This window comes from Quercus lobata, chromosome 10 (assembly GCF_001633185.2).
Source record: "Quercus lobata isolate SW786 chromosome 10, ValleyOak3.0 Primary Assembly, whole genome shotgun sequence".
NCBI lineage: Eukaryota > Viridiplantae > Streptophyta > Magnoliopsida > Fagales > Fagaceae > Quercus > Quercus lobata.
Genome location: NC_044913.1, coordinates 19,643,414 through 19,787,592, shown reverse-complemented (window position 1 = coordinate 19,787,592; position 144,179 = coordinate 19,643,414). Strand labels below are relative to the sequence as shown.

At 34.9% G+C, this 144,179-nt stretch overlaps 5 protein-coding genes, 1 long non-coding RNA gene and 1 pseudogene across 31 annotated transcripts; 3 read left to right on the top strand and 4 right to left on the bottom strand.

The window, feature by feature from the left end:
- Nucleotides 1–36,227: 36,227 nt before the first annotated feature.
- Nucleotides 36,228–41,812, top strand: LOC115962768 (ninja-family protein 6-like). The gene is made up of 3 exons (XM_031081640.1): nt 36,228–36,523; nt 36,783–37,422; nt 41,107–41,812. Exons 1-3 carry the CDS (start codon nt 36,239–36,241, stop codon nt 41,520–41,522), a joined length of 1,341 nt encoding a protein of 446 aa, XP_030937500.1. The 5' UTR covers nt 36,228–36,238; the 3' UTR covers nt 41,523–41,812.
- A 9,563-nt stretch (nt 41,813–51,375) lies between these two features.
- Nucleotides 51,376–60,163, top strand: LOC115962732 (annotated as a pseudogene). The gene is made up of 8 exons (XR_004085576.1): nt 51,376–51,616; nt 53,226–53,404; nt 53,926–54,109; nt 54,299–54,373; nt 56,007–56,116; nt 57,119–57,337; nt 58,542–58,697; nt 59,773–60,163. The product of XR_004085576.1 is annotated as a glycerophosphodiester phosphodiesterase GDPD6-like (transcript).
- Nucleotides 60,164–77,442: 17,279 nt separating this feature from the next.
- LOC115962572 (glycerophosphodiester phosphodiesterase GDPD6-like) lies at nt 77,443–85,421 on the top strand. The gene is made up of 8 exons (XM_031081431.1): nt 77,443–77,682; nt 79,778–79,956; nt 80,527–80,710; nt 80,957–81,031; nt 82,629–82,738; nt 83,117–83,335; nt 83,825–83,980; nt 85,056–85,421. The coding sequence occupies exons 1-8, from the start codon at nt 77,667–77,669 to the stop codon at nt 85,296–85,298; spliced, it is 1,182 nt and encodes a 393-aa protein (XP_030937291.1). The 5' UTR covers nt 77,443–77,666; the 3' UTR covers nt 85,299–85,421.
- Nucleotides 85,422–86,722: 1,301 nt separating this feature from the next.
- On the bottom strand, nt 86,723–91,172 carry LOC115965665 (replication protein A 70 kDa DNA-binding subunit B). Its single transcript, XM_031084939.1, has 12 exons — nt 90,950–91,172; nt 90,093–90,239; nt 89,769–89,987; nt 89,490–89,667; nt 89,087–89,357; nt 88,898–89,000; nt 88,689–88,813; nt 88,508–88,586; nt 88,283–88,427; nt 87,825–87,985; nt 87,602–87,722; nt 86,723–87,457 (listed from the first exon to the last, which is right to left on the bottom strand). The coding sequence occupies exons 1-12, from the start codon at nt 91,084–91,086 to the stop codon at nt 87,257–87,259; spliced, it is 1,887 nt and encodes a 628-aa protein (XP_030940799.1). The 5' UTR covers nt 91,087–91,172; the 3' UTR covers nt 86,723–87,256.
- Nucleotides 91,173–105,293: 14,121 nt separating this feature from the next.
- On the bottom strand, nt 105,294–112,970 carry LOC115963664. 21 transcript variants are annotated; one of them, XR_004085872.1, is made up of 15 exons: nt 112,883–112,970; nt 112,505–112,751; nt 111,113–111,293; nt 110,346–110,941; nt 110,064–110,246; nt 109,848–109,959; nt 109,666–109,760; nt 109,257–109,526; nt 108,879–109,131; nt 108,147–108,239; nt 107,952–108,028; nt 107,753–107,849; nt 107,266–107,391; nt 106,384–106,678; nt 105,294–106,040 (listed from the first exon to the last, which is right to left on the bottom strand). It is a non-coding gene; the product is annotated as an uncharacterized LOC115963664 (long non-coding RNA). The 21 variants fall into 21 exon arrangements; XR_004085890.1 differs by lacking the exon at nt 108,147–108,239 and having other exon boundaries at nt 105,294–105,762; nt 105,895–106,040; XR_004085886.1 differs by lacking the exon at nt 108,147–108,239 and having other exon boundaries at nt 106,384–106,444; nt 106,533–106,678.
- Nucleotides 112,971–116,026: 3,056 nt separating this feature from the next.
- Nucleotides 116,027–119,841, bottom strand: LOC115964173 (putative disease resistance protein RGA3). 3 transcript variants are annotated; one of them, XM_031083526.1, is made up of 3 exons: nt 119,423–119,841; nt 116,745–117,354; nt 116,028–116,564 (listed from the first exon to the last, which is right to left on the bottom strand). In XM_031083526.1, exons 2-3 carry the CDS (start codon nt 117,288–117,290, stop codon nt 116,067–116,069), a joined length of 1,044 nt encoding a protein of 347 aa, XP_030939386.1. In that variant the 5' UTR covers nt 117,291–117,354; nt 119,423–119,841; the 3' UTR covers nt 116,028–116,066. The 3 variants fall into 3 exon arrangements, with proteins under 3 accessions (XP_030939385.1, XP_030939386.1, XP_030939387.1); XM_031083525.1 differs by having other exon boundaries at nt 116,027–117,354; XM_031083527.1 differs by having other exon boundaries at nt 116,028–117,354.
- A 16,822-nt stretch (nt 119,842–136,663) lies between these two features.
- On the bottom strand, nt 136,664–139,983 carry LOC115965764. Of its 3 annotated transcripts, none has more exons than XM_031085063.1 (4): nt 139,805–139,983; nt 138,873–139,013; nt 137,564–138,782; nt 136,664–137,346 (listed from the first exon to the last, which is right to left on the bottom strand). In XM_031085063.1, exons 2-4 carry the CDS (start codon nt 138,940–138,942, stop codon nt 137,169–137,171), a joined length of 1,467 nt encoding a protein of 488 aa, XP_030940923.1. In that variant the 5' UTR covers nt 138,943–139,013; nt 139,805–139,983; the 3' UTR covers nt 136,664–137,168. The 3 variants fall into 3 exon arrangements, with proteins under 3 accessions (XP_030940923.1, XP_030940924.1, XP_030940921.1); XM_031085064.1 differs by having other exon boundaries at nt 137,564–138,752; XM_031085061.1 differs by having other exon boundaries at nt 137,564–139,013.
- Between the last annotated feature and the right edge of the window lie 4,196 nt (nt 139,984–144,179).

The window sequence follows — 144,179 nt, the reverse complement described above, 5'->3', positions numbered from 1 at the left end:
GTTTCCTAATTCTCGTAATAATGTATAAGATAATACTTCTTATTATCATTATTGTTACTTTTTTAGGGTATGTTTGGAATAGAAAGAGAGGAGGGTAGAAGAAAAAGTAGCTAGAAATTACTTTCTTCAGTTTTGTGACTGAAAATAAGCCTCAATATATGGTAGAACACAATTTGAACTGGCTGAGAATACATGGCTAATTTATGGCTAGACATAAGGTAGGAACTAGGAAGAACATCCTGTACAATTGCATGTCTAAGAAAAAGTTGCGGTTGTCTAAGTAGAATGTGTATCTCATATATAGACAATGGCGTTTTTTTTTTTCACCCCTCATAGTGCAAAGCCACAAATTAAATGAATTCTGGTGCTAGCTAGTCAGATTTCATCTAGGGGTATTGAATTTAATTAGGGTGGAGTTTGATTTGGAAATAAGAAACTTGAAATTTGAGAGTGGCTTTTGGGTGGAAAAGATAATATGTGTTCTTGTTACTGCGAGGGTTGAGAAGAAGTTGATTTTGAAGGATGAGCAATCAGCAGCTGCCATTTGATACTCAGTTATGAGTTTCAACATATGATCACCATTATGGAATATTGGAATTCACACTTTTGGATTTCATATGGGTGGCAGTATTACTATTAGCAGCTAGTTCTATGGGAAAGTTAATGTGCAATAAAATGAAAAAAATTTGAGAATAATATTTAACTACTACTATTAGCAATTAAAAGAAGCTCGCACTGCAAAAAATTCAGCTTTTTTATGTTTTTAAAACACTGTCAAAAACCGTAAAAACATCACTATATAGACACAAATGATTAGGGGTATGCAGCCAACCCATCAAAACCGACCCAACCCAACCCGTCGGATTGGGTTGGTTTTTAGGGATACATGGGTTGGGTTGGGTTATGAAAATTTTTTTAATAATGGGTTAGATTGGGTTGGGTTTGGGTCATAATAATCACAACCCACCTAACCCGACCTGATTCACCTATATATTTAAATTTTAAATTAATATATTTAATATATATTTAAAACTATATTATATATTAATAATTTTTTATTTAATTTTTTCCCCTTATTCAACTCTTTCTATATAAAACCCAATTACCTCGTAAACCCGAATATTCTTATTTCTCTCTCTCCCGTCTCCCACTCCTACTTTCTCACTCCACTCTTATTTGTTTATAACTGAGTTGAGATATTAATTCATGTATATTTTGTTTATCAACTCAAGTAACAAGTGAGATGTATTGTTTTGCTTAATTTAATAATAATAGTAATAATAATAATAAAAAGTTGTCCAACCCATGGGTTCAACTCGACCGAACCCAATCCATGTGGGTTAGGTTGGGTTGGATTGGATTTTTTTTAACCTACCATGGAAGGTTGGGTTGAAAAATCCCCTTAACCCAACCCATACACACCCCTACAAATGATCTATTGTAATTTTTTTTTTTTTTTAATTGCAATGGTTAAAAACATTACTACTAGACTGTCACAATAGGCTATTGCAACGCTTTCAACAAATGTGGCCAAATATAATCTCTTTAGAGAGAGAGAAAAAGAGGAGATTTGAGGAAGAGATTTTGTCATGTTATATATATAAGTCACTTCTAAAAATTCCACCTTAATTTTGGTTCAAGTAATTCTTTATTTTTTTTTAAACATGGCAATACAAGTCAGAATTTTTTGACCCAACCCAAAAAATACTTGACTTGAACCCGAATTTTTTTTACCTAAAGTAAAAACGGGTTGACCCATGACCCGACCCGAATAACCCGTGACCCGACCCGTTAAAAAAAAAAATTCGATAAATTTTTTTTTTTTTTTAATTACGTCTTGATACTTTATACATAAAGCACAAAGTATCAAAACTAGTAATAAAGCACAAGTGCACAACCATCAATGCTTGACAGTAGACAACTAAGACTAAGACAAGACAAGTCAGTGAAGTCACTACAAACACAACACAAGTGACAAGGGTAAGTCAACTAGTCAAGGGCCAACCGGCCAAGGGCTCAAAAGGCTGTCTCACAACCATTAAAAAAAAAAAAAATCTCATTCAATTTCAATGCTTTATGTAGATGTGGCAAAACGGGCGGGTCGGGTTAGGTCAATCGGGTTTGTGAGTCAAACGGGTCACGGGTTAAAACAGGTCATTTTTAAACGGGACAATCAAGTTGCGGGTTAGGTTGACTTTCAAACAATTTTTTTTTTTTTTTCAATTACAAAAAAACTAATATCAAACTAAAAAGACTAAGAAAGAAGATCAACTCACATTGAGAGTGCAAAAGATCTAGATTTATATTCAACTTCCAGCAAAAGCAAAACAACTACATCTTGATTTAATGCATGAAACTTAAGTTGTTAAGCACATATTTTTTCATATACAACTTACAAGCCTTCCACCACCTTTGTCATCAAGTAACCAACTCAAAATTTCTGACAAGCTTTTTTTTTTTTTTTTTTAATACCAAAAACAGGGAGTACAAAACAAACGACATTAAGAATTTAAGAGTTCATATACAAAGCTAGATTCAACCAACGCTGGTTCAAAGGCACAAGAGTTGCTTGCTTAGCTACAATACTTATATGATTAACTAGCAAAGAGGGCACTAAGATCATTTTGTAGAGTAAGCCACCTTGAACAAGAAAGTTAAGGTTAGCAAGCCTAGTAGAATCCTGCCAATCCGAAGCTCTCTTGCTGTTAAGGGTGTAAAAAGTCCTCCACAATCACTTAAAAACAAAATTCTTTCGAAGTTATAAACAGTTGCAGTGAGACTAGCTTCCACCACAACTTCCAAAAGGCACCCTGTTGCAGTCCTAGCTAAAAAAAAAGTTAGATTACTTAGAAAGATAAACTAAAGAAAAAAAGATTTAAAAATAAACATAACATATTAAGTAAAGAAGAATAAGTAAATATTTTATAAGAATTACACCTCAATCTCAATCTACTCAACGTTGGTAGCAGATTCAACACTGCAAATATTCATACTTGCAAATTGTAGCTCAAGTTGGCCAATTTCGTTAGCATCTTCATCTACAATACAATATTTTAATATAACTTAATGTACCATGAAAGTAAATCAATAAAGAATTAAAATTGTATAATTATGACTATAAAAAAAATTAAATTACCTTCAAATCCATTTAGCCAACTTTTAGTACATAACGTAACTTCCACATTCTCAGGTAAAAGACGTGATCGATACGGAGTAAGAATTTTTTTTCCCCAGTGCTAAAACTTGATTCAAAAGCAATAGTGGTTATCGGAATGCTCATGAGATCATGTGCCATTAAAGAGAGCTCTGGAAACCGATTGTAATGCTCTTTCCACCAAGAGAGAACTTCCAACTTTGAATTTTGCTTTTTGTCAAGTCTAGGCTCTTCTAAATACAAGTCCAACTGAGAATTTTTTTGTTTTGGTACCACGACCACTTTCATAATGATCAAATTCCTAATCATTAAAAAAAAATTGCAATGAAAAATAATACCACACAACATTAAAATCTTTATTATCAAAAAAACATAGCACAACATATACCAAACAAAATACAATTCACTTACATCATCTTCCTTATCTTCATCATCATCAGGATCATCCACAGCACCACTAGTATGACTAGAACTCCCAACACAAGATGAAACATTTGTAGTGGCCATAGGCTTGGGGCGTTCATATTCTGAAAAAAGTTTATACAATGTAGTCTCAATGCTCTCCACCTTCATTTCAGCAATGTGCTCAATTGGCTCTATTTTCTTGAAAATGTAGTCCACATAATCCAACTTATACCTTGGATTAAGAACAATGGCACAAGCTAGCACCACACTATAACAATCCCAATATTTGTCAAATTTAACTTTCATCTGTTCTGCCATATTACTAATAAATGAATCTTGGCTCTCCATTTCTTCAAGTAAAAGCAATTCAGTTCCAAAAAATAGAGTTGTAATGTCATTAAACGGTTTCAAAAACCGAGTTATCCTTTCAACTCTATTCCATTCATCCCTTGATGGACAATGCTTGAAATTAGCATCTTCCTTTGCTAAACGGTTCAACACAGAACGATATCTCATAGCACTGTCAATCATTTCATATGTTGCATTCCATCTTATACACATATCTAAACGTAAACCCTTTGTTCTCTTCATACCAACTATCTTGGCATATTCATCAAATCTGCACATTCTACTCTCTAATCCTTTAAAATATTTCATAGTTTCTCGGATCTTAATTACCGAGTCATCTATTACTTTCAATCCTTCTTGAACAATAAGATTCAATATATGAGCACCACAATGCACATGGAAAAAGATACCATCACATAACAATAAACCCCCCTCATTAAGCTTTTGCTTTATGAAATCTTAGCAATTATCATTATTAGATGCATTATCTAAAGTAATGGAAAATATTTTCTTCTCAATACCCCATTCTTCCAAGAAACTTAAAATTTTCTCCGATAAAAGAGTTCATGTGTGTGGAGGTGGCATATGACAAAAATTCAAGATGATGTTTTTTAATTTCCAATTCTCATCCACATAATGTGCCGTAAGACAAATATATCCCTCACTTGTAATAGAGGTCCATAAATCCGAAGTCAAACATATTCTACCAGGAATTTATTTCAACTTATTTTTAACATCATCCTTCTCATTCTTGTAAAGTTTTAGAACATCAGCTTTTGAAGTATTCCTAGAAATATGTTTAACATTTGAATTTAGATAGCTGAAATTTTTTCTAATGCCCTCATACTCAACAAAGCTAAATGGTAAATTATGTTTAATAATAGTCTCCGCTAACATCTCACGAAACTCTTCTTAAGTTATCTTGTTTTGTAATACTGACACACTACCCTCTTCTTCACCATCTTGTTTTACTTCTTTTCATTTTAAGCATTTAAGAAGATGGCGATGCAAGTTTGATGTTCCATGATGACTATCCACCAAAAACATTTTCCCACACCATTGACAAGTAGCCTTACTTAACCCTTCTTCATCAATAGGCAATTTCACAAATTCAGTCCAAATTGTAGAAGTGTGTAGTTTTTCCTTTGTTTTTTTCCCTGAAACTCTTTTTGGTTTCTTAAATTTTGATTTTGAATTAACTCTTAAAGATGGTGAAGGATTAGTAGAAGTATCCATAATTACAGTATCATCATCACTTTCCAAATCTACAGCCGGAGAAGCCACTGTACTCTAATTATCAAAGCAAAATATATAATTAAAATTAAAATTCTAGTCTATTTAAGACATCTAAAGAAACTGTAAACGGTAAGCATAACTACATAAGATATTCATCCAAATGACACAAAGGTGGAGCAGAGGTAGAGGCAGAGCAGTATACTATATTTGATGACACATTCATCCAAGATTCCAAATGACACAGACATTCAACAATCAAACACACAAACAATTAAATATAATGTTAGCAGAGGCAGAACAATATACTATATTATTATTGCTAAATCATAAATTCATAATATTAAAAAATCAATCCAAAAACTAAAAACATTTAGGGATTTAAGAGAATGATGAAAAGGATTTAACTTACCTTCACCATAGTTGATAATTTGTGGTTGTGCTCTTCTTAAATGGGTCAGCAGCTGTGTGGCTTGTGGGTGGCGAGAGACAGAGAACTGAGAGAAGTGCGAAAGCAGAGCAGTGTTGCCAGTGTAAAAGGGCAGAGGCCGAATGTGTGAAGACTGATTCACTGAAGAAAGGCAGAGGCTGCCAGGCCAGACTGAGGACTCTGGATGCGCAAGAGATGAGAAGTAGAGGAATTGAGGAAAGGAACTCAACTTTCAGCTTTAGGTTTCACTGTTTCAGATTTGTACCGTTTGTTTGTATAATTGATTAATTCATTTGTATTGTGCATTTTGTGGCTTTGGAGTGAATCGGAGTGGACTACAGCTAGCAGCAAGCATAAAGCATTGAAAATTTTTTCCTCTACTTCTCATCTCTTGCGCCTCCAGAGTCCTCAGTCCGGCCTAGCAGCCTCTGCCCTTCTTCAGTGAATCAGTCTTCACACATTCGGCCTCTGCCCTTCTACACAGGTAACACTGCTCTGCTTTCTCACTTCTCTCAGTTCTCTGTCTCTCGCCACCCACAAGTCACATGGCCCACACAGCTACTGACCCATTTAAGAGGAGCACAACCACAAATCATCAACTATGGTGAAGGTAAGTTAAATTCTTTTCATCATTCTCTTAAATCCCTAAATGTTTTTAGTTTTTGGATTGATTTTTTAATATTATGAATTTATGATTTAGGAATAATAATATAGTATACCGCTCTACCTCTGCTAACATTATATTTAATTGTTTGTGTGTTTGATTGTTGAATGTCTGTGTCATTTGGAATCTTGGATGAATGTGTCATCAAATATAGTATACTGCTCTGCCTCTGTGTCATTTGGATGAATGTCTTATGTAGTTATGTTTACCGTTTACAGTTTCTTTAGATGTCTTAAATAAACTATAATTTTAATTTTAATTATATATTTTTCTTGGATAATTAGAGTACAGCGGCTTCTCTGGCTGTAAATTTGGAAAGTGATGATGATGCTGTAATTATGGATACTTTTACTATCCTTCACCATCTATAAGAGTTAATTCAAAATCAAAGTTTAAGAAACCAAAAAGAGTTTCAGGGAAAAAAACAAAGGAAAAACTACACACTTCTATAGTTTGAACTGAATTTGTGAAATTGCCTATTGATGAAGAAGGGTTAAATAAGGCTACTTGTCAATGGTTTGGGAAAATGTTTTTGATGGATAGTCATCATGGAACATCAAACTTGCATCGCCATCTCCTTAAATGCTAAAAACGAAAAGAAGTAAAACAAGATGGTGAAGAAGAGGGTAGTGTGTCAGTGTTACAAAACAAGATAACTCAAGAAGAGTTTCGTGAGATGTTAGCAGAGGCTATTATTAAACATAATTTACCATTTAGCTTTGTTGAGTATGAGGGCATTAGAAAAATTTTCAGCTATCTAAATTCAGATGTTAAACATATTTCTAGGAATACTTCAAAAGCTGATGTTCTAAAACTTTACAAGAATGAGAAGGATGATGTTAAAAATAAGTTGAAATAAATTCCTGGTAGAATATGTTTGACTTCGGATTTATGGACCTCTATTACAAGTGAGGGATATATTTTTCTTACGGCACATTATGTGGATGAGAATTGGAAATTAAAAAACATCATCTTGAATTTTTGTCATATGCCACCTCCACACACGGGAACTCTTTTATTGGAGAAAATTTTAAATTTCTTGGAAGAATGGGGTATTGAGAAGAAAATATTTTCCATTACTTTAGATAATGCATCTAATAATGATAATTGCCAAGATTTCATAAAGCAAAAGCTTAATGAAGGGGGTTTATTGTTATGTGATGATATCTTTTTCCATGTGCGTTGTGGTGCTCATATATTGAATCTTATTGTTCAAGAAGGATTGAAAGTAATAGATGACTCGGTGATTAAGATCCGAGAAACTATGAAATATGCCAAGATAGTTGGTATGAAGAGAACAAAGGGTTTACGTTTAGATATGTGTACAAGATGGAATGCAACATATGACATGATTGACAATGCTATGAGATATCGTTCTGTGTTGAACCGTTTAGCAAAGGAAGATGCTAATTTCAAGCATTGTCCATCAAGGGATGAATGGAATAGATTTAAATGGATAACTCGGTTTTTGAAACCTTTCAATGACATTACAACTCTATTTTTTGGAACTGATTACCCTACAACAAATCTATATTTTCAATGAGTGTCTCAAATTGAATTGCTTTTACTTGAAGAAATGGAGAGCCAAGATTCATTTATCAGTAATATGGCAGAACAGATGAAAGTTAAATTTGACAAATATTGGGATTGTTATAGTGTGGTACTAGCTTGTGCCATTGTTCTTAATCCAAGGTATAAGTTGGATTATGTGGACTATATTTTCAAGAAAATAGAGCCAATTGAGCACATTGCTGAAATGAAGGTGGAGAGCATTGAGACTACATTGTATAAGCTTTTTTCAAAATATGAACACCCCAATCCTATGGCCACTTCAAATGTTTCATCTTGTGTTGGGAGTTCTAGTCATACTAGTGGTGCTGTGGATGATCCTGATGATGATGAAGATAAGGAAGATGATGTAAGTGAATTGTTTTTTGTTTGGTATATGTTGTGCTATGTTTTTTTTAATAATAAAGATTGTAATGTTGTGTGGTATTATTTTTCATTGCATTTTTTTTTAATGATTAGGAATTTGATCAATATGAAAGTGGTGGTGGTACCAAAACAAAAAAATCTCAGTTGGACTTGTATTTAGAAAAGCCTAGACTTACAAAAAGCAAAATTCAAAGTTGGAAGTTCTCTCTTGGTGGAAAGAGCATTACAATCAGTTTCCAGCGCTCTCTTTAATGGCACGGGATCTCGTGAGCATTTCGATAACCACTGTTGCTTCTGAATCAAGTTTTAACATTGGGAAAAAAATTCTTACTCCGTATCGATCACGTCTTTTACCTGAGAATGTGGAAGTTACGTTATGTACTAAAAGTTGACTATATGGATTTGAAGGTAATTTAATTTTTTTTTATAGTCATAATTATACAATTTTAATTCTTTATTGATATGCTTTCATGGTACATTACGTTATATTAAAATATTGTATTGTAGATGAAGATGCTAACGAAATTGGCCAACTTGAGCTACAATTTGCAAGTATGAATATTTGCAGTGCTGAATCAGCTACCAACGTTGAGTAAATTGAGATTAAGGTATAATTCTTATAAAATATTTACTTATTCTTCTTTACTTAATATGTTATGTTTATTTCTAAATCTTTTTTTGTTTAGTTTATCTTTCTAAGTAATCTAACTTTTTTTTTAGCTAGGACTGCAACAGGGTGCCTTTTGGAAGCTGTGGTGGAAGCTAGTCTCACTGCAACTGTTTATAACTTCGAAAGAATTTTGTTTTTAAGTGATTGTGGAGGACTTTTTACAACCCTTAACAGCAAGAGAGCTTCGGATTGGCAGGATTCTACTAGGCTTGCTAACCTTAACTTTCTTGTTCAAGGTGGCTTACTCTACAAAATGATCTTAGTGCCCTCTTTGCTAGTTAATCATATAAGTATTGTAGCTAAGTAGGCAACTCTAGTGCCTTTGAACTAGCGCTGGTTGAATCCAGCTTTGTATATGAACTCTTAAATTCTTAATGTCGTTTGTTTTGTACTCCCTGTTTTTGGTATCAAAAAAAAGAAAAGAAAGAAAGATGCTTGTCAGAAATTTTGAGTTGGTTACTTGATGACAAAGGCGGTGGAAGGCTTGTAAGTTGTATATGAAAAAATATGTGCTTAACAGCTTAAGTTCCATGCATTAAATCAAGATGTAGTTGTTTTGCTTCTGCTGAAAGTTGAATATAAATCTAGATCTTTTGCACTCTCAATGTGAGTTGATCTTCTTTCTTAGTCTTTTTAGTTTGATATTAGTCTTTTTGTAATTGAAAAAAAAAATAATAATTTGTTTGAAAAATACGGGTCAACTTGACCCGACCCAATCTGACCCATTTAAAAATGACCCGTTTTGACTCGTGACCCATTTGACCCGCAAACCTAATTGACCCAACCCAACCCGCCTGTTTTGCCATGTGTAATTTTTTTGAACAAGTAATATCATTAAGAAGGAAGAATTTTTTTTTTCCTCTATTAAAAAGGAAATAAATCCTATAATAAATGAAACATGTAAGCCCTAAATAAAATAACTAGCCTCTATGTGCATATTTAGAGACACTTTTCTATTCAATGATTTATTTTGAGAATGTGGTTTGTGTTGACCCTGTAAGGGTTGTTGGTGGGAGTTGAATTTGATGAGTAATTAGAAAATTTTCAATTTTCTTTTTGTGTCCTTTTGTCTTTTTTTAATTGGTTTTGGCGTAAGTGGGGTTTGAACCCCAAATTTCTTTTTTGATGATAATTTTTTTTTTTATCAATTGAGCCAACTAGAACCCACCTAAAATAGATATTAAAAAATAAAAAGTTCTATAAAAAAAAACCACACTAAAAGAAGCCGACAGGGTGTTAGCCAGTGGAGTACATTCATCTAGCATCCTATAAATAGTAATATGGACACATGCATGGTGAAAATAGCCAATACTATGTTTTTACAAACTTTGTGGCAATCTAGTACCGTTTCGAAATTATTTAGCAATCTACCACTTTCTGAAATCGAGTTCTGAACAGTACTCGAGCTTTATGAAATCGAGTTGTGAACAATACTCGAGTTCACTGAATTTGAGAGTTCCTACTGAGTTTGCCAGCGTGGCACTGGTTAAGCTGGAATTTTGCACATTAAAAATGCCACCTAGAACTCGATGGTCCTAAACTTGAGTTCCTTGTTGAGTAAACTCGAGTTTCTTGCACTTGAGTACTGTGTTATTTACATACACAGTACCTGAATTCCTTAAACGCGAGTTTGGCTCGAGTACTTTACTACACCATACTCATTTTCATAGAACTCGAGTTCGAATTGGTTATTGTTCTCCATCAAACTCAAGTTCATAAAACTTGATTACTATGTAAATTTAAAACTTCCTCTTTGTCTTAGTTTTTAATCTCACTCACTCAGTCTAACTCTCAATCTCCCTCTCACTCTCATTCTCAATCTTGCTCTCACACTCCCTCTCACTCTCGCTCTCCGATGTACTCTTACTCTCGATCTTGACGTTGACGATATTGAGGTCTTTAGTTGGTGATTTCAATTTTGAATCAGAAGGTACATACTCAATCTCACTCTCAATATTTGTTTGACCATTTGGTTTAGGGTGGATATTATGGTTTGGGGGTTAGGGTTATTGGTGGTAATTAGGATTAGGATTAAAGAATAATTGAATAAACCATTGGGGGTTAGGTTTATCCTTCTATACCCCAAAATTTCTTCTAGGTTTTACACGTTTTAATCCTTTTCTAGTACTGGTAATTGGGATTAAAGAATAAATAATTGGATTTGGACCTGTTGATAGTATTTTATCCTGATGTTTTATGGTGTTTAAGCTCATAGTTGAATATCTTGCACTAGGATGCATATTGTTGTATTTTATTGCCTTCAAGTACAATTGGCATAACTGTTGTATGTACTCGGCCAATAGTCACTTAATGGGCCATTAATCACCTTTAATTTATGCCAGATATAGACCCACATCAATTGGGACTCTCTGTGAGTACTGTCTTGACGAGGCAGCCTAAGCATCGTTCAAGTTTGCTTTGGGATGCTCCTTCGGCAAGCAAGGTATGCACTTGTCCAAAATCCTACTCAATATATGTACTACAAATATTTTTCTTACTATGCACTTGTCCCTAGCATTGGCATTTAAGTTTGAAGCATAATTATTACGAGCTTATTGAATGCTATTATTAATACAAAGCTGCTCCATTTATAGGAAGTGCCAGGTGTACTAACTTGACGTCACCGATTTAGTGGTGTGCCCAAAGGTGGGTTAGATCCACGGGTTATCGCTTATATCATAGATGCGGGGTTAGGTGGGCTACTTCGAGTCCTAAATATAGATCTTGACCATGCACTGATCACGGCGTTGGTGGAGAGATGGCGGCTGGAGACGCACTCATTCCACTTGCCCCACGGTGAGATGACCATCACACTACAAGACATGGAGGTTATAATGGGGGTACCTGTAGATGGCTTGCCGATGGTGGGATTTACCCATATGGACGATTGGGGCGACCTCTGCACCGAGTTGCTAGGCCCTATGCTGCCGGCCAAAGAGGTCGATGCTAGTGAGAATACTGTAGTGTTGTGTGAGGTGAGGTTAAAAGCGTCTTGGTTGGCGCCACTAACTTGCTTGTGCAGCGGTACGCTCGTTTTACATACTAGAGATGTTGGGTGGTATGCTATTTGTGGACAAGTCTAGTGAAAGGCTTTCAGTCATGTATCTGCAGTTTTTCAATCCAATTAGCAATGGAAAGAATTATAGCTGGGGTAGTATAACACTAAGTTGGCTATATAAATACTTTTATAAGGCATCAGAGAAGACAGCCAAGTAGATTGGCGGTGCACTGCTATTGGTGCATTTGTAGGCGAGGGCTAAATTTCCACACATATGTCTTATGATGAGGCATTCACACCAGGCACTGCCCCCAGGTCCACTTGCTGTTAGGTATGTAGGATCTTAGATAGTTACCATTTTACATTTTCGCATTAACTTTTTTGCATGAGAATTATGTAAGTAACTAATATGAAGGTTCTGTCTATGTTGTTTGCTAAATGGAAAGGGGCCAAGTACAAAATTGAACATGCAATGCATGTCCTACACGCCTATCATATGTTGCTTGCTTCGCTATGGCCAAATAAAGTATTGTGCCTTTGTTGGGGACCGCTTTGGCATGTAGTTGTTCTACTTACAATTTGCTTTGGAATGAATAAACATTTTTTTATTTTGGAGTTAAACCTTTTAGAATAGAGATGCATCTTTGTATTATGTATTGTTCACATTTGTTACACATTTTTTATAATTATATTGTTAATACGGTTGTTTGCATTTGTCGGATCATTACAAATTGTGTGGGAGTTGTACAAGTCTATGTTGGGTTCCCTGCTCGCATATTGTACGGCAGGCCAACACATATGTCATCACCCCAAACGTGTTCTCCGATAGTTTGGAATGAAGCAAGGCATATCGATCGATGACAATACTTCACCTAAATTTCACAAAATAACACTCTAAGGCAAGCATGACAAAAACTGGGCTGTAAAAATGCCACACATATTACTAGATGGGCTATGCACACCACAATGTCCAATGCACCACTCTTTCATGGGGAGATGAGCTATAATGACGAGTATATGGTATGGTTTTGTCCCCACACTCGACGCCATATTACAAAGAGACCTCATACTGGAACAATTTGGTAAGTTTACAAAGGCTCTTTTGTTACAAATGTACATCGCTTCGCATAGTTTAGTTCAACCTATTAACACTACTCTTGTATACTTGTGAAAGGTTAAATCACATTTGAAGATTCTGGCGAAGTGCAAACTAGGTTCCGAGATCCACATTGACTGTATGGATACCTTGAAAGCTGTTAAAGAGATCGGTCGGTTGACCTTGGATGATGCACGCGTTGTGGGCAACACGAGTGAACCAGCTATAGCGCATGGTCGACGAGTAGGTGGATGTCGAGGGCGTGGAGGCCCTCAATCTGGTCGACATCACACACCCGTGCATGACCACACCATGGAGAAGGCAAGTCAGTCAGTTAATGAGATGTGTTTGGACACTAGTTATGACATGGGCTGCGATGCGACTAGTCCACTGCCATCCATGTCACACGATGATGCTAGTCCATCCTATAGGTTTGCCCATGGGGACACATCTCAGTCCCTATCCATGGTCCGTGATGATACCTATCCACCCACATCCTCTACTACATCTCCTTTGCCCACTACCCGTACGTCTCCCCCACCGACCATTAGCACCGCCCCCACAGATGTACATGGCAGAAATGAGATAAGATTCACGCCCATTTCGAGGCGACCCACACTTAGTGTTATCCCCCTTGATTTTGTGCATATCAAGTCCATCCAGACAGAGATACTCAACCCCCTACTAGAGGCTTCACACATTGAGCGTGCATAAGGTGAACGAATTGAGCAGGTTGAGGATCAACCGCGAAGGCAACAACAGATTTGGGCACATCCTCTTCATTGTGGGACTGGAGATGGTATTATACTTCGACTCATACTAATAACATACGCATCTCTTTATAGTTAAACGATTTGCATACATCTCTTCAGGCAAGGTGAGACTAGTCAAGGAACCAATAAAGAGAAGAAAACATGGATGATTTTTGATATCTAATGGCATGGGTGGAACCAAAAATGGTGCTCTACAAGTGGTGTGTTTCTCTTAAGAATACTATTTTTAATTCAATCCCAATTTTTCTTTGGTAGATTGTTCCTTTTGTTGTTGTAAATTTCTATTGTTGTTTGGTTATTTATTTTGTCAAGAATTTTTGGTTTTCTTGTCAGCCTTAAAGAGGTGAACTTTATCTTTTGTATATGAAAAAAGTTTTTGTTTTGTTTTAATGTTTTGTTGATGACCATTTCTGTCTAAATTTGAGCTTAACTTTAACATTCTAACCCCTCGCCAGCTCTCGACCATTTTCAGTATATACCATTCCCACTTTATTTCCTCTGAAGAAGCAGAAGCCTTACTGGTAGTTAGGTCACCATCTGCAAGTCTTGGGTTCTCAGTGTGAGTGTCTCCATCCAAGATCAATGTGTTGTCCATTTCCACATTTGAGTCAACCCTGCTGTGATCAATACATAAATGTAATAGTTAAATGCTTAGTCAGATTGTCTTTGCATGTGGTTCGTATAAAATTTTTATGCATGGGGTGTATTTTATGTAATGAGTTTTGCAATATTAACTACGTACAACTGCTGATCTATAAGATGAAACGCATACCCACACTCATGCATAACTATGTACAACTGCTGATTTATATATATATATACACAGACATATATTAATAAATGTTAGTTGAATTTCGAATTAGTGCCAAATATAGTTTATGTGTGGCTTAATTGTATAAAACCCATGTAGTTGATAGATAGATATAATATGATAATCTGTTGAGTTTTACAGTAATATGGGAGTTCAAAGCAATATGAATTCATTACTCGACAAAAAAATTGGCTTAATAAAATAAAGTCGAAATTGTTGAGTTTTAATTATTTATATGTGTATAATATATATATATATATATATATGATTAAGTGCACATTATGTCTATGTGTATAAATTATTTGTATGATTGAGATTCAATTATTTATATGTGTATACACGAAGTCAAAGAGGTTGAGTTTGAATATACGTTCTTTTTATCATATGCCTAATTTATTTAATTAGTTATAGATTATGACAACTACAATATTCTTTGAATAAGTCGGTGATGAATTTTCACTATTTCTATATGTACTACGATGGAGAGATATATTATCATGAGTTGCATGGGTTGTCATACCAAGGCTCAAACCAAAAGCATAAATGTGTTAAGGTGAAGCGTGGGATAAGCCTTAGGAAATTGCAACAGAGAATATTAACGGCGATGGGGTTGGACCACTCTAGGCATAACATTTCTATCATATATTGAGCACCTCAATAGGTTGTAGACACCAAAGTTTTCTACAATTCACTACAGTTATTGGGCGGCGTTGGAGTGAAGATGATGTGGGAATTTGTTGAACAAATGCTGGTGGAGGAATTCATTGCTTCGAATCTCAATATCGTTGTTGAGTCCGCTATAGTAAAGGCTGGAGAGGGTTCACAACATGCCATTTTGGATGAAATTGGAGATAAGCACATCAACTCAATACTGTTACAGTCTTATCAAGGATGTGTAGAGAACACAAGAGATGGGTATGGCAGTGAACCGTGCCAGACATTTCCGCATGTGAACTTGATTAAGGAGGAGGAAGGCTACCAGGAAATGCATGAAAGAGAGCATTTATCTTGTGATGAGGTGCATGGGGGCACATCCGAAAATGAAAATGATCACGGACTTGGGGATGATGCAACTCATATTGATGTTACTAGGGATGACTTCGAGGAGCTCCTAGATACCGTGGGTGAACATAAGGATGTTAATGGTATCAAAGAGGTGCTTGCAGAAGAGAATAGAGACACATGCCCTGATCCCGATCCAACGCCATAGTGGTTCACCAAAAACACTTGGGATAATATGTTTGATCCATCACAAGTTATGCAAATAGTAATATCAAGTTGGCAACCTGGGGAGTAGTAGTGAAAGGGATGGTATTCCCGACTAAATTGGTGATGCGACATGCGTTGACCTGGTACGCAATACGGGAGAATTCTAGCTTCAAAACTGAGCATTTAGACTCAGAGAGGCTTTTGGTGAATTGCGAGGATGATTTTTGTCCATGGTTAGTCCGTGCGATCACATGCAAAGGAGACAATGTCTGGAAGATCACAAAATGCAAGGGCCCTACATGTGCAACAAAATTCAAAATGCTCATAATGGTCGGATGCTTGATTCAGCGTTCTTAACATACGTACTTGAGTGTTATATATGAGAAGACCCCGCATATAAGATAAAGTCCTTACGCCACCTTATTTTGGCAGACTTGTACCTCACTACAAGGTATTCTTTAACTTGCATTATTTTTTCAATACAATGTAGAGACTTCAGTCTTCATGGAAGTATAAGAATAATCTTTTAAAGGGGTTAGGTCATGGGTTCATGCCTCTCTTTCCTAAGACCCATGAATACCTTATATTATGAAAATTGAAATTGAAAAAAAAAAAGGGAATAAAGAATAAAGGCTAGGTGGTGATTTAAAGTATATGGCAACAACCTTTTTCGTGAATCACTAATGCATGTGACACATGGATCATATCTGATAAGCATCTTCATTCTTGACATTCCGATTAAATAAGCATCTATAGTTTTAATAAATAAAAAACAAGAAAAAAAATAAAAGGAAAGAGAAAGAAAGATTATCTTCATCTTATAGTCTTACAAGTCTTGATTTGTTTTCTTCAACTTTAATTATTTAACTTGAATTCATTTCTAACATAATTATTATGATTCACCTACAAGGTATGGGATGCCAAACAAAAGGCCATTGCAGTTATATACGGGGATTTTAAGGAGTCATATGCAAAGTTGCCGCGTTTTTGGCAGGTCTGAAAGATGCAATTTTGGGTACAAAGTATAAGTTACTAGTGGACAATAATTATGAACGAAGAACCTGTACATTCAAGTCCGTATTTTGGGCATTTCATTAATCTATTGTTGGGTTCAAGCACTGCAGGCCTGTGATCAGCATTGATACAACCCACCTCTATGGAAAATATAAAGGGAATTTGATGATTATAATGGCAATAGATGCTAATAATAAGATTTATCCACTAGCCTTCGTCATTGTCAAGAGTGAGAGCACAGAGACTCGGGGTTGGTTCTTGGTTTGTATAAGAAGGTATGTTATCAATCGGAGCGATCTGTGTGTCATATCTAACAGACACCCTAGGATACTAGCTGTCTTCAGAGACACTAGTCGAGACTTTTTGCAGCCTCCCATGACAGAACATCGTATTGCCTCCATCATCTATGTAGTAACGTCAACACTAGATGGAACAATGAAACTTTGAAGAATCTAGTATGGCTGGTAGCAAGTGCTACCTAAAAGTGAAAGTTCAATGCCACTTTCAAATTAATTGAAAATATCAACCAAGCAGCGCACCAATATCTCAAGGATGTGCCCAAAGACAAATAGGCTCTATCTTTTGACAAGGGTTACCATTATGGGGCGATGACCATAAACGTCTTCGAGTGCTTCAATGGTGTTCTAAAGGGTGCTCGCAGTCTGCTCATTACGGCAATGGAGAAATACACATGGTTTAAACTGAATGCTTACTTCGATAATCGTCATAATAAGAGCATGGTGCAATTAAATTCGGGGAAAAAATTGTGTAAATATGCCTTGAATGTCTTCATGAGAAATAAGGAGAAGGCGGAGCATCACAGGGTGATGAGATTAAGCGTGCAACAACAATCATATCAAGCAAATACACTACATAATCTAGGGACTATTGGTGGGGGGGATCACACACATAGAGTTAATCTACTGCAGAGAACTTGCACATGTGAGAAATGGAAACTGTATAAGATACCATGTTCACATGTCATTGCAGTTTATAGTAGGTATTGACATGATGCAAAGCAGTACATTGACCCATGCTATAGCGTGAACGCACTGTTCCGCAGCTATGCTCCCATTATCCTTGCGTTGAAAAATAGATTATCATGGCCAGATCTTGAAGAAACTCAAAGGGTCATCCTTAACCCCCGATTGATCCGAGAGAAAGGTCGTCCTGTCTCAACACGAAATGAGATGGGCGAGGGTGGGAAATAGCCGAGAACCACACCATGGAAGGAAGGGGGGAGGAAGGTGCAATGTAGGTTGTGTAACTAAGAGGGGCATAACCGAAGAATACGCCCTAAGCGAAACGAGGTACCGACGAGTGGTGGTCTCGCGAACTAGGTACACTAAGTTTGAACTATGGCATCCTCCTAAATGCAACTTGAAATAATATGCATGATATATGCCATTAGATCATTAGGCAACATGTATCATCAATTTCTTATTAATAATGCCAAAATGATTATCAACTTCTAGTTTAGTTAGATGTTCAATTTTTTTTTCCCTATTGCTTGTATCTATTCCCACGAACTGCCGCACAAGTTGAATATATGCATTTTCAAATTATATAAATGACCGTTCGAGTAATTTTACTAAAGTTACCCAGAAATTGAAAGGGAAGGGAATTGACCTGGACAACAACTGTTTTTTGATTCTTCAGGTTGGATACTTATTATGTAGTGGTTGTAGTTTGAATAAGAAGTTTTTTTTCCATTTGTTGTAAACTTTGCTTCTTGGGTGTTGCCAGGGTGAAGTTGAGCAAATTTCACTTATGAAGCCAAAAGCCCAGGGACCCCATGATGAAGGTTTTCTTGAATATCTTGAGGACGTAATTGGTACCAACAAATATGTCGAAAAAATTTATGAAGTATATAAGCAATAAGTATAGTCTGCGTGTTAACTTAGTTGAAAATTTACCCTCTTATTCCTGCTTGCTTCGTCAATTTCCTATTTTTAATGATGCACTATGTCTATTACTTGTGTTAGTGCTAATGTTAATTGGAGGCATAATTCTTGTTAGTTAGCTGAAAAATTGAAACTTGAGAATGGAAGATATAACTTGCAAATGAGCCGTTTACGAGGAGCCAGTCTTTGAAATGTATTAATTGAAAAAGCATTCTATGTAATAGCTTGATACACAATGTTTTTCATTAAGATGAGAGCATGCATCCTTTCAGATGATGCTGTCATTATCAATTTGGGGTTTTTATTTTTATTTGTATTATATGAATTTACTTTCCTGTTCACATATTTTGTTGCAACAAGATGTGAAGAATGAAGCAGAAGCATACATGCTGAAAGAATTATCTTTCTTGAAATGGCAAGAGAGAGCCACCAAATTGTCATGAAGATACTAATACGAAACTCGTTGAACTATGAGCAAACGTCGCCAGTTTACAAGAATTTGCAAGCAACACTAGCAAGTCCAAGTTCCTATATTGTCAAGAAGGTTTTGCGCTTGGAGATTTCTGTTTATAGCTATCCGAATGTAAGCAATATACAAATGCATATGTGATATTGATGTCTAAATTTCTATTTTTTCATTGAATGCTTTGAATGTTAAGAAATTATATCTATATATGTTCATTGGACATTTGTTACATATTGTGAGGTTAAAGAGTACTAAAATTACTCCCCTCAAACACCCCCCCCCCCCACAACCCCCAAACACAAAAAATAAAAGTTTAGGTGGTAACATCCTTCAATATATTTTAGTTTAACTTTGTTGGGCGGCTACTGGGCCCTAGAGGCAATTCACTGAAACATTATGTTTCTCAAATAACCTTAACGTTTCTCACCAATAATGAATATTTACATCAACGTTAGCAGCAACAGAATTTAAATTAAACCCAAGGGCCACTTCAAAATCCTACCTTTTTCTATTAAATCGTAATAGATTGTTTCACAGATCCCAACATGTTTCGCAAAAAATTGATTTTTGCATCAACATTTTGGCATCAACTAAATTTGTTGCCGGAAAACAAACTAAGTCACTTATGTTTCAACATAGGACCCCCTACTAGTAAAGGGAAAACGGAAGTGCATTTCTGCGCACCAACTGAAAAAGCCCCTTCCCTTTTTCAAAATAATGGTTCATAGCTCCAACCTAGACAAGGTGTTTTTATGCCCTTTTTTAGGTTGGGTTGCTGGATACAAGATCCTTATATTAAGCTAGACCAACATCCAGCCAAGAGAGGGCAACCTTTAGAAGCAACGGGTTGGGAAACCAAGAGAATGCTTTGTGTTTTCTTATCTTCTTCCCGCCCTAGGAGTAGGAGTAGCACAAAAAAAGGGAATGAGATTGAGGAAGAAATGCAAAAAACATTAAGAAAGTACTCAGGTTCCAAGATATTGAGTATTGTGCACTAAAATATGATACCCGATTCGTACTCACGTTCTATGAACTCAAGTAAGATGGAGTAAGTAACCGAGCTGTACTCAAGATCTATGAACTCGAGTATGGTGGACTAGTACCCAAGCCAGACTTGTGTTTAAGGAGCTCGGGTACTATGTATATAAATAACACAGTACTCGAGTGCAAGAAACTCGAGTTTACTCAACAAAGAACTCAAGTTTAAGACCATCGAGTTCCAGGTGGCATTTTTAGTGTGCAAAATTCCAACACAGCCAGTGCCACACTAGCAAACTCAGTAGGAACTCGAGTTTAGTGAACTTGAGTATTGTTTAAAACTCGATTTCACGAAGCTCGAGTACTGAAAAAGTGGTAGATTGCTAAATAATTTTGAAATAGTGCTAGATTGTCACAAAGTTTGTAAAAACGTGGTATTTGGCTATTTTCACCTACATGCATAGTTATGAAAATTGAGAACCATACCAAACATTGACCATCAAGGGATTGGTACATTGGTTTATTGGTTCAACCACTAGTCATTGGTTTAACCATTGCTTTAATAATTTATTTATTTAAAAAAAAAATATATATATATATATATAAATAAATTAAAGAGTACATAAAAAATAAAGATAAACTCCGAAAAAGAATATGATATTTAGTTTAAACATAAATATACCAGTATATCAAAGATTGAATCTTTTTTTTTTTTTTTTGAGAGAGAGAGATTCAACCTATGACGTCCACTCCTAATATCAAAGATTGAAATTAATAGAATAGTATTGTTCAAAAAAATTATTTAAATATAGAATTTAATTTTTTAGTATATAATTAATCTTATAACAACTGATTTTAAGTTTCAAAGAAAAAGAATTAAAAAGCCATAAATAAAAGTGCAAAATTGAAAGAAAATATGGCATCTTATCAAAATAATTTAACATCAAAAAATATATGGTCTGTTTGGATAAAACCATATGTTTGGGTATTTTTCCAAAAAGCATTGTTTTTTTTCTTTCTTACAAATGAAGTATCTTTTTTGTACCGATCCAAAATTTTGTATGGTTATCAATCAAGATTCAACCACTAGTGAGATATGATTATATATTGAGTGGGAAAAAACTTAGGTATAGTACCTTATATACTGTTCCTTAAGTTCTCATTTTAAGATTCAGCCACGTGGCTACTTAACTAAAAAAATATACTTTCATCTCATAAGAAAAAATTCACATGGTAGAATTTTAAGAGAACCTAAGAAACAGCACCTAAGTACTATACTTCAGTCTTACCCTATTGAGTGATATAAGAAAAAAAAAAGTTATCTAATTGCATTTATCAAAATTCACATTTAATAAATATATATTTTTTTACAAATCATGAGTGAATTTTTTTTTTTTTTTTTATTGATCATAAGTGAAAAATATATTGATCAATATTTTTTTTTTATTGATCAATATAATATGAAAGTCAAATTTTGTCTTAAAAAAAAACAAATATTAATTATATTGAAAGTCAAATTTTGTCCTAAAAAAAACAAATATTAATGAAAGTCAAATTTAAGATAATGGTTGAAACTTGAAAGTAGTTTGACTTGACATAATGGTTATAACGGTTTGAATTAAAAATAAATAAATAACCATCAGGTCACCTGGTAGACTTTAGTTGGAAAATCTGCCAAGTCATGGTAGCTAATAAAAAGTTTTATGTTAAATTGTTAATTGGCAATCAGTTGCACTTACCAGAAAAAAATATGTGCAAATATTTAAGAATTTAGATTTATTATTGTTTGTGGGGCCCAAACGATTTACGGGCCGGGCCCATTTACCTGGGGAAAATCCAAAGGCCCAAGCCGAGGAGGGCTATGGCCCAAACTCGACCAAATAGCCTATGGACATCGCCGAGGACGGCTCAGTCCTCGGCAGACCCAAAGTTCCCCCTCTGAAAGGAGGGCAGAAACGGTATAGGACCAAAACCAGGACAAAAGATCTAAAATATTCAGGGAAAGCTGCTGTTATTGTCATTTAATGCTCTGAACCTGACAGAGCCGCATTCTTTGGCTTTTACAACCATCCCCAACGACTTTGGGGGATAGGCTGATGGGACAAGTATCAATTTTGGAAAGATTGACCCTATACGTGGACGAAGGACAATGAACGCAGGCGAATATAAAAGGAAAAAGAAGTAACCTAAAAGGGGGTTGGGAAAAATGGCCAGAAACCAGGGCCTCCCAGCCCACCTCCAGGAGAAAGACTCCAGGGGTGTAGGAAAGCTTAAGTTCATACGAACACCGCGAAAAACCCACCGCCTATCGAACAAGGCCTAGCCTTCCAAACCCACGCTCTACAAATGATATTGTTAGGGGCCTTTTCACGTGCGAACCCGACACTGTTACGGTCCGTCACGAATCGCGTCCTTACAATTGGCGCCGTCTGTGGGAAAGGCTTGTGTGTTGGTATAGGAAGTGGGTCGATGGAGCTTCTTCGTTATATCTAACCGTCGGTTATAGAGTTCTAGTATAAAGTTCTGTTAGCCGCTGTGTTTCTTGATTAGGGGCTTGGTTGGGGAGCCAACTCCCTTAAAGCCAAGGTCCCCTGTAAAGAGTAAACTAGGTACCTTGTAACGTTAACCGTATGGATAAACTCTAGGGGCTTGGCCGAGGAGCTAACTCCCCTAAAGCCAAGATCCCACACAAAGAGAAAACTAGGTTTTGGACAGAACTAAGGCATTGCATGGTCCACGGACCCAAGCCTCAGGGGAAACCAACTACCTGGATGTGGAAAACTAGGTTTTGGACAGAACCAAGGCATTGCAATGGCCACGGACCGCAAGCCCTCGGGGAAACCACAACTACCTGGATTGGACTAGGTTTTTGGCACAGAATCAAGGCAATTGCCATGGTCCTCGGACCCAAGCTCAAGGGGAAAACCACTACTGGGATGTGGAAAACTGGTTTTGGACAGATACCAAAAGGCATTGCATGGTCCACGGACCCAAGCCCTCAGGGGAAACCAACTACCTGGATGTGAAAACTAGGTTTGGACAGAACCAAACGGCATTGCAATGGTCCTCGGCCCAAGCCTCAGGGAAACCAAACTACCTGGATTGTGGAAAACTAAAGGTTTTGGACAGAACCAAGGCATTGCATGGTCCCTCGGACCAAGCTCAGGGGAAACGCAACCAACTACCCCTGGATTGGAAAACTAGGTTTTGGACAGAACCAAGGCATTGCATGGTCCTCGGACCCAAGCCTCAGGGGAAACCAACTACCTGGATGTGGAAAACTAGGTTTTGGACAGAACCAAAGCATTGCATGGTCCTCGGACCCAAGCCTCAGGGGAAACCAACTACCTGGATGTGGAAAACTAGGTTTTGGACAGAACCAAGGCATTGTATGGTCCTCAGACCCAAGCCTCAGGGGAAACCAACTACCTGGATGTGAAACTAGTTTTTGACAGAACCAAGCATTGCATGGTCCACGTACCTTGTGGAAAACTAGGTTTTGGACAGAACCAAGGCATTGCATGGTCCTCGGACCAAGCCTCAGGGGAAACCAACTACCTGGATGTGGAAAACTAGGTTTTGGACAGAACCAAGGCATTGCATGGTCCTCGGACCCAAGCCTCAGGAGAAACCAACTACCTGGATGTGGAAAACTAGGTTTTGGACATAACCAAGGCATTGCATGGTCCTCGGACCCAAGCCTCAGGGGAAACCAACTATCTGGATGTGGAAAACTAGGTTTTGGACAGAACCAAGGCATTGCATGGTCCACGGACCCAAGCCTCAGGGGAAACCAACTACCTGGATGTGGAAAGCTAGGTTTTGGACAGAACCAAGGCATTGCATGGTCCTCGGACCCAAGCCTCAGGGGAAACCAACTACCTGGATGTAATGAAAACTAGGTTTTGGACAGAACCAAGGCATTGCAAAGTCCTCGGACTCAAGCCTGTGGGGAAACCAACTACTTGGATGAGGAACCAACTATTTAAAGAAAAACTATGGCCCGTAAACCTCGAAATCCCTCCGAAGAGAACTCCGCGTTAGCAGACGGGTTAATATCTTGATTGCGCGGATTCCTCGGTCTACCCTCGGATCCCCAGTATCAAAGGGGTTGATGCGATACGGCGCAACATATTGCCCCAAAAGCAAAACCAGAGTCCCTCGCTACTTAGCTACCCTTTCAGACGAATTATTTAGAGATTATCGTTCTCGGACATTGGTCTAGCATGCATTGCGTAGTACTCAACGCTTATCCCGGTTAGTTCCAAGAATTTAATTTATTGAAAGTTACCATTGTTATACTTGATAATATTTGTGAGTTTAAATTAGTAGGAACCCGTGTTAAAGCATTTTTTCTGCCTGGAATATCATTAAGGGCAAGCTTGCATTTAATATTCATGCATAAAGTAGTTGTTACGGAGAAGAAAGATATGTATGGAGAAATAGGCACATATTTTATTAAGACAAAGGAACAGTACAGTGTACAATGAAAAGCTGAAACAAGCTTACACTAAAGCTGACCACATAAGTAAAGGAAAATACAAGCGAGTGGAGAGAAGGCCGTGGGGACAGCTCAGAGGAGAGGTTGGCTACTGCGCCAAGTTATTGTCTAAGGAAACCATTCCTCGACACCTCTGCATGCCCATAACTCAGGCAGCCAAAGAACCTGACCTCAGGCTAACACCATCTACAGAAAAGGTGCTAGGAGCTTGAGGTTGGGAAGCCCCCACAAAAATTTGCCTGCCACAAGGTAGACAGTGCTGATGGTGGAAATTCCTTCTTTGGACATACCGAAAAACTGGCATGACCAGAACCTGTTTCGGATTTTGACTAAAAGAGGGAAGAGGACCCCCTCCCCTATGACGAAATGGAATGCTCCCTTGAACTTGCACCTCCTTGGCCCGTACCTCCCTACTCTGAGTCTCGGGGGGACATGACGCCTTTGTGGCGGAGGGAGCTCCTTTTTCCCAATCTCTGCCTCAAGCATGATGAACTAAGGGAGGAATCTGAAGGATTTGTGTGTGAAAAGGAGCAACTTTCTCTCCTATTTATGTTAAAAGATAAGGTGGTGGCATTTAATTCGCGCAGCGTCCCAAGAAACGCTACAGACAAAACGTCTCTGGCTCGACTTCCAACGTCGTCTGCAACCCTGAGGTTAAAGGAGTCTCGAGAAGGTGCACCTCGAACACTGGGACGCCAAAAGGTACCGCGTGATCAGAAGTTATGGAAACACCTCTTAATTTGTGGGCCCAGTAAATTCGCAGCCCAGGCCCGTTCGGCATATGGGCCCAGGGACAGAACCAAGGCCTTGTATGGTCCTCGGACTCAAGCCTATGGGGAAGCCAAGTACGAAAAATTATAAAAATTACAAGTTTTTGGGCAGAACCAAGGCCTTGTATGGTCCTCGGACTCAAGCCTATGGGGAGGCCAAGCACGAAAAATTATAAAAATTACAAGTTATTGGACAGAACCAAGGCCTTGCATGGTCCTCGGACTCAAGCCTATGGGAAAACCAAATACTTGGATAAGAAAAGATTTGACTCTCATAAGAAAGGTTACTTGGTCAAAATGTCAGGTCACTTCATCCACGGCTTAAACACCATAGAATGTTAAGGCCAATAAAGGTGTAAGGAAAGGGGTGGAACGCCCCAGCATTTAGTCGTATAAGAGGGCTATTCATTTGGTAGGGGATATGTCCTCGGACGGCTATTTCTCACACGGCATCAAGCCTTCAGTTCTCTCCTCGGTTAGTTCCGGGTGAGTACTATTTTTTACGGGTCGGCCTTATTGTGCCAAGCACTTCTATTAAAGCTATGGCGACATCATTTTATTATCAAATATTTTGGTCTTAGTTGTCATTGATTTAGATGCTATATTATTGTGCCGAGCAGCGCTTGCAAATTTATGAAAACATAGAGACATAACATGCGAAATAAGGTAGACAACAATTTTTATTAATATAAAAAAATCATTACAACATACAAAAAGGGGCTCAAACGAGCCTATACAAAATGTAAACTGCCTAAGCAACCATTACATCTGTAGTACAAAAAAGTAAACTGTCAAGCGTCTTTTAAACTCGTCTTCAAAGTTTCTCCAATCTCTGCCTCATTGCTGCTCATACTGAGAGAGGGACTCACTTTAAAAAAGAAAATAAATGAAGAAGAAGGAAATAGTAAGGAAGAAATCAATGACGAAGATGAGGGGGATGAATAAAGAAGATGGAGGACATGAGTAAAGAAGGAGGAGAAGAAGAGAGAGAGATGAAGAGACAAAGAGAGGAACAAAAGATAGAAAAGAAACAGCACCAGGGCGGAACTGGTGCTGGGAAGACAATAAGAAGAGGGAGGGGAAGGGCACCAAGGAGCAAAAGAGGGAGAAGCAGAAGCACTTAGCCCCTGCCTCCGCCCTGACTCCTAACACGCCGGTGCCATATTAGGTACGCTCGTGAGGAGCCGGATGGTAACGATCTTGGGTGTTCTCGACTCAGTCACGTCGAAAGTTTGACGTGACGAGTCCCTACTTCGGATTTTGACTGAAAGAAGGATGAGGTTGATTTTGAGTCTTCGCCATCCTTGTCCCGATCGAGCCATGATAAGTTTTATCGGAACGTGGCGTTTTTGGGAGGGGTGGGACTTTTGCATCCCTTGTTGTTATGGTAAAGTATTTTACGATTAAGTGTATAAACCGGCGAGTAAATCGAATCTTAAGGGAGGCTAAGTATTCCAGAGTCGCAGGAGGATGAAAAGGGATTTTTGGTAAAAACAATCACCTCCTCCTGTCCTACTTATACAGAGGGCGGAGCGGGGGGCATTTAATAAGTTCAGATCTCCAAAGGAATCAGCAAACCCAAACACGCCGGTTCCGCTTCTCCACCCCATCAAAATAAACCGTCGAATTAAAGTAGTCTCGTAAATAGTGATTATTCAAAGCGCGTTTTGAATACCCCAAGCGATAAGAATGCATCAAGCGCGAAATTAAAAACTATCTCGTAGACCGGTGAATCTCTTGGGCATATGAGGAACCGCCAGCATGTTTAATAGGCCGAATAGATTGGGCCACAGGAGAGGTTTGGCATCACCAAAACCCCCCTTTCCAACCAAGAGGTTGGACAGCCGGGTTTTGAGGGGCTATTGTGGGGCCCAAACGATTTACGGGCCGGGCCCATTTACCTGGGGAAAATCCAAAGGCCCAAGCCGAGGAGGGCTATGGCCCAAACTCGACCAAATAGCCTATGGACATCGCCGAGGACGGCTCAGTCCTCGGCAGACCCAAAGTTCCCCCTCTGAAAGGAGGGCAGAAACGGTATAGGACCGAAACCAGGACAAAAGATCTAAAATATCCAGGGAAAGCTGCTGTTATTGCCATTTAATGCTCTGAACCTGACAGAGCCGCATTCTTTGGCTTTTACAACCATCCCCAACGACTTTGGGGGATAGGCTGATGGGACAAGTATCAATTTTGGAAAGATTGACCCTATACGTGGACGAAGGACAATGAACGCAGGCGAATATAAAAGGAAAAAGAAGTAACCTAAAAGGGGGTTGGGAAAAATGGCCAGAAACCAGGGCCTCCCAGCCCACCTCCAGGAGAAAGACTCCAGGGGTGTAGGAAAGCTTAAGTTCATACGAACACCGCGAAAAACCCACCGCCTATCGAATAAGGCCTAGCCTTCCAAACCCACGCTCTACAAATGATATTGTTAGGGGCCTTTTCACGTGCGAACCCGACACTGTTACGGTCCGTCACGAATCGCGTCCTTACATTGTTATTTTGAGACCTCAGTATTAATTATTTAATTTTTTGGTTTTAACTACAAAGATATTTTAGAATATGTAAAGTGTGGATACAAAAAGAAAATGTAATTTAATGATAAATTTGTCCAAATTCACATTTAATAAAAAGATATTAAATAGAATTGTAACCAACTAGTCATATAGTTACAACAAGTTTATAGCCAAACTTTATCATAAATAATATAGATGCCACAATTATATATATATATATATATATATATATATATATAGCCTTTGTAGAATGTTAAGGTAATCCTTTGGCAAAAACAAAAAAATAAATAAATTTCTTCCTTAAGACACATTTATTTCTATTTTTTGATAGTGATGCTATGTATTAATAATAATAAAGTGCGTATATCAGGGAAAAAATTGGTTTTTTTCCCTTTCAAAAAAACAATCCAGCATTTTGCCCTATTTCCGAAATTAATTAGGGAAATGCCTCTCTTTTGAAACTCAGTTTTCTCAAAATCGAGTTAAGCCCTATAATGACGTTTTTAAGAAGCCTATAGTGACGTTTTAAGAACCTATAGTGGCGTTTTGTAATCCAATCTCCATGAAATCGAGTTATAGGTAAAAAAAAGAAAAAAAAATTGCATGTAACTCGACTTCATGAAGATCGGATTACAAAACACCACTATAAGTCCTTAAAACATCACTATAGGCTCCTCAAAACGCCACTATAGGGCTCCGGAAATTTTTTTTTTTTTTTTATAACTCGATTTTGAGAAAATCGAGTTTTAAAAAATGGGCATTTCCCTAATTAGTTTGGAAAAGAGAGAAAAATGCTAGATTTTTTTTTTTGAAAGGGGCATTTGCCCATTTTTTCCTATATATCAGTTATGAATGACGATGGTTGCTTTCTAACAATCCCCATTTGGTGACATGCTTGTATTACCAAACACAGCCTAAGTTACATAGTATGACTAGCTTTCTTCATCTTAAATTCTTTTTGATCTTTAGGTTAAACCCTGAACCACATGTAATATGCCTTTTAGACTTTAGTGCTTACAGTAATTCCTTTTGAAAAGAGCAATATTAGAGAAGAAAATTAATAGAATGGTAGATTTATTTAGTTTTATCATTTTTTACATATTACCCTAAACCTCAAAATCTCCTTGTCAAACAAGTTTTTCAATGACAAAACACACAATATGGATGCGTAAAATTCAAAAACTTTCAATGTTCAAAAGAAGCATGATAAGAAGTCCAAATGTACGTGCCTCGTGGTTCCCCGTTGAAGGCGCAGTGATCATATCTTCTATCTCTATGGTCTTAAAAAATCTCCTTCAATTAGTTTGGAGTCACTTGGTCATGTTAAATCAACCTCAAATCATAATCAAATCCAACTATCTAATTTATGAACCAATCATATATGAAAAACCTGAAATGGGTCCAACCCCAATATGCTTTACTAGGAAATTTTGTAAGAGAGAGAGAGAGAAAGAATTAAAGAGTAACCGCTAATTAATAATGCTAATTATTGTTACACACGCTGAGTTACACACTACCGTACACATTTCAGTTAAAATTATACTTTCAAAACATCATTTCAATTATAATTATAAAATAGTCAAAACATGATTTCAGTTGTGTGTCTCATATATACAATATGTAACTATCACTACTCATCCATTAATAAATGTTAAACCCTAATCAAGTTGATTCTCAGTGCACCTTTTAACTCACAAAAACAAAGAATTCAAAGATTAAAAGTTGGTGGACTTGGTCCACTTGGATTTTGGATTGACAACTTGCCAACTCTCAGTAGTACTATTATAATAGTTCTGCTTAGCCAGTAGGCAGAGACGATGTTGTTCTTTTGCTGAGCAACATCTAATTGCAATTAGTTTATTTCTACTTGTCATATGGTAGACAATATATACCTTAATATTAAATCATTGTTTCCACGTTTTGAAAGCAATCACTCTTTGGATTGAATATCTCCACTAACCCATATTTTTACTTTCATAAACATGAGGATTCCTATTTTTAGGATTGAAGATCGCGCATGGTTTACACGCTTTTATGAGGCAATCATTTAGACCTTAAGCCCCTTAATTTTTTTTTTTTTAAATGGTATATACAATCATATGACTCTTGAAAAATTCTTTCAACTCACTACATGACAATCGATAAAATTATCAAGATGTACTTCTTGTCACATAATCTATTTAATACTTCATATGACTTTGTTAAATAACATACATGAATAATTTTATGAATTGGTCATCATATAATAAGTTAGAGGAAATTCCTCTAAGCCGATTTGAAAAAAGACTTTCCCTTTTTTCCCTTTGACAAAACTTATTTCTACTACTAATTAAGAGACAAATACTTTTTGTCACCTAATATTTTAATATACCCTTCATCAATAATTTATTTTCTAAATAAATGACGTAAATTTTTTTTAAAATAATTTATATAAACATATTAGCATATATACCTCCTCACTTTTCAAAACACTTCATTTTCCTACTTTCTTCATAATCCTAAATTGTTTCTCTTCATCTTTATTGACCGCTCAATACTGCAAAAGTCTTAAACATGTCGGGCACAAAAAAGACTTACATTTCAGGCTCATGAAATACCGTCTCTTCAATACCATATTGAACCTCAAAGATGCCTTAATCTTTGATAATTATTGCCGACTCGTCATGCCACCCATTACGAAAATGACACAAAAAAGAGAGGGCCACAAGGATATAAGTCATAGGCATAATATATAAATGGTCTTTCAATTTGCTTGATTAATATCCAAGACCAATACTGATTTGGTCAGCTTAACCCTTTTTTTTTTTTAATAACAAATATACAAGTGGGTGTTTTATGGGTTGGGCCAAACTCCCTCGCAATTGCAAAAGTGAAATTTTGTGGATAAGCCTTTACCAAATTCCAAGGCAAGCCTGGTCAATGAGCCAATGTTAAGTATGAGAGTTCAGAATCTTTGTTTTCTTTTTTGTTTTGACTATAAATATATATATATATATATATATACATATACACAAATCTTCAAATGAGAAAGTGTTTTTTTTTTTTTAACTGATAATTCAATAGTTGGAGAGGGGTGATTTGAACTTTAGATATTTTTATTAAAAATACTTGAAGTACTAACTAATTGAGTTACAAAACTCTTGACCAGAAGTTTGTTTTGATTATTAACAATTGAATATAAACAAATTGTCAAAATTTTTATAATTCAATTGACACTTACTAATGTTTCCAATGAAAATCAGCTAAAATCCCCTCTAACCTATTGTATCTATCAAATTAAGAAGGAAAAAACTTTTTATGAACTACACCTAAGTTTGGAAATTTTAATTCATTTACAGCCTTACTGACATGCATGGGACATCATAATTGCAATTTTACTCTCACTTATAAAGTTGGGTGAAATGTCAATAGTCTACAAAATATAGATTTCATCATTTTAATATGTCAACTTTGATAACATTGTCATTTCAATTTTTTTTTTTTTTTTTTTTGAATTTAGCCATTTTGTCCTTTTTCATTTTAAACTTAATGAAGTTCACAGAGCAATTCATGAAACTTAAAAATTTTAAACAAGCTCTAGTTAGCTCAACTGATAAAATTTGAGATAAATTATAATTTATCTCACTGTGATTTGACCGAGATTTAAGTTGCTTACTTGTAGTTTAAAATTTGACACTGTACCTACTTAAGATTAGCTCAATTAGAGTTCCGTAACCCATTTCTATTAAAAACAATGCTAAATAGGTAATTTTCCTCCACTTTTATGTCTCTTTCCTCCAAAAACACAAAGAACATAAAAATATAATATCAAATAAGATTAAAAAAATAACTCAACTGAACACTTGCATCATGGAATTTCAAACTATAAGTAGGCAACTTAAATTTTAGTTAAATCTCATGTGGGTAAAATATCAAATTTCAAACTATAAATAAGTAATTTAAATTTCAGTCAAACGTCATATATATGTAAATTGTAATTTACTTTTTTTTTTTCTTTTTAGAGAGATTTTCAACCAATGACGTCTGTTCTTAATAAACATTCTTTACCATCGTATAAAATATCTAGAATTGGAGCCCACCCATATCACTAAGCAATAGGTGTCAATGTGTCATACATAATAATGATAAAAAATTTAAAATTAAATTGAAATTCTACCTATTTAAAAAATAAAAATAAAAAGAGAGAGGTGGTCGACACAGACTAGTAAGAGCGCGTGGGAATATGAGTGTACAACAACATAATAACTGCTAACCGTACTAAAGGAGTGATGTGTATATATATATATATTTTTTTTTTTTGGTCAAATATATATATATATATTTTGTGAAAGAACAGGCGTGCGAGTGGGAAGTGGGAAGGGACACATTTGATTGATGTGAGGAAATGTCAGCTCAGCTGGGTTTATCTCCGACACGTAGCTCTTACAACTTGCCAAATGGGCTAACGTTTGGACCCCCCAACCCACAAAGTCAATACAGGATCCGCCACGTGCTCTTCTATTGACTGCTTTTTACACGTGTCAACCGTTTCTTAAATTTCATTTTCTTTTCTTTTTTTGGTCTTTTGGGGTTTCGTTTCGGTGCGAATATGATACGTTTTTTTTTTTTTTTTTTTACACGTAGCTTTCACTGTCTCTCTCTCACAACTGGGTCCCACACTCTTGGCCCTCACACGTCACATCAAATCAAAGAGGCTGACTGACTGACAGACAGGCGTGCCACGTGGCGATTTTTGGGGGTAAACTCTCGCCGAGCTTTTGAAACTCCCAGGTGCATGTTGGCCACTTGGGGATGTTTACGTTCTGTCAATGTAACAATAATAGTAATAATACATTTTTGGAAGCTTTCTACTTTCTAGTGTGCTCAGTCGTCAATATGAATCCAACTAAGAACCAAATGTTCAAAGCCTACAAATTTTTTCTTCAAACTTTGATTTATAGCTGGATCTAGTATGGAGTGAAATTTTTCAAATTTTTTATATATCTCTTTTTTTTTTTTTTTTAAATCTAATTATTAAATTCAGTGACGAAGCTAAGATTTCAATTTAAAGGAGACAAGATTGAAAAAAAAAATACTAAAAACAAAAGTAATCTAAAAATATTAATAGATAATAAAAACAAAATAAATAGAGAATTGTAACTACAAGTATATATTTCATATTATTAAAACAAAGAAACAAAAATGATCAATCATAGTTACTAACAATCAAAGTGAGAAATTAATTTAAATACATAAAATTTAGACATAATTTGATTGCTTAAAATAAATTAAAAAAATAAATCAATCTACAAAAGTTAACTCTGGAACCTATTAATTGAATTGTCATACAAAAATAACTTTTTCATAATAAATTTTACGATTGTTAAAATAGTGGACTGTGACTTGTAAAGGAAATAAAGTAGTGGGTTTATTAATATAAGTTGTTTACCCTTTACAGTTAACTATTTTCATAATTGTGAAATTTATTGTGAAAAATGTTATGTGTATAGCATTATAATTATAATAAGAAAAGAAAAGAAAAATTAGAATAGGAAAGAAAAGTACTGTAAATAGTAGAATGGATGGGACAAGATCAAGACTACTTGAAATAAATACTACTTAAGAATAGTAAAATAGGTGAGAGTGTGATGGCAGGAGAGAATTGAGGAGCATTTTTTTCTTTTCTTTCTTTCAGGTGTCAGGGCTGTTTCATAATGGTAGGAATGCTTTTTCCATTTTTTTTCACTGACAGAGAGCAAACTACTTAAATAGACTTCGTATAGCATGTACCAAGGCATTTTTTAGAGGAGTCAGGGGGGCAGTTGCCCCCTCTCGCCCCCCCCCCCTTGGCTCCGCCCCTTATTAAATTTCATGTTCTTAATATATATATCAAATTTTATTCAAATTAGATATTATTTACTATTCGATCAATAAACTTTTTTTTTTATATACAATTTTAGATCATAAAATTTTGAAATTTTAATATTTGTTTGATAAGATAGCAATTGATCTTTAATCTTATTGAAATTTTACATACATTAAGAATATAATAAAAACATATAATCTAACGGTTAGATTTTCAAAATTCACACTCAATATAGAGATATATGAGAAGTTTGTAAAGTTTCTCCCTAAATTAGTTTGGAGAAAAACTTTGTTCGTCCAAAGTCTACTATAACCTATTGCTTCCCCAAAGAGTTGAAAGTTTAATGAAATTGATTTATATATATATTAAGCATTAGTTTAGTAACTAGTTTTAGAAATATTTTTATGAAAAAATGATAAAATAATTAATTTTTTGACAGTTTTTATTATATATTTTTTATAAAATTAATGTCAAAACATTCCTAATATAATTTATTAACAATTGCCTAAAGCACCCGTTAGCATGATCCTTTAATATAGTGCCACCAATCTTTATGAGAAGTCATCCTATCATAAAAATTTCCCCCGATCTCAAAATCTAACATATCTCCCCCTTCATCTCTCATTATCTTTAGGAACTTATCTTGCATTCACACACACAATCTTGCAAATACCTTAATTGAAGTAAGATTAAATGTTAAAAATTTCAAATGATAATACAATAATAATGACATCTTTTCTTATAGTTAATGCATGTGGTTCAAACATGATCTTCTCTTTTACTACTATATATATTTTTCTATATATCTTTGATAAAGAAAAACCAAAATGTTAGAGATATATTGACCCATTAGCGTAGGCTTAAACCTAATTTTATTTTATGTGCAAGCTAAGTCTCCTAATTATACTAAAGTTTTATTAGTCTAAGGTTTAATCTACTATATATACTTATCTTATAGTTCATTGTAATATAGGTTTTGTATTACACTTTTATATAATAAAAATATAATCATTCAGGATTTTTCCGTGAACATAAGTCATAAGGCTGAATCACGTAAACATATAACTTTTATGTTCTTGTATTTTTATTTTATACTTCCCTCTCATGCATCTATTCAATCAAGCATATTCAACATAAAATACTATATCATAATTAATATTTAACACTAAAAAAATAAAAATACTATGAGATAATGAACATTGGAATTCCAACCAGCCTACCAAAATTTGAGGTAATGAAATTAAAATTTTAAAAGTCTCACTTCGAAGCTTTTTTTTTTTTTTTTTTTTCCCCTCGTTTTGAGGGCCGTCATGCATGGCACATACGAACGTAATAAAACTAAAAAACCGTCGCACCGCAGTGAAGCAAAAAACACACACGTCTTAGGGAGTTGACGTTACTAGACTATCATGCAATGGACACGTGTCCCCCCGCAAATCCAAACATACCCAACACACAAAATCTGAATCTCACACACTTCTCCAAACGTAGTAACCAACCACTGTTTTCGGCGACGCCGCTTCTGTCACTCTCCAAAAGCACTTTTGTTTTGTTCTTTTCCAACTTGCAATTTTAAAACCCCCAAACTTTATATCACCACCAAACCCTTCCACTCCCTACTTAGTTTATGTTTTTTGGGCAAGTTGTACTACCATTTTCTTTTACCAAATTACCCTCAATAAATTTGTGAAAAATTTCATACTATGACTTGAAAACATATTTGAATTTCACGACATATTGAAGTGGTTGTTCATGATGAACATTTTTGTTCTCTATTACTTACATAAATCTGTCACCTTTTATCTAATATGTAGTCAACCATTTTATCAAATTGGAAAAAAAATAAATCTAAAGACATGTACAACATATTGAAATAGTCAATTATGAGTGATTAATACTTTCTGTTCACTACTACTTACATGAGCTCACCACCTTTTGTCTATTACTTAGTCAACCATTTTATCTAATTTGAAAATAATAAATCTAGACACATGTACATTCTCAATTGTATATTCAATTTCACAATTTATTGATTTGTGTGATTGTGATTATATCTATTAAGTACTTTTTCGTCAACCACTCACAAGTGCATAAGTCAATAAATTATATAATTGAGTGTAAAATTAGTTGTGTTTTGATAGTTTTATTGTATTGGGTGTGAAATTGATCGTGTATTTAGATTCATTAAAGGAGATTGCTACTTCCACAACAAATTCACACAAAAATTATAAGGTGACAATCTCTTACTCGTTCTTATTTAAGTCACTACTGATATTATTTTTTACTTACTATGGATAGTTTGCTACATAAAATATGTTGCAAAATTGTTGTATAAATATTGTATTTCTATTATTACTCTTTATTAAATTTGAAACAATGAAGTGCCAGAGTGAGAGGAGACACAGACTAGTTGTTACATTACAGGTGGTGGGTGTGGGTTCTTTGCAGCCTGCAACTTGCAAAGGACACTGAGTTAGAGCTGGAGGTGTAATCGTAATTCGTACAGGGTGTGACTGAAATGTTAATATCTCTCTCTTTATCTTTATCTCTCTCTCTCTCTATAGTATCTTTTCCACTGTTCACCACGTGGACTATATGCAAGTGCGTTTTCAATTTGCCATCTGTGAAACCAAGAGCAGAAGAAAGAAACTGTTTTTGTTTTCCTCTATTTATTATTTCCATTCAACTCATTCCCCCCCTTTTTTTTTCTCACTTTCCCTCTCTGCCAAACAAAAATGACAACTTTGGGTTACTAGTTCAAGTTCTGGACCCTTTTGCTTCACACAATCAACCTCAAAACCATGTAAGCTCTTCTGGGTTTAGCACTCTTTCATCAACTTTTTTTTTCTTCTTCTTTTACTTTGTCATGCTGATTATTTTGTTACACTGAGTTTTAGCTTATCTGGGTTTGCATGATGTTCTTAATTTCTCTCATTAATTTAATTTCTTTGCCAAAAAAGGAAACTTTATCATTTGGGCATGGTGTTATAGTGCTTAATTTGAGTGTTCTATGTCAAATTTATGCTTGTAACCTTTTCTGATTTTATTTTTTGGGATAACAGAAGGACAAGGAAGAATTTAGCTATTCTTCACTCCCTTTTTTGTGTGTCCAAATGGGTGAGGCAAACCATGGAATGAGCTTCCAAACAAAACTTTCCAAGCAGCAAAACAATGAAAACCCAAGAAACCTTTTACTGCGATTCTCATCTGAGCAAGAGTCTAACCAACCCCAATTATCCAATTGTGAACCACAACTAGACCTTAGTCTTGGACTCTCTCTGGGTGGAGTTTACACTGAAAACTTCAAAGAAAAGCCTATAACCCGGTCAGCCTCTTCTGTCACTGGAGTGATAGCCAAGAAAATTAGTGCTGGTGAATCCAACTCGTCGTTACCAGGGATCTTTCTTTCCTTGACAAGATCTTGCTCATTGCCAGTGGACAATGAGCAAGGGCAGGTTAAGTTCAATGAGTATCAGGCAAAGAAGAGAATGGAGGCCCAGAAGAGGTTGCTGGAGAAGCAGAGGAGAAGCAGGGTAAGCCCTGAGGAAGAGAAGACTCCAGCTGTGGCGCCCGTGCCACAGTCACCGGCGACTGAAATGACGTCTTGGGCGGTGGCTTCTGCTGCAAAAAGCCCTGCACTTTGTCGTGCCATTGTCAAGATCAAAACGGAGGGATATGTATCCGGGAAGCGAAAACTTGAGGGTATACTTCTTTCAATTTTTTCTCTCCTGTGCTAATTTTGAAGTTGAAATGAATTTTGATTGCTTTAATTATATAACTTACGTTTAGTCGCTTTGTTAGCAGAATTAGTTGACATTCCTGTGATATTTGTCGGCAGAATTATTTTTCATGATGCATTAGATTGAATATGTTTGCACTGTTTGGATTCTACTCTTGAAATTCTATGATTCTCTGGATTTTAATTGACTTTATCTATACTAGTAGATTTTTTTACGGGTATTTTTTTGGTACTGTTTGGATCGAAAATTGAAATGTTGTCATAGGAAAACACATCCAAAGAGAATTAGAATAGAGAACAGTTATCTTACTGATGATATATGGCAGGAAAATGCAACTGATGCCAGAAGGGCATTTTTTTAACTTTTAGAATTGGTCGGTCTACTTTGAAATGAAAGGGAAATGAAGAACACATAATTTAGAATGGAATTTGCATTCAAATTGTTAGTTTGATAAGATTTCTTCCACGGAAAGAATTGGAAACAAGTAGAGAAGAAATGGATGGTGGAAACGACAATAACGTGGCATCCATGCACAAACAAGTCCAAAATGATAATAATTGGTAATTAATTGCCTGCGAATACTAAATCTGAAACCAACAAATCGACAATGTATATAGAATATAGGAAGAATATCCAGCAATGTATCAACAGACAGAAAACGACAATACGTAAGCCTAGAGTAGATTTGAGGAGATTTGAACCTGACAACTTATCGACAAAAATAAGTCTCTTATCCTCGTAGTCAATCTATAAAAAAATATTGATCTTGACCATGCACCAACAAACTTAAGTAGTTTATTTTTGTAGGCCAAGGACAGCCCTCAATACTGAACTTTCCCCAGAATAGGAAATTGCACAATTTTTATGTGTTATTCCCATAATTTGGTGTCTAATTTTCATTCCAACAATGAGTCATAAATATTACACAGAAATTGAGACAAAGATGTATTGGAGTAATTATCATTTCAATGCAACTGTTTTTGCTCTAAATTAGATGTCATAAATCTCTTCAAGCTTTAAAATGATGATGATGATGATGATGATAAATAAAAAAAGAGTGTGTGTGTGTGTGTGTGTGTGTGTGTGTGTAATACTCTATCAAGTTTTAAAAAGGGTTATTATCCAGTGTTGGTCCCACTTAAGTGAAGTCCGTGTGACCGCTCTCAAGGCTCAAATCCATGCACTTGTGCTTAACAACCTAAGACTTTATCATTGCAGTAGACACTGGTAAACAAAACAACTAACTAACAACACATAAGAATCCAAAGAAAGCAATACGTAAGCTTAGGCAAAGTATATATAATATGGGAAAGAATCTATGTCTGCTGATGTAGCAATGAACAAAGAAAACGATAACACATAAGTCTAGAATAGATTTGAACCTGCCCCATGTATCGACAAAAACAAGTGTCTTTTATTCTCGTAATCCAGTCCAGAATAGCATATCCGATAATTTGTCGACAAACAAAGAAGGCGCCAATTACAAAAATTAATTCTGACTGCATATCAACAAAATAAGTAGTTTATCTTTGTTGTTTGATGGGAGCCCCCGATACTGCACTTTCTCCCAAATAGGACACAGTTTTTATAAATCCACATAATGTGGCATGAATATAAATATTGAACCCCTCCATTGGGCCCTCATGGACACTCTTGAGACTAGAACTCGCACAATTGCACTTAAGCACCTGAAACTTTACTATTGCACTAGAAAATAGCCCCTATACTCTACCAAGTACAATGAAAATCATTTTGATATCCATATCTTTGTTTTGGCATGATTTCTGATACTCAAACAATGTTCTGTGTTAGATATAGATTTCCTATCATACACAAAAATGATAAATTCTTTACTAATATGACTGATTTAAGCTAACATAAGAAATAGTTCTTGTAAATTGAGAAGCTTGATCACTTCTCCTGCTTCCTTCTTGCATCAAGCATGCATTCTTCACCTCCAACACCTGCTTCTTTGCAAATGAAACCCTTGTGAATTTGATTTTCAATGTAAATTCTCCTTTAGTAGAGTTTCTTTTCTCATAATGATCCCTTCCCTATATCTTCTTCTTCCTTTATCTATATATATATATATATATATATTAACTATGTTGTATTGTTGTCATATCCTATCTTAGATTTCTAAGAAAATGGAATCATGAGGTTATTACTGTATTTTGTAAGAAAATGAATGTATCATTTAAAAATCAAATGAATATCCACAGAGAAAGGTTACCTTTCTCTTTAGCTAAGATGTTAATATCTTTCCTTTAGAGTTCATTGGTGTAAGTATTTGGGGTTCAAAAGTGTAATATATTAAGTATTAGTAACAAAATAAGGCAGAGAGAGAAGCAAGAACATAGGGAAATCATTTTATGTTCCTTGCACTAAAAGGGAAAGCTTTCACTAGGGTGGCATTAAAGTATATAGTTATACTCCTCAAGTCCAATATAATCTCATTTTGTAAAGAGGAAGAAATGAAAACCAATGTTCTTAGCCTGACATACAAAGCCTGCAACAGTCTTGTGTTTATAACATTCGTTCAGGTGCCTAGTATTGTTGGTACTCTTTGTTAGTTTTAACTCTTATTATTATTAAAATCCTTTTGCCTTACTTTCTGATTGTTTATATTTAGAAAATGTTTCTTTCTCCTTTTGAATTTTTTTATTTTTAAAATTTAATGATACAGTCCATTAAGTTGAAATGATTAATATCATTAAAAGGAAATCCTTTTTTTAACACAGTGAGTTGTCATAGGCAACTCGTTCTTTTTTTTTTAATTATATTTATAAGATGCTTTCCATTCTTGATGGGCAGAGGTTATGTGTGAAAGCATGAGGAATATAATGATTTCTATAGAAAGACTCAAGAGAATCATATCTCACTAACATTTTTGATATCTGGATGACTATCTTACTAGGGAAAAGATAGTAATAGTATATCTTTTTTTTTTTCTTCTGTAAGTGTGACTGCAGGATCAAAGCAGGTACCCCCAACCAGTTATATTAAGACTAGAAAGAAGCAATTAAAAATACAGTAAATTATTTGGCACCCTTGAAGGCAAAATAACGTTGAAACAAATTATTGGGCTTATAGCAAAGGAGAGCTTTTGTCAAACCATTTCTTAATAACTTCCCAAAAAATGACTTCAAGTATTGGTACATTAAATATAATAAGGTACTCATATTTTGCTATGAGTAACACACAAGTAAAGTAGAGTAAGTACCAAATTCTAAAGTCTTAGTACACAAAGGTCTTAGTACTAAGATGAAGTTTAACCATAAGCAGTTCATGATATATCTCATGGTTAACTTCTACAATACTACTTTTGCCTGTCTATTACTCTATTGTGTGTAAAACGCCAACTTTTATAACTTTATGAAACAACTAGCTTACTTTAGAATGAGTAATTGCAGCAAGTACTACTTCCTTCCAATTTTGCTATGGGAAAAAAGTGGAAAATTTTGAGGCTGTTTGCTATTTTTTGTGGTAAACACTTTAAGCAAGAAATTTCAGCATAAAATTATCTTAAGATCCCTGCAATGGAAGCCTTGATGAAATTTTTGTTAGCACTGACTTGTATCTTTTTCTTTCAATTTCTCTTTTTGCTGATTTATTCCTCAAATATTTTTTATTTGAATGGCATTAGCCCATGAAGGACTGGAAGGTGCAGCTGCAGAGAAGGGTGCTACCAGTTCTCAGTCATTGCCTAATCCAAAGGACAATGAGCCTGCGGACATCCCTGGAGCAATAACAGATGGAAAATCAATCAGACTTGGTGAGACTAAGCTGGAGAATCAGCCCAAGAAGGTTAAAGTTTCTAATGGTCGCTTTCAAGACAATGGGATGGATGTGATGAAACAAATGCCTAGTGTGACTACTACCGGCGATGGCCCCAATGGGAAGAGAATTGAAGGGTTTTTATACAGGTACACAAAAGGTCAAGTGAGTATAGTATGTGTTTGCCATGGCAGCTTTCTTTCTCCGGCGGAATTTGTCAAGCATGCTGGTGGGAAGGATGTTGAAAATCCAATGAAGCACATTAATGTGTGCACTACCTTTTAGTCCTTGAGGAAAATGGTGGTGGCTAATGTCACCCATTTTGAAATGTTAGGAAATGAACAACCTGAATCAGGGTAAGAAACCTGAAATGAGTAAACTTTTTGAAGTTACCATAATAGAAATCCTTTTCCTTTCTTTTGATAACCCCTTTATTATGGGTATAGGATAAAAAGGAAAAAATAGCTTATCTCTATGTTTTACTGTTTTAGTCAAGCTGAGATGAATTGCTCTTTTAGCTTTTGTATTAATTTGTGAACAACTCTGATAAAGCTATCTTGACTAAAAAAGGAAAATGAAAGATTTCTTTTTCGCTCATAAAAAGGAAAATGAAAGATGTCCATAAGGTGATTTGAACATTTACTGGTCCAGGACCTCTTGGTCCCGAAAAGATTGGTCTAATCAATCTTTATTGTCCTTGCCAGCTTAGATTCTCTCATGCCTAATTATAAAGTTAGTTTCTTTTGCTGCATATTAACCACCCAAAAAAAAAAAGAAGATAAATTTTACAACTTTCTTAATAATTTATTGAGATGGTAAATTATGATTTCTCATCAGTTTGTATGGAATCAATTATAAATTACTAATTTATTGTGTACTTAGACTTGTTCTAAGTTCTAACATCAGTGTTTTGGAATTAGAACTTAGTGTGGCTGGACCAAAGGCCCCATTGAGCCCATAGACATGTCTCAGGATAAGATCAGGTTGGAAGAGGTCAAAAAAGTGGAGGAGGTTTGTTGTGCTTGTGGGCTTGGTGATTAATGATAGACCAATCCATGTTTAAAAACTTCTCCTTATTGCTTATGAACATCAAATTAGTAGCACCCTAAACAGAATAAAATAAATAAATAAATAAATATGTCTCAAAAGCCTAATCTCTTTTTCTTTTTTTTGATGGTTCAAAAGCAAAAGCCTAATCCCTACCATGACTGTTAGGTCCATGTTATGTAGGTTGACAAAACGTGAACATAAAGTTTTAAATTATATATTAAAGTGGCCTGGTTCGTGTGGCTTTGGTCAGGGGGAGTCTTGGGTATTTTCAGTAGCTCGACACCTAGCAAATGATTGAAGCAAGGTTCACACTTATCTTGAGTCTTGACACTAATCAATTAATCGAGAATTGTGTATCTTGATTCTCAATCATACCCATTAAAGTTGTTCAAACTTTAGAATTTTGAGCTTTACTTGCAAGAGTATAAAAAGGACTAATTAGGGACGACCAAAAGAAGTTTTGAAAACTACGTTTTTGTATGCCAATGGTTTTGTGACCGAGTCCTCATTCACCATCAAACTAAAGAAGATCTGAAAACCGGTTATCAAGCTGAAGTTGTTGTATTTACCATAGATGTGCTGCTAAGAGAAGCTTCAAGGCAGTCCTTGAAGTCATGTACGAGTTGTTCGTGTGAATGAAATTCGTAATAGAAAGAGTCCAACAAAGATGGAGCTGCATGTGGTCACATTAAATATCTACTAAAAGAAGCATTATAATCAGGATTAATAATTTAAAAAATAAATAAATTCTACTAGTGGGTTTGTTACCTTGAGAGTAGGCGGTAAACTCTCAAAAGTGTTTTTTCAGTTAGGATTTTCACTTCATAACCATATTGTTTATTTTTATTTTTTATTTTTTTAACACTTATTAACCAAAACTAAATGTTAATATCATAATTGGTTAATTAATCAGCATGACAAAAAATTGGTTAAAAACTAACAATTGGGGTCTAAAACAACGATTTTATAGCTTTGGTTGGTTGATTGGAAATGAGGAATTTTTTCAAGGGAGGGTGTACTAGACAGTCCAACATGACCAGTATTTTACTGTTCCTGTACTTGGATTGGTACAAAAATGTGATTGTTTCGTGCCGCTCCAAATACTAGAGTACTAGCAGATTTCGGCTATTTTGGTGGGTTTTGAATGTTTCGAGTGGAGAAAAAAAGATCCATCCATTTTAGGAAAGTTTTTATTGAGAATTGAAAAAACTATTAAAGCAGTTAATTATTTTTTCGTTTTTCCATTTTAGGACATACATCAGTAAAATCCAAAAAAAAAAAAAAAATTGTTTCTTACCACTTTTTCAAGCTAAATCATGGACTCAATGATCTTTAGTAGGATCTCAACTTGCAGATAGACACCAAAGCAACTAGAGATTTGAGTTATTGTGCAAAAAAGGTGGCAAATTGACCAAAGGGTTGTTACTAACAACTTATTACGCTGGTCGTCTCACTTCCAAATTGACACAGTATAAAGTATTATAAACGTTAGAGAAAAAAAATGTTATTTTATAATTTTACCCAAGTTTTTATTATGTCTATTGTATTATTATTATCAACATATTAAAAGGGATATAAGATTGTTAGATCATAGGCATAATTGTATAAAACTTTTTTTTTTTTTTTATCTTTTTTTATTCCCATTTTTTTTTTAGAAGATTATAAATGGTAGATCTACATAGAAAATAATAACTGTGTGCACCAAAGACAGGGTTACTGGGCCAACCCCCACTTAGGCTCATAACTTATTTGTATGGCGGATTTGGGTATCCTACTTTGGGTTGTTCTAGGTTTAGAGACTCAATGAGATCACTTTTCTCTCTTTCTCTGTGTTTCTTCCTCTCAGGCTCTTCTTTTTCTTTTTCTTTTCTCTCCACAAAATTGCATCCCCCACTCATTCTTTAGTTTCTCCTATTTATAGCCAATTATTAGTGGGGGGATTATCATTACCTTTAAACTAGTGCAATGAGAGGTCCATTATCATTAATTTTAAGTGGATGTTTAGGTGGGAGTGGCTTTGGAAATGGTTCCCACTACAGCAAGTGTGCTCGGCGGCAAAGTTTCCTAAGGCACTGCTAGGCACTCACAACGTGATGTAACCGAACATTTGCATATTGTCCGGGGATGTCTTGCCGAGCAATATGTGAGCTGAAATCCGCTGTCCGCTTATCAGGCATTTGAACAATACCTAACTTAGGCTCGTAGTTATTATGAACTCGGGTCGGGATCCCGAGCGGAATGGAGATTGGACCCCTGGGCCATACTATTGATCCATGGTCCAAGGCCCAAATGGACTTGGACGTTAGGAGCCGTTCAATAACCTTTACAAAAATTTATAAAAATATTTCTTAAATCAATACTCTTAAGTCTTAAGGCATTTCTTTCTCAAAAATAAAAGTCTTAAGGCATTTATTAACTCTTCTCTTTATTTAATTAGAGTATAAATTTAGATGAATTTGTGGATATAATAATATAAGAAATTTTTTTTTTGGGAGAAAGAATAATATAAGAATTTATGGCAAATATTAAAACACTTCCAACTTCCAAGTCAACCAAAGGAACCCTTTTAGTCTTCACCTTCGCCAGCTGTCATTTGATTAATTATTTGATCCTATCACCATCACCAATCAATTTATTATATTTAGTTTAGTTTCCCTTTCCCCAGTCTCCACGCCTCTTTTTTGTCATCCAATCACCACTCTACGTGTCACCAATTACCAAAACGTCAACGGTCTTGTTCGTCTGCAATATAAAACGCGTTTAAATTAAAGAATAGAATTTTTCAAAGTCCAAGCTAATTTAGGCCCGTTTTAGTACGCTTATTTAAACACATATTTTTCAGTTTTTAAGTAATATTACATATATTTTCACACATTTTTATTAATACATATTTTTTAAAAAAATTGAAAATTGTTGTTTAAGCACATATACCAAACAAACCCTTAATATATATATATATATTTTTTTTTTTTTTGAGTTTCTCAACAACAAAAAAATTATTGTGTTTTTATGTCTTTTTTAAAAATAAAAAAATCAAATCAAATTATACACAAATATTAAAATAAAAGATGCTCTTTTTATACTAAAATTTTTATTAAATAACCAGTCTCACTAATCACAAAAAATAAATCCATCAATCATCATCATATTATTCATTGTTAATTACATTATCAATTTGTAAAAATTTATCTAATATAAAATTTATAATATCTTTAATATTTACTTAAAAATGAAATTCACATAAATTTAAAAAATTTAAAATAAGTGTTTTTCTAAACTAATTTAGAGAACCCTCATAAAATCATCGACTTATGTTATTTAAATAAATAAATATATTATTATTATTATTATTATTATTATTATTATGATTATTATTATTAGATAAATAATGTGACTAAAACTACACCTTAATGATTTTATTGATGAGTTGGAGAAAATTTTTCCCCAATGAAAATATATATATTTGAAATGTATTATTAATTTGTTATTGATAATTGAATAATTATTATTATAGTGGTCTAGACTAATTAACAAGAAAAAGGCAAATATATTTAAAGAATATTATTCATTATTATGTTGTCAAATTGTAGAAAGTTATCTAATATATAATGTGTAGGGTCACGATTCGTGGCGGACCGTAACAGTGTCGGGTTCGCACGTAAAACGGCCCTAACAATATCATTTGTAGAGCGTGGGTTTGAAAGGCTAGGCCTTGATCGATAGGCGGTGGGTTTTTCAGGGGGTTCATACAAGGTTAAATGATCGTCACCCCTAGAGTACTTCTCATGGAGGTGGGCTGGGAGGCTCTCGTTTCTTGGCCACTTTTTCCCAGCCCCTTCCCAAGATTACTTAGTTTTCCTTTTATACTCGCCTGTATCCATTTATCCTTCATCCACGTGTAGGGTCAATCTTTCCAAGGCTGATACTTGTCCCATCAGTCTATCCCCCAAAGTCATTGGGGGTGGTTGTAAAAGTCAAAGAATGCGGCCCTGTCGGGTTCAGAACATTAAATGATAATAACCGCAGCTTTCCCCGGATATTTTAGATCTTTTTTCCGAATTTCAGTTTTATACCATTTTTACCATTCTTTACGAGGGGGAAACTTTGGGTCTGCCGAGGACTGAACTACCCTCGGTGGTACCCAAAGCCTATTTTGTTGAACTTGGGCCATAATCCTCCTCGGCTTGGCCCATAAATCATTTACGCCCTACATTAGCCCCTCAAAACCCGGCTGTCCAACCTCTGGGCTGGACAGGGGGGTTTTGGTGACGCCAAACTTCTTCCTGTGGCCCAATCCATTCGGCCTATTAAACATGCTGGCGGTTCCTCATATGCCCAAGAGATTCACCGGTCTACGAGATAGTTCTTAATTTCGCGCTTGAGGCGTTCTTATCGCTTGGGGTATCCAAAACGCGCTTTGATTAATCACTATTTACGAGACTACTTTAATTCGTCGGTTTATTTTGATGGGGTGGAGAAGTGGAACCGGCGTGTTTGGGTTTGCTGATTCCTTTAGAGATCTGAACCTATTAAATGCCCCCCGCTCCGCCCTCTGTATAAGTAGGACAAGAGGAGGTTATTGTTTTTACCAAAAATCCATTTTCATCCCCCTGCGACTCTGGAATACTTAGCCTCTCTTAGGATTCGGTTTACTCACTGGTTTATACTCTTAATCGTAAAATACTTTACCATAACAACAAGGGATGCAAAAGCCCCACCCCTCCCAAAAACGCCACGTTCCGATAAAGCTTATCATGGCTCGATCGGGACAAGGATGGCAAAGACTCAAAATCAACCTCATCCTTCTTTCAGTCAAAATCCGAAGCAGGGACTCGTCACGTCAAACTTTCGACGTGACTGAGTTGAGAACACCCAAAATCGTTACCATCCGGCTCCTCACGAGCGTATCTAATATGGCACCGGCGTGTTAGGAGTCAGGGCTGAGGCAGGGGCTAAGTGCTTCTGCTTCTCCCTCTTCTGCTCCTTGGTGCCCTCCCCCTCCCTCTTCTTATTGTCTTCCCAGCACCAGTTCCGCCCTGGTGCTGTTTCTTTTCTATCTTTTGTTCCTCTCTTTGTCTCTTCATCTCTCTCTCTCCTCTTCTCCTCCTTCTTTACTCATGTCCTCCATTTTCTTTATTCATCCCCTTCATCTTCGTCATTGATTTCTTCCTTACTATTTCCTTCTTCTTCATTCATTTTCTTTTTTAAAGTGAGTCCCTCTCTTAGTATGAGCAGCAATGAGGCAGAGATTGGAGAAACTTTGGAGACGAGTTTAAAAGACGCTTGACAGTTTACTTTTCTGTACTACAGATGTAATGGTTGCTTAGGCAGTTTACATTTTGTATAGGCTCGTTTGAGCCCCTTTCTGTATGTTGTAATGATTTTTTTATATTAATAAAAATTGTTGTCTACCTTATTTCGCATGTTATGTCTCTATGTTTTCATAAATTTGCAAGCGCTGCTCGGCACAATAATATAGCATCTAAATCAATGACGACTAAGACCAAAATATTTGACAATAAAATGATGTCGCCATAGCTTTAATAGAAGGGCTTGGCACAATAAGGCCGACCCGTAAAAAATAGTACTTACCCGGAACTAGCCGAGGAGAGAACCGAAGGCTTGATGCCGTGTGAGAAATAACCGTCCGAGGACATATCCCCTGCCAAATGAATAGCCCTCTTATACGACTAAATGCTGAGGCGTCCCACCACCTTCCTTACCCCCTTATTGGCCTTAACCTTCTATGGTGTTTAAGCCGTAGACGAAGTGACTTGACGTTTTTATCAAGTAGCCCATCTTACGAAATTCAAACCTTTACTTACCCGAGTATTTGGTTTCCCCATAGGCTTGAGTCCGAGGACCATGCAAGACCTAGGTTCTGTCCCCGGGCCCTTGTGCTAAATCGGGCTTGGGCCGTGAGTTGACTGGGCCCAAAATTAGGGGGTATTTCCGTATTCTCAGGCCACGCGATACTTTTTGGGCGTCCCAATATTCGAGGTGCGCCTTCTCGAGACTCCTCTAACTTCAGGGTTGCAGACGACGTTGGAAATCGAGCCAGAGACATTTTGTCTGTAGCGTTCCTTGGGACGTTGCGTGAATTAAATGCTACTATTTTATCTTTTGATATAAAATAGGAGAGAAAGTTACTTTTCCTACGCACAAATCCTTCAGCTTCCTCCTTTAGGAAATCATGTTTGAGGCGAGGGTTAGGGAAAAAGAACTTTCTCCACCGCGGAGGCGCCGTGTCCTCCCGAGACTCGAAGGAGTGATGCACGGGCCAAGAAAGCATAAACTTAAGAGAAATTTACACTTCTACGGAGGGGGGAGGGTGTCTCCCCCCCCTTTCAGTCAAAATCCGAAGCAGGTTCTGGTCATGCCAGATTTTTGGTATGTCCGAAGAAGGAATTTCCACCATCAGCACTGTCTACCTTGTAACCGGCAAATTCTTGCGGGGGCTTCCCAACTTCCGGCTCCCTGTGCCGTTTCTGTAGATGGTGTTAGCCTGAGGTCAGGTTCTTTGGCTGCCTGAGTTATGGGCATGCAGAAGTGTCGAGGAATAGTTTCCTTAGACAACAACTTGGCGCAGTAGCCAACCTCTCCTCTGAGCTGTCCCCACGGCTTTCTCTCCACTCGCTTGTATTTCCCTTTACTTATGTAGTCAGCTTTAGTGTAAGCTTGTTTCAGTTTTTCATTGTACACTGTACTGTTCCTTTGTCTTAATAGAACAGGAGTCCATTTCTCTATACATATCTTTCTTCTCCGTAACAACTACTTTATGCATGAATATTAAATGCAAGCTTGCTCTTAAGGATATTCCGAGCAGAAAAAAATGCTTTAATACAGGTTCCTACTAATTCAAACTCACAAATATTATCAAGTATAACAATGATAACTTTCAATAAATTAAATTCTTGGAACTAACCGGGATAAGCGCTGAGTACTACGCGATGCATGTTAGACCAATGTCCGAGAACGATAATCTCTAAATAATTCGTCTGAAAGGGTAGCTAAGTAGCGAGGGACTTTGATTGTGTTTTTGGGTAATGAATTGCGTCGTACCGAGGGCAGATTGTGGAATCTATGCATTCAAGGTATTAACCCATTTGTGAACTAGGAGTCCTCCTCGGATGGATTTTGAGGTTTACGTGCCATAGTTGGTTCCACATCCAGGTAGTTGGTTTTCCCACAGGCTTGAGTCCGAGGACTATGCAATGCCTTGGTTCTGTCCAAAACCTAGTTTTCCACATCCAGGTAGTTGGTTTTCCCACAGGCTTGAGTCCGAGGACTATGCAATGCCTTGGTTCTGTCCAAAACCTAGTTTTCCACATCCAGGTAGTTGGTTTTCCCACAGGCTTGAGTCCGAGGACTATGCAATGCCTTGGTTCTGTCCAAAACCTAGTTTTCCACATCCAGGTAGTTGGTTTTCCCACAGGCTTGAGTCCGAGGACTATGCAATGCCTTGATTCTGTCCAAAACCTAGTTTTCTCTTTGTATGGGGCCTTGGCTTGCCTTTAGCTCTAGGGGAGCTAGCTCTTCAGCCAAGCCCCTTGAGTTTATCTATACGGTTAACGTTACCAAGCGCCTAGTTTGTTCTGTACGAGGAGCTTTAGCTTTTAGGGGAGTTAGCTCTTCAGCTAAGCCCCTCGTCAAGAAACGTAGCCCCTAGTGAGATTTTATACTTGAACTCTATAACCAACGGTTAGAAATAACAGAGGAAGTGTTTCAACCTACCACCTGCGCCAACACGCAAGCCTTTCCCACAGACGGCGCCAATTGTAGGGTCACGATTCGTGGCGGACCATAACAGTGTCGGGTTCGCACGTAAAACGGCCCTAACAATATCATTTGTAGAGCGTGGGTTTGAAAGGCTAGGCCTTGATCGATAGGCGGTGGGTTTTTCATGGCGTTCATACAAGGTTAAACGATCGTCACCCCTAGAGTACTTCTCCTGGAGGTGAGCTGGGAGGCTCTCGTTTCTTGGCCATTTTTCCCAGCCCCTTCCCAAGATTACTTAGTTTTCCTTTTATACTCGCCTGTATCCATTTATCCTTCATCCACGTGTAGGGTCAATCTTTCCAAGGCTGATACTTGTCCCATCAGTCTATCCCCCAAAGTCATTGGGGGTGGTTGTAAAAGCCAAAGAATGCGGCCCTGTCGGGTTCAGAACATTAAATGATAATAACCGCAGCTTTCCCCGGATATTTTAGATATTTTTTCTGAATTTCAGTTTTATACCATTTTTACCCTTCTTTACGAGGGGGAAACTTTGGGTCTGCTGAGGACTGAACTACCCTCGGCGGTACCCAAAGCCTATTTTGTTGAACTTGGGCCATAATCCTCCTCGGCTTGGCCCATAAATCATTTACGTCCTACATAATGTATTTAACATTTACTTAAAACGAACTACACATAAATATAATAAATTTAAAATAAATGTTTTTCTAAACCAATTTAGAGAAAACTCATTGAAGACCTTCCACTGATATTATTACTTGCCTCATTACATGTGCTTGCTTGTTTGGTGAAGCTCTTTTTTATTTCATTCTAAAATAATAATAAAAAAAAAACTCTTTTTTATTTATTTTGGGTTTAGTGTCACAATGTTTTAAAATGAGATTGAGATAGTATCCTAATTCTCAGATCTTTCTTTATGTGATTTTTTTTTTTCTAATTAGTTATTTGTAAATGAAAAAGAAAAAAAGTTTAAAACTTAGAAATATTTAAAAAAAAAATAGCAAATTACTATTTCAACTGGTTTGTGTTTTTAAATTTAAAATTATTTAACTAAAGATATGGATTTTTTAGAGAATTTAAGAATTTGTATGAGAATATTTTAGTACATAAAATGATCAAACCCAAACAGGGGATCAATGCATGATGAGTTGGGGAAATTTTTCTCCATCGAAAAAATAAATAAACAAAATTTAATGCATTATTAATTTATTATTGATAATGAAATATCTATTATTATAGTGGTTTAGACTAATTAACGGGAAAAATGGCGAATATATTTAAAGAATATTCTTGGATTATATATAGTAGTAGGTCCATTCTAATTCTCCCAGACAAAGAACCTAAGAGAAGATCATAACATAAAGCCTGTCTGCTACACGTGAAGCTTATTGCAACGTTGTTTTTTTTTTTTTGGTTGAACACCCACCTTCTTTGACATAGACATTGACACAAGCCCATAACTGTTTTTCGAAGTCCATATGAACTGAGAAACACAACTACAACAACGACAATAAAAAAAGTTTTAAGTCAAGCAACACAGCACAGAGAGAGATAATAGAGAAGCAGGATCAGTGCCATGGCTCTCTCACCCTGTAAGTTTCATATATATGATCATTTTTGTGTATGATTAATTACTGGGTTTTGCAGATTTTTATCTTCTTTATGTGATTTTGATGTTTTTGGGTGGTTGGATATGGTTCTAATATTGGTTTTCTTTTTCTTGTTCTTGTTCAATGGTTGCATTTTTTTCTTCTTCTTGTTTTGGTTTTTTTAACTTTTTTTTTTTTTTTTCAACTTCTTTGGTATAGACGTTTGACTTTCTGTTTGAACTATTTTTGGACAAATGTTATTGTATATGATTGGATTTTTTTTTTTTTTTTTTGGGCCAATGATAGTGTGCCAATTCACTGTGCTTGGTAGATATTGGTTCTGGGTTTCTCTGGAATGATATTTATGGACTCCCAGAGTTTAGTATAACATGGCATGCTATGATTGTTATATGATCACCAAAGGGGCGATGATTGCAGAGAATGTGTGCCTTTTGCTTCTTTAGGAGATGGGTTCTGAGTTGGAAGAGTACTGCAGTTCTTTTTCTATATAGGCAAATGATGAACTTGGTCACTGATCCAAATGAAAAAAATAAAAATAAAAATTTGATGACCAGGGTCTAATTTTAGATGCCTATTTTAAAGCTAGTTTGAATGGGACAACTGGTTTTCTGATGCTCATGTATGGGAAATAATTCAACACATTGTTTTGGCATAGATATGCATTTGTGTTGCTATAAGTAGTCCTCCATGCTTAAATGTTCTGTTTGTTACAGCTATCAAGTAATTTGGGTCCTTAATGATGTCCTTTACTCAGACTAGATTAGGCCCAAGTTAGAGCAGATTGGGAGAAAAGCTTCATATGCCCAACCGATTCACCTTTCTTTTTGTTTTCGACTTTCATTCAAAAATCTTGGTTAAGGTTAAGAATTATACCTTTAGACTCACCTCTATTATCAAGCCCCCTTTTTTATTATTCTAGGATATCTTTTCAAGACTGAATTCTGATGTAAAAGAATACCAAAGAATTTTTATAGATTACATACAGGCACACACGCACACAACTAAGAGTACCCAAGGATTTGGAGTTAAGACACGCCTGAGTTTAGTATTTTTTTTTCCTTTTTTTCAAATCAATATTATTTGTCTAAATGTCACAGATCTCAGTAGGAATGATGATTTATCCCTACCTTAAAGATTATTGCTGTAAATGAACAATCATTTTATTAATTTCTAGTATGTGTATGTGTATGTGTTTTAGCCTTTTAGGCTGTAAATTGCCATCAAGATATGCTATTTATGCGGCAATAGTGCTGCCTCATTTATTTCATTGATGAAATTTTGAGGAATGGCCCATTTCAAATCCTGGCTGGCAATAGAAAGCTGACAATATGCAGACTATGTGTGGCTCAATGCTCATTTCTAGAATTTATTAACTATTTTGAAATAATGTATTGCTATTTGATGGTGACTTTATCAGATCAATTTTTTTTTTTATACAATATAGATATTTAAATCTGATAATTGTTTATGTTCTTTATTTTTTTCTAATGTGTGGAAATATGAAACAGTTTGTGCCAGCTGTTTCATAGTTTCTATCTGATTCTGAGGTAACATATTTGATACTTAAATTTTGCTATTCTCCACCTGGCAGGCTTTTCCCCTTTGGTATTTCTCTTTCTCATTGTTGGGTGTGTTGCACGGCCTTTCTATCCACTCCCTAGTAAAGTAGCTGAGGGCACTAGAAAGCCCCTACAAACTTCTCGTCCATATAACATAGCACATTGAGGTTCAAATGGAGAGATTCCTGAAGAAACTGCTCCTGCATACCAGGTAAGTGGCCATGCCCATCAAAGAAATTTGTATATTCTTTCAACCATTTTATTCATATGTCTCATCTTGAGATTGTGTAGTTCATGATGAATGGCAGATTAAAATCACTGAGCTCAAAAATTCCAATTTCACATTTCTTTTAATGATCTTATTCATATTGGTTGGTTGCACAGTATTTCAATCCACACCAATTAGAGTTGAGCATATATCTAAAAATGTGAGATTTTTGGGGGGCATGGCTGATATAGAGGTTTTGGCTCCATGTCTGTGTTTGTCATTTGTGTGTGTGTGTGTGTAAATATCATGTATATTTTTACCCAAATAAAAATGTATACTTTGCTGAATTGGTGTAGTAAACATGCTTAATTTCAATGTTTTCTCCAAATATGTAAATTTAATATGAGGTGCCACTGCTGGATGTGAAAGTATGGCCATTGGAAGTATTTTCCTCAATTAACTTGCTGAGCCTATTCCCTGTTCTCAAATTACATGTACACCATAAAAATTACTGTTTATTGCAGAGAGCTATTGAAGAGGGTGCAGACTTCATTGAAACCGATATCCTTTCTTCCAAAGATGGCGTTCTTATATGCTTCCATGATGTAACACTTGATGATACCACTGATATTCTTCAACACAAGGAGTTTGCCAATTGTAAAAGGACCTATGAAGTCCAAGGAAACTATACCACTGGATTTTTTACTGTTATGGAAGTCATTCAGCTTTTAACTTCGTTTTGTCATAGTTTCCAACCAACTTGAAGCTTTGCATTCTGTGTTAGTGCTTATAAGTATCATTAATGTCTTTATTGCATTTTTCTCCTCCTGTTATTTTGTCCTGTTACAAGATTTGATCAAGTGTGAAAATACTGAAAATTATTTGAATTATGTGCAGTTGATTTCACCATAAAAGAACTAAAGTCATTGCGGGTGAAGCAGAGGTACCCATTTCGGGATCAACAATATGATGGTTAGTTCCTGTTTGCTGTAAATATTTTGAACCAATTCAAATTCCCATTTTTTACTTCACTTGATTATGTGAAGATTATTTACTGCTCTATGTCATTTTTGTTCATGATTTGCTAAATATCATGCAAAATTTTGGAAGAGGTCAACAATGGCTACAACCAGTAATTACTATGTTTTCGGTCTGTAGTTATAATTGGATTATGTGCCTGGTAAGAATCATACTGTAAATCCATAATTTATTGGCTTTTGCTCAGCTATGGTTAGCAGGATTAGAGTAGATTTCTTAGAGTAACTCAATCATGCATTCCTAAAATCATATCCATCCATTTTAAAATGAGTGGATTGGACTTTGTGACATCATTGATAATTTAAATAAAATACTAGAATGGTGATAGCTCTTGTTTAAATGTTGATGGAGTGGTAAAATATCATCCGCCTATTTTAAAATAATTAATAGGATTTTTGGAACTCTACAGTGGAGTTACCCTAAGAACTCTAGAGGATCCTAATACTTGGTTGCCTTTGCCTTGGTCAAGCTGAAATGACAGCTAATTCTAGAGCTTAGTAAGCTGAAAAGGCAAGTTGGAGATGTGAATTGCCCAAATGAATTAATATCCCATATTATGCTCTCACCCCACTGACCCACTATGCTAATCTCCATGAAAAAGTAGATATGGTTTCATTTTTTTTAATTGATTAGGTTTGAACATAGATTTTTTGGAATTTTTTTTTCCTGAACAACTACTTGTTGATGCACAATGTTTACTTTGCACAAAGTACTATTAACTAACCATTTTACATCTAAATTCTTTGCATTACTTATTTTAACTGTGTATTCATAGCAACATTTGTTATAAATTTTATTTGATTTAATTTCCTATTTCTTTCCTCACCAAAACCAAATGTTGCACAACTAGGAGTATATGATTTGAGTTGGCAGTATACGAGACAAGGAGGCCAAAGTTGTGTGTCTCAAGGAAGTGGGAAAGACATGTTAATCATTATTTAAAAGGAAAAAAGAAAAAGAAAAAAGGAATGTCCCTAAAAGGATGTACAGAAAAGGGGCACCCCAATTTACTGTGATTACGTTTTTGTGTTCAGTATATTAATGCATTGAAAGTTTCCCATTTGGGTTGCTTCTTTAGCAATAAAAAATTAATCTGCACTAGTAAATAATTCAGTTATCTGGGAGTTTGGCGTATTAACTATCACAAATGTATTGAAGCAGATGAATTCCCCATCAAAACATAGTTTTGAGTCATTTAGTGTTAAATTGAGTCCACTTGCTCATTCAATGAAACTTGATTTATTGCACTCACTATTGATCGCTTGTCCCTTCTCTTATTTTCAATTTTTTTTGTTTTTCTCTGCCTGCCATGGTGAAACTAAAATCTTTGTGTTGCTGCCCTCCACAAAGACAAATTCGTTGTTTATCATTTAAGTGAATATCTAGTACCTTGGCCATACTGGTCTTGATCATTATATAGAACTTGTATACAATATGTTATACATGTTAGGAATTTCTAGTTTTTAATTTCTGTACTTATTTTTTGTTGTAAAGGAAAATTTTTATCTTTTGGTCTGGTTAGATATTAATATACTTAACTATATTCTCTTTGTGGTGTATTCATCAGGAAAGTTTACTGTTATTACCTTTGAAGAGTACATTTTAATTGCATTGGATGCACCCAGAGTTGTTGGAATATACCCGGAGATTAAAAATCCAGTCTTTATCAATGAGCATGTGAGTGATCCTCACTAAAATCTGCAACAAAGAACGATTGTGCAGGAAATTATTGGTTGCTTTAGAACTTACTGACATTAGATCCATGACTCAAACCTACGCTGCCGCCCCCTCTCCCCCCCCAAAAAAAAAAAAAGACTGAAAGAAAATAAATGGTTAAGCTTGAATAGAGTGACTTTGTTGTTCTTTCTTTCTTAAAATATTGGTCCAAGATTACAGGCCACCCTTTAGGTTTCATACTGAATGCTGATACACCTTGGGGGCAGTTGCGTGGTTGCACTAGAATAACTTAGGATAAACACAAAAATATTCCCCACTGATTTAGACAATGCGTATGACTTTAACTTAAGAGAGCAGCAACTGTAACATTGTTGGAAACTTTAAACGATGAGGCTAGTATTATCTGCTAATGGAAAACAAGCACAACACTTAGGGGCTGTTTGGTTTTTTTTTTTTTTTTTTTTTTTTTTTTTTTTTTTTTTTTTTATCACTCATCATTGCTCACTCAATTTTTCGTCACTCATCACTTAAAATACCCCTTTCCCCAACCCCACCTGTTCGGCACTCATCACTCAGTGACTTTGTTTCAAAAAAAAAAAAAAACCCAAAAAGTCAAATATTGCGGCTGAAATTTCAAAAGTTGTGGGTTTAATTACGAAAATGCTATTGAAAACTGAGTTTTGGAAACTGAAAACACCTAAAATGTGTTTTCAGTTTCCATAACTCATCACTCAAAAATCAGAGAATTGAATGATGGAAACAATGCCAAACAAACTTCTCAGCCGTGGGACCCACATATTTTGAGTTATAGGTGATGGAAACACAAAAACCAAACAGCCTCTTATTATTTCTATGTTTTCCGTAAGAAAGACATGAGGTGTGGTTTACGAGAGCATCTTGATAACAGATGATCATGGTTAAGAAATTGGTTTTTTATTGCTAATTCATTCTTTTAGACAGCAATTCTATTTCCCCTAACATATCAGTTGATACCTTCAACAGGTGAAGTGGCCGGGTGGTAAGAGATTTGAGGATAAGTTTGTGGAGACACTTAAGAAGTATGGATACAAGGGTTCATATTTGTCAAAAGAGTGGTTGGCACAACCTGCCTTTATCCAGTCATTTGCTCCAACCTCACTAATATATGTTTCAAATCAGACAGACTTGCCCAAGATCTTCTTAATTGATGAGGTTACCATTCCAACTCAAGACACTAATCAGGTTTGTTTTCTCTCTAGTGTAACCTCTCCAGGAATAGTTACTCAAAATAAAGCCCCCTCCTATGGATGACCTAGTTAATTTATTTGATTACTTTTACACTATTGTGCACTACAGGTTTTTGGAATAAATTGTACTAGGTGAGGTTACGGTCTGGGAACATCACATTCGTATTTAGGTCCCTTGCAAAGATCCCCTCCCTTTGAATTCTCTAATTCCCTTCAATTTTTATTTAGATGCAAAACATGTGGCATTTAAAAATCAAATAAATGTCACATGTCTCACATCTAGCTAATAATGTTTTAGACTGCATAAATGTGAAGATCATGACAATGTTAGAAACAGGCAACAACATGCAACCTCAGTGCAGTTGTGATGCTTTGAGGCTTCATATCACATATACAAAAGAAGCAAATAATGTTTTCCAAATCACCAAAGAATCTGCTTGTTTTGAACAGAATCCACCAACCCCCTGATTTCTGAAACCTCCTACCGTTCCTAATTAATTAAACTTTTTTTCCCCTTAAAAAGAATGTTTATTAAAACCATTTTCTTATAGTTTAAAAATTCAATAACAAATTGCAAAAAGGGGTACAATCCTAGTACACAGGAAGTATACAAAGGAAAAGCCCAAACAAAAACAAGCAGAAAATATAAAAACAAATACAAAGATGACTAACAAAAGTTCAAGGGATCCAAGAACTCTAGAAAGTCCATAGTAGAAAAGGGTGGAGGTCGATGTCCAGTCATAAAGGGTCTTCAAAAATAAGAACTTCAATTTAATCAAGTTTTGTTCTTTCCCTCCAAAGACTCCACATTAAGCACAAAGGTGCCACTTTCCAAATTATCTCTCTTACTAAAGTGCCCTTTCCAACATGATAGAAGCTCCATCATCGAGTAAAGCATTACCCAAGAAACAATATATCTCCTATAGCATAACTTAATTATTTACTTGGTTGGCAATTGACCATTAACTCCCTAAAATAGATAATTTTGTAATGAGCCAATAGTTGAAAGACATTTGACTGTTTGCATAACTCATTGTTTGGTCATAAACCATGGTCTTCTAGTACCAAAATTTACATGGTGTTTCTTGTTCACGTTTACCCTCACCAGTTACTGGTTTATGCAGTATGATTTTTATTGCCTTTTTGAATGTTCAATGCCTAGATTTCTAATGGATTAAGATGACTTTGATGACATGCAGTCGTATTGGGAAATTACTTCGGATAGTTACTTTCAGTACATTAAGCAATATGTGGAGGGCATTGGACCTTGGAAGGATACAGTGGTTCCTGTAAAAGATAATTATGTGCTAACACCTACTGATCTTGTTGCCAGAGCACACGCCCATAACCTACAGGTACACACTTTTCTGTCCAAAGCTTATCTGGGTGACGGTGGTAATATAGTTATAAATGATTCAGGGTTGTCATTGTTACCTTATTCTTCTATGTGACATTGTTATTTTGTACATGTCTATTCAACTTTGTTTTTTGTTTAAAGTTTCCTCATCTTTGATGAGAGCAAATGGTGTAGCACAAAAAACAAAGCCCGTATTTTAACTTACTGCCCACATGTTGAATAAAGTTTTTATGGGGTGAATAGAATATGCCTTTTCTTTGCACTGATCTGTGGCACTCAGTGGTCAATGCGATAGTTTCATGCTAATCACTGTGCTAAGGGCTCTACCGCCTTGTAGCACCACAGTGCAAGTATCATACTGGGAGAGAAGAATGAGTCCAGGGATCCAATTTTTGTCATGGGCGCAATTGAAGGGAATAACAAAATTGAGAGAGTTGTACTTGTATGAGTTGAGCTAAGGAACGGCTATATGGGTTGTACATATAAATCCTTTCTAAGGAAATAAATCTTGCAATAATTATGCATCATCAAACTATTTATAAAGAAGTTCTTACATAACTTTAGGAATGGACATAAAACTTCTATTAACTTTATTTCTCAAATGACAAGTTGAGAAGATAAATGGTATCCTTTGTGATGCTCTATGTTTGTGGTTTGAATCTCACCTCTCCCTTCCTCCTCTATTTTCCTATCTCCCAAAAAAAAAAAAAAAAAAAGAGACGGTAAATAAGGTTGACAATTATAATTTGCACTGTTTGGATTTATAAATTGGCTGGATAGCTTAATTTATAATTTTTTCCAAAAAGCCAGTGAGATTTTGTGACATTGGCACATTAACAAGAAGCATTTCATATCAAATTCTCTTAATTATTTTCTTCAGAAACATGGCATACTCATATTGCATGGCTTTACTTGTAGGGATCAGATCACTGTCCAAATGTGTTAATTGATTTAATTTTCTTCTTTCAGATTTGTTTGGCTGGAAATTCTTGACTTTCTTTAATTGCATAATTAATAATTTATTACGGATGTCTTGAGCTGAATGGCAATTTGTCATGTTGATTTAAATGCAGGTTCACCCATACACTTTCCGCAATGAGAATAAGTTCTTACACTTTAACTTTCATCAAGATCCATATCAGGAATATGCTTACTGGATTCACGAGATAGGAGTTGATGGAATCTTTACAGACTTCACAGGAAGCCTCAATAATTATCAGGAATGGACTTCTCAATCTTCAGATGATAGTGATAGCAGTGCATCTAAACTTTTGCATAAAATTGCATTGTTGGTCAATTCCTATGAGAGGGTATGAGGGAACAAATTGTATGTATAATGTATCACTATATTTTTATCAATGCATAATGTATCTAAATTTTTCATGGCAATTACTTTGTACGATAACATTATTGAATCTGGGTACGATAACATTATTGAATCTGTTCAATAAAGGAAATTTATGAGTGGTGGTTTTCCTTGCTAAAAAAAGTTAGTGTTAGCTGCTGGGGTAATCAATGCACAGTTTTGTAATATGCCAGTGCTCCAATGTTTTTCCAGTTAGGATTTTCACTTCATAACCATATTGTTCATTTTTTTTTTTTTTTTTTTTTTTTTTTACACTTATTAACCAAAGAGAAGTGTCATATCTACAACATTTTTACAATATTTTAACAACAAATCACCGGTGGTTAGTTGTTATTGGTTCAAATTTGAATTTAGCACTGAGATTACTTTTTTAACCCAATAATAACAACCTACCACTTAGGATTTATTGTAATAATGTTATAAAAAACTTGTGGACATATCATTTCTTTTAACGAAAACTAAATGTGAATATCATAAATTGTAAAATAACGATTTTATAACTTTGGTTGGCTGATTGGAAATGAGGAATTTTTTCAGGGGAGGGTGTACTCAGGGGCGGAAGCAAGGTGGGTCGAGGGGGGCAGTTCCCCCCCCTTGGCATCCCAAAAATAAATCCTATATAGTATTGCAATTTACACTACCTGCCATTTTGACCTCAAACATTCCATACTTAGAGAACAAATAACACTATTTTGTCTTTTTCCATATATAGGTTCCATAAGAAATAACACAAATGATAATGCCAAAAATTGTCAGTGAGCCACACGGTCCTCACATACTCTAGACAAAACCTGCAAAATAGAAACAAAGAAAACCTTGCAAAGAGTACCGGTGTGGTACCGGCCAAATATCCTCTGAAGGTTAAGTTAGAGAATTTTTATAACTCTAGAGTGCCAGAGCTGGAGTAAATTATGCGTACCTTGATTTGTGAAGGTTTTGGGGTTTTTATAGTAGCGTAAAGTTGACATCCGTTCCTTGGCAAAGAGGGTCTTTCCTTGCAGGGAAGATCCTCATTAATACACCTATTTTGTAAGATCATTTCCTTGTAAGAATCCTCTTAATTAGGGTTACCTGTGGGGCGTAAGATGTTTCCTTATATACATATTCGTGAAGGCCAAGTAAGGTCATGCTGGACCCGTCACAAGTTTCTCTCTCCCCGTCAGCTTCCTTCTGTCAACTTCCTATCCTACATAGGTGTTCTAGTTGTCTCACACAGATGTCATCAGATGTAGAGGTGGAGTTCATCTTTCTCGTCTTCATTGAATGCGTAAGGAAAGACTGACGGGTTTATTGGGACCGTCAACTTCATCATATGTGAATGAGTTTAAACTGACTCAGAATTACCCTTATTAGTTGCCCCCTACTCCATGGCTTCATTGGCTTTAGCTGATGGGTTATGGAGTTTAATCTGTAGTTTTACTGTTATTTTTATTTATTCAGGAAAAAGGGTGCTCATTAATGGTTTCCTAAGTTGCTATTATTAAATACTAGGACACGTGGCACAAGCTAGTTAGTCTCATTTCTGAACAAGAGCGTCACTTTGTTTCCCATGTATTTTGTCCTATAAATAGTTCACCTTTTTTTTTACTTATTTCATCTTTTGCAAACCTTGAGAGAGAGAACTGTCATCTCGTCATTTTTTCTACCGTCTACTTACTAATCATGTCATCTCTACGGACTCGTCTATTAACCTTCTAAGTCCTCTTCTCTTTCTCATTCCTTTTCTGTTTCCTTTTTTCTGGTTGGTCATTACTTCTATAAAGAGACCCGTCAACTTAGGTTCTTAGAATACCTCCGTCATTTGTAGATGAATAGATGTCAGGAGATAGTGAAGCGACGAGTAAGCAGTCTTTAGTCCGTGAGGGAGCAGGCTACGATGAAGTCTTCCCGTCAGGTCATGGGCCCGAGAGAGCTTGTCTTGGTCATCAAAGAAGGAACCATCTACTCATTCTCCTGTCGACAAGGAAGAAGACTATGACAGAGAGGAAGTAGAGGAAAGAGAGGGAGATGAGGATGAGTATGACAAAGGTGAATGAGAGAATGAGGGGGAGTTAGAGGGAGAAGATGACAAGGATGAGAATGAGAGTGACGAGGGAGCTTCTGTGAAGGGAAGTTCAAGAAGCCCACGGGATGGTCATACCCGTCCCTTCATTCTTCCCGCAATATGGACTGTTAATGACTTTAAGTCGATGATGACGACCAAAATTTTTAAAAACTTAAAGGACCATTTCCAAATCCCTAATAACATCCCAATCCGTCTGCCTGGAAAGTATGAAAAGTGCTACTCTGGGAAGACCACGGACGTTGGTATATATGATGCCATGTTCACAACAGGATTGAGATTGCTTCTAATGACGCTACACCATCAGTTGGTCATTTTCCTTGGTCTGTCTATCAGTCAAATCGTCCCAAATGCTTGAAGGATATTCATAGGGGCTAAAATCCTTTAGGGTCGTCTTAGTGGGGGGAACCGTCAGCTTACATTGGACGAGTTCTTTTGGTGCTACAAACCCCAACATATCTCTTCGTCTAAAGGGATATATCATTTTGCAATGAGGAAGAAGACACTTAAGTTGGTGTCTGACATGCCTGACTCCAATAGAAATTGAAAGGGCATATACTTTTTTGTTTGAGGGACGGACTGGGTATATCATCGGGAAGACTGGGTGACAATGCCCAATGGTTTTGACAATATTTGGGGTATTGTCAAGGATTCAAGTCTAGTACCGGCTACATTTTCATTTTTTCTTTATTTATTTGTTCAAGTGTTTAACACCGTCTACTTTTTTCTTCTTCAGCTAGCGTTCATTCGTGCATAACTGACGAGTAGGAGGCTTTCATCCATCGAATGCTTGAGACCTCCTTCGACGAGCGGAAGTGCAGGGACCTGTTCACCCTTGACACGTTGCACGCCTACTGCGGTGGTCTTGTGTCCACACCTGCAGCTCGCAGATTAAACACTTATTCCTGATAGTGTAAGCTCTTATTTTTATTTTTATTTTTATTAGTTTTTTCTTCCATCTAATTATTTAACATCCGTCTCTTAAACTTTGCAAAGATGGAGGCAGAGAGTCCTGGTAAGGGCGTCAGCTGCAGCTCGCAAGCAGAAAGAAAAAGAGGGGGCCTCTTCGCCAGCTCCCAAGGGCACCACCAAAGGGTCTTCCAAATGAAAGAGTGAGGGGAAGGACAACCGTCCAGTCAAAAAAGGATCGGCCCTCCCTGCAAGTGACAAACCAAAGAAGTCGTTGCCTCCTAAGCCTAGCCACGGAGTAGGCAAGGGTTTAATGATGGCGACTAGTCTCATCACTTAGGGAACCTTCCGTCATCTTCTCACGTATAAGGAACACGCCGTTGAGATGGTTAAGCCAATTATCAAGGACACAGACTTGGATCCTTATGTCAAGCAGACGACAGAAGAGTTAGGAGCGTCGGGTCTTTTCGACCTTTCTAGGGTACGTCTCTTTTTTTTAACTTCCTTTTACTGTTGTTCATTCATTTGTTGAGGGTTGTCTTGTTTTTAGGCGCTGGTGCATATGAAGGCACTTCAAGATAGGAGCATCGCTCAGGAAGGGGTGATCAGCCGTCTATGCTAGCGTAATGAGACCCTGACCAATGAGCAAGAGCAATACAAGGGGGCCCTCCGAACGCTTAACAAGGAGATGACGGCTTTAAATGAGAAGCTAAAGGAGGAAACCCGTCTCCAAGAGAAGGCACAAGAGGAAAAAACGAATCTGGAGGCAGTGTTGACAGCCATTTATAGGCAGGTAGAGACGGTTAGGGCAGATGCCATAACAAAGTTCAAGGCTTCCCAGCCTTTTATCGATGCATATGTCGTCTATTATGGTGACGAGTTTGAGGATTGCCTAAAGCAGGTTAGGTCTATCTACCCAAACCTAGATTTATCCAAAGTCACCATGGACGACTCACTGCTAAGGACCCCTACGCGAGATGACACCGTCAATGAGGACATCGAAGACTCCACTAAGTCAGAGTGGGAACCGAAAGATGACAATGTGGTTCTTGCTCAGCTTGCTGTTGAATGGCCCGTCGTTCCTTTGGCTCCGTCTGCTAATGATCCTCCTGCTCATGACACCCCAAACTTTGCTACCCAGGACGCCCCGAACTCTTCTGCTCAAGACGCCCAGAACCCAACTGCCTAGGATGGCCCGAATGTTTAGCTTTAATCCTTAGTTACTTTTTTCTTTTTCTTTTTTTTAATGTATCCACTCTTATTTCCAAAGAGTAGTAAATTCCCTTGTTTTTGGGCTTTGTTTGTAATTACCTTTTATTTATGGCATCTATTTAACATTTTACATCTATCACTTTTAGTATTTTTTTCCATGTGTTGATCTTTACTTTGAGATATGCGTATGTCCATCCATCTTTGTGCATATATGTTAAGATGTAATTGTCCCCTTAAAGACTTGGTAAATAACTAGGATGAACCCGTCTACTTTGGTGTGCTCATCCCCTATAGACTTAATAATGAACTCGTCCATTTGTGGACTTGATAATTTCAAGGCATCCTCATGGGATGAACTCATCTACTTGTGGACCTAATAATGAACCCATCCACTTGTGGACTTGGTAATTTCAAGGCATCTCTGTGGGATAAACTTGTCCACTTATGGTCCTAATAACGAACCTGTCCACTTATGGACTTGGTGATTTCAAGGCATCCCCATAGGATGAACTCGCCCACTTGTGGACCTAATAATGAACCCGTCCACTTATGGACTTGGTAATTTCAAGGCATCCCATGGGATGAACTCATCCACTTGTGGGCCTAATAATGAACCCGTCCAGTTGTGAACTTGGTAATTTCAAGGCATCCCCATGGGATGAACTCGTCCACTTGTGGACTTGGTCATAAATGTAGTTTTGTAGAGACACATATATACATAGGTCATATCTGAATAACTCCTCCTATTATGATAAATGTGTGCATAAGTAAAAAAAAAATTATCTTTGAAAGAATAAAAAGCTACCTTTATGGCTTAAAAAGTACTATAGATAGCAAAAATTAACTAAAAGGAAGTAAACTGGAAATGAGGAGTGTTGTTCTTTGTGCCATTATCTACTAGTAGTATTTCTTCAAGTGCTCCATGTTCCATGGGTGGTGCAACTTTCGTTCGTCTAGTGTCTCCAGGTGGTAGGTGCCTTTCCTCTGCCATGAAGAGATTCTGTAGAGTCCTTCCCAATTAGGTTTAAGCTTTCCTTGGGAGGGATCTCTTGTAGCACCCATCACTTTTCTCAATACAAGATCTCCAACCTGGAAGTCTCTATGCCTGACTCTTGAGTTGTAGTGCTTGGCCATAAGGTTCTGGTACCGCGGTAATCTTTGTTCGGTAGTTGCTTTGATCTCATCCACCAAGTCAAGCTACAGGTGCATAGCTTCATCATTCCTGCTCTCGTTATGGTTTCCCACTCTGTAGCTTGTGAGTCCAACCTCAGCTGGGATGATTGCCTCGCTTCCGTATGCCAATTGAAACGACGTCTCTCCTATGGGCATTCTGGCTGTTGTTCTGTATGCCCATAGTACGCTTAGCAATTCTTCTGGCCACATACCTTTTGCCCTCTCAAGCTAAGTCTTGATGATTTTGAGTGAGGATTGGTTCGTGACCTCAACTTGTCCGTTGGCCTAAGGGTGAGCGAGCAAGGAGTAGTGGTTCCTAATTCCCAGTTGCGAGCAAAAATCTCTAAACTAGTTGTTATCGAACTGTTTCCTGTTGTCTAGACCAAGACTCTAGGGATCTCATATTTGTAAATGATATTCCTCCAGATGAAGTTTCGTATGTTCTTCTCTGTGATGGTGGCCAAGGCTTCAACTTCCACCCATCTTGTGAAGTAATCTATGCCGACCACTAGGAATTTCAGCTGTCTTATAGCTATTGGGCGCCCATAATTTCCAACCCCCATTGAGCAAAAAGGCCATAGGGCTGTCATTGGAGTAAGCTCTTCTATTGGCTGTTTAATGACGTGGCCAAACCTCTAACATTTGTTGCAAGCTTTGACATAAGCTTGGGCATCCTTCTGCATGGTGGACCAATAGTATCCAACCCGAATCAGTTTGTGTACCAACGACCGTGACCCTGAGTGGTTCCCGCAGATCCCTTCATAGACTTCTTTCATGACATAGTCCACTTCTTCGGGGCTTAAGCACCTTAGGTACAAGCGGGAGAAGCCTCTCTTGTACAAGACGTCCTTTATCAAAACGAACTGTGCGACTTTGACCTTCAGCTTTCTTGTAGCTTCCTTACCGTCAAGTAGTGTACCGTTTTTCAAATTAGAAACTATCGATGTAGTCCAATTGAGTCTATTTCCTGCATGCTGACATCATCTATCAAAGGTGAGAGTTGAACAAAAGAAAGTACCTTACTAAGGATAAGCATGTGTTCTGTTAAGGCGGCTTTGGCAAGGCGATCAGCCTGCTCATTTTCTTCTCTAGGGACTTGGACGAACTTAGCCTACAGCTCGCCTACTCGTCTCCTCACCTACTCTAGATACTTCTTCATCTTTTCCCCTTTGCATTCAATATCACCATTCACCTGACTGGTGATCACCTGGGAGTCGCAATACACAATCACACTTATTGCCCTTGCGGCTTTAGCAAGATCCAGTCCTGCTACTAAAACTTCATACTCTACTTCATTGTTTGTTGTAGGGAAGTTGAGATGACCATGCATTCAATCTCATCCCCTTCTGGGGAATGGAGCATTACACCGACTCCACCAGCTTGCTTATTAGATGACCCGTCCGTATGGATGATCCACTGAGGATGCTCTTATGCCCCCTGGCCTTCCATATTGGTGAACTCTGCAATAAAGTAGGCGACCGCTTGTCCCTTTATGGTAGTACGGGGGCAGTATTGTTTGTCGAATTCACTCAATTCTATCACCTATTGTGCCATTCATCCGACGGCTTCGAGATTACTCATTGCTCGCCGTAGATGCTTGTCAATCAAGACGACTACAGTGCGGGCCTGGAAGTAAGGCTTAAGCTTATGGGCTGCGGTAACTAAAGCAAAGGTGAGCTTTTCCATCAGTGGGTACCTCTCCTCCGCGCCTCGAAGTGCTTGGCTAGTGTAGTATACGGGCTTTTGCACCTTGTCTTCTTCCCTGACTAAGGCAGTGCTCACAGCAGCCGAGGATATAGCCAAGTAGAGAAATAATTCTTCCCTCGGTTTGAAGTGACTTAGCAATGGTGGGGAAGAGAGGAAGGCCTTCAGATCCTCAAATGCTTGTTAACACTCGGCTGTCCACTTAAAAGACTTCTTTAGCGTGCGGAAGAAAGGTAGACACTTGTCTGTTGCCCTTGATACGAACCTATTCAGCGCGGTTACCTTGCCGTTGAGGCTTTGTACTTCTTTCACGTTCCTTGGTGGTGTCATCTCTATTATGGTCCGGATATTGTCTGGGTTGACTTCGATACCTCTCTGAGACACCATGAACCCTAGAAACTTTCCAGCCATCACGTTGAACGCACACTTGCTCGAATTAAGTTTCATATTGTAAGAACGAAGGGTGTCGAAGGTCTCCTTGAGATCGTCCAAATGGTCATCCTCCCTTCGGCTTTTCACTAGCATGTCATCAATGTAGACTTGAAAATTTCTTCCGATCTGATGTGCAAACATCTTGTTCATAAGCCTCTAATATGTTGCGCCCGCATTCTTAAGGCCAAACTGCATTACTTTGTAGCAGAAGAGGCCTTGGCTGGTGACGAACGAAATCTTCTCTTGATCAGTTTCATCCAGTTTTATCTGGTTGTAGCCAGAAAAAGCATCCATGAAACTTAGCAAATGGTATCTGGTTGTAGAGTATACTAGGACGTCAACCCACAGGAAAGGGCAGCTATCCTTGGGGCATGCCTTGTTTAGGTCCGTAAAGTCTATACACATCCTCCACTTCCCATTGGCTTTCTTAACAATCACCACGTTGGCCAGCCAATCAGGGTAGTAAACTTCTCTAATGAAGTCTACATCTTGCAACTTGCAGAATTATTCCGCTATGGCTCAATCTCGTTATTGGGTGAACACTCACTTCTTTTGACGGATAGGGGAAAAAGTGGGCAACACATCCAACTTGTGCACCATGGTTGAAGGGTCAATCCTAGGCATGTCTTCATAGCTCTAAGCAAAGACGTCCTGGTTTTCTTTTAGAAACTTGGTGAGTGCCTGACGAATTGGCGAAGTAGCAAGAATGCCGATTCTAGTCATTTGCTTAGGCCTTGAGTTATCAAGGAGTATCTCTTACAACCCCTCGACGGGTTCTGCAATCGTCCGCTGTTCTTCTATGCTTATGGTTTGTAAATGGTCATCCATTTCTAGCATCGCTATGTAACACTTGCGTGCTGCCACTTGGTCCCCACATACCTCTCCTACTCCGTACTCGGTAGGGAATTTGATCATCAGATGGTAGGTCAAAGTCACGGTCCTCCATGAGTTGAGAGTAGGTCGACCTAGGATGGCATTGTAGGTAGATGAGCAGTTGACAACAAGGAATGTAACATTCTTAGTGATCTCCTGAGGGTAATCACCAAGCGTTACGAGCAATGTGACCGTGTCAAGAGGGTATACTATTGTTCCTTCAAACCCAACGAGCAGGGCATTGGTCGGAACTAGTCGTTCTCTCTTAATTCTCATTTGCTGGAACGCCAGGTAGTAGAGGATGTCAGCAAAGCTCCCGTTGTCAACTAAGACTCGATGAGTGTTGTAGTCCCCTACCCATATGCTAACAATGAGCACATCGTCATGTGGGTGGTAGAGACGTCGAGCACCTTCCTCTGAGAATCCAATAATGGGGTTATCAACCCACGCCATCTTTGGGACGAAACTCGTCAGCTGGACGTTCTGAACCATCCTGAGGTAAGTTTTACGAGCTTTTTTAGATGAGCCAAAAGCTGTAGTGCCTCTTACAATCATTCTTATGTCTCCCAAGGGTGGCCTAGGATGCTCGTTCTCCCTTTTGGTGGCTTGTTCTTTTGGTGAGTCCGTCCTTTCCTTGCTTACAAACCTTTGCTACTTTCCTTATCTGATAAGAGCTTTTATTTGCTGCTTTAAGTCGTAACAGTCAGACGTATCATGACCGTGATCACGGTGAAAACAGCAGTACTTGTCTCTTGACCTCTTACTGGGGTCTCCTTTCAATTTGCCAAGAAATGTCAAGGCTCTTTCGTCCTTGATTTGCATCAGGACCTGATCTATTGAGGCATTCAGTGGGGTGAAGCTTGTGAACCTCCCAGTGGGGGGTTCAAAGCGCCTGTCCTCCCGTCGGTCTCCTGTCCTTGTTGTCTTCCGTCCCCTGTCCTACCGTGCTTCCTCCTGTCTTTCCCTCATCTTATGCTTTTCTTCTCGAGCCAGCAGCGCGTCCTCCGCATTCATGTACTTAGTAGCCCTATAGAGTATGTCCGATATAGTCTTTGACTTGTTTTTGTATAGAAAAAACAGAAACTTGCCCTTCCGTAACCCATTGGTAAATGCAGCCACGAGTATCTTGTCATCAGCTTCATCAATCGAGAGGGCCTCCTTATTAAAGTGAGTTATGTAAGACCTTAGCGTCTCATCCTCCCGTTATTTTATGTTCATCAAGCATGCAGTGGATTTCTTATACTTGTGCCCCCCGATAAAATGCAAGGCGAACTGTGCGCTCAACTTCTTGAAAGTGTTGATAGAGCTTGGCGTCAGCCTACTGAACCATACCCTTGTGAGACCCTTCAATGTAGTTGGAAAGGCCCAACACATGATCTCACCCGCCACTCCTTGCAAGTGCATCAAGGTTTTGAAAGACTCTAGGTGATCTAAGGGATCCTTAGATCCATCGTAGGCCTCTACTTGCGGCATGCGGAACTTCAGCGAAAGGGGAAATTAAGTAACAGATGCAATGAAGGGTGAATCCATTCGATGGACCAATTCATCGAGGTCACTAGAAACCCGTCCTCTAAGGGCGTTCATCATGAAATCCATCCGTTTCTTCATCATCTGCATCTCCGCGAACATGTATGGTGGAGCCATATCTACGGTGGATGGACAGCTTGTATCCTGTCGCTCTTATCTGCTTGGGGCGTTGTTGCCTTCTGGCCCTTCTTGGTCCCTTCTCTTAGCGCTAGTACCTTCTTGGTCCTCTTCCTAAGTGTTAAGCCCTGCGTTCTTTTGACGTATTTTCTTTTCTAAGTCATGGTTTTTCTTGGTGAGGCGTTCTACGGCTACGGGGAGAGTCTGAACCTGTCTCTCGAAGGCAATGGTACGTAGTTTGTCTCCTTAATTATTGTTGGTGGTCGCCATCGAGTGAAAAAGTACCATGCAACTCTTTGTCTAGGAAGCGGTAGTATGGCTTACAAGATTTCCATAGATGGTACTAACTGATAATGTCAAAAATTGTCAATGAGCCGCACGGTCCTCACGTGCTCTAGACAAAACCTGCAAAACAGAAACAACAAAGACCTTGCAGAGAGTACCGATGTGGTACCGGCCAAATACCCTCCAAAGGTTAAGTTTGAGAATTTTTACAACTCTAAAATGTCAGAGCTGGGGTAAATTATGCATACCTTGATTTGTGAGGGCTTTGGAGTTTTTATAGTAGCGTAGAGTGACATTCGTTCCTTGGCGGAGAAGGCCTTTCCTTGTAGGGAAGATCCTCATTAATACGTGTATTTTGCGGGATCCTTTCCTTATAAGAATCCTCTTGATTAGGGTTACCTGTGGGGCGCAAGATGTTTCCTTATATAGACATTCGTGGAGGCCAAGTAAGGCCATGCTGGACCTGTCACAAGTTTCTCTCTCCCCGTCAGCTTCCTATCCTGCATAGGTGTTCTAGTCGTCTCACACAGATGTCATCGGGTGTAGAGTGGAGTTCATCTTTCTCGTCTTCACTGAATGCATAAGGAAAGACTGATGGGTTTATTGGGACCGTCGGCTTCGTTGTATGTGAACGAGTTTAAACTGACTCAAAATTACCCTTATCAACAAATGTTCCATAGGTTTATTTGTCTTTTTAAACAAAACAATGTTTTTTGGGTCCCACTTAAAAACCATATTCCTTTTTTTCCTGCTGCATGTTCTTAAGCAACTGCAAATTCTTTTTCCCTTGGTGCCTTTGTCACACAATTATTTCCTTTGAATTAGGGTATCCACATCATCATAATAATAAATAAATAATATTTAAGACCTTTTATATCAAACTAAAACCCTAGCCTCCTGATTGTTTTCTCTTTCAAACACTTTATTTTTGCCATACACCAAAATTTGAACTTCTTAGTTCTTGCCACTTAAAAGAATAGAGAAACAAATGCTGAATTTTACATAACTTTTTAAGAGTATTCAAGGCCAAGAAAGTACAACTTCACAGGTATATTTATATATTCTTAACACTTTTACATTGATTTATTTTAAGGAATCAAATCACATGTCTAACTTCTACGTCTTTAAATTAATCTCTTAATTCATTTGTTATTAGCTATGAAGTGATTTTATTTATTTTAATTATATAAAATGTGTACTTGTAAGCAATTGAGATTATGCCAAAGCCTAATCACAATAATGATTTTCAAATCAAATTCTAAATGAACCTGTATCAAGGTATATTTTGCAAATCTTCCAATTGAGTAAATTAAATTAGGTATGCAAATATAAATTAAAGTTTATATTATATTTGATCTTGTATGACAATTACATTAGTATATAATTGTTTATCTATTTTGTTATTTATATTGATTAGTAATATTTAGATTAATTTTACTTTCAATCTAGTCTTTCAATTTTGCCCCCCCTAAACTAAAATCCTGGCTCTACCACTGGGTGTACTATACAAACCAACATGACCAATATTTACCGTTCCTGTACTTGGATTGGTACAAAATTGTGGTTGTTTCATGCCACTCCAAATACTGAGTACTAGCAGATTTCGGCTATTTTGTTGGGTTTTGAATGTTTCGAGTGGGGAAAAAAATGTCTATCTTTTTTGGAAAAGTTTTTATTAGGAATTGGAAAAGCTGTCAAAACAGTTAATTACTTTTTCTTTTTTTCATAAAAAGTTTTTTAAAATGGTTTACTAATATATGCTCTAAGAATACATGTTAGTAAAACCCCCAAAAAAGAAAAAAATTGTTTCTTACAACTTTTTCAAGCCAAATCATGGACTCAATGATCTTTAGTAGGATTTCAACTTGCAGATAGACACCAAAGCAACTAGAGATTTGAGTTATTGTGCAAAAAAGGAGGCAAATTGACCAAGGGTTGTTACTAACAACTCACGCCGGTCATCTCACTTCCAAACTGACACAGTATAAAGTATTAGAAACGTTAGAGGAAAAAAAAATGTTATTTTATAATTTTACCCAGGTTTTTAATTTATTATGTCTATTGAATTATTATTATCAACAAATTAAAGGGATATAAGATTGTTAGATCATAGGCATAATGGTATAAAACTTTTTTTTCTCTTTTTTTATTCCCAATATTTTTTTTAGAAGATTAAAAATGGTAGATCCACTTAGAAAATAATAATCTTTATCCTTCTATTCTACTCAACAAAGTAAAATACATTTTCGTCCTACCAAACAAAAATCTAATTGACATTGTACCAAGATTTGTGTATATATATATATATATATATATTAGTTTTACATGAATATTGTTAGGGAATTTCAAATTCTTTTCACTAGATTTAATGTTGATTTTTTTTTTCCTACAAAAGTTTATAAAAATATTTCTTAAATCAATATTTTTTTTTTTTACAATATAGAAATTCTACTCCAGCCTAATTTAAGTGTATATATTTGTATGAAAACTCCCTCTTAGAGACTTGAACTGCGGCCTTACCCCCTACACCCCACAAGCACTTATACTTGTAAAATAACCATTGCACCAAGGATGTGTGGTAGTTTAAATCAATACTCTTAAGTCTTAAGGCCTTTATTAACTTTTCTCTTTATTTAATTAGAGTATAAATTTAGATGAATTTGTAGATATAATAATATAAGTTTTTTTTTTTTTTTTTTGGAGAAAGAATAATATAAGAATTTATGGCAAATATTTAAACACTTCCAACTTCAAAGTCAACCAAAGGAACCCCTTTTAGTCTTCACCTCAACCAGCTCACATTTGATTAATTATTTGATCCTATCACCATCACCAAATCAATTTGTTAGGACATATGTGTTTCATTTGTTAGGAACATATGTCACTATTTTATGTAATTGGCTTATCCTTTGACAAAACGCGCTTTACTTGTATTTTGGTAGATTTAGGATGTGTTTAAATACTTCAAGAAACCAGGTTTCAAGATCAAGTGTTGAAGCCTTCAAGTCTGTCCAAGAAAACAAGCTGATAGTGCAAATTCATTAAAACTCAACAGCTGGCTCAACAACTGCATCTTTCGAGCTTAAGAAAGCTATTCAAAGCCTCGTGTGCTCGACACCTGCTCGACAACTTCTCGACACTTCTTATCTGTCGAGATTTAAGAATTTCAGAATTCTGATTTGATTTTCTTGGGATCCATGAATATGTTGTTTGGCTTTCTTTTCTCCTAATCCTAGACATATAAAAGGATTGTTTTAAGGGCCGTCAAACAGTTCATAAGTTGCACAAACATTGAGCAAACTCTGTTCAAGCAAATTGTGATCAGAGACAAAGTTCTTGCCCTAGTTCATCTTTTTCTCTTGAAGAAGTTGCTGTGTATGTGCACCGTAGGGTTTTTGTGACCAAGTATCTTCTTGATCTTCATCGTGTGGATGAACTGAAAAATTTTGCAACCAACAATCTTCTTAGTTAGTGATTGAAGTGGTGTATTGGGATCCACGTAATTGGTTAGTCACATACTTGGAAGTTATGCATCAGAAAGAGGAATTGTCACTACAAAACAAGTCCAATTGGGTATTGAGATAAGGGTTTAACTGTAGGTTGGTAAGGTACTTGTGATTCCTTTACTTGTAACCACTTGTTGTGATAATAGTGGAGTTTCGGGAGTAGTGACCTGAAAATCACCTGGTGAGGTTTTTGCCATTAAGTTTTCCCCATTTGTAAACAAATCATCATGTTATTTATTTTCTGCTGCATAATTAGTTTATTGGTGATTTGTTTGTACTACCACGTGTTTGCATGATAAATTAATTAATTAATAACTTGACTAATTAATTAATTAATTTCTATCACAATGGGTCATTCAGTTTGTGGCCTATCACAATTTATTTTATTTAGTTTAGTTTCCCTTTCCCCACACTTCACACCTCTTTCTTGTTATCCAATCACCACTCTACATGTGTGTTTGGTATTTTTGTAACTTATTTTACTATTTAACTTATTTTTGTTATTCAGTGTGAAGTGCGTACAGATTGTTCGTGGAGCTTAGTACACAGCACTTGCCTAACCCATCGTCATTGGAATTGGGTAAAGGGTTGTGGAAGGGCATTTAGAAACTCCGGGTGCCTTAGAAAGTTTGACATTTTTTGTAAAGAGCAATTCACGAGGCGCTGCCTACCAAGTTCAATTTGTGCAAGCGGCAAGTGGTGGCTGATGGTCTGTGTGAGCAGTGTCGTGATTCAGCTAAAGACAATATCCATGCGTTGTGGTTTTGCGATTCAGTTAAGCCCATTTGGATGTCGGATTAGCGCTTCTCCTTTTTGCGTTCTAAAAGGTTTTCCAAGTTTGAAGATTTGTTTTGCTTTCTATACAAGGAAGTTTCATCCAAGCTGGTGGAGTTTTTTTCCATGTTCGCATGGAGTATTTGGGAGCGTCGGAATCGGGTTCAGGAAAGACAAAAGGTGTGGGGTATTGATGAGGTGTGTACCTAGGCCTCTGAGTTGCTGAAGGAGTTCCATGATGTGCATAGAAAGATTCCTTGGTTGGCTGTTCGAAGTGGGGATATTCGATGAAAATCTCCTACATCTGGCTTGTTCAAAGTTAATTTTGATGGAGCATTCTTTGAAGAGCAGGCGTGTGCAAGTCTTGGTCATCAGGGATTCGAGGGGATTAATTATTGGTGCGTTGAGCCAAAGAATTAGGCTTCCAGGGTCTGTGGACATGGTGGAAGCTTTGGCTGCCCGAAGAGCTGTTGTATTTGCCTAGGAGCTATGTCTTCAAGCCATGGAGGGGGAGGGTAATTCTTTGAAGGTTATCCAAGCTCTTGTTGCTGCCAAGCCTTCAAGGACTTTTTTTGGAAATGTCATTGCTGATATTCATTGTTTAGTATCTAATTTAAATTGTAGTTTTTGTCATGTCAAAAGGGAGGGCAATAAGCTTGCTCATGCCCTGGCCTGCCTGTAGAGCAGTTGCATTTGTAGATTTTAATGTGTGGTTAGAAGATCTACCATGTGACTTGGAGGATGTTTTTCTGTTTGATTTGCCTTAAATAAAATTTCTTAACTGATTCTCAAAAAAAAAAAAACTTATTTTTGTTACTATTCATGAATCTCACTGCACTTTTTGATATTATTCATGGGTCTTACTATACTATTTCAACTAACTTTTATCTTTATCTACAGTACTTTTAACAAAAAAATTTCAATTTGAGCAAAATAAACGGATTCCAAACAAACCCTATGCGCCACCCATTCCCAAAATGTCAATGGTCATTTTCGCCTGTCAACATAAAATGTGTTTTAATTAAAGAATAAAATTTGTCAAAGTTCAGGCTCATTTAATGATTATATTTTTATGTCTTTTAAAAAAAAATCAAATCAAATTATACACAAATATTAAAAGAAAAGATGCTCTCTTTATACTAAAATTTTTATTAAATAACCAGTCTCATTAATCACAAAAAAATAAATCCATCCTATTATTCATTGTTACATTGTCTATTTGTAAAAAGTTATCTAATATAAAATTTACAACATCTTTAATATTTACTTAAAAATGAAATACACATAAATTTAATAAAATTAAAATAAGTGTTTTTCTAAACTAATTTTGATTAGTCTGATCACATGTGCTTGCATGTACGACAATGCTCTTTTTTATCTCCTTCTAAAAAAAAGCTCTTATTTATTTATTTTGGGTTTAGTGTCAAAATGTTTAAAAATGAAATTGAGTCAAAGATTACGTGATTTTTTTTCTTCTAATTAGTTGTTTGTACATGAAAAAGGAAAAAGTCTAAAACTTAGAAATTTTTTAAAAAATAGTAAATTACTATTTCAATTGGTTTGTGTTTTTAAATTTAAAATTATTTAACTAAAAGATATGGGCATTTTAGAGAGTTTAAGGGTCTATTTGGTTGGAGTGGTGAAAAAGTGAGAAGATAGAAAATGGTAGAAGGATAGAAAAGTGGGAGGATATAAAAGATTTTATTTTCTCTCATTTTTGTTTAATTGAGAATGGAAAAGTAGAAGGATGGAAAAAATAAATTTGAATAAATTTACTCATATACCCTTGTTAAAGAATAACGCTTAATTAAAACAAAAAAGTGATAAATAACCACACACAAAAAAGAGCAATCATCAAAATTTATTAAAAAATAAAAATAATATCCTTAAAAAAAAAAAAAAAAAAAAGGGAGAGGCAATGTTACCGCCAGAAAAAAGAAAAGGAAAAAAAAAGAAAGAGGTACGCCAGGCCCTAGAAAATCAAAAGAAACAAAAAGAATAGAAAAAGAAAAAAAAAGAGGCAACAGCCCAAAAAAAATACCGTTGCTGCCCGGTGAAAAAAAAGGAAAAGGGCAACGTACTGCCCAGGGGAAAGAAAAAATAAAATAAAAGCAACTTGAAGAATGTGGACACGTACATTTTTGTTAATTAAAAAAAAAAATTCATTTCTCACTTAGTTTGGTGAGTTTGAGAAGAAAATACTTGACTTTTACGATTTATTTTTCTTCTTTCTCACTTAACGAGAAATTATACCATTTTTTAGTGGACAACATCACTTCACTTATCTATTATTTTACTAAAAGATTCTCACATGTTTAAAATTACTGAGTCAGTAATCAGTTTCTATTTAAAAAAAATTTCTTAACTCAGCAATTTTAAATAAGTTGAATTATAGACTACGTCACTTGTCTACCGTGAAGACCTTATAATTTCTCTCACCCAACTAAACACAATCAAAAAGGTTTTCCTTTTTGTTTTCTCTTCAAAGTTTTTCATTCATCCTATTTCACCTTCAAACAAACACACCCTAAAAATTTATGTGGGAACATTTTAGTACGTAAAATCATCAAACCCAAACAGAGAATCAATGCATAATGAGTTGGAGAAATTTTTCTCCAATCGAAAAAATAAATAAATATATTTAAAATGCATTATTAATTTATTATTGATAATGAAATATCTATTATTATAGTGGTTTAGACTAATTAACGGGAAAAAGGCGAATCTATTTAAAGAATATTCTTGGATTATATATAGTAGTAGGCCCATTCTAATTCTCCAAGACAAAGAACCTAAGATAAGATCATAATATAAAGCCTCTCTGCTACACGTGAAGCTTATTGCTACGTTGTTTTTTTTTTTTTTTTTTTTTTGGTTGAACACCCACCTTCTTTGACATGGTCATTGGCACAAGCCCATAACTATTTTTCAAAGTCCATATGAACTGAGAAACACAACAACAACAAAAAAAGTTTTAGTCAAGCAACACAGCACAGAGAGAGAAAATAGAGAAGCAGGGACAGTGCCATGGCTCTCTCACCCTGTAAGTTTCATATATATGAACATTTTTGTGTATGATTAATTGCTGGGTTTTGCAGATTTTTATCTTCTTTTATGTGATTTTGATGTTTTTGGTGGTTGGATATGGTTCTAATATTGGTTTTCTTGTTCTTGTTTAACGGTTGCATTTTTTTTCTTCTTCTTGTTTTGGTTTTAATAACTTCTTTGGTATAGACGTTTGACTTTCTGTTTGAACTATTTTTGAACAAATGTTATTGTATATGATTGGATTTTTTCTTTTTTTTTTCTTTTTTGCGCCAATGAAAGTGTGCCAATTCACTGTGCTTGGTACATATTGGTTCTGGGTTTCTCTGGAATGATATTTATGGACTCCCAGAGTTTAGTATAACATGGCATACTATGATTGTTATATGATCACAAAAGGGGGGATGATTGCAGGGAATGTGTGCCTTTTTCTTCTTTAGGAGATGAGGTCTGAGTTGGAAGACTTCTGCAGTTCTTTTTCTATATAGGCAAATGATGACTGATCCAAATGAAAAAAATAAAAATAAAAATTTGATGACCAGGGTCTAATTTTAGATGCCTATTTTAAAGCTAGTTTGAATGGGACAGCTGGTTTTCTGAGACTTATGTATGGAAAATAATTCAACACATTGTTTTGGCATAGATATGCATTTGTGTTGCTATAAGTAGTCCTCCATGCTTAAATGTTCTGTTGTTACAGCTATCAAGTAATTTGGGTCCTTGATGATGTCCTTTACTAAGACTAGATTAGGCCCAAGATAGAGCAGATTGGGAGAAAAGCCTCATATGCCCAACCGATTCACCTTTCTTTTTGTTTTCGACTTTCGTTCAAAAATCTTGGTTAAGGTTAAGAATTATACCTTTAGACTCGCCACTATCATCAAGCCCCCTTTTTTATTATTCTAGGATATCTTTTCAAGACTGAATTCTGATGTAAAAGAATACCGAAGAATTTTTATAGATTACATACAGGTGCACGCACACACAAGTGACACAACTAAGAGTACCCAAGGATTAGTAGTTAAGACACACCTGAGTTGTGTATTGTTTTCTCTTTTTTCCAAATCAATATTATTTGTCTAAATGTCATAGATCTCAGTAGAAATGATGATTTATCCCTACCTTAAAGATTATTGCTTTAAATGAACAATCATTTTATCAAATCCTAGTATGTGTATGTGTTTTAGCCTTTAGGCTGTAAATTGACATCAAGACATGCTATTTATGTGGTCATAGTACTATGTCCCAATCTACCAATTAGCTCTCGCTCAAATGGTACCTCCTCCCCCTTGTAAAAGTAAGGTAGAGGATGAGATCATGGATTTAAGACCTGTTGAGTGTGTCTGTAATTTACCAATAAAAAAATGGTTCTCTCTCATTAATTTTATTGATATAAATTTCCATCAAGATATGTTATTTGTGCGGTTATAGTGCTATGTCTCATTTAGCCAATTAGCTCCCACTCAAATGGTACCTCCTCCCTCTTGTAAAAGTAAGGTTGGGGTGAGACCATGGTTTCAAGACTCATTGGGTGCATATGTAACTTAACAAAAAAAATAGGTGCAGTCTCATTAATTTTGTTGATGTAATTTTCCATCAAGATATGCTATTTATGCAGTTATAGTACTATGTCTCATTTAGCCAATTAGCTCTCACTCAAATGGTTCCTCCTCCCCTTGTAAAAGGAAAGTAGAGGGTGAGATCGAGGATTCAAGACTCATTGGGTGCATATGTAACTTGCCAATAAAAAAAATGGTACTATGTATCTTTTATTTCATTGATGAACTTTTGAGGCATGGCCCATTTCAAATCCTGGCTGACAACAGAAAGCTGACCATATGCAGACTATGCGTGGCTCAATGCTCATATCTATAATTTATATAACTATTTTGAAATAATGTATTGCTATTTGATGGTGACTGTATTAGATCAATTTTTTTATACAATATAGATATTTAAATCTGATATTGTTTACATTTTTTTTTTCTAATGTGTGGAAATATGAAACGTTTTTTGCCAGTTGTATCATAGTTTCTATCTGATTCTTAGGTAGCATATTTGATACTTAAATTTTGGTATTCTCCACCTGGCAGGCTTTTCCCCTTTGGTATTTCTCTTTCTCATTGTTGGGTGTGTTGCACGGCCTCTCTATCCACTCCCTAGTAAAGTAGCTGAGGGCTCTAGAAAGCCTCTACAAACTTCTCGTCCATATAACATAGCCCATCGAGGTTCAAATGGAGAGATTCCTGAAGAAACTGCTCCTGCATACCAGGTAAGCGGCCATGCCTAACAAAGAAATTTGCATATTCTTTCAACCATTCTATTCATATGTCTCATCTTGAGATTGCTTAGTTCATGATGAATGGCATTATGGCAGATTAAAATCACAGAGCTAAAAAATTCCAATTTCACGTTTCTTTTAATGATCTTATTCATATTGGTTGGTTACATAGTAATTCAATCCACACCAATTAAAGTTGAGCATATATCTAAAAAATGTGAGATTTTTTTTTTTGGGAGGGGAGGGGGGGGGGGGGGGGGGGGGGGGCGGGCACATGGCTGATATAGAGATTTTGGATCCATGTCTGTGTTTGTCATGTGAGTGTGTGTACATATCATGTATATTTTTACCCAAATAAAAATGTATACTTTGCTCACAATTGAATTGGTGTAGCAAACATGCTCAATTTCAATGTTTTCTCCAAATATGTAAATTTAATATGAGGTGCCACTGCTGGATATGAAATTATGGCCATTGGAAGTATTTTTCTCAATTAACTCGATGAGCCTCTTCTCTGTTCTCAAATTACATGTGCACCATAAAAATTACTGTTTCTTGCAGAGAGCTATTGAAGAGGGTGCAGACTTCATTGAAACTGATATCCTATCTTCCAAAGATGGCGTTCTTATATCCTTCCATGATGTAACACTTGATGATACCACTGATATTCTTCAACATAAGGAGTTTGCCAATCGTAAAAGGACCTATGAAGTCCAAGGGACCAATACCACTGGATTTTTTACTGGTATGGAATTCATTCAGCTATCAACTTCCTTTTCTCATAGCTTCCAAATATTGATCATTTGGTATTGATGGGGACAAGGTTCCAGCTTAATGCATGAGTATCCAACAAACTTGAAGCCTTCATTCTGTGTTTGTGCTCAGAAGTATCATTAATGTCTTTATTGCACTTTTCACCTCCTATTAGTTTGTCCTGTTACAAGATTTGATCAAGTGTGAAAATTCTGAAAAATATTTGAATTATGTGCAGTTGATTTCACATTAAAAGAACTAAAGTCATTGCGGGTGAAGCAGAGGTACATATTTCGGGATCAACAATATAATGGTTAGTTCTTGTTTGTGGATAAATATTTTGAACTAATTCAAATTCCCCTTTTTTGCTTCACTAGATAATGTGAAGATTATTTACTGCTCTACATCATTTTTGTTCATGATTTTCTAAATATAATTCAAAATTTTGGAAGAGGTTAACAATGGCAACAACCAGTGATTACTATGTTTTTGGTCTGTAGTTATAATTGGATTATGTGCCTGGTAAGAATCATACTGTTAACTCCATAATTTATTGGCTTTTACTCAGCTATGGTTGGCAGGATTAGAGTCCTAGATTTCTTAGAGTAATTCAATCATGGGTTCCTAAAATCATATCCATCCATTTTAAAATGAGTGGATTGGATTTTGCGACATCATCAATAATTTAAATAAAATACTAGAATGTTGATAGTTAGCGCTTGTTTAAATGTTGATGGAGTGGTATAATCTCATCCACCTATTTTAAAATGATTAATTGGATTTTTGGAACCCTATGGTGGAGTTACCCTAAGAACTCTAGAAGATCCTAATACGTGGCTGCCTTTGCCTTGGTCAAGCTGAAATGACTGCTAATTCTAGAGCTTAGTAAGCTGAAAAGGCAAGTCGGAGATGTGAATTGCCCAAATGAATCAAAATCCCATATTTATGCTCTCAACCCACTGAACCCACTGTGCTAATCTCCTTGAAAAAGTAGATACAGTTTCATTTGTCTAATTGATTAGATTTGAACAGACTTCTTGATTCTTTTTTCTTGAACAACTACTCGTTGATGCACAATGTTTACTTTGCACAAAGTACTATTAACTATCCATTTTACATCTAAATTATTTGCATAACTTATTTTAACTGTGTATTCATAGCAATATTTGTCATAAATTTTATTTGATTTAATTTCCTATTTCTTTCCTTGCCAAAACCAAATGTTGTACTATTTAGGAGTATTTGATTTGAGTTGGCAGTACACAAGACAAGGCCAAAGTATGTGTCTCAAGGAAGTGGGAAAGGCATGTTAATCATTATTTAAAAAAAAAATTATCTCCCTCAAAGGCTGTACAGAAAAGGGGCATCCTGATTTACTGTGATCAAGTTTGTGTTCAGTATACTCATGCATTGAAGGTTGCCCATTTGGGTTGCTTCTTTAGCAATAAAAAATAATCTGCACTAGTAAATAATTCAGTTATCTGGGAGTTTGGCGTGTTAACTATCACAAATGTATTGAAGCAGATGAATTTCCCATCAAAAAATAGTTCTGAGTCATTCACTGGCTCATTCAATGAAACTTGATTTATTGCACTCACAATTAATCACTTGTCCCATCTCTTATTTTCAATCTTTTTGTTTTTCTTTGCCTATCATGAAACTAAAATCTTTGTGCTCGTGCCCTCCACAAAGACAAATCCATTGTTCAAAATTAAAGTGAATATCTAGTACCTTGGCCATACTGGTCTAGATCATTATATAGAACTCGTATACAATATGTTATACATGTTATGAATTTCTAGTTTTTTAATTTCTGTACTTATTTTTTAGTGTAAAGGAAAACTTTTATCTTTTGGTCCGGTTAGATATTAATATACTTAACTATATTCTCTTTGTGATGTATTCATCAGGAAAGTTTACTATTATTACCTTTGAAGAGTACATTGCGATTGCACTGGATGCACCCAGAGTTGTTGGAATATACCCGGAGATTAAAAATCCAGTCTTTATCAATGAGCATGTGAGTGATTTCTCTCTAAAATCTACGAGAAAGAATGATTGTGCGGGAAATTATTGGTTGCTTACAGGCCACCCTTTGGGTTTCGTACTGAATGCTGATAAACCTTGGGGGTGGTTGCACTAGAATATGACTTTAATTTAAGAGAGCAGCAACTGTAACATTTTTGGAAACTTTAAACGATGAGGCTAGTATTATTTGCTAATGGAAAACAAACACTTCTTATTTCTATGTTTTCCATAGGAAAGACATGAGGGGTGGTTTACCAGCCCATCTTGATAACAGATGATCATGGTTAAGAAATTGGTTTTTTTGTTCTTAATTCATTCTCTTAGACAGCTATTCTATTTCCCCTAACATATCAATTGATACCTTCAACAGGTGAAGTGGCCAGGTGGTAAGAAGTTTGAGGATAAGTTTGTTGAGACACTTAAGAAGTATGGATACAAGGGTTCATATTTGTCAAAAGAGTGGTTGGCCCAACCTGCCTTTATCCAGTCGTTTGCTCCAACCTCACTAATATATGTTTCAAATCAGACAGACTTGCCCAAGATCTTCTTAATTGATGATGTTACTGTTCCAACTCAAGACACTAATCAGGTTTGTGTTCTCCCTGATGTAACCTCCCTAGGAATAGTTACTCAAAATAAAGCCCCCTCCTATGGTGACCTACTTGATTTATTTGTTTACTTTTATGCTATTGTGCACTACAAGTTTTTGGATTATATTGTACTAGGTGAGGCTACGGTCTAGGAACATGATAGAAGCTCCATCATGGAGTAAAGCATTACCCAAGAAACAATATCTCTCCTATAGCATAACTAAATAATCTACTTGGTTGACAATTGACCATTAACTCCCTAAAATAGAAAATTTTGTGATGAGCCAATAGTTGGAAGACATTTGATTGTTTGCGTAACTTATTGTTTGGACATAAACCATGGTCTTCTAGTACCAAAATTTACATGGTGTTTCTTGTTCACGTTTATCCTCACCAGTTACTGGTTTATGCAGTATGATTTTCATTTCCTTTTTGAATGTTCAATGCTTAGATTTCTAATGGAATAAGATGACTTTGATGACATGCAGTCATATTGGGAAATTACTTCGGATAGTTACTTTCAGTACATTAAGCAATATGTGGAGGGCATTGGACCTTGGAAGGATACAGTGGTTCCTGTTAAAGATAATTATTTGCTAACGCCTACTGATCTTGTTGCCAGAGCACATGCCCATAACCTACAGGTACACACTTCTTCTGTCCAAAGCTTATCTGGGTGACGGTGGTAATATAGTTATAAATGATTCAGGGTCGTCATAGTTACCTTTTTCTTCTAAGTCACATTGTTATTTTGTACGTCTGTTCAACTTTATTTTTTGTTTAAAAGTTTCCTCATCCTTGATCAGAGCAAATGGTGTGGCACAAAAAATAAAGCCCATGTTCTACCTTACCTCCCAAATGTTGAATAAAGCTTGTATGGGGTTGAATAGAATATGCCTTTTCTTTGCACTGATCTCTGGCACTCAGTGGTCACTGCAATAGTTTTCATTTTAATCACTGTGCTATGGGCTCTAGCGCCTGGTAGCACCACAGTGCAAGTATCATACTGGGAGAGAAGAATGGGTCCAGGAATCCAATTTTTGTCATGGGCACAATCAAAGGGAATAACAAAATTGAGAGAGTTGCACTTGTATAAGTTTGTTTAAGGAACGGCTATATGGGTTGTACATATAAATCCTTTTTAAGGAAATAAATCTTGCAATAATTATGCCTCATCAAACTATTTATAAAGTTCTTACATAACTTTAGGAATGGAGATAAAACTTCTTTTAACTTTATTTGAGAAGATAAATGGTATCCTTTGTGATGCCCTGTGTTTGTGGTTTGAATCTCACCTGTCCCTTCCTCCTCTATCTACATATCTCCAAAAAAAAAAAAAAAATTTGAGATGGTAAATAAGGTTGACGATTATAATTTGCACTGTTTGGATTCATAAATTTGCTGGATAGCTTAATTTATAATTTTTTTTCCAAAAAGCCAGTGAGATTTTGTGACAGTGGCAAATTAACAAGAAGCATTTCATATCAAAGCATTTCATATCAAATTCTCTTAATTATTTTCTTCAAAAACATGGCATACTCATATTGCATGGCTTTACTTGTATGGATCAGATCACCATCCAAATGTGTTAATTGATTTAATTTTCTTCTTTCAGATTTGTTTGGCTGGAAATTCTTGACTTTCTTTAATTGCATAATTAATAATTTATTACGGATGTCTTGAGCTGAATGGCAATTTGTCATGTTGATTTAAATGCAGGTTCACCCATACACTTTCCGTGATGAGAATCAGTTCTTACACTTCAACTTTCATCAAGATCCATATCAGGAATATGCTTACTGGATTCACAAGATAGGAGTTGATGGAATCTTTACAGACTTCACCGGAAGCCTCAATAATTATCAGGAATGGACTTCTCATTCTTCAAATGATAGTGATAGCAGTGCATCTAAACTATTGCATAAAATTGCATTGTTGGTCAATTCCTATGAAAAGGTATGAGAGAACAAATTGTATGTATAATGTATCACTATATTTTTATCATAATTTTTCATAGCAATTACTTTGTACGATAACATATTATTGAATCTGTTCAATGAAGGAAATTTATGAGTGGTGGTTTTCCTTGCTAAGAAAAATTAGTGTTAGCTGCTGGGGTAATCAATACACAGTTTTGTAATTGGCCAGTGCTCCAGTTGCACATTGGTTGAGAAAAAGCGGTTTGTTTATCAATCTAATAAAATGAAGGTTTTTCTTCATATAATCTTTGATTTTTTGGGGGTTGTTCAGACTTATTCTCGAAGCCTTGACAATGGAATTGTGAAGCTTGAGATTCTATGGTGCCCCATGTTTCCATGATTGCTTTCTATAGAATACTCTTTCTGAGATGGACTTGGGACTTGAGCAAATGGGCCTCATAATTCAATTTTTGTCACCCATAAAAAATAAAAAGAAGGGTTCGCTTTCTAAAAAATAGCATATCTCTTGTAGTTTCAATCAGGAGTGGCAATGTAAAACCACCACTTCTTTGATCCATTATTTTTTTGAGAAAAAAGACGCTGCATTGCATTAAGAGAGGCCATTAAAATCAGCCTGTAATATAGAGACAACATCTGAGAAACAAGAAATGAATAGATATTACTCGCGTCACTAAGGAGTGAGCTATAGTATTACATTGTCTACGTAAATGGGAATAATGTATTTCTAAAATCTAAGAAACAAGATACTGTATGTCTTTTACTATGTGGCCAAAGTGGGATAAGGAGTGAGTTGTTTTGGAGTGCATTGATGAGCACTAGTGAGTCACCTTCCAGAATAACGCGATCAAAACCTGTCTCCAAAGCTAAAGCCCACCTAGCTGCCATTGCTTCCACCTCAATAGCTGTAAAAGGGAGCAGAGCTCTTTCGCTGAGAGAAACCACCACCTGTCCTTCATTTCTAATAACCACACCCCAGCCAGCGCATTGTTCTGAGTCAAGCACCATCAAAGTTCACCTTGTATAGGGGGTTGTCTAAAGGTCGGCAACTTGTAGGTGGGGCATCCCATTGGTGCAATGGTCAGATGTATTGTAGAGTGGGAGAGGAAATGATAAGAGAAAGATGTAAAGGAAATGAGAGGAGTTGAAGAAGAGTAGAGTAAATGTGGTGATAAGGCATGTCATTGATTTATTAACAAAACCCCTAAAGCAATAACAGCCACTTGCCTCAACGATATGGCATAATCTGAACTTTTTATTATAAATGAAAGGTCAAGATTAAGAGAACTCTTATGTGTTAGAAAACTCTAGAGGATCTTGATCTAATTTTGAAATCATTATCAATTTATGAGTGAAGTTTGGTCACTATAATTTCAAAGTAATAAATAAATAATGGGATTTTCATAAGGCGAATAACATTATATTTAGGGGTTTAACATGGGCTAAAGATTTAATTTGTAAAAACAAAAGCATAATATTACATTTGTAAAGCAACCATATGATGCGGTTACAAGTCCAATAACTGGGTTTCAATCCCATCAATTCATGACTGAGACATCGCTAACTTTGTAACTAGCAACCCAGTACTCACAATTTCTCAAAACCAAGTATGCCACCATTTAAGAGCAACGAAAGCAAATCATGACCAGCACCTGCTCTTTGGTAAAACTTGATTTTCACAATTCTCCCCTAGAAAACAAGATGACTACAGCTCTTCAGTGCTTAATATCAGACTCGTTGTATAGGTGAGCACTATGCATTGTCCAGATTGATATATCAGCAGCATCCAACCATTATGAGGAATTAGTAATAGAAACATTTCAAGTACTTCCTAAGTATCTAACAAAAGCACCTGTATTAATCATCTTAAGAAACATATATTACATGGAATGGTTTGAAGGAAAACTCATCTTAAGATTCAAGGTGATCTTGAGGAATATTGCCTAGACAGCATCATAATAATACCAAATAGACTAAACTACCCTACTTAGAAACTCTCATCTTTGAGATCTCTTCAAGCAAAAATCTTGATTCAGCAGCAAAATCAACAGGAGCAACAGCCCTGACTGTGATCCTTTGCTTCTTCTCATTATTGTACTCATTCTGAGAAACACTAACCCGGAAAAGATGAGAATTCCAGGTGGCTTGCTTCAATTTTAGTTGGTATGGATTCTCCTCTCCCTCCTAAAAATATCAAAACGGTGAAAAGAATTAGAAAGTAGTTCCCAATATATATAAATATATAAATATATAAATATATATATATATATATATATATTTTTTCTACATACTAAATTTAAGGAGTCAATTATTTTATCAGTCGTATACCTCTGATTTCAACTTATCAAGCTCTTCAGCAGAGCACCCAACAATTTTCTCCGCTTCCTCATTAAAGATAGATAAAAAAACTTCACCACTTGCATCAGAAATTTTGACTACCATTATGTATCTAAAAGAAAAAAGAAAGAACAAAATTAAAGTTAGAAGGCTAGAAGCCCTAAGCAAATTGAACTTTATATTGATTCTAGTTGTCAAATTTCCCAACTCTCACCTTAAATTGCACTCTTCATCATTTTTCTGGCATGATTCACACCAATACCCAGACCCCAAAGCCTCTGTCACTTTCCTGTTGCAAGTTTTGCAAGCCCGGTACCACATTGCCTGATCAGGCTTGATGAAGCTTATGTATCCTCTAATGCTGAAAAATACAGGCTAGCCAATGCAAACACAGTTCAGATCACTAAAACTGAATGTCCAATGTCAAGACAAAATCAACCTTAAATTGTTTAATTTTTACAACTGCAACAATATGTGAACCTTTTAAAACATTACAAAATTTCCGTAGATGAAGACATTCCCTTTTAAAAACCATTATCATCACCACTTTAATCAAATAAAACAATTATAAAAAAGAAAAATAGTATTTCAACAGGGACTAATATACACTCATTTTTTAATGAAACCATCACATATCAAATTCTTTACAGTGAAGAGCTCCTGATATAATACCTTTTCCTCACCCAAGGATGGGTTCTTCTGTATGTGAGAAAGAGAGACCCGATCAGAGTACATTGACCTTGAACCACTCTTTGATGATGGGCTCAAACCAGAACCGACAGATGCCAATGAACTTTCTTTACCCTCAGAATCATACCTGTCCATAAAAAAATTATAGTTAAAAATCAAAGCTAAAAGGCAAGACAAGAGGGCAATAGCCTTCTGGCAATTACATACCAGGATCTCAACTTCTTTGCTTCAGGTAAATCTGGATTTACAAGCGCAACACTTCTGCCCAGTGTTGACAAAGATACACCTAAAAACATGTAGATCATACATCATGAGTTGAACCCCATTTTCCTTTCTTTCTAGAGAATACCAATAGCTGCAACTGAATTAAGCTTAAAACTAGGTTTACCTTGAAATTCCCCAACTTTAAGGGATTTAATTGCAACTATAGGTGATTTATCTGCAATATCCAGCAATTCCTGCCCCACACTTGTTGCAAGGTCATTCCACAAGGAGACCACAACTGTCTTTTTCCTGCAATTCAGGTATTCATGGTTTTAATATAACACACAGGACAAGAACATAAAAAATAGCAGTCAGCACCAAGCATAAACTCACGTCTCATCAGCAATAGTAATATCACGCTTTGGGATAGTATCATTGTTGCTCTTCCTCCGAATGCTCATTGTAGGGGAGACATTTTGAACAACACCAATGACATCTGAAATTTGTAGTCATAAACATTCATTATGCATGAAAATGAAAATACAAAACCATTTAACACAAATTATAAGAGTGTGATCTTACCCACAAGCTCCATCCCATTGACATAAGGACCTAAACTATCAATTGGGACAAAATCGAATGTTGTTTCAGGAACAAAAGTTTCTTCATTGCTAGCCTCTTCTACTTCAGAATTCTCATTCAAGGTCATTTCATAATCATTTTTCACTGTCTTAAACTGCTTATTAGCAAGTCTTAGAGTCCCCCTTGAAATGAAATAAACCTTCCCCAATTGAAACCTGTCATAGAATTTCTTTGCAGCTTCATTGAACATTGTTGCTTGTATTTGTGTGCCCTGAAACAAAGGAACCAAACCATCACATTTACTATACAGCCAAAGTTCCAATAACAATGTATAACCAATATGATTTATTAAAATAGGAAATATAACATTTTAAACAAAGACTTTTTTTTGTTTTAGGCTTACATCTTCATCTGTTAACTCTACATTGAAAACACAGCCTTCTCCTCTCGCGTTCTTATAGGTACGCATATTTCCTTTGCTAGTGACACGAACCTTTATGGTCCAACTACCTTGGTAAGGGTTCAAGGACACCAGAGGGAAAACTCTTCGCGTCATTGACATCCGTGCAGCTGGGGCCATACTGAATTTCCAAAAGAGAGAGATTATTAGTGCACACACTTCACAAAACTAAAAGAAACAAAATAGCACATGCTATTAGATATCACAAACAAGATCACATACTTTTGGCGCTGTTCATGTACTATCTGAGCAGCTGATTTAGCAACAATTTCCTGCTTTGGCTTCAAAAAAATCCCAGGCACTTCACTTTTTACCTCACTCTTAATCTCATTTTCTTGCTTTGGCTTCAATACAATACCAGTTTCCTCACTCTTGACCTCAGATTTGACCTCCATTTCAAGCGGTGGAGAAACCACCTCACATTTTGTGACAATCAGATACCTGAAACAGCAAAACGATTTCAAAATCCACACATTAAATTAATAATTAGGCTTGCAGAGACCAATAACTTAAACAAGGCAATTTTTTGTCAGAATCTATGCTTACTTCTCAGGCTTATTCGGAATGTCATTGAGAGTATAATCAAGAATGCGAATCAGACCCAGGTTCTGAATATTTCCAGACATGACCTCAGAACCCATGTTTGTTGGGAGAATTCCCCTTAGCTTCATCTTTCCATCGTTAGCTGTAAACCTACATGCAAAAAATGAAAATTCCTTAAGCTCCAAGTAAATTACAATTCATATATACATTCAATAGTAAATCTTTTGCTACCACCTTCCAATTGAACCATGAGTTGGCTTGACCCAAATCCAATCAATTCACATTATTGTTCAATTTATTGACCCCCCCCCCCCCCAAAAAAAAAAACCCCAATGTTCTAACCTAAGTTTGACACTCAATTTGCTTTGCATTCATAGTAAGTCTTTTGCTACCACCTATCAATCAAACCATGACTTGGCTTGACCCAAATCCAATCATTCTAAATCATCACAATATTGTTTAACTTATTGACCCAAAAAAAACCCAGATGTTCAAACCTAAATCTGAAGCTCGATTTGCTTTGTAAGGCAAGCTTGTTGAGTAAAACAAACTGATTATCCAAAACCAAACACTGAGAGAATCTTTTTCAGATTCAGATTATTTGACCCAATATCATGCTCAGTAAGAAAAGCAGACAAGAACATTCGTTGTCAATTAATGTATATACCCAAATTTTTAGGCACAAAGCAACAACAATCATACATGTAAACTTCAACATACAAGAAATCTCAGAGACAATAGAAATGTCAAACTGGTAATACTAATCAATTACTTAATTATAAACTTCAATTTTCTCAAACACCAAATAACAAAAAACAAAATGGGAATAGAGAGGAAGAGTTAAAAAGAAAAACTCTTACATAAAACGGTTACCGGAAGCACCGGTGGCCTTGAGCTCGATGACCTGGACGACGATCTCAGGGACATCGGAGGAAGATTCCGGCGATGGGTTCGCCAGAATAGTCGAGATCGCATCTGGACTCACACACTTCGTCATTCTCTCTATTTTGTTTCTTTCTTTGATCTGAAGAAGAAGAAGAAGAATAGAGATGGTGAGATAGGGAGAGAGAAAGAGAAGGAGGTAATGAAGTTTTTGTAGCTGTCCTCTTTGGCGGGAAAATATATGTATTCAATTTGTTTTACCTTTTTTTTTTTTCTCTTCTCTCTTCTCTTGTCCCGCCGCTGTATTTTCACTTTTCATTTTTCTACTTTTTTACGCGCCAAAGGTTTTTTGAAGTTTTAAAGCTGGCGCCATTTGTATTTTTTCGCTGGCCGTGTGTTTTACTGTTTTTCTTTGTTCGGTTTGTGTTTTTGTGGGCCGTCCACGTCAGCATATGGGATATTTAAACTGAATTTTTTTTTTTTTTTTTTCAATTTACATCTTTGAATCTTAGGCATGGCAAACAGAGTTGGGTTAGTTTTTATGTGTACAACCTCTATAACCGGATCAACCCAACCCGCTCACAATCTATTTAAGACTACTTCTAATGTCCTAAAAACAATAATAATTTAAAGAATTGGTTATTAATCCATTTAAAGAATAATAACCATTGGTTATTAATCTAATCTAACGAATACTCTTAAAGAATTGGTTAATAATCCATTTAAAGAAAATTTTTATTGGAAAATAAAAAAATTTAATATTTTGACAGCTTTTTTCATTTTTTTTGTCAAAATTTTCTTAAAATTGATTATTAACTAATGTCCTACGGACACTAGTTAGCATAACCCTAAAAACAATAATAATTTAAAAATATTGTTTTTGTCTTCCTTTCAATACAAACTAATAAGTGGTCATTCTCAAAAAAAAAAAAAACAATAAAATATTGTTTTTGATCCTAGGCCATTTTGTAGTAATATTTTGGGTTAAGTAATGTGTTTGAGTTTGGTGAGAGGGTGTAATTAAGTATGTGTTTAACAATTAGTTTATTTTTCAAAAAAAAAAAAAACTAATAAGTGGAAAATTTTAATAAAGTATGTACTACCTCCATTCCAAATTGTTGGTCCTATTTAGAACCCAAAATTTTAAGAGAACATTATTTTATTGTCTTGTCTCTTAATTAAAAAGATAGAAGTTTTCAAAATTACCTTTAAACAAGGTTCTCAAAATATATATATATATTCGGACAATATTTTGGAACATCCCAAAATGAAATACATGACCAACCATTTGGGATGGAGAATTTTTTTTTTTTTTTTTTCTTCTTAAAAGCATGATATTGTCTTTCTTACCTTTTGTATATAAATATGAAATATAATATCATGATAGTAATTAATGGAAGTTTATTAAAACTGTGTTTGTATATAATAAATATGGAATTTGATTATTATGATAGATATTAATGATATTTATTATGATTGTATTTTATATGGAACTATTAAATATATAATTATGGTTATTGTTAATAGGTATTTATTATGGTTGTGTTTATATATGAAATTTATTCTATTTATTTAAATATAATATAATAACCTGGTGCGTGTGGGACGAGGTTATTGCATACACCAGAGGAAATAGTCCAATACTCAAAATGGTCTAGACACTCTCGTTTGAAAAAAAAAAAAAAAAGGCGTTTAAATATATAATATAATTTAAACTCAATTGAAAATATATATTAGAATATTAATGTGTAAAATTGTGAGATCTTAAAAGCTTATATGACAAATTATCACGAGGTTAACCAAAAGTTAAACGTTTTCAGTTTTATAAATTTTATAGATTATGGATAATAGACCAAATAACAAAACTCAAAAATATAATTTATTTTTTTAGAAGAATAAAAAAAATATAATTTAAATAATATATAAATTCTTAAATTTACACAATCCATAATTCACTAATGATATTGTAAACACAAAATTTTCCAATTGTAGAAAATCAAACAACTGAAAAGAAATATGGTTTGCAAATATAAATTTGTATTGATGTATAATGAGTACAATCTCTATTTCAATTATTTTACAAAAGAATACCCTCTGATTCTATCTTCATTGAACTTGACTCGAATAAGGAATCTTCTTGACTTTAGTTGAAAGATGGATTGAACGGTCTCCACAACAAATCTCTAGTTTCAAGCTTATTAGAGATTTATTGTTCTTCAAGTCTTTGAATATGAAGGCTTTTAGGTTGAAGTTCTTTGGGGTTTTAGAGGCTTGATCCGTTGAGCTTCAAGGATTTGAGGTTTGTTGAAGTTTATGGAGGCTTTTTCAGCTTAATTCCAATAGAACTTCAAAGAACTTATTTGAATGTTCTTCGTGTGTTCTTGAGACAGAATTTCTCCAGAGTTTTGACGTCTTGAAAACTTCGTGTCGAAAATGAGAAGGGATGTCCTCTATTTATAGTGATTTTAGAGGATAAGCTTCACTTCGAATTGATATACTTGAAAGTATGTAGTAGACTTTTGATTAGCCCAAATTCTTCTTAGAGATAATTATCTTTATTTATCTATTTTGATAAATATCATATTTTGATAAAGATAATAATCAACAAAGATAAATAATTATCTCTATTTAATTTATTTAATAAAGATAATTATCTACCAATTTTGAATAGAAAATTTATCTTTATTTTATTTATTATTTATTTTAATAAAGATAATTACCCATAAAATTTGAATAGGAAGTTTATCTTTATCTTGTGGGTTAAATGACACATGGCAAATTTTGGTATGCCAATGTGATACCAATTTGGATGACACATGTCGTCATTTGATTTAATTAATTTAATGACATATTAATTTAAAATTTGTCACTAAATTTTGATGTGGCATTTTATAATTGGCTTAAAATTATGCCTCCTACAGATATCATCACTGTAAATGAATGAAATATATATATATTGAATGTCGTGGAACATAATTTTAATTAGATACAGTATATCGTCACTATAATCACTAAATATCATTAACTAATCCTAAAAGTTGATTAAGCAACAACTAAGAGATAGCATACCATTAAGAGAGATAAAAATACCATTTATAAATCTCTTTCCACCAAGAGAAAATATCCAACTTTGCATATCACCTTCAAATAAAAAAATTATTTAAAAAAAAAACCAACAATTTTTTTTTATAAATGTTTTCTTTAAAATAAACCGGGTCATATATGGGTTGACTTGCCATTTCAATTAGTCAAGTACATATTGACCTAGATTTTCTCCATGTCAGGTCAAGTAGTCGGTGGATAAGAAGAGACAAATATCTCATGCAGCCCTAGACAATGTTCAGGGTAACAAAGCAAAGACCAAACGGCTCAAGGTGATGGCCAACCAAACACAACCTACTGTCCAAACGGTGGAGGCTGCGGCACAGCCCCGCCGGTCACAATGATTATCATAGGGTGGGACTACCGGGGGCTTGGAAACCACTGGGCAGTTGACATTCTTGCCGAATTGGTGAGAAGCAAAGCTCCCACAATTTTGTTTCTTATGGAGACAAAACTGGCAGTTCAAGAGATGGAACCAATAAAGGTTGAGTTGGGCTTTCAATTTATGTTAGCGGTGTCTAGTGAGGGAAGACGAGAAGGTCTGGCATTGCTATGGAAAACTGGGGTGGTCATTGATACAAACACATACTCCCCACACCACATTGACGCACAAGTTCTCCCTCCCTCTGGCCAACCGTGGAGGCTAACAGGTATTTACGGCTATTCTGATGAACAACAGAAACCAGAGACATGGAGGCTTCTTCGTCACTTATATAGTCAGTTAACACTTCCATGGGTGTGCTTGGGAGATTTTAATGAGATTCTGAGCTCGGAGGAGAAAAATGGTGGACAGCCAAAGCCATTGCCTCCCATGCTAAAATTTCGACGTACCCTACTATTTTGTGGACTGATTGATCTTGGGTATAGTGGATACAGGTATACTTGGCGAAATGGGCGAGATGAGGAAGAATTTGTGGAGGAGAGGTTGGATAGAGTGTGTGCAACGGTCACTTGGTCGGAGTTGCACCCGAGAGTGAAGGTGTTTCATTTGACAACCACGTATTTCGATCATGATCCGGTACTGTTGGATACAGCACCGGTCTCTACTCCTACTCCTCGATGTCGACACAAACTCCACAGGTTTGAAGAGAAGTAGGCGTCTCACCCAGAGTGTGAGCAAGTGATCCGAACCTTATGGACCCAATCTCTACCCTCGGGCAGCCCCATGAACCGTCTGTTTGAGAAAATCAAGAAATGTCGATTAGACCTGGTGGCTTGGAGTCAAGTAGCTTTTGGTAACACACGGCATAGGCTCAATGAAAAGAAGCAGGAGCTGGAAGAATTGGTTGAGCATGGATATGGGCAGAACCTACACCGCATCACCAAGTTGAGAAGGGAGATTAATACCCTGCTACACCATGAAGAGGTGTACTGGAGATAGAGCTCTAGATCATTATGGCTCAAAGTAGGGGATAAGAATACTCAGTTCTTCCACCATAGGGCAAGCCAAAGACATTTGAAAAACACGATAGAAGAGCTACAAGACAGGGAGGGGATATGGCAGACAAACTTGAGCAGAGTTAGTGACATTGCCGAGTAATACTATACTAAACTTTTTACCACTTCCCACCCTAATGGCATGGAACGGGTCCTGGATGCAATAGACAAAGTGGTCACTGAGGATATGGCAAACCAAATGACTCAACCGTACATTGAGGAAAAGGTAAGAGTGGCTCTGTTCAGTATGCACCCATCAAAATCACCTGGACCGGATGGTATGTCTCCTTTCTTTTTCCAAAAATATTGGCATAATGTTGGGCATGATGTAATTCTTGCTGTATTATTTGATCTGCACTTTGGTAGGCCTTTGAAGAAAATGAACTTCACACATATTGTCCTCATTCCCAAAAAGAATGACCCATAGTCTATCACGAAATTCCGTCCTATTAGCTTGAGCAATGTTGTATCACGGGTTGTATCCAAAATACTAGCTAACAGGATAAAACCCATATCACCTAATGTTATTTCTGATGCCCAAAGCACTTTTATCCCTGACAGACTCATTTCAGATAATACTACCATGGCTTTTGAGATGCTTCATAGGATGAGAAATACGAGGAAAGGGAAGACCGGTTACATGGCAGTCAAGCTAGACATAAGCAAAGCCTATGATCGAGTGGAGTGGGAATTCCTTCGGCGGATCATGATGAAGATTGGGCTGCCTGAACAATGGGTAAACTTGGCTATGGAAACGATACAAACAGCCTCATACTCCATACTCATCAATGGGGAGCCAAAGGGCTTCATCACACCAACCAGAGGCATTAAACAAGGTAACCTATTATCTCCATACCTCTTCTTGTTTTGTGCTGAGGGGCTATCCTCCTTGATTTGGAAAGCAGCAGACACCAATCAGTTGAAGGGCATTTATTCTTGCCGAGGCGAGGTACGTATTTCTCACCTTCTCTTTGCGGATGACAGCCTACTGTTTTGTGAAGCTAAGAGTGGGGAATGCCGCCAACTACTTGATATCCTTACACAATATGAGGAGGCCTCAGGATAGGCCATAAATAGAGCCAAAACCACACTCTTTTTCAGCCAAAATACAAGCCGTAGGCAAAAAGAAGAGATACAGAACTTGATGAGGGCACAAGTCATGAACAACTGTGAAAGGTATCTTGGGTTGCTCATGGTTGGGGGTAAATCAAAGGTTGGCACGTTTAAGGAGGTCTAAGAGAGGATAACAAAAAAGGTGATGGGGTGGAAGGAAAAAACCATATCAAAGGTAGGTAGGGAGATTTTGATCAAGTTAGTGGCCCAAGCAATTCCCACATACTCCATGAGCATTTTCAAATTTCTTGGAAAGGTGTGTGATGGTGTTAACTAAATTTTGGCCAAATATTGGTGGGGACAAACTAGGAGTGAAAAGAAGATTCATTGGATTAATTGGAAAAAACTGTGCACACCCAAAAAGAAGGGAGGTATGGGGTTTAGAGATTTTCATGCTTTTAACCTTGCTATGCTAGCTAAGCAAGCTTGGCGACTTGTCACCGGAACACATTCCCTATTCTATCGGGTGTACAAAGCCAGATATTTCCCTAGGTGCTCTTTCATGGAGGCAGAGTTAGGCCACAATCCATCATTTGTTTGGCGGAGCTTACTTGCTGCAAGGGACTTAATTAGGGAAGGCTCTATATGGAGGATAGGGAATGGGCAGAGTATAGCAATTAGTGACAAAAATTGGCTGCCCCACCTGCTTTTGTTTAAGCTAGGAGCAAACACCAACCTAAAAGTAGGTGACCTCATCGACCACCAAACCATGTAATGGAACCGACCTCTGATACAAGCCACCTTCATGCAGTCCATGCAAAACGCCATCCTGCGCACCCAGCTTAACGACACACATGCCCGAGATAAACTATGTTGGAAAGAAAATAAAGCACAACAGTTCACGGTCAAAACAACCTACCGGGTGGCACTCCGTGTGTGCCGCGACTCAGGGGCTAAGCACTCAAGTGTAAGGGATGAAAGGTTCTGGAGTAGGATTTGGAAGTTGAACGTACCACCTAAAGTTTGAAACTTCATTTGGAGAGCATGCAAAGACATACTCCCTACCCGAGCAAACCTTTACCGGAGGAAAGTTCCAATAGATCCGATGTGCTCAATTTGTGGACTGACCGATGAAACGGTCGGGCATGCACTTTGGGAATGCCCTCTAGCCAGAAACGTGTGGGCAGTGGCACGTGGGAGACTGCAGAAGTGTGTGGCGATAGCGCAAAGTATCTTCCTATTAGTTCGTGACCTGGAAGAGAAGTTCACGGGGGAGGAGTTGGAAGCATGGGCGACGGTGGCATGGGCCATTTGGAATACTAGGAACAGATATTGCTTTGAAGACAAGCAGACCCAACCAGCGGACATCCAACAGGGTGCTATAAATCTTTTGCAGGATTAGCAGAGGCCAGTGCCGGCTGAACAGTGGAGCAAGAAATGCGGTCGCCTAAGGCCCCAAGTAAAAAAAAGGTCTTCAAATTTTACCAATAAGGTTATTTATAATCAATAAATAAAATAATTTTTTTTACCAGATGAAAAACAAATAAAAAATAGAGAAAAATACAATGTCCACAATATTTTTTACAACACTTTTACAATTATGCCAAGTAGTAGGTTGTTACAACCTGTTATTGATGGCAAAAAAATAATTATAGTGATATTTTCAAAGAGAGAAAAAAAAAAAACAACTTAAAACCTAGGATTTGTTGTAAAAAAATATTGTGAATGTTGTACTTCTAAAAAAAAGAAGAATAATAATAAAAGTTTAATTAGCAAATTTTTACTAGTTCTCATCTAAATCCACCACTAACACCACTTTTTTACTTACTATTATCAATCTACCATATCAACAAGTATGAAAAATTTTGTCTAATTTTTTCTGTTTATAAAATTTATAAAAATAAATAAATTCTACGTAGTTTTTGTTAATTAGTAGTAATTTTGCATCTAAAACAAGATAATCAATTTTCGTTTTAAACCCCTCAAATACATTAAGCCGCCCCTGTCAGAGGCTGAGTCGGCACATGGCAAAACCAAGCTGAACACGAGGAGGGCCAACATGCTCTGCACCTGAAGGGACAGTGCACTATACGTGTTTTTCTCTTTTCACTTGTACTGTTTTTTCAAACCCAACGACTATAGTTAGGCCTTGGGTACTGTATACTTACTAGGGGTTAAAGCCCAATTTTTATACTAATAAAAGTCCTATCTTCACAGTCAAGAAAAAAAAAAAAGTTTTCATGATTATTATTGAAATCTGTTTGGTGATTTCAACAAATGTATAACATAGTTTATGTATATTCATTTCACTAATACAATTAACATGACACATATTGCGTGGTGGTAAAATTACTAATAATCTATATCTATATATATATATATATATATATCTAAAAGTTAAAACGCAACATTTATTACAGTTAAGCTCCTGTTGCGCTACCTTATCGCCATGTCATTGACTACATAATTATTCTTTTTCTTATTTTTTTTTATTCCTATTTTTTTTTACAAAAAATATAAATAGATTATTGACTTTATACATTTATCTTGGACAGTTTTAACATTACATTTAATTTTGCCTTTACATATTCATCTACTTTAATTTAGAATTTATTTTTTATTCATATATATATATATATATTTTTTTTTTTTACAAACAAATATAAATAGATTATTGACTTTACGAATTCATCTTGAGTGGTTTCAAACTTTACATATAATTTTGCCTTTATATATTCATCTACTTTAATTTAGAGCGTCATTCTAGATGTTTATAACTAAATAATGAAATCAATAAAGAATCAAAAACCAAAAACAATGTCTATACATATCTATATTATATATATTAATGGAAGTTTTGTAATAAATTTTATAAAGCTCTTTATGCACTACATCTTTAGTATCTTTTTTTTTTTTTTTTTTTTTGTGTGCAATTCTTATTTAATTCTTTCAATTTTTAATCTTCTTCAATCATTGTCTTTTTAGTTCAATCTTTCATCCTCTCCAATAATTTTTTTTTTTTTTTCATTTGAATTCCTTTAGATTTTTAAAAGTTTCCTTTGTATCTTCTTAAATTTTATAGTTTCACTTTGTTCAACCTTTCATCTACTTCCACCATTCCTCTTCCATCTTAATTTTCATATAAATTTCTTCTTATTTCATTTCCACCTCTCTCCCCTATTACTTCCAAGTTGCCCACGACAAAAAGGTCAATACTCTCTCTCTTTCTCCAATTTTGTTTCTTTTTTGGTGGATTTTTTATTTATTTTATTGATTCAACCTTTTTTTTTTTCTACTAATGGTTTTTTACTTATTTTTTATTGTTGATTTAATTGTCACATCACATGTGTTTATCGTTTTGGTATTTGCATCGACTTTTAGCATATTTATGTAGTTTGGTATTCTAATATCCAATCACAAGTTATTTTTCTTTATCCCATTAGTTTGTTTTGATTTGGGCTAATAATTAATTGTTTTGCAAGTTAGAATTTGATTTTTTTTTTTTTTTATCGTGATCAATTTAGATGTTAAATTATATGAGACTTTACTAATTTTTGTTTATTATTTAACCCTTCAGGGTGGACAAAGTACTCTTAATAGCTGTATTAGAAATATTCTATAATGCCATTTATTTAGAGAGAAGCAAAGGTTTAGTCAAACAAAAATAATCGGGAGGGTGATATATTTTAGCTTTTGCAATTGTATTTTAATTATTATTATTATTTTATAACAATACATATATATAAATTGAATTCTTAGATTTTGCAAATAATTGTTTATTTGATAATATGTTTTGGGTGGACGAAATTGCAATTTCAACAAAGAAAATAACCTTAATAGATTATCAACAACAAATTTTTTTGCTAATTGGTTCAATTAATCATTGTTAAGTTTTGTTAATTTTTTAGTTACGTTTTTATGTGTTTGGATTGTAGGGTAAAAAAAACAGGGTTTTAGAAAGTTTGTTTAAAAATAAAAGAATAATTTTCAAATTTTATATTCTTTTTAATGATTCGCAAAATGTTATAAATAACTTTTATTAAAAAAAATGAATATTTTTGTTTAATTTCCTTTTGAACTTTTGAGAAAAAAAAAATTTGTTTTCATTTTGGTACTACAAAATTTATATTTATGATTCATGATTGTTCCTATAATAAATAAAATATGAATATTCAAATTTATATTTATGACTATGATTGTTCCAATATTACATTTATGATTGTTCCTATAATAAATAAAAATATTATTAGGAAATACATTATTATTTATTAAATTAATACAAATTGTAAAAAATAAATTTAATAAAACCACCCTAAAAAATTCATCACGCACAACGCGCGGGTTAGCGGTTAATATATAATAATAGTAGACTTATATTTAATTTTGCAAAACTCCTATTGTGATACGTCATTAGGCACATCATCAACCTTTTATCAACCAAATTTTCTTATAATTTATTTTTTGGTAATATTATGAGAAAATTTTACCTAATCCAACCTCGATAATGATTTAGACCCCAAATTTGAAAATTATGGCTTAATCACTTTTAAGTTAATCCAAACAATTAACACTGAATTTAAGTGATTAACCAATTAAAAGTACATGGACATCACAATTAGCATGGATAAACATGTAAAGCATAAACAATTAGCAACCCACATAAATTTAAAGACTCTGTGGTACCACTGCTAGGAACAATCCACTAAAATGTGGAGCAATCTTGTATTCGCAACCAAGCACTGATTACACCTTCAAGCCTCATGGCTTAATATGGGTGTGCTCCACTCATTCCCAACTCCCAACTCTCAACACTCAATTGTAGTGATGGAAATGATAACTGATTTTCCTCTCGACCAAGGACTCCCATGAAAGTCCGCCGAAGTTGTCTCTCAACCAAAATTCAAATGCCTGACACCTGCAACTCCAACTCGCTCGACCAAAACTTCTTTTCTTCAGCAACTTCCGTTTTAGTTCTTGAACCCTTATAACCCAGTTACAAATGAATCCACAAGATACAAAAATACAATGTGTCTCTCTTGCTAATTCAGGATTTGATTAGTTTGATACAAAAATACTAAGATCTACAACATATTTTGGGGAGAAACATTTTTGTAATAATTGATTCTTATATTTTAGTTTAGTGATTATAAAATAAAATAAAAATTTGTGAAAACTTCATTTAATAGTTCTTATGTTATAAAATGAAAACAAAGCTTTTATAAAATGCTCAATAACTCTCCAAAATGGTAAATTATACATTCTCCAGCTTTTTATTTGCATACTCATCTTACTGTATTATAAGTTGTATAATACATTATGTTTCCTTGAAATCAATTTTAAAAAATTTAAAAATACTTTTAAATAAAAAAAATATGGACCGCCTAACTTATAGAATATATAGTACACTATATCAATTATTCTCCATTGGTTAATAATCACATTATTTTGAGTTGGGTTTGAGATTGACACTTATAAGTCTCATCTACGTATCCCATTTTTCACTTAACATAATAATAATAATAATAATAATAATAATAATAATTATTATTATTATTATGTCAAAAATTTTGTCGCATCTCATGGGTCTACAGCTAGTAATATTAGAAATTGATACTTCGTGTGCATTTGGCATTGACTTAAAAAGCCAACTTTTGCTATTATTTAGCTTTTTTTGTTACTATTTATGGGTCTCATTACACTTTTTTATACTATTCATAGGTCTTATGCACTTTTCGTGTGCGTTTAGCATTGGCTTAAAAAATCAACTTTTGCTACTATTCAATTTATTTTTGCTATTATTCATAAGTCCCGTTACACTTTTTGGTATTGTGGGGACCAGAGATGAGGCTGTTGGGTTTGAACTCACTTGGGCTCACAATTTATTTGTAGTGTGGGCTTCACGATTTCCTACTCTGGGTCGTTCTCGGTAGAGAGACTCAAAACAATATTCGTTCTTTCTTCCTCCTTGACTGTTTCTCTCTCTTTTTTTTTTTTTTGAACCCCCTCCTCTTCCCAAACTTCTGCTATTTATAGCCAAGGTTAGTGGGAAAATTATGATTACAGCCACCGCTAGTGCTATTGAAGGTCCAATATTATCTGTTTTAAGTGGGTGTTTAGGTGAGAGTGGGATGCAACAATTATGGCCTTGGAACTTGGTTCCAGCTTAGTCGATTATGCTCGGTAATGCAGTTTCCCGAGCATTTCATGATTTTCCCGGACACGGTTCATATGCTTGTTCGGGAAAGCTTATGCCGAACACTTCTCAGGATTCAAGGCCTAAAACTTGTTTTTACATGAAGGCAGTTTCAAGAAGGGCTTAAGACAATGGGGCCATTCCGTTGGACCTTGGCCCAGGGCCTATATGGGTCTTGGGATCTCGGTGCCGTACAGGTATTATTCATGAATCCTACTGTACTATTTTTGCTACCTTTTAGTTTTATCTAAAATTCAGTTTCAGTTAAATAAACTATTTCCAAACAAACACGAATGCAACTATCAAGTCAACCATAGTTTTTGGTTTTTTGTTTTTTTCTTGAAGGAAACAAGCTTGACTGTTGGTTGAAACACAACTCTAGTATGAATCACAGTCACGTAGAAGAGTATTATTATGTTTTCGCCATACATAAGAAATAAGCATAAATACTCTTATTAAAACTGTTGAATTTAAATATTAGAAGCAAAGAATTGCCCTTGGATTGTGTTATGTTGGAAAAGAAAATCATGTCCCGGGCAAAAAGAGAGATTTACATACCTGAACTTGTTTGCAGATAAATACATTTCTGCCCCCCAGGGCCCCAATTGGATAACAACCATCGAATAACCTAAATTTTTTGAACTCAACTAGGAAAGTGAAAATATGCTAGAAAAAAAAAAAAAAGAAGAAGAGAGAGGAGAAAAAAGAATGTTAGAGTATAATAGAAGAGTCTCGGCCAAAAAAAAAAAAGAGTATAATAGAAGAGAAAATGATTTGCAGGTATATGGTGTGTACAGTGTGAGCCGTATGAGGAACCTGATTCTAAATGAGCAAGAGGTGATTCGGCCCAGACTTGGACCAATTGAGCCCAGCTTTATGAAAATGAGGCTGCAATCGCCTTGCTTCATGGACCTAAGGCATAAGCATGTACCATGGACCAAACTAGCTAAAAGGCATACTAAGAATTTCGATAACAGAAGAAAGAATTGGCCTAGGCAATGAGTTGTACAAGTTACAACCCAACCCAATTTCATTCCTATCTTTTGCTTTTTATCTTGTGCCAAGTTCTATACAACGTGATAATTGTTTCTTTGACTACTAATAGAGAAAAATTGAATTATGGAAAATTTGGGAATTCCAATAATGACATAATAACAACAATATATTTGTCCCAGCAAATGAAAGATCCTCTGTGAAATGTGACTTCTTTCTTCTTTTTCCTTTTTTTTCCATTTTTTGAGAGAAAATCTAGTAATGTGGAATATTGTTTTATAATATAATTATACACAAAAAGTTCATTATTTCATAATTAATGTCATCCTAATTAGCCAACTTCATAAAAGATATATTAAAAAAAAAAAACAAATTAAGGTACATAAACTCTTTTACATAATTAAACATATTAAAAGTTAATGAAATCTCATACATATTATTGTTTTTAAAATTAAAAAATAATCTCATACATGACTAAACTTACCAAAAAAGATTACAAAAATCAGAAAAGTGGGTTTTTTCTTTTTTCTTTTTTTTAAAAAGTAAAAAAAACCACAAAAGCAATTACAATTCTTAAATGCATATTCCACCCAAAATGCCAGAATTTCGTTGAAATTGCCAATGTAGGCTAGAATTTGGACCGAGATGAAATAAGAGTTTAGTGTATTAGTTTATATATTAGAACACAATATTCCAACTAGAACAGCCAGAACAAAATGTAATTTAAAATATTGATTCAAATTAAAAGTATATAAATTTAAACAAGTCACTATTTTTTAGTTCTATGAAAAATCAACATAGTTGTATGTTCCAATTAACTCAACTAGTAAATATTTTCTTATCGAATAAGAAATCTAAGACTCAAACCCCGACTATATCGTGAACTAATTGGTATCCTAATTTAATAATACAAATAAATCAATATAGAGTAGAATTCATAAGATGAAATTCTATTTTATATATATATATATATATATATATATATCTCAATATGAGTTTTGGTTAACCCATGAGCCCTCTCTCTCTCTCTCTCTCTCTACCTAGATATTAAAATAAATAAATTTTCTTTTGGAAAATATTAATAATAATTTAATCAACTAATTAGTAACATGAAAATTGATGAATGCTTGCCACATCCCTCATGGCAGCTCAAGTTGCGTAAGTCACTGCTCAGTTTGCATTAGAATGATGTCTGTTATTAGGAATAAGTTGTGTTTATAATTCTTTGAAGTTTTACTATTAATTAAGCGAAGTTTCTCTCATACAAAAACTTCTTGTATGACAGTAATATAGACAAGTATGCTTAGGTGAATTATGTTCTTGCAGTAATTTTTATTTTTCTTTTGGCCACCTTGATGCGCATCTACATTTCACTTCTTTGAATTATTCTTTTATCACTTTTGGATGAAAAGGCCTAGGTTTTAATAATGAGCATTGTTATTATACTGGAAGAAAGTAAGAGCACCACAATACCTAGGGACCTGGAAGAACCAATATCTCTGACTTAACTACAACAATAGAGACACATTTTTTTCGCAAATTTGTAGCCTGGCATTCATAATTACCCTTTCAGATACCTAATATTTTTGAAAGAAACCTAAGGGGAAAAGATACATAATTTAGTATACATATGAAAGTTCATCACGGCAATTGCAAATATGCCAGGACTAACATATTCATGAACTGTACAGGAAAATCTATGCAAATATTTGAAATCTTCAAAATGTGTTGGACGAATCATGGACACTATCTAACCTCTATACACCTCTAAGCAGTACAAAAGATATATACAAAGCCTAGATTAGCTGTTTGGCAAGAGGACAGCTAGAAGAAATTTATTTAATAACTTTTTACACAGCTAAGTCATAATTGTAGCTCATCAAGAACTTCCACTTTCACAGAAGTTGTAAAAGAAATTGGATTGGGTATATTCAGAGTCAGATTGACTGAGTTTGGTCCCACTTGATGCCTATTTCCACTAAAATCTAGCTTTGCTCAAACACCCTCCAAGTTCTGGAACATTAAGAGAGGAAAAGATTGTTTCAGATGAGAGACTCCCTTGGAAATTAGGTTCAGCCAGAATGGTCACAACTGGATGACAATAAAATAACACTACGTGCAATACTTCTTATTGTATTGACATACGTTTCTGTTGACAACGGATAGTCTCCCCTTTTTGCAGAATTGGTTTGAAGATAGAACAAAGCAGCCACCTTCTTGGGCAATATGGATCATAGTAGCTTGCCATATCTCCCTCGCATTGGCTGTAGGTCGAAAATAAATTTCAATGCCTACATATGGCAGCATAAGTATTAAACAAAAGACTGAAAAACTATAGTTTGTAAGGAAAATCAAGAATATAAAGGGAATGCTGAACAACCCGTTTAGACCTTATAAAAACACCTAATTGTGAAAATGGTGAGGAATCATGCTAAATTATTCTATAGATATAGTAAATTATTTTACAGATAGCAGCACAAGGTACACAAAAACACACAAAAGAGATTTCTTTGTATCCTACAATGACAATGTTAAATTGAATGACAAAAGAAAAGACATTAAAATAACACTCACTAGGAGTTCTTTTATTAGTAACTATGACAAGACTGTAAGTAAAAATGACAAAAGGTATACCTTCAGTATATAAAGTCAGTTCTTAGAGAAGACATTCTATTGTTGCGGCAAATGAGGTCACCTATTATCAAGATTGGAGTCTTAAATACAGGCAGCAATGATGTCTCCGCTGAACAGCACACTTCACATTCTAATGCAATTGGCATTACCTTTTGATGTTTTCCAAGATACCAGCCCAGGGAATCAAAAACTAGAATGGCACTAAAGAGTGAGTATCCAGCGCTTTTAACTATTCCCTTCTGGAAGTAGACTTCATATTTACCCATTTAAGTAAAGAACTGTCAACTTTTCAGACCTACATAAACAAACATTCGACGTGATTCAGTCAAAAAAAGAATAGAATTACATTTTCCAGTGGGTTATATGCGTCACAAGAAAATGCATTACAGTGAGTAATAATAAAGCTTAAAGCTGGAAGTATTGACTAGGCACAAATTTGTTCAACCTTGATTAGCAATTAGCTACTATCCCTGGTTCTTTTTTGGGTAGACTGCAAAATTAACTTATGTAACCATTGATTAAGCATTCATACCTGTATGTTCTAACTTTTTCCCTAAATTTGTGATGCCTCCCTAAATTTTTTCAAATCAGTTTGCAAATTCTCACAAAATAATCATAATTCTATGGCAAGAAAACTGTGTTGTATCTTGTTTCAACTTATCATTGACAATGGGGCTTTTAGTGTAGGAAATACAATTCAAATTGGATAAAAAGCACAGCTACGATATTTTAGATTTTTAGTTATAGAAGATTTCATTGATAGAAGTTTTTTTTTTTTTTTTGGTAGAACATTGATAGAACTTTTCAGTCTTATTTCTGAGTAAAATTAAATTTTAAGCCATATTGTATTAAATGAATAATTACAAACAAAATTCGGCTTACAGAGACTTCTGTCCATTGCCTTGTCTGCAATCTGTAGGCTGTTACCCTCCATACAGGGATATGAAGTGGAGCACCCAAACAGGTTGGCCTCGTAGTTAAGACAACAAGACTGACAATAAGAGAAGACTGAAACAGAAATTTGGAAATACATTAATTGAAGCTTACTATTATATGCTCTCTACAGAGATTTGTAGCAGGGATTATCTGTGAAATGATTTTAACTATCAATCAAGTTTGCAAGATGGCAAGGCACTAGACGTATATCTTAGTGCATAACTTGATCTCAGACAAAAAAAAATGCATCAAATTTGAGTTTCAAGTTTCTCTTCTTAATTGGGTTCTTCAATTTCTTGTAGACGTCTGAGGACTGGATATCATAGTTTATACCATTGATTAGTACTAAAATTTGAACATTCAAAACAAGATATATATATATATATATATATATGATCATAATCAGTATGTAAGGGTAATCCTTGATGTGTACCTCATAATCTAGAAAACTGCTGAAGTCACTGCAACAGAGACTTTAAGTTAGGAAACGAAAACATAGGATTTGAACAGCTGACAAATTGTCAGGAATCCTGTATATTCGAGGAGAAAAAGGAGTTATTTCTGATTATATATATAGGAGATAGAAGCAAACTTGTTGAAAAGTGTAAATGCTGGAAAAGCCTAGGCCTTACTTGATTCATTGTCGAAGTGATACCTAATATACCCAATTGACACTTGCAGGTACATTCAAGTCATGGTTCCAGCTAACCTAAAACCAGAAGTCTTTTAGGAAAAAAAAAAAAACCGAAGAAAATAAAATTAGCTTAGCTTGAGAATAAATGTAACTGCAATTATGAAGTAATCCAATGATGAGTAAAACAGCTTACCCAACATTATAATTTGATCTCAAAAGAAAAAAGATGTTAACCTTCTCGTTTAATTTGATTTGAATCTCAAGTTATACTTCCTTATAGTGCACACTGTACAGCAAACCAGACTTTAAGTTTATCTACAAATCTATTTAAAATAGAATAAATAATTTGTCTCTGAGTATTTCACACGTTTAAAACTAACTTCAGATGAATTCATAACATTAATTAACTTTAGAGAAGCTTGAAATATGAATAATGATAGAGACCTATTTAATCCAAAATTGGTTAGTGAAAGCTTAACAGTGAAGACAATGTAATAGTAACTAAAGAGCCCTAATCAATGCATTGTTGGCAGACCAGAATACACACACAAATAATCTCAAGAAGTTTAGAATTGATTGTTCAAACAAAAATACTTGATTTTTGTTGTTGGATGGAAAATTTGAAGATCTAAGAATGCTATGCAGAAAAATGTGCTACTCTATATGAGCACACAATTTTGAACAAAAATTATGGAAATTAAAATTAAGTGCATAAGCTAGTCCATTCAAAGTAATATATTAAACCTAAGGACATTTGAGCAAAAATACCGATTTTAGATTCTTTAAGCATATTCTCAAAAAAAAAAAAAAAGATTCTTTAAGCTTAGCATAGGAGTCAAAAGTTTGTCTAGATAATTGGAACATGGGCAATCTTGATCAATCTATGCTGAAGTACATAACCTCTATTTGGGAAATGAAGGATTACCAGCATGGCATCATCTGTTATTTAGTGAGGCACCACACCCATGCTGGTAGATATCTCAACTTCTTGCAACTGTTTATAGACATCTCATCAACTAAATAAAGGTTCTGCAACTATAGTGGAAAGTCACCCACTCTTGTTTACTCTTTTTGATTTCAAAATATCTTATTTGCGATTGTTCAAGTAGATGAGGCAGCAGCTTGAGCTTAGGCACACATAATGTTTGATTTGTGTGTAGCCTGAAATGTCGGACATCCTTTACAAAAATTAAAAGGCTGCACTAAGAATACATCAACTAATTTTTTTGTCTTATATTGATCTAGATTATTCAACCAAACTCAGATAGCACCCCAATGCAGGGTTAGTATTAAGGGCATTTACTTTTGAAACTCCAAAGAGAATCTAACAAGGAATTGGGAAGGTTTGTTTTCCATTGACCGGATATGAGAATCTTAAGTAATAGGGAAAACTTAGATTTCACAATCTGTAATCCAAGAATAAATCCATGTATGTCGTTAGAGATGGAAAAGAAAAAAGTTTCAAAATGAAAAACATGGAAAAGAGCAAATTAAGAAATGTGTACATGATTCTGAAAAATTCCATATAACACGAACAAGGTCATCAACACTCCCTATTGCAGTCAATTTTCCACTGAAATATAAACAAACAATGAATTTGAAAAGATTAACAATTTTAGTGAGTAGTATACAAAGTTGAGAATAGGAAAAAAAATATATTAATAATAAAATTTATTGGAAGAGAGACAATAGAAGAGAAGAAGAGAACTCACAATTCTTAGTGAGTTTAGGAATAAAAAGTACTGGAATCAATTTGTAAGTCCACCTTTTGTGATTTCTGGATTATGACCAATCTTTTGCCTGTAATCTAAAACTTCGCAAGATTATAAGTTAAAATAAATCCTAAACCACTGTGCCAAATCTTCCACTTAGGTTTCAATTGAGAGGGATCCACCTTTCTTTATTGGAAGGTAGTGCATTCTTGTTCTTGGGTTTCATTTCTTGAAAAGATTTGAGGCTGCCCCACTATTGTTGCAGAAGTTACAAGAAAACAAACACGTTACTTTCTGAATAAAACGAAATTAAACACGTTAGCTCCTGCATGAGAACCTCAAATCCACATAGGGTTCCTTGAATTCATAAATTCAAAGGGCTTTATGAAAGAATTTACCCAAAAAGCATGTTCGATCGTGGCCAAGGCTATGAGTTTTACTCCCAACACCATTTCCCTTCATGTCACCAAATTTCACGCAATTTTGCCATGATCTCCAACGACTTCTAATAGTACTTTTCTACTTCTTGAATTTCCCGCACGCTGAATTCTAATGAGCTCTGTTCTACATCACCCACCACTCTAGAAAGGTTCCAACATCATTAACATTTAGTGACTCCAATTGATGATATAAATAGGTATCATTATCAATATAAAAAGGATGAAATGACATTTACTCACCATAAACTTTTGAAGGAATTTATAATAAGTAGGGGAAGAAAATGAATGGTTCCTATCCTTACTGCCCTGACCAGGTTCAGCAGGAAATCTCATATTCCATCTTTTTCCTGCCTTTGCCTTCATCAAGAAGAGCACATTATGGAAAGTATTGATGTAAAGAGTCAATTTTCATTTTTGAATATGACATAGGTGCTTGGTAATTACTGATCCTTAATTGTATTTCAAAATTCTAGCATTATGTTTATTATGCTCAATGCATTCTAACTTTTTCAGAAAAGAGGGCAATTATTGATCAAGTTATTAAAAAGTATATTAGAAAACCTAATGATTGGCTAAAGCTCAAGAACATATAATATTGGGAAAATAAAAATAATTTTGTGGGAATTAAAACTTTCTTGATGACACTTATGCAAGCATTATTATAATAATTTAAAAATAAAATAAAATAAAAACCTATTTTTATGCTTTCTATTATGTTGGGGGAAGGGCAAGAAAAAAGAAAATAACAAAACCTTCGCAATAAAGAAAATTAGACAGCTGAAGTACCCAAACCTGTTTGCACAATAGAGGACCTAAGTTGAAAGTACCACATCTTCCTACAGAAACATTATGCCCAAATTATGTGAAAAACTTGAAGAAAGTAAAATATTATGTAAGAAATAGCAAATAATTTATGAATAAAAATCCTCTATTTTATTCTAATATGAAAAAAAAATACTAGTATTAGAGAAGAGAGAGAGTAGAAAGTCAGTTTTGGATGGACTTACCACTAGCCTTTCCTGATATCACATAAATTTCAAGATGCTACTAGAAAACCTGAGGCATTACATTTACCGCATCCTTCCTCTTGATGATGTAATAATGTGGTGAGGCGTTGCATGGGTGCACATGCATCAGCTTTGTGCAATCACATAATTCTTATATGCTGCTCCTTAATAGAATCTTCCCCTAGGGCCATCAGCAATAGAAAAAACAATTATAATATATGATGATTTTTCTGAATAACCTTCTCATATGAAAACATTGCGATAGGACATGAACCAAGCACAATAGATTCCTTAGTTTATTGTTATTAATGTATGTGGCTTGATGATTAATATCCAATAATTTGGCATTTATTTTATTGAGCTATTTAGTTTTAGTTTATTGTAATTAACATATGGAAGAGTATAAGTTTATTGTAATTAACATATGGAAGAGTATAAAGCTTCAAGCTCCTCAAAATCTGAACCCATCATGAATAAGGAACTTTTATATGATATTGAAATCTCAAATGCTAAGAGGTCGAGTCTTGGTGGGATGGCAAGTGCCTTTCTCCAAAACGATAAGTCGTGAGGTCGAGTTTGGGAATTACAAAAAGTGGGAGCTTTGTGCATTGAGTACGACCTTTTTTTTGTTTTAATCTCAAATGCTCAATTAATTAGCTAGATTTTAAATTTTCTATAGGGAAAAGCTTAATATATACACACCCTTGGTTGTCAATGATTAAATGGCTGAATAAAGAACACAAAATTTTGCTAAATTCATAAGAGAGACAAAACATGTCAACAATTTTAGTTAGAAAAAACTAAGAAAAAAAATATGAGGTTGGAGATGATTTACTAAGTTTAGTTACCTTCAAGTCTAAATTTTATTATTACAAAATGGTGGTCTCAATTGTTGGGATATGAACAAAATGAGATTTCATATGTTCTTGGCCCAGTTGACTAATAGAATACAACCAACACTAATGCCAAAATAATTTCATAAGAATACTGGGAAAATTTTTTCTTCATCTTTTTCTAAATAAAAAGTTAGAGAATGTTGTAGAAAAAATGATAGCGAAGAAGGGATCTTTGGAATGAATGGTATATTATTTGGAATGAATTAATACTTCATAAACAAGAAGATATGTGAAAAACTTACCAACTTTGACGAACTTCTATTAAACTCCATAAAATTTAATCATAAAATTAATTAAATGTTCTTCCAACTAAATATAATATAGTTTGGACTGCATATCAAGGCAATGATTTAATTCATATAATAAGAAATAGATTAAAAATAAGATCAGAGGAAAGCAAACAAAGAAAGGAAGACATTAGGGAAATTATGAATGTAATTAGTTGATTTGAAGTAGAGTATCAGAGAAGAGGAGGATTAAGTTTGAGATAACTGACCACACATTGTTGTGATAATATATGTGTGAACTTCAAACAGCTTCCTCTTTAATTCATTCCTCGTCATTGGACCAGAATTGGTCAATAACTCTCAGCACTTCTATCATTTATCTTGAGGCAGTTATGAATGAATAGGTGTTGCAATTTGGTGAGCTGTTACATGGCATCCACTTTAGGCCAGATAAAAAAGGTTCTTGCGTCCAAATAAGTACAAAGTGTTGAAGAGAGAAAAGGTTGCCCAACCACTCTGGCAAATTTTACATTCCATAATATCAACAAATTTACTAAATAATAGTTGAAATAAAGAACCACCAAAGGATAGATGTTGTTAGAAGGGTGAAATCAGAGGAAACGAAAATGAGATTTGGGGGAACTCACCAATTTTTGATGAACTTCAACCAGATAACACTCAAATCAACACTCCATTAGACCGGGAGCAATCATTAACCATTCTGGCAGCAACCAAAAAATATCCAGCTTTTACTGTAAAGTGAGCATAGCATGGTAATAACTTCTGGCAAATTATCGACCACTCTGAATAACACCGGAGAGCATCTCTTTAGTAAGGGATTAGATCTCTTCCTTTGCTGCCCAAAAGTAGCATTCTTGTACCCAAAATTCAGCTCTCGAAGAGAGAGAAAAAATTTAATCATGCACCAAATCAGAAGCTTCCATTGAGAGCTCATCTGCACAGCTCAAAAATATGACGCCTCAAACTAAGAATGCACCTAGGTGTCAAAGTTTGGCTGATTGAACAGGGCTTTAGAATGGTGAAGAATCCTGTGCCAAATCAGAAGCTACGGTTGGCTCTTATATCAAAGAAATACTATGTACTACTAGTGGCTTAAATATTTTGAAATATTGTCTAAGGAAGGATGCATTGCCATGAACAAGATTTACAAATTAGATGCACACAATATAGATACAACGCTACCAAGATTTACAAACTCACCTTTTAAAATTTTTGAATTTGAAGTATTAGAAACAAATAATTTTTGAATTTAAGTATTATAAACAAAGAATCACGCTTGCATTTTGACATGTTGGAAAAGAAATAATGCCTTGGACAAAAGTAGAAATTTAAATACCTGAACTTTTGTGTCAGATAAATACATTTCAGCCCCCAATTGGATAACAACCATCAAATAACCTAAATATGTGAAAGTGAGTACATGCTGGGACAGAAAAATGAGAAATCTAAAAGAGAAAAGGAAGAACATGAATTGTTCCTATCCTTACTGCCCTGACTTAGTTCAGCAGGAAATATTATATTCCATCTTTTCGCTGCCTTCACTTTCATCAAGAAGAGCACATTATGACTAGTATTGCTGTAAAGTGTCTATTTTTCATTTTTGAATATGATATAGGTGCTTTGTAATTAGCGATCCTTAATTGTATTTCAAAATTCTTGCATTATGTTTATTATGCTCTGCGCATTCTAACTTTTTCAGAAAAGAGAGCAATTATTGATCAAGTTGTTAAAAGTATATAAAAAAATCTAATGATTGGCTAAAGCTCAAGAAAATATAATATTGGAAAAATAACAATAATTTTGGGGGAATTAAAACTTTCTCAATGACACTTACGCAAGCACTATCATAATACATAATCCATTTTCATTCATTATATTATGTTGGGGGAAGGGCAAGAAAAAAGAAAACAACAAAACCTTCACAAGAAAGAGAATTAGGCAGTGGAAGTACCCAAACCTGTTCACGCATTAGAGGACCTAGGTTGAAATACTACCACGTCTTCCTACAGACAAATAATGCCCAAATTATGTGAAAAACTTGAAGAAAGTAAATATTTTATGGAAGCAAAAGAAAAAAAAAATTGTGAATAAAATTTTTCTATTTTATTCTAATATGAAAAAAAACATTTCTAGTATTAGAGAGGAGAGAGTAGAAAGTCAGTTTTGGATGGACTTACCACCAACATTTCCTGATATCACATAAACTTCCTCTTGATGATGTAATAATGCAGTGAGGCATTGTATGGGAGCACATTCATCAGCTTTGTTCAATCATAAATTTATTAATTGTTCTTCCAACTGAATATAATAGAATTTGACCTGCACATCAAGGCAATATATTTAATTAATAAATAAGAAATAGATTAAAAAAGATCAGAGGAAAGCAAATAAAGAAAGGAAGACATTAGGGAAATTGTGAATGTAATTAGTTGATTTAAAGCAGAGTATCAGAGAAGAAAAGAGGATTAAGTTTAAGATAACTGACCACACACATTGTTGTAATAATATATATGTTAACTTCAAACAGCTTCCTCTTTAATCCATTCCCTGTCATTGGACCAGAATTGGCTGATACTCTCAGCACTTCTATCATTTAACTTGAGGCAGTTATGAATGAATAGGTGTTGCAAATTGGTGAGCCAATACATGGCATCCACTTGCATCCAAATAAGTACCAAATGTTGAAGAGAGAAAAGGTTTCCCAACCACTCTGCCAATTTTACAGTCAATATATAAACAAATTCGGTAAACAGTAGATGAATTAAAGAAACAAGAGGGGTAGATTTTATTAAAAAGGTGATATCAGAGGAAAAGAAGATGAGATTTTGGGGGAACTCACTAATTTTGATGAACTTCACTCAGATAGTAATTCAACAACCGTCAACCATTCTGACAGCAACCAACAAGAAATATTCAGCTTTTACCGTAAAGTGAGCATCTCTTTAGTAAGGGATTGGTCCACTTCCTCTGTTCCCTGAAAGCAGAATTCTTGTACCCAAAATTCAGATCTTGAAGAGAGAAAAAGTTAACCCTGTGCCAAATCAAAAGCTAACATTGACGCCTCATATCTGCAGCATAAAGATTCTCAAAATATGACTCCTCCAACTAAGAATGTGCTTAGGTGTTAAAGTTTGGCTGATTGAAAACTGGGGCTAGAATGGCAAAGAATCCTCTGCCAAATCATAAGCTACCATTAACACTTACATCAAAGAAATGCTAAGTAGCACTAGTGGCTTATATAATTTGAAATATAGTCTAAGGATGCATTGCCATGAAAAATATACACTACATATATCAGAAAACGAACACAAAATAGATGCAACGCTACCAAAATTTACAAACTCATTTTTTATTTTTTTTATTTTAAGTATTAGAAACAAATAATTTTTGAATTTAAGAATTATAAACAAAGAATTATGCTAGCATTTTGTTATGTTGGAAAAGAAATAACACCTGAACTTGGCCCCCAATTGGATAACAACCATCAAATAACCTAAATTTGTGAAATAGAGTATATAAAAGAGAAGTGGAAGAATAGGAGATGGACTTACCACATTGTTTTTGTCTTACTTTGACCAAAAACATCTTCAACTTCTCTAATTTGGTGAGCGGCCCTTGGATTTTGATCATTTGCAGCTCTTGAAGAGAACTTTCCTTTCTCTTTCTTTTTTTCCCTGTGAGAGAATTAAGGAATAAATCAAATTAAAGAAAAAATCTATGCGTAATCTTTGATAATTGTCTGTTTGATTAATTCAATATGAGAAAACTTACCACTCTGATCTGTCTTGGACCAATATGCACAACTACCCTTTAATCCGTTTTCAGAGGAGAGAGATATTTGGAATATGGGCAATTTTGAGCCACTCTGCGCCGCTTCCCTTTCCACATCTTTCCATTAATTTGGGGCAAAAAAAAAATATGTAAATAGATGAGGTGTTGCATCGCTTCCGCTGTTGGCAGATACATCAGGTTCTTGCATTCCCTAAGATACAAGTATCGAACAGAAGAAAATTTGCCCAACCACTCAGGCAAAGCTTCCATCTGGTCAAAATTACGTATCCAGAGTTGTGTTAGGGCAGTAAATCGTTGAATATCTGCTGGGAGAGAGTTGAGTTTAGCCCATCCATACAATTCTAGTGTTTCAAGGGATGCGGGTTGGATGGAACTGAGACTAGGGAAAGAATCCAACTCCTCACAAAACCCACCAATAGTCAAAGACTTCAAGCGGGTGAGGTAGTCTAACCCATCTGGCAAACCCATCAATCTTTTACAAGATGTAATTGTTAAAAAGGAAAGTGAATGCAAATCCTGTAGATTTGGAATTGATATCAGATTAGGACACTCATCTATCTCCAATGACGATAGAGATATACATGATTGAAGACCAATTGGTAGAACTTCATCACTACATGATATCGCTAGAGTTCGAAGAAGTAACGCCACACCTTTTATACTTGGAAAGGACCTCAGATTAGGACAATTTCTTACCTCGAAATTCTCAAGGGAACGAAGGGTGTGCAGTCCATCCGGCAAATAACTCAATTTCTTACAGTTTGATATTTGCAGTGACCGAAGAGAAGTGTAGAAGCCCCATACATCCCCATGTGGTGATAGGGATACCAAATCATCACAAAACCATATATTCAAATACATAAGACTCGAATTATTTTTCAATAACTGCTCTGGCAAAGAAGCAAGTTCTGAAATTCCCGAAATATGGAGAGACGTTAGTGTGGTAAGCTTGCTGCTAATTTTTTCAAATGTCGTGCTCTTGGTTTGGGAAATATCAAATTCCTCAAGAGAAGGAAAATGACATGGAGCACTTTCCAGTTGCTCACAGGTACTAATGGACAAATTCTTAAGGCAAGGAAACACCATTCCCGTTGTTGTTGGCTCCATCGCATCCATCCGTTCAACTAGATTTTGCATCCGCACCAATTCAAGACTTTTCAAACACGGGAACAATATTTTGTCGTAACCACCATCATTATAGTCGCCGTAAAACTCGGTTCCTATAGATCTTACATTATCCATCCCACTTATTTCAAGATCCCTAAGACAAGGTAGAAGCCCGAGAGTGGGAAGAACCTCACATTTCCTGCAACCAATTAATTTGATATTAATCAAATTGTCATATAGCAAAAGGCCATCCCTTGCATCACGACTTGTCAACATCCATGATGGGAATTTCTCCCCTCCAAAACCTTCAATTTTTAAGCTCTTCAAATATCGGTGAGGTTGGAGTCCTTCCAACACCTCTTCATCATTATTGTGGTTGCCTTCTCTATTCTCACTCCAGCAGAATCTCAACTTGTATACTTTGACCTTTTCTACTAATTTGGCTTTTTTGGAGGCTTCTTTATCTTTCACATGCTCTAGCCTACGAATGTCTAATTTTCCTTTTAGTTGATTTAAGCGTCCCAATTCTTCAATCTGAAAACCTCTGCCTTGACCCACAACGAAATATTGCAAAGTTTGCAGACAAGTCAACTGCCCTAAGCCTTTAGGTGTTCGCCCAATTTCATAACCATTAAAATAAATATGTCTCAAATTAATCAAATTTTTTAGATCTTCTGGAAGCTCTTTGAGATTATTACAACCTTTAACTCTTAAAGTTTGCAAATTGTAAAGCTTGGTGATGGCCTTTGGTAACACTTTGATGTAGGTACTTGAGATGCTGAGAAGTCTCAAATGTATTAATAGGCCAATTGAACTTGGCAATTCTTTTATACTTTCTCCATCTAATTTTAAAACACGTAAGCATTCAAAATTGAATATTGTGTTGGCAAGTGCAGCATTTTCTGAAATAAATGTACGCAATTTCCAGACACCATCTTTTAAAATTGGAATTCTTGGTATAGTTTTGCCTTTAGGTTGGATCACCAAACGTCGTACAAGGCTGATATCATCTCTCAAATCCTCATTTAAAATTAGGGTCTCTGATTTTGATACTGAGAGAGCAAGATCATGTACCAAATCATGCATCTTGCATATGAAAATATTATCATATTCATCCTTTTCCTCATCTTGGAATAAGGAATTTGCCAATAAGATATCAAAACACCTGTTACCAATATCCTCCATCACTTGACAACCTCCTAGAGATGGTTGAAGGAACCCTTCAGCCATCCAAAGCTGAATTAATTCTTCCTTATTAATCCTATCATCTTTAGGGAAAATTGAACAATATGCAAAGCATTGTTTAAGAGATGGTGGTGAAAGATGATCAAAGCTTAATTTTAATATTGGTAACATTTCATTACTACCATTTAGCGAATTCCAAATTTCATTGTTTTGAATTGCTAACCATTCACTTTTCTCCTTTTTAAGAGACATCGTCCCTCCTAGGACTTTTGCAGCTAATGGGACCCCTCCACATTTTTTGGCAATATCCCTTCCAATAGCCTCTAAATCACGAGTTAGTGGAACTATTTCATTAAGAGCTACTTTTTTTTTTTAATTATGGACCAGCATTCATCTTCTGATAGTTTTTTCAAGTTATTTTGTGGAAGTGTCATTGTGATTTTGGCCACTTTATCACTACGGGTTGTTAAAATAATGCTGTTTCCCGCATTCGGATTAATTCCTAATAGACAACTCCTTAAAGAATCCCATTTCACAGGTTCTTCATTCCATACATCATCAAGTATTAGAAGATATCTTTTGCCTTGCAACTCCTTTTGAAGGCATTCTAATATTGTATTCTTATTTTCTAATGTACTTGAGTTATGGGTAAGGGATTCTAAAGCCTCTCTCAAAATCCTTTTATCATTGAAATCATCAGAGATACATAGCCATATTGTCTTATCAAAATGTCTCTTTACTAGCTCATGATTGTACACTAATTTTGCTAAAGTTGTTTTTCCCAAACCTGCCATTCCTACAATAGGAATGACTGAGAGTTGTTGATTGGTTGCACTAAGCAGCAAGTCTACTATTTCTAAGACATGATCTTCCCTTCCTACAATTTCTGAATGATCAACAGAGGAGTCTGTCTCTCGGTTTGGGATTATCTCAGGATTTGCATTTACTAATTTTGCTCTAGTAAGTCCAAATCCATTTGCGTCTTCATTAATCTTTTTTAGAGACTCGCTAATATTCTTAACCTTGTTGGCCATCTTGATACGAAATGCAATGGGGTTTGAAAATGAAAAGGAGAAGCATACCTTTCTTTTCATTTGATTTCGGATCTCTACCTTTCGCCGGAGAATCTCATACGCAAGCTCATCCATCACATCATCAGCATCATAAGCAACATCTTGAAGTCTCTGCAGCCAGCGCCTCAATGACAGGTCAGTCACTTGCTTTCTCTCTGCATCAGCCAGCAGATCTTGGATCATCTCCACTGACTGACGAAGCCGTGTCAGCTCCTCCTTGAAACCCCAAGCAAGCCCGATCTGCTCGGTAACAAGTGGAATCAGCTTGCTTAGTATTTCCTTAGCAACTTCAGTAACAATAGCCTCAGCCATGTTTTCTCTGGTACGTATTCAGGTAAAAATCAGAAATAAGCAAGAAGTATTTGGAAACTATAGAGGAAACAGGATAGTAAAGACTAACAGCAAAAATATTTATATAGAAGTGAGGAACATCCACTTCCAGCGTCAATAATTTACGAGAGAGAGCTAGTGCATCATCATTAATTAAATATTTATCCGTGGCCCAATGCATGTATATATTAGTCAGTTTCAAAGCACATGTAGTCAGTCAACAAAGTTCATTGATGTTAATTAAAAAACAATATTACTGCAGAAAAAGTTGGCCACCATTTGCACGTGAATTGTGCAATGCAAATATAATAGTTTCACCGAATCACAATATTTAGAAAGAAAAAGAAAGGGTTTCAAATTGCGAAAAAACGATGCTTAATATTCGCTCAAGAGACCTAATATATGTATTATTTTATTACACATGCATTTCAGCATCAACATCAATCTTCCTTATGTAATTTGCTATTGTGTCTAATGAAGTCTTCAGCTAGTGTTTCCTCACAAAAAACAAAAAAGAAAAAAAAAAAGTCTTAAGCTAGTGCAATATCAACATTTTAGTAATACATTTATGAAAAAAATAATAATAATGGATGCCCTAAAAAAAAGTAATTAATTTTTTAATAATTTTTATATTTCTCATAAAAGTGATATTAAATTTTTTTTTTTTAAATGGTATAATAACAAATGCATTAAGAACACTTATTAATTGGACCCTATGAAAACTTAATTGTCATTATCTAATAGATTAATCTATTTAATAATTAATGATCCAATAACCTATACATGGATGGAGATAGTGTTATATTGAAACATACCTTATGTTATGTACAAAGGGTTCGAGGGATACTCAAGTCGTTCCACCACCTTTTGGTACTTAGTAATATCTACCTTATGTTATGTACAAAGGGTTAATAGATGCCCTTAGGGTATTTGTTAATTGATCATTTTAGAAAAAGATTTGTACCACTTTTATGAAATATATAAAAAATTGTTTAAAAAATTATTTACATTTTTATTTTTCTATAAAAAATTTCTAAACTCTGGGCAAAGGGACACTTTGCCTTGGCCACCAAAATTTTTAAAAACTTTCCGAATGAATATATTTTTATAGGTTTTTTGTGTTAATATTAGACCCCAAAATTGAGAGTAGCCCCCTCCAAAAAAAAAAAAAAAGAGCTAACCCACCCAAAAAAGAGTTGAGCACATAATCAGTGGCCTCCAAAAATAGTTGTTAATAACAGGTAATAATAGTCCATTTTTTTAATTAAAAAATACTATTAATATTAGAATAATGTTTCTCTTTTTTAGTTTTTTCCTCTCTTATTTGGTGAATTTTAGTTGTTTAGTTCAAAGAGTAGCTTTTTAATTAAAAGAGAAAAAATTCTCTTAGAGATTTTTTTTAAAAATTATTTAGGACTAAACTTTTTGTTGTTGTTGTTAAGTTTTAAATTGTTTGTCAATGTTTGATTTAGACTTAAAATGTTAAATGAAAGAACTATACAAAGGAGATTTAATGTTTTTAGGGGTGCTTTTACTCATAAAGAAATTTTCTCTTGAATATTTTTTTATTATTTGGAACTAAACTTTTTGTTGTTGTTGTTGTTGAGTTTCCAATTGTTTGCGCCAATGCTTGATTTAAACTTAAAATATTAAATGAAAAAAGAAACCCTAAATAGGGGAGATTTAATGATGGGGAATGATAGTACACTACTCAAAAAAGGGGGGAAAAAAGAGATGTTTTTATTAATAAAATTAAAAATACCAATAAAAAATCACTAAATAGAAGAGATTTAATTCTAGGAGTGATTGCAAACTACTAAAAAAAATACAATAAAATGATGGTGATTCTTTTCTTTTCTTTTTTGTTATATCAATTGCAAAGTAAGGAATTTGTGTATACTTAATAAAGTTTATAAAGATGACAAGTTCTTTTCAATATGTATACACACATGTTTGTGTAAATGTATGTATATATACGTGTGTGTGTTTAGAATTTCTCTTTATTCATGTATCAATATATAATTCGTCTCACCAAACTAAAATTTCTGGCTCTGTCCTCAACTGCTTGCCCTTACTCTGCCCCCAAACCCCTTTCCTCACCATGATGTCAATTGCTAAAGCAAGATTTAAAAAGGAAAATTGAATGTACCATAAAAAAATAAGGAGGATTCCATGTACAAGTTAGACATGATAATGAATAATTCTTAGGTTAAACAGTAATATTTAAAGCCACAACTGAAAACTGAGAGAAAATTCAATTATATTCCAAATTAGATTTCAATTGTGAGCTAATTTTGTGATATGTGTCCACTTAAGTTTTTTAATCTTTGTGTCAAATGAGTTAATAAGTGCAAAATACTAAGAGTCTAATATTGATGAACTATAAAATAAAAAATAAAAAACCCAATCATATATCTACTAAACTAAAATCACTACATGTTCTATCTTATTAAAAATTAGAATAAAATTATCATAAGTAGTATTAAACTTAGGCAAAATTTTTAATATGCATCTATTTACATTTATTTTTTCTAATAATTCGATTAATTATGTATATTTTTATGATAAAAAATGTGTTCGTTTTTAAACACATCAACGCGTATGCATGGGTTACAAGCAAGTTTATTTATTTAAAGCCAAAACTGAGAGAAAATTCAATTAAATTTCTAAATTGAATTTCAATTGAGCTCTAATTTTGTGACATGTGTCAATCTAATTTCTTAATTTTGCTGAAGGTATTTACTACTCTATTTAAAAATTGAAAATTTTGTTAATTTTTATATTTAAGGTAACACCACATTTAAGAAGAATTATTTCCTTTTTAAATATAAGAATTCACTAACCATTTCTTAATTTTGGTTAAGATATTTACTACTCATTGTAATAATCAAGGAGTTTGTTAATTGTACATTAAAAGCAACACCACATTCAATGAGAATTATTTCTTAAATATTCTTACAAGTTTTTTTTTTTAAGAGTTATCAAAATATAAGAATGAACATCAATCATATTTAACTTATTCAGGAATTAAAATATTATTTTATTTTATAAAAAAATTATGTATCTAATTATATAATTTTAAATGTAGCTATGTATATGCATAAGGTTACAAGTTAGCATAGTTTAATTCAAATTTTTACGTTGATTTTCCATAGATTTAAAAAAAAATTAGTGACTTGTTAAAATTCAAATACTTTTGATCCGAACACAATCTTGATTCGAACTTTCGTTCCGAATTTTCAATGGGTTCTTTATTTCTCATGTTCAATAATTTTAACCTCAATTATTACAAATTTTGACCACATTTGTGTTTAGGTCAATCAATGCTTTACACTAGATGTAGCAAAATTGAACACGACCTACGAACTCGACACGACACGAAATTAGCAGGTTATGGGTTGAGGCTTAATGGGTTCATGTCATATTTGAGTTGGCACGACTAACCCATTTAATAAATGGGTTGGGTTAGTATTCAACTTATGAAACTCGTTTGACTCGTCTGATCCGTTTAATTAAATGACATTTTACTAATATACCCTTCATACCCTAGGTATATAAACTTGTAGATGCCCGAGGACCAAGAATGAAGTTGAAGGGTTATAGCATTGGCCCGAGGACCAAAGATGAAGTTGGAAAGTCGCAGTATTGACGTAGAAATGCTGCAAGCCACGAGCCCAAAGAAGGAAGCCGCCCGAGGAAGATAAGAAATGATTAATGGTACTCTATGGTATTCTAAGTGGGAGCTGAGATCTGAAGAGAGTGGAGGTCAGTAGGCAGTAGGAAAGCTTCTAGCCTGATGTAGCTTGTTGCATCCGCATTAAATGGTAGACAACAGTTTTATTAGCCGCATTAATGAGGAAGTGACCTAAACAGAGCCCCAGCTAAGCAGATTCCCTCCACTATCTTCTTCATATGTGAAAGGTAACAACTGTCAAAAAATGAAGGAAGTTAGGTAGAAATTGATGGTAAAGATGTGATGGAGGTAGAGGTATATAAGGGAAGGATAGAGCATTGAAAAGGGGACGGGAAAAAGAAAAAGAAATAGAAGGAAGAACTTTGGAAGAAGAAAGTGAACAGTACTACTTTTTATACAAACTTAGTCTCCTCGGAAGCACTTGTGTAGGGCCAGATACTCATTTGCTTTTGAATACAAACCTGATTCTTTCTTGTAGTTGTCCTCAGGCAAAGCTCACTGTTGTTGTTCTTTCCCTCCTCTTACAAATTTATTGATTTGGGCCAGGTTTGAAAGGCACAATCCATTACTCTAAGTGGGTTGTGCTACAAACTTTTAGGTCCTTACAAAATTTATTAGTTGTTGTGGTTTTTTTTTTTTTTTTGACATAATGTGATTGATTATTTGTAGTACTGAGATATGCTTTAATTTTGAATGATTATTGGTGATACAATTACTTATTAGTTCTGAATTTTATATTAAAAATATTTATTTGTTTGTTTTTTCATAATTTTTTTTTTTCATTTTGATAAAATCTAATAAACAGGTTAACACGACTGACCTATTTAATAAATGGGTTGTGTTAGGGTTGAGAAATCTTGACCCGTTTAATAAACATGTTGGGTTAGTGTTGACTCATATAGTTGAATACTCATAAATTGACACGACACAAACCCGACATGCGAACACGAATTCCTACACCTACTTTACACTTCTTTTTAGGTACTTCATAGTTCAAATGCAATTAATTGTCTTCCACCAATTTAATTGATAATAGTACAATGTGCATCCAGCACTTTCTGCACTATCTCTTGCCATCTTTGAAGAAATTGCTTGTTTGCAGACTCCCCTTGGATACAAATTTGTTAGCAATTTTTTTTATGTAAATATTTTAGATAATCTTCTCATTTTTTATGGTAACTTGTTTAAATTATTTGATCTAAATTGTTGCAAGTTTTATTATTTTGTGATATATAATATCATCTACTAGTTGAGATATCTTTTTTGTGCATGATTGTTAGTTTTGTATTTAGGGGTGTCAATGTTCGACCTAACTCGCGAACACAACACGAACCCGACACGGGTTTTTGCGGGTTAGGGTTGGGCCTTAATGGGTTTGGGTCATAAACGAGTCGACTCGAAAGCGACACGATAAGAAACGTGTCATAAGCAGGTCAACCCGCGTAACCCGCAATAGACACGTTTGATATGTCAATTTATTTGTGTTAACTTGAAATTACCCACTTAACACAACCCATTTAACTCGTATAACAAATAAATATTCATTTTATTTTAGATTTGTCAAATACCTTTTATATCCAAAATATATTTTAAATTAAAAAAAAAAGTGAGTAATTACAAAAACTTACAAGGGATATAATTGGAAATTGAAACTTTACAAACCCTAGATCTCTAAGCCCTACATACCCTAAATCTCTAAACCTTCTTATACATATCCTTTTTAAAAAAAAAAAAAAAATTTCAGCTATACTACTCACTCTACTATCTTATAGTCTTATGCCTAATTCTCAAACTCAAAGTCTCAAATTGGTTATTGCTCTCTCTATCTCTTTGTCTCTCTCTCTCTCAGTCTCTCTCTCTCTCTCATGTGCTTAGTGAGTTTTAGAATTAAAGAAAACCGTTTTCTTGATGTTTCAAAATTCTACAGTAATTTTTTCTACCTAATGTTTTTGTTCTATAAACTTTAGTCTACTATTTGCTCCAATTCTTTCAATATTGATACTTAGCATTTGGCGAGTTCCAAGGATATTATATTTTTGTTGAACTATGTTATTTTATTTTTGTTAAAGTATGTTATTTTGAATTTGGGTTGAAGTGTATGCACTTCGTTTGGAGTGTAAAGAACTTATTTCTAGATGAATGTTATATTTTTGTTGTACTATATTATTTTGAATGTGGGTTGAAGACTTGAAATGTATGCATTGCTTTTGGGATATAAAAATAAAAAATAAAATTAGATGGATGTTATATTTAATATTATGTAGGTTGAAATGGATTGTGTTACATTTGTGTCACCTCAATTCGACTCGTTTATTAAGCGTGTCAAATGGGTTGGGTCAGGTCAACCCGCCTTATTAACAGGTAGGGTTAGGGTTGAAGGATCATGACATGATTATTAAATGAATCGGGTTAGGGTTGAACCATTTAATCGAATACCCCTATCTTGACATGACACGAATCCGACACGCTAACCCAAATTAATACCCTTAGTCAGGTTAATGATTCTAGTCCAGTTTTGCTAGGTTACAAATCAAAAACAAGAATATTTATGGTGAATTTTACTATAGATTGTTGTGAAAATATAATGCACAAATACTTGCCGAAACCTTTTTATTTTATTTTATAGGAAAGTCGATTTAAACATATAGCATTCAATTCATGGTGATTATATCTTTATCATCAAGCAAAGACATTAATTGATTTTTTGTGTAAATATAATGCATAAATTTGATTTTCATCTTACTTATTCCAAATGCTAGTATGGGCATGGCTTGCCATATCAATATATCATTGCATAAAAGGAAAATTTCATCATACCCCTAATATTAACACAACTCTTTCACAAATTCCAATTTCAAATTTGCTAAACTATTCATTTGAGTGTTGGGTTTAACATATCTAAAAAACTAACAATTTTCATTTCAAGTAGTAATCAGTTATTATGCCCAAGGGATATTGTCCAGTTTATAATGTGTCAACCGAAGAGTGACCATTAGCTTGGAAATCAAACTAAGTCATTATTTGTTCTTGCTTCTGGGATTTTGTCACACCACACCACTGAGAGCAAACTACACATTGTGCGTGTCATCCATTTATGTCAAATAAAAATTATGGGATCTTTAAACTTCAATACAAACACGTAAATGCAAATGTGATTTTTCATATATGGTTGCTGAGTGATAATTGATTAAAAGTACAATATTATCTTAGTTTTGATAAGCATTGTCACATCTCTTCTGTGTTTATTCCCACACTAATACATAAATATGAGGGTTTGCAAATTTTCTTTACAATATATTCATTACATGAATTTTTCTCTCATAGGAGATTAAAACTAATCAATTGAGCATGCAAACATGAATCCAAGAGAATCTAAGAGTCAATATTGAGAAGTGGCTTTTGAAAAATTTAGCAAGTCAAAGATGTGGGGAAATATAAAAAGAAAGAGAGAAATTCATTCAAGCAAAAGTTGGAAAATATTATGACATAGAAATATTCTTACGAGTTTCAGTATTTTGGTCATATCACTTTCTTGCGGCCACAAAAAGAGGACTTCAAGATCTAAAACTTTGTAATTCACAATTTCCAATTTTAAATTTGCTAAACTATGTATTTGAGTGTTTGGTTTGACATACTAAAAAAACTAATTGATAAGGGTAATTCTGAAAGTTGGATAAACTCGAGGCAAAGCTGATAGACCTAATGAACCCGATGACCGTGCTTGTGCATCCGTAAACAACAACACCATGGAGTCGACAGTTCCACCTCAAGGCCGATGAGTGCGCCTAGAATGAGACGACTAGAATGCATAGACGGAATAAGAAGCTAACGAAAGGAAGCTAAAGGGGATAAGTAAACTTTTGACGGATTTGACGTGGCCTTGCTTGGCCTTCATGCATTAATATATAAGGAAACATCTTGTGCTCCACGACTAACTAATCGAGGGGATTCCTACAAGGAAAGGATCCCACTTGATGCGCATATTAATGAAGATCTTCCCCACAAGGAAAAGCCATCTATGTCAAGGAACAAATGTCAACCCTATCTACTATAAAAACCCCAAAACCCTCGCAAACCAAGGTATACATAATTTCTCCCAACTCTGGCACTCTAAAGTTGTGAAAGTTCTCTAACTTCACCTTTAGAGGGTATTTGGCCGGTACCACACCAATACTCTCTTAAGGCCTTCTTTTTCTGTGTTACGCAGGTGTTGTTTCGAGCACATAAAGACTGTGTGACTTACTGATGATTTTCAACATCATCACTAACCATTTCCATTTTAAGTAGTAATCAATTATAGCTAACTAGCTTAGGGATATTTTCCGGTTTATAATGTGTCAACCCAAGTGACCATTAGCTTGGAAATCAAACTCAATCATCCTTTACACATTGATTACTACACCACACCACCGAGAGCAAATTACACATTGTGCGTGTCATCCTTTTATGTCAAATAAAAATTATGGGATCTTTGAACGTTGATACAAACAAGTAAATGCAAATGTGATTTTTCATATATTGTTGTTGAGTGATAATTGCTTATAAGTACAATATTATTTTAGTTTTGGTAAACATTATCACGTCTATTTTGTGTTTATTCCCGCACTTACACGTAAATATGAGAGTTTGTAAGTTTTTTTTTTTACAATATTTTAATTACATGATTTTTTCTCTCGTAGGAGATTAAAACTAATCAATTAAACACGCGGACAGGCTCCAAAAGAATCTAAGGGTCAATATCAATTGAGAAGTGACATTTGGTGAATTTAACAAGTCAAAGATGTGTGGAAATATAATTTAAACTCAAATATATATATATATATGTGTGTGTGTGTATGAATTTTGACTTGTAAAATTGCGAGGCCTTAAAGTTTATATGACAACATATCAAGAGGTTAACAAATAGTCAAACGTTTTTAGTTTTATATATTTTATAGATTATAGATAAGATACCAAATAACAAAATACTCAAAAATATAATTTATTTTTTAGAAGAATTAAAATATAAATTTAATAATACATAAATTCCTAAATTTACACAATCCATAGTTCACTAATGATATTATCACTATATACAAATGAATATATATATATATATATATATATAATGTCGTGGAACATAACTTTCTTTAGATACAGTGTATCACCACTATAATTACTAAGGGTATGTTTGGTAGACTGTAACGGTAATTACATAGGAATAAAAATAGGTATTACAAATAATAAAAGATGTTGTAATGTAATACTTATTACTATTCATTTGTTTGGGAAAAATATAATAATAGAACCTTGAAAACAATGGAATGAAAGCATTTTTTTTTCAAAATTAAAATATATTTTAGGAAATATTTTACTCATATAATTATATTTTCTAAAAAATTATTATTATTTTTTTAAAATTTGAATGAGAGATTAGTTATTTTTTATAATTTTTTATTTTCATAATTGCTATGTGCATATGGAAAGTTTGTTTATTTAGAAATATATTAATTTTAGAAATTAATACACTTACTAAAGAATAACTATTACAACTCTCATAGAGATGAATAGTTATTCCTCATTTTAAAAAATAACTATTCATAAGAAATGACTATTTCATGTAATAAAAACATAATTAAACTATTGAATAGCTAAACTATATGGATAATTATTACATTATAGTGCCTATTACAGTCTACCAAACATACCATAAATATATCTTTATCATTAAGCAATGACATTAATTGATTTTTTTTTTTTTTGGTGTAAATATGATGCATAAATTTGATTTTATTTTTACTTATTTCAAATGCCAGCATGGCTTGCCATATTATTTCTTAGAAGGAAAATTTCATCATACCCCCAATAATAACCCAACTCTTTCACAAATTCCAATTTTAAATTTGCTAAACTATTTATTTGAGGAACAATGCTAGAGATACAAACTATTTTACAAAAAATTTTACAAATTACTGATGTGACGAGTGATTATTGGTAAATGAAAAAGTGATATTAATGGTGGGTTTAAATGAAAACCAATAAGAGGTTGACCACATCAATATTTTGTAAAAATATTATAAAATAGTTTATGACTATAGTATTACTCTTATTTGAGTCTTTGGTTTGACATATCTAAAAAAACTAATAGTTTCCATTTCAAATAGTAATCAATTAGGTTTAAATCAACCTACCTATAAACTAACAATTTTCATTTCAAGATGTGTGAAAATATAAAAGGAAAGAGGTAAATTCGTTCAAACCAAAGTTGGAAAAAATCCTGATATGGAAATATTCTGACTAATTTTGGTCATAACACTCTGCTATAATGTTAGATTGATCCAATTCTTGCGGCCACATAAAGAGGATTTGAACCAACTTGGAAGTTGACCAACTATTAAAAAATGGGAATTGGCATTTTTATTTTCCTTTTTTGGAAGCATGTGTTTTAGGGTTTTGGAGGTTATAAATATTAAATTGATACAAGGCAGCCACTTTTTTTGCTGTTGGTAAACCTTATTTTTGTCCATTCTTGAGAGTTTCTATTTTATATGGAAGTCTAAAAACTTAAGCTAGGGTTAGGCATGAATCTTTAATGTTGTAAGTTGTCCACTTACCAATCTAAACATGTTTTCCGCGTTTTGATTATCAAAGTCAATTGATCCATTTTCATAATCGTGTTGTTAGATTAATATTTAATTGCTAATTATTTCATAAGTCTATTCTTGAATGAATTTTCTTATTGTTAGAATAGGGTTCTTGAGTTTTTTCTAGCAGAGTTATTATTTTCTATACTAAAATCATGGTAACAATTGATGAATATAATCGTCTAAAGAGAGTTTTATTAATCAAGCTTATTTCTAAATCTTCCAATCGGATAGTTTATGTGTTTACTTACCTGATTGCATACTAAAATTGGATTGGTAGTGGATACTTAATAATATTTGTGAACAAACCCGAATCTATAAATATCTAAAAGTTGAAGCGTAGCATTTATTGTTACTACACTCTAGTTGAGCCACGTCGGTGTCCACCTCATTATCATTTTCTTTCTAATTTTCCTATAATTGTTTTTAACATTTACTTTTTATTTTATTTTAATATTTACAATTTTTCCAACCTTTCTCCACCCTTATCTTTTCATCTCCCCACTACCCTCTACATAAATATTTTTCTTTTTCTTTTCATCTCCCCACTATCCTCTACATAAATATTATTATTCTTCTTTCTCTTCATCTTCCTTTATTTTGTCTCTTCTTATTCACACTCTCTTACTATAAATTTGTAACTATCTATTCCATTCTATGCATGATTTTCTCTCACAAAAAAAGGTTCTATCTCTCTCTCTCAATTTTTTGATGAATTTTTTTATACATTCTTCTATTTATGCCAAATTACTAATCTTTGGGAATCCTTTCTTTTCTTTCTTTTTCTACACTAGAATCATTATGCACATTTTCTCAATTAATTTAATCGGGTAGTTTGCCGGAATTCAAAAAAAGGTTCTCTCTCTCAAATTTTTGATGAATTTTTTATACATTCTTCTATTTATGCCAAATTACTAATCTTTGGGAATTCTTTCTCTCTCTCTCTTTTTTTTTTTTTTTTTTTTTTTTTTTTTTTTTGTCGTCTACGCTAGAATCATTATGCTCATTTTCTCACTTAATTTAATCGGGTAGTTTGTCAGAATTCAACTAAAACTAGACAGTAAGGAATTTTACGGCATTGGAGAACGCCTGAATATATACCAGCCAAAAGTTGAAAGTTAGCAAATCAGTGGAGCTATGATTAAGCTTCAAACGGGATTAATGGTATTGCCAATGTTCTTTAATTAGCATCTTTATTTCTATTTCTCTATATATGTTTCCTAGAATTAGTATTAATCTCATTTTTATTTTCTCTATTATATTCTAGGTAAACCAAGAGTTCTTTAAAACTCCACATTGGTTAATGCCATTTAGATTTGTTTTTAAATTTTTTATTTCTCTTTAATTATTAAATGTTATCCTATTTTTGTTCTTTCTTATAACTCTAATTAATGTGATGGTTTTTTTTTTTTTTTGGTTAGCTAAGGTTGATGATTCTTTTTTATAGAGGAAAAAAAAAAAATTGAAAACAATTGAATTCCATATACCTGTACCTAAAGGGACAGGAGCCTTTGTTTATTTGATTAGAGACAATATATTAAAGGGGCATATCATTTGGCCATTGCATTGCATTTCTTAGAGGTTAAAAGATAAAGCTTGTCATTATAGGAAAACATTTTGGGTGGGGATGAGGGCGTCATTTTGTTTGCTCTAAGAGTAACAAAAGATCCTATTATAAAGGAAGCCCACAATCATATCACATGCTTATCACACTAACCATGAGCACAATCCATTGTTCTCTCTCACCATGTTTCTGCTACATTTGCATTTAGCAACCTAAGATTAGAATTTATTCCCAATAGAAGACTTGTAGAATCATTTAGTTTTTATAGGAAATTAGCCGCAGACTTGCGTGATGCGTGGAAATATAAATATTATGCAATGAAGTGTAACATATAAAAAGTAACAATTATTTCAAGCATTGTCTTTTTTTCAAAAAAAAAAAAAAGATTTTTACACTTATTTTTTTTAATCTTTTTATCTCTACAAATATATCATTTTAATATATTTTTTTTGTGCATTTCCTTAATATGTTTTAAGGTGAACCCTATTCTTCTAACTTTGTTGTAGTGTGTTACATTTGCTTAGTATACAACTCATCTCTTAAGGAATAAGGAAATTATCATAATAATAAAAAATCATCACAAAATTACAATGTTAACTTAACCAAAATTAAAATTGTAGGTACTTAAAAATTCTTGGCTTTGACCAAACTAGTGGTACTCTTTCTCATTGGTTCATGCCTTATAAGGTAGAAAGAGGGAAGTCATCTTTCCAATGTGGGACAAAAAGAATTCAAGGCAAGGCAAGGCAAGGCAATCAAGCCAAAAAGCCAAAGCCAAAGCCAAAGCCAAAGCCAAGAATTCTTGAGTATCTACATTAATAATTAAACATGGAATATTTTATTTAAATTCAAATCAATAAAATTATCCTTAAAAAATTGTACTCTTTTTTTTTGTCCAAGCTTTTTCCTTACCTTTATCTTTTCATCTCCCCACTACCTTCTACCTTAATATCACTATTCATCTCCCCACATCTTCTATATCATTAAATTATTTATATTTTTCTCTCCTTTTTATTTAAAAAAATTAAAATTTTAAAATTTTACTTAAATTCAATAAATAAAAGTGTCCTCATAAAGTGGAGTAATACTAGGGACATACTCATTCTCAAACCCAATACATCAAAGAAAAAATATAATACTAAACAAATGCCAATTGGGAAACAAACACTAAATTAAAAAAGATAATAATAATAATGAGGAAATCAAACCAAATATAATACAAAGAAACTAATAGTTATGAATATACTAACTTAAGGGTAGCAAAATTAAATGAAAAAAAAAAAAACTACAATACATATTTAATGCAATAAAATCTTCATCAAATTTTGGAAAACAATAGGTTGCCTATGGAGAGAGAGAGAGAGAGAGAGAGAGAGAGAGAGAGAGAGAGAGATGTCAATTAGTAACTATTAATTGGAAAACAAAGAGGTTGTAAGGAGAAGTAAAAAATAAAAAATAAATATGACCAATATGGAGAACATTAAAAACTTTATGGTGCAATAAAATCAAATGTTACATTCACTTAAAAAATTGAATCAATAATCAATAATTAAACACAATCATAGCAATATATTTAAACTTAAAACTAATCAAACTCTAATTCATAACTAAAAGGAGATGTTCTCATGTAATAATAGAAATTACATAAGAAATAAAGTTAGAAAATTTTAAAATCCCTTTTTTGACATTTCATTTAACTTTATATATATGTGTGTGTGTGTGTGTGTATGTATGTGTGTGTGTGTGTGTATAATCTTCATACACAATTACATTTAAAAATCTAATATACGATGCTATATCTCATTTAATACCTCTGTTATGAAAATCATTAGCCAGTAAATATATGATAATAGTAAAGAACGTTATAAATGAAATTATGAAAAAAAGTGATAAAACTAATTAGCTACTATCATTATGAAGTAGTAGTCTATGATTTTACACATATAAAGAAGTGGAATATATAGAGTTTACTTGAGGTATATGTAAAGATTCACATTAAAAAAAAGATACGTAAAGATTAAAAAAATGTATATTCTATAAATAAATAAAAATGTATCTGTAAGGTTTTTATTAACTTAAAAGAAAATGAAAAATCAATTATTAACAACAACAACAAGAAGAATATTGGGGTAATTACATTCCCCTTCCTTGATGTTTGAAGAAATGATACTCTACTCCAAACTTGAAAGGAAACAATATTTTCACCCTTTACATTTGTTTGACCAAACTTTGTTAAATTAATATTAAAATATTGTGTACTAACCTGCATGTACTTAAGGTAGGATAAAAAATCATCCTTAATTTTAAAATTAAATTCTCTTATTTTAAAATTTTAAATTAAAGTGTATTTCAATATTTAGTAATTTTTTTGCTTTTTCCCCCCTTTTATTTTCCCAATGAGTTATGGAGAGATTTGTCATTTCAAATGTTTTGGTATTTTGTAAATTTGTATTTTAATTCTAAAGTTATGAGTAATGTCTTTACTAGTTATGGTTAAACATTTATAAACAGATTCTTAAATAAATTTAAAATATTTTGTTATTAATATAAACAAAATGGGAGAGTGTTATTACTTATTACCCCAAATATATTTAATAAGATCACCCTAAAAAAATATTATCTCGCGCAATGCGCAGGTCTACGACTAGTATATCTAAAAGTTGAAACATAGTATTTATTATTACTGTGCTCTAGTTAAGTCACATCAACACCCAAGTTCTTTCTTCCATTAGGGGGAAAAAAAATCTCATTTCTAGGTCAAAAAGTATAAGGAATATACTTTCTCAACGTTTTATGCATTTTAGTTTAATAGTTACATTAACATTATAAATTGTTTATTATACAAAATTGCATAATTATAATAGACAAAACAATTGTCAACAACATAACAATTTTGGGTAATGAGGTTTGTCGACCTTATGCTATGTTTGCTACGATAGAAAATGTATCTTGCGTTATAGTATTATAGTACTCAGACAAGTTGAAAGTTCAATTAGTGTATAAAACATTATGAACGTTTAGACCCTCAATTTACAAATTACCAATTCAAGCTTAATGTCAAACAATTAATGTGCGGAATATGAACATAAGCCTAAAACAGAATTGATAAACAATCTAAATCAAATAAAATCACATCCATAGTAGAAATTAAATGGAAAAAATTAAGGGAAGAGAGATGCAAACACAAGGACAACATTCGATGTGTTATCGAAGAGGAAACCGAAGTTCTCGGCGTAAAATCTCTCCGCCGCCCTCCAAGCGGTAAACAATCCACTAAAGAATGTAGTTGGGATACATGAACAGCAGAAGACCCTCCAAGCCTAATCTATCCAATGTACCTAAACCCTTCAAGTTCCTACTCCAACGAGGTTACGTCGAACCTATTTCTTCTTTAGCTTACTGGATTCCGTTACTTGACCATATCATCTACCAATATGAAATTGGTCCCTTCTTAACTGCTTCCCAAACACCAAATGGCCTTCTCACAGATATGGGTATAGTGAGAAAAAGTTTTGGTAATGTACCTCTCAAGGATTTGACAATGGAGAGGAAGAGAGTAGAGGAATTTGAAGAGTCTCTATGTGAAGATTGTGGATGAATCAATCTTGTTTTTCTCTAGGGTTTCTCTCTCAAAATTCTCTCTAGAAGCTATCTAAATATTGTGGGTATAAGGGTATATATATAGTAGGGTGAGAAGGTATGTGAAAAGTTAGTTTTTCCCAAACAGGGTGGTCTGGCAACTTGACCTCGCGACTGGGCTGAGTTATGAGTTCAAGCCGCGAGCTAACGGCCTGGCCAGCCTGGGACTTTTGTCCTGGAGTGCAACAGCTAGCATGACTCTTCAACTCCCCTGCATGCTCCACACGTGTGCCAACTTTGGTGGCTTGCCAGTCGTGAGTCACCTGCAAGTCCAGCCGTGAGTCCCTGCATCTTTGCACAATCTTGAGCATTTTTTCACACTCTCTCACTCACTACCCTTACATGATTCCCACCTAAATACAGGGTTACTAATTGTTAAAATACAAGCAAATTTGGCACGGAATAAAATCAACAAGATGGTTGATAAAATTTAACCTTATACAAGTTATTGTTGATCTGTAAAGTAGTACTTAGTGTTTTGGGTTATGAGGTTTGTTGGCCTTATGCTATGTTTGCTACGATAGAAAATGTATCTTGCATTTTCCTATGTTTGGAACGACAAAAAATGTAAGTCGACCGAAAATGTCACATACTCAACAAATTACCTCAAATAAAATTCACAACACAAATGTGTTTTTAGCTCATTTTCAAGGTTATAACAAAATACATGAAAATGAATGATTTTTTGGTAATATATTTCCATAAAATGAGTCATTTTTCAAATTACATGTTACGATGAGCCAAATAGAGTGTTAGTGCTATTTTTTTCTCCCTTTATCCTATTTCTTTCTGTGATGTTGTTCTCAATGCTACTCATGTGCACTGATCACAAATTTTTATGAATATTATTTTTTTTTCCTTCTCTTTCAACGGCAAAATAAAATATTTTCTGTTTTTGACCATAATCCTTCAACTAAAAAGTTTTAAACCCAAAATTCACAAATCTTCCTAATGTTACCTCGCCACAAGCATATGTAGACAAGTGCTCTAATTTGTCAAATGTTAGATGGAGTGTCCACATTGTCTTACAAAGTCCTTTTTCACAAACAATAATAAAGCCCGTTGTTTTCTTTTAAAAGTGTGGCATATATTGTTATCAACAAAATACACACACTCTTTAGTTGTACACTCACTATTAATTAATTGCAATTCTCAAATTGCATCACTGGGATAATGTTTCCCTAGCACAAAACCGTGGTAAAATGCCATGGACTTTTTTAATTTCTTTTTAAGCCTCACTGCCCCGAATTTAGCTAGTGATTTTAATTATTGAATATTACCAAACTTTATTTGTGCTAGTTTATCCATGACTATCAAATTATATAATTCTAATTACAAATTTAATCAAACGAGAACATGATTATAATTTATACGATGAATGATCTCAATATTCAACAAGGTTTCAGAATGCATGAATCTTCTAATCATCCTTGCCCCATCAATGTAACTGATAAGGAGAAGAGAAAACAGAAGACATAAATGAACCATGAACACTAATTTCACTATCATCTAACGATCTGAAGAACATGGAAAAGAAAGTACAACAAACAACAACAACAGAAGCTGTATTCAGAAATCCAAATCCACCATTAGACAAATATTTGGCTGGAGATTCCTTGACCATAGCTTCAATTGATTCCTCCTGGTTCACCTAGTAGCTAGACAACCTGACCTCACGTATGACACAATAAGTGACTGTATCTGAATCCCCATATAGGAGTTATAGATTCTGCCATGTAAACTAATCAATAAGAAGAAAGGAATTGTAAAGCTACACCCCCCTCCAAAAAAAAAAAAAAAAAATACTGCATTTTTTAACACAACTTATAGTGTTTGAAACTATGCAACTATACTGAACAGATATACAAGCCTGTGACAGAGTTAAATAACTCAGTGTCCTTAGGATCAGATTGAGCAACAAGAGAAGCATGAGAACCATCTGTTTTGAGCATTTGGGGGAGCTTTAGATGTCTCAGCTGCACTCGATGTTTCTTTGGGAGTTTGTGGCTGTGATCCTGACTCTTGGCATTTCCCAGGTGGGCCTACCGTAGGAGAACAACCTTTATCCACATCCCCTGACAATCTTCATATAAGAAGAAGAATTCAGCTATTAATTCAAGAAGCAAGATGGATTCACAATCTTAAAGACCCAAAAAAGCTTATAAATTTACCAAAAGTGACATGTCAGGTAGTTTTAACATAAGCAAAGCACCCATGTAATTATTTATGCATAAAACTGTTAGATTTGTGTGTGTGTGTGTGGCTAATTTAGGCTGAGAATTGAGAGCGAGGAAACTTACATTGGAAAAGCAAAAGATTTTGTACCCTGATCTGAACGATGAGAGAGCCTAGGTGAATGAGATGCGTCCTCAACAAGAGACCGAATATCTTTACTAGAATGTGCCTCATTTTCCATTATAATCTCCCTCATTGTTTTTGAAGCTTTTGTTTCAGTAACTCCTGAAACCTCATCCAAAGTAGCCCTTTTTGGGCTGTTTTCAGTTGATTTATTGGTTGGAGAATGGTTATTTGAGATGTCCATTAACGGACCAGTCATGACTAATTCACCAGATTTAACAAGCCAGTTGAATTGTTCTTTTGTGAAACTCATGTTCCCCGTGTGAATGCTGAACAAAGATTCATTGGAAGTGGTACTCCATTCCATTGGAACTGTAGATTTAGTTCTAGCAAACACATAAGATGGAATCCTGTATTGAGAGGGCGCAGGCTCACTAGGTCGCTCCATTACCTGCACTGGAAGAAATTGTGTTGTTGGCTTATTGGTGAAGCCCAATTCAGTGCTTCGGCCAGACACTACTTGTGCAGCTGGCTGCCCTGCCGATCCATGACTAGATTGTTCGTGATTAGGCATAGAGCTAGCTGGAATATCCTTGTTGCTATGATTTGAAGCTAATTGAGTGTCCTTGGAAAGGCTCGGGGGACCTACAGTGCCTGCAGGGGACTTACTAGTTGCTTTTGCACTAATTTCGAAGGGATCTTCAGTTGATGATTCTGAGGATGAGGATGACATTGATAATGATAATGATAATAAGGGCTCTAGCTGTTTGGTCGGGGTAGAGAGATCAGCTTCACCAATGGCGGTACCAGGATGCATCCCCAGATCACTGTTTGTACCACTCCCATTTTCTGGTTCCATAACCAATATTGCCTGATTTGATTCAGTCTCCAAAGGCCTGATCTCGTTGTCCTCATCAAATTTTGGGAGGCTAGTAGCACCTTCAGGGGACTTTCTGGTTACATCTATTCCCAATTGGAGGGAATCTAGAGAGGGAGATTCAGAGGCAGATGATGATGATGATGATGAGCGACTTGAGCTTTTTCTAGGAAAGGAATCTGCTTCACCAAGGGATCTAGCTGAACTTGGCATCAAATCACTGTCAACTCTGCTCCAATGCCCAGGTTCCACAGCTAATAATGTTTGGTTTGAGTCTAGCTCCAAAGGTCCTATGCCATTGTTCTGAATGAGTTCTACAGGTAACATACTGACTGCATTTACATCTAGTTCCAAGAGGTCATCCAAGGAAGTTTCAGAAGAAAAAGATGATGATGATGAGTAGACTAACGCTTTGCCAGGGATAGAATGATCACCTTCATGGAAAATGGAGGTAGGTTGCATCCCCGAATCTCTAATAGTTCCACCTTCATGTCCAGATTTCATGATATAAAATGTCTGATTAATTGATTCAGGCTTCAAAGGTCCTCAATCATCCAAAATCACTGGAACTAGTGCTGTTAAAACAATAGGAAATAGAGGTGATGAAAAAGTTGCACATTTACAATTCAAATTGATACAGATTAATAAAGTAAACCACTAAATTGGTAAAATTTTTGATAAGTAATAAAAAAAGGATTGGCTGAAATTTTTGCAATCAACAAAGACTCAACAAGAAGCATGTAGATAAAATTACTCTCCTACATGGCACATAGATAACAAACGTACATCCATACATATTCATAAATGCATGATGCACATATTCCTATCTGACTTGCATTCACATAGGTATGTGCAGATAAAATGGTGGGATTCTTCTCATTTTCCCCACAAATTGTTTCATGTTTCGCATTACCTTGACGTTTCATGTTGTCAACAGAATTTTGTTTTGGGTGTGGAACCATGAAACAGTTACTGTGTTATCCTAAATTGATCATAATGGATTACAGGTTCTCTCTGTCCACATTAAAGCCTCAGCCTAATGTCTCTCACTTTGCATACAATTGAAAAATTGCGGGGTCTCGGAATAAATTTATTACATATTTTTGGAAGTAAACACAAGTCTCTGACCTCATAAAAGTGAAAGAATTCACATGTTTATTTTTGGAAGTAAAACTGACGTATGAATAAACTTCAAGCTATTGCTTATATATATACAGATTTCACAATATGAGTATTCCAAGAATATTAGAAGTCTCAAGTAAATCTAATGAAACCAAACATTAAAAAAAAACAATCAACATGATGCTTCATTGACATGTAAGGTATCATAGAAAGAAAGAATGAATAGAAATAGAGAGTTACACACATGTTTTAGTGGAAGAACTTAGCAAGAAGCCTCAAAGTTCCAAAGAGACTGCTGTTCCAGCCAAGTAGCCCAGATGGCTTGGTAATCAGCAGCCCCGTTGTTAATCTTCTGGCTAATCTTTGAAGGGTAAGAGATGAAACTTAAGAAAATGAAAATTGCAGAGAGAGAGAGAGTGAGAAAGTTTGGGAAGATGGAGGGAGATGAAACAAAGAGATTGGAATGAATGGCGTTGCATGGATATAGGCGTTTGTTTGTCTATGTAGTTTCCTTAAAATAACGGTTTGTCTGTTTGCGGCGCCTATCCACTTAACTAACTTTCGCAAGAAATCTTAGGTGTACCCGTTATTAGTGGGTAAAAAAGTAATGTCAATAATAGTCAATATTAAAACTAGTAAAACTTGTCATCTAATACCACTTGTGAAAATATTATACACGTTTTCAGCAGCATGGTTTATGCGGTGACAGGTTGTACGATAGTTGTAAGTGAGGGCTAAGAGGAAATTTGGTAAAGAAAATGCAACACCAACAAACTATTTTACAAAAATAAGAAGTAAAAAAGTGACGCCAGTAGTGGGCCTATATAATTTATGCGGTGACAAATTGTGCTATAGTTGTAAGTGAGGGTTAAGAGAAAATTCGTTAAAAAAAATACTACAGTAACAAACTATTTTACAAAATAAGAAAGTGAAAAAGTAACGTCAGTAGTGGGCCCATACGAAAACCAATAAGAATTTGTCATAATAACAATTTGTAAAAATGTTGTAAAATAGTTTGTTCGCGTAACGTTATTCGTTGGGTAGAGTACTACTCATTTGAGATCCCAATATTGGATTTGGTTGGGGAATGAAGGCAAAACTATTGTGTGAGTCATGAGTGAAATCCAAATTACCAAATAATTTGTGCAATCATTTTTCATTTTATAGAGCACAAATAATTTGTGGTGCCCTTTTACTCTTTTTTTTTTAATAATTTTTTTTATAACAGAAATGAAAAGCCCAATATTGCAAGCCCAAATAATATCGGGCCTATTTTGTTCATGTACAGGTTAAAAGTTTAAAACTCAGCTTTTGGAGAAATACTGAACTAATAAATAGCACAGGTTAAAAAACCCACCATTTGTACGGTAATAAATTGAGGGTGTGAGAGAGAGGGAAACAACAGTTCATAAATGGGGTTTTTCTTTGATTTTGAATTGGTGGGGTATAGCTCTCTGCTTTCTTTAAGGTTAGCCTCCCACCTCTTCAATTAGTTGTGTTTTTGTTTTTTAAGAATCCAGTTACTCTGATTATTACTATGATTAAACCTGTTGATTGTTCAATAAAATATTTCTCTACTTATCATAAAAAAAAAAAAAAAAAAACTAACAGTTCCATTGCTAGTCTTGAAAATTGGAATGAATTCCAGAACTTTGAAATTGAGAGTTGTAATTAACTTTGAATATAAGTGCATGCTCTATTTTCTGCAATGAAGGACAAGAGGTAGATGTTAAACTAGTATCTCACTTTTTTTTAAATTTCTTTTAGTGTTAATCTTTAGGCTTTGTCTATTATAAATGTACTTTCAAAACTGTTTGGGATTTCATATCTGGGTCAGCAAAGCCTAGGATCCAACCCTAGTAGTTTGTCTATATATATATATGATAATTTGATACTTACAACAATGGGTAAGGGAGATTTGAAACCTGACCATCTCCATTGGAAACACCATGAGGTGTGTGTTGAGGTGCACGCACGCACATATTCGGAGTGCCTTGAACCCACCCTCCAGTGTGTTCTTACAGAGGATGGAGGTGCCAATTGAGCTAGAGATCATTATTGTCTATAGAAAGTTTATGTCATCCTTTTGCGTCTATAGGTGTAAATGAAAAGAGGTGTGGTGCTTAGTCTCATCCCATTGCTGTACCTGTATGTCTTTAAGGTGTGATTCTAACACATAACCCGGATATTAGGCCTTAAAGCATATTAAATATAATTTTTATATCATGAAGGATGAAGGTCTTCCTTGTTGTCCTTATCATAATGATTAGCTTTTAGAAGAAGAACTCATGTTCCATCATTATTCAAGCTTTAGATTCTCTATTTTCTTTTTGTCTTGTTGGGTGCTTAGGCATTTCTAATTGATACACATTTAATCCTTCTGATTTGCTTCCTGGTAATGATACTGATTTCAGAATCTAATCTTCATCTAGACTTATCAGTAGATGACAGTACCATGTGCATGTTATGTCATTCTATCCACCCATAATAACTGTTTCCAAAAATGTTCGATGATGTGATATCTCTTTTTGTGGGTCAACATCATAATTGAGTATTGACAGCCTTTACATCTTCTGTATGAAGGTCTACCTTAATTATGAACTCTACTCTGTGTCTTTGGTTAACTTTATGGTCATGCTGGAAGTGCTATGGCTATGGAGTCTATACTTTTTGGATGGTGCGGATAAACACCTATTGCATGGTCTCAGTTTCTATTGGGTTGCAATAACAAGGCCCACATTTGAGTACTTAAAAATTCAACCAAAATTTTGAGTATTGAACTCTGTTTGTAAATTGTAAGTTACATCTTCTCTATTTTTGGAAGATAGATAAGTAGATGATAGGATTTGTAGAGGTTCATCATATCCCAGCCCACGCCCCCCCCTCCCCCCCCTTCTCTACTAGCGTGTACTCATGCTCTCTTCTGAATTGAAAACGGGAGAAGAACATCATTTATGATCCAACATAAGGAAGACCCAACTTAGGATTTCTCTTCTTTGTGCATGCTTTTAATCAACATTTTGTTGTAGGGGCTTGCAGAATGGATTCTGAGTTTCATGTTTAAGGAAGATAGCTCTCTTAAATGTTAGTTTTTTGCCAAGGATGTTTTTCTTATCCTAAGAGTAATCCTAATAGATTTCTCTAGCACAAAGCATGGACCTGTTCCGATCTTGTTGAAACTTATATCTTATCTTTGTGGAGTAAATAGTTATTGAGTTATCTGTACTCATGTAAATCCAATAGCTTTTCGGGTAAGGGGTGGTTGTAAAATTGTGCCAAGTATCTTCATCAACAGGTGCTTAAGAATGAAGCATATGCAACTGGAGATATCGGGATATTTTTGTTCAGAATGCTTTTTTTCTGGTTAAATAATTTAATTTCTAGAGTTCTAAGTTCCTTTTCATCATTTCCCAGTGATTGTCATGGCCACATATATAAGAATATCTTTTTATTTTTTTTCCTCATTCTTTTCTGTTTTTATGGCGTTGCTTTTATCTCTTTTGGGTTATTTCTCAAGTCAGGTTTCAAAATTTTGTACAAATAGTTTTGCATTTACTCTCTCTGTTGAAAAAGAGCCCTTAGTCTAATCTTTACTCTGTTTACTTGCTAAGGAAAACAGGATAAGAAAAAAAGGAGAAATAAAAATCAAAACTTTAATTATGAGTATTTTTTGGGTTGATGGGTCTCAGTTTTTATATAGTTTAAAGAATTGGATGTGGGCTGGGTTGCTTTTTTGAAAGCCTATTTATTTTAAAAAATAACTAAGAAAGAAGTTTATAGTTAAATATCTTTTCCTATTGTTATGGAAGTTTAAGCTTTCCTCTTGTTTGAAGATGATAACTTTGCTCATACAGCAATAATTTATACTGATTTTCTTTTGTCAATTGTAGATTTCTGAAGATTGTGTCATTGTCTAGTCATAGAAAATTTTAATTTAAATTTAACGGGTTTGATATTCCTTCATCAGAATAATCAGCAAAGAAAAAAAAAAAAAAGACATAAAAACACTCTTTGAAAACACTTTTATAAATAAAATAAAATAAAATTTCTGGGATGTTCTAATTCTTACAATTGGTACCTCTTCAGTTACTTCGCCTTTTTTTTTCTTATACAATTTACTACGAATTTGATCCTGATGTTATTGTCATTCTTTTTCATGGTGTTGTTGGGTGTTTTTCATATGATGGATTGATGTTATTTTGTTGTAATATCTTGGTATGAACCTAGCGTTAGGGTTTCAAATTTTAGTCTAAATGAATATTCTCGGCGTCAAGTACTAATTAGCAATGGTATGTTCAGTGGTTACTGTGTAGAACCGTTGGCTGACGCCCATAGTTGTCCCATCTTTGCAAATCTTTTAAAGAGAAAGAGAATCAAGTGTCTGGAATGCAACTTAGGAGATATCTAGAGGTGATATTATGCTTTTAGGCACCCCTATACTAGTTTGTTTAGTTTAAAATTAGTTTTGGGGTTTTATGATTGATCTTAACCATCAAATATTTTAGTATGTTTTGGATATGATTTTATTGGATTGAATTTGGATTTTAAACTAATCTATTGATATCCTTATGCTAGATAAAAAAAAAAAAAATAGCAATGTTTGCTTTGATGATATGTGT

What these genes read in the sequence shown, in the direction of transcription:
- LOC115962768 (XM_031081640.1), top strand. Translation starts at nt 36,239, where the DNA reads ATGTTAATATCTCTCTCTTTATCTTTATCTCTCTCTCTCTCTATAGTA. An exon ending in ACAATCAACCTCAAAACCAT is followed by an intron (nt 36,524 to 36,782) that starts GTAAGCTCTTCT and finishes TTGGGATAACAG; the next exon opens with AAGGACAAGGAAGAATTTAG. An exon ending in CGGGAAGCGAAAACTTGAGG is followed by an intron (nt 37,423 to 41,106) that starts GTATACTTCTTT and finishes GAATGGCATTAG; the next exon opens with CCCATGAAGGACTGGAAGGT.
- LOC115965764 (XM_031085061.1), bottom strand. Translation starts at nt 138,942, where the DNA reads ATGAAATCTGGACATGAAGGTGGAACTATTAGAGATTCGGGGATGCAA. An exon ending in AAATCTTTTGCTTTTCCAAT is followed by an intron (nt 137,347 to 137,563) that starts GTAAGTTTCCTC and finishes TCTTATATGAAG; the next exon opens with ATTGTCAGGGGATGTGGATA.
- LOC115965665 (XM_031084939.1), bottom strand. Translation starts at nt 91,086, where the DNA reads ATGACGAAGTGTGTGAGTCCAGATGCGATCTCGACTATTCTGGCGAAC. An exon ending in TAGAGTTAACAGATGAAGAT is followed by an intron (nt 89,358 to 89,489) that starts GTAAGCCTAAAA and finishes CCTTTGTTTCAG; the next exon opens with GGCACACAAATACAAGCAAC. An exon ending in CAATGGGATGGAGCTTGTGG is followed by an intron (nt 89,001 to 89,086) that starts GTAAGATCACAC and finishes TACAAATTTCAG; the next exon opens with ATGTCATTGGTGTTGTTCAA.
- LOC115962572 (XM_031081431.1), top strand. An exon ending in AAACTGCTCCTGCATACCAG is followed by an intron (nt 79,957 to 80,526) that starts GTAAGCGGCCAT and finishes TGTTTCTTGCAG; the next exon opens with AGAGCTATTGAAGAGGGTGC. An exon ending in CACATGCCCATAACCTACAG is followed by an intron (nt 83,981 to 85,055) that starts GTACACACTTCT and finishes ATTTAAATGCAG; the next exon opens with GTTCACCCATACACTTTCCG.
- LOC115964173 (XM_031083525.1), bottom strand. Translation starts at nt 117,290, where the DNA reads ATGGATAATGTAAGATCTATAGGAACCGAGTTTTACGGCGACTATAAT.